Here is a 144,179-nt window from a genome sequence, read left to right on the forward strand (position 1 = left end):
TCTAGTGTAATATAAACAGAGACAGGGTCTCGTGTAATATAAACAGAGACAGGGTCTTGTGTAATATAAACAGAGACAGGGTCTAGTGTAATATAAACAGAGGCAGGGTCTAGTGTAATATCAACAGAGACAGGGTCTAGTATATTATCAACAGCGACAGGGTCTTGTGTAATATAAACAGAGACAGGGTCTAGTGTAATATAAACAAAGACAGGGTCTTGTGTAATATAAACAGAGACAGGGTCTAGTGTAATATAAACAGACAGGGTCTAGTGTAATAGAAACAGAGACAGGGTCTAGTGTAATATAAACAGAGACAGGGTCTCGTGTAATATAAACAGAGACAGGGTCTAGTGTAAAATAAACAGAGACAGGGTCTAGTGTAATATAAACAGAGACAGGGTCCAGTGTAATATAAACAGAGACAGGGTCTAGTGTAATATAAACAGGGACAGGGTCTATGTAATATAAACAGAGACAGGGTCTCATGTAATATAAACAGAGACAGGGTCTAGTGTAATATAAACAGAGACAGCGTCTAGTGTAATATAAACAGAGACAGGGTCTAATGTAATATAAACAGAGACAGCGTCTAGTGTAATATAGACAGAGACAGGGTCCAGTGTAATATAAACAGAGACAGGGTCTGGTGTTATATAATCAGAGACAGGGTCTAGAGTAATATAAAGAGAGACGGGGTCTAGTGTAATATAGAGAGAGACAGGGTCTAGTGTACCATAAACAGAGACAGGGTCTAGTCTAATATAAACAGAGACTGGGCCTAGTGTGATATAAACAGAGACAGTGTCTAGTGTAATATAAACAGAGACAGGGTCTCGTGTAATATAAACAGAGACAGGGTCTAGTGTAATATAAACAGAGACAGGGTCTAGTGTAATATAAACAGAGACAGGGTCTAGTGTAATATAAACAGAGACAGGGTCGAGTGTAATATAAACAGAGACAGGGTCTAGTGTAATATAAACAGAGACAGGGTCTAGTGTAATATAAACAGAGACAGGGTCTAGTGTAATATAAACAGAGACAGGGTCCAGTGTAATATAAACAGAGACAGGGTCTAGTGTAATATAAACAGGGACAGGGTCTAGTGTAATATAAACAGAGACAGGGTCTAGTGTAATATAAACAGAGACAGGGTCGAGTGTAATATAAACAGAGACAGGGTCTAGTGTAATATAAACAGAGACAGGGTCTAGTGTAATATAAACAGAGACAGGGTGTAGTGTAATATAAACAGGGACAGGGTCTGGTGTAATATAAACAGAGACAGGGTCTAGTGTAATATAAACAGAGACAGGGTCTAGTGTAATATAAACAGAGACAGGGTCTAGTGTAATATAAACAGAGACTGGGTCTAGTGTAATATAAACAGGGACAGGGTCTAGTGTAATATAAACAGAGACAGGGTCTAGTGTAATATAAACAGGGACAAGGTCTAGTGTAATATAAACAGAGACAGGGTCTAGTGTAATATAAACAGAGACAGGGTCTAGTGTAATATAAACAGAGACAGGGTGTAGTGTAATATAAACAGAGACAGGGTCGAGTGTAATATAAACAGAGACAGGGTCTAGTGTAATATAAACAGAGACAGGGTCTAGTGTAATATAAACAGGGACAGGGTCTAGTGTAATATAAACAGAGACAGGGTCCAGTGTAATATAAACAGAGACAGGGTCTAGTGTAATATAAACAGAGACAGGGTCTAGTGTAATATAAACAGAGACAGGGTCTAGTGTAATATAAACAGAGACAGGGTCGAGTGTAATATAAACAGAGACAGGGTCTCGTGTAATATAAACAGAGACAGGGTCTAGTGTAATATAAACAGAGACAGGGTGTAGTGTAATATAAACAGAGACAGGGTCTAGTGTAATATAAACAGAGACAGGGACTAGTGTAATATACACAGAGATAGGGTCTAGTGTAATATAAACAGGGACAGGGTCCAGTGTAATATAAACAGAGACAGGGTCTAGCGTAATATAAACAGAGACAGGGTCTAGTGTAATATAAACAGAGACAGGGTCGAGTGTAATATAAACAGTGACAGGGTCTAGTGTAATATAAACAGGGACAGGGTCTAGTGTAAAATAAACAGAGATAGGGTCTAGTGTAATATAAACAGAGACAGGGTCTAATGTAATATAAACAGAGACAGTGTCTAGTGTAATATAAACAGAGACAGGGCCTCGTGTAATATAAACCGAGACAGGGTGTTGTGTAATATAAACAGAAACAGTGTCTAGTGTAATATTAACAGAGACAGGGTCCAGCGTAATATAAACAGAGACGGGGTCGAGTGTAATATAAACAGAGACAGGGTCGAGTGTAATATAAACAGAGACAGGGTCGAGTGTAATATAAACAGTGACAGGGTCTCGTGTAATATAAACAGAGACAGGGTCTAGTGTAATATAAACAGAGACAGGGTCTAGTGTAATATAAACAGAGATAGGGTCTAGTGTAATATAAACAGAGACCGGGTCTAGTGTAATATAAACAGAGACAGGGTCTAGTGTAATATAAACAGAGACAGGGTCTAGTGTAATATAAACAGAGACAGGGTGTAGTGTAATATAAACAGAGACAGTGTCTAGTGTAGTATAAACAGAGACAGGGTCTAGTGTAATATAAACAGACAGGGTCTAGTGTAATATAAACAGGGACAGGGTCTATGTAATATAAACAGAGACAGGGTCTCGTGTAATATAAACAGAGACAGGGTCTAGTGTAATATAAACAGAGACAGTGTCTAGTGTAATATAAACAGAGACAGGGTCTAGTGTAATATAAACAGAGACAGGGTCTAGTGTAATATAAACAGAGACAGGGTCTTGTGTAATATAAACAGAGACAGGGTCTAGTGTAATATAAACAGAGGCAGGGTCTAGTGTAATATAAACAGAGACAGGGTCTAGTATATTATAAACAGCGACAGGGTCTTGTGTAATATAAACAGAGACAGGGTCTAGTGTAATATAAACAAAGACAGGGTCTTGTGTAATATAAACAGAGACAGGGTCTAGTGTAATATAAACAGACAGGGTCTAGTGTAATATAAACAGAGACAGGGTCAAGTGTAATATAAACAGTGACAGGGTCTAGTGTAATATAAACAGAGACAGGGTCTAGTGTAATATAAACAGAGATAGGGTCTAGTGTAATATAAACAGAGACAGGGTCTAATGTAATATAAACAGAGACAGTGTCTAGTGTAATATAAACAGAGACAGGGCCTAGTGTAATATAAACCGAGACAGGGTGTTGTGTAATATAAACAGAGACAGGGTCTAGTGTAATATAAACAGAGACAGGGTCTAGCGTAATATAAACAGAGACGGGGTCGAGTGTAATATAAACAGAGACAGGGTCGAGTGTAATATAAACAGAGACAGGGTCGAGTGTAATATAAACAGTGACAGGGTCTAGTGTAATATAAACAGAGACAGGGTCTAGTGTAATATAAACAGAGACAGGGTCTAGTGTAATATAAACAGAGACAGGTCTAGTGTAATATAAACAGAGACAGGATCTAGTGTAATATAAACAGAGACAGGGTCTAGTGTAATATAAACAGACAGGGTCTAGTGTAATATAAACAGAGACAGGGTCGAGTGTAATATAAACAGTGACAGGGTCTAGTGTAATATAAACAGAGACAGGGTCTAGTGTAATATAAACAGAGATAGGGTCTAGTGTAATATAAACAGAGACAGGGTCTAATGTAATATAATCAGAGACAGTGTCTAGTGTAATATAAACAGAGACAGGGCCTAGTGTAATATAAACCGAGACAGGGTGTTGTGTAATATAAACAGAGACAGGGTCTAGTGTAATATAAACAGAGACAGGGTCTAGCGTAATATAAACAGAGACGGGGTCGAGTGTAATATAAACAGAGACAGGGTCGAGTGTAATATAAACAGAGACAGGGTCGAGTGTAATATAAACAGTGACAGGGTCTAGTGTAATATAAACAGAGACAGGGTCTAGTGTAATATAAACAGACAGGGTCTAGTGTAATATAATCAGGGACAGGGTCCATGTAATATAAACAGAGACAGGGTCTCGCGTAATATAAACAGAGACAGGGTCTAGTGTAATATAAACAGAGACAGTGTCTAGTGTAATATAAACAGAGACAGGGTCTAGTGTAATATAAACAGAGACAGGGTCTAGTGTAATATAAACAGAGACAGGGTCTTGTGTAATATAAACAGAGACAGGGTCTGGTGTAATATAAACAGAGGCAGGGTCTAGTGTAATATCAACAGAGACAGGGTCTAGTATATTATCAACAGCGACAGGGTCTTGTGTAATATAAACAGAGACAGGGTCTAGTGTAATATAAACAGACAGGGTCTAGTGTAATATAAACAGAGACAGGGTCTAGTGTAATATAAACAGAGACAGGGTCTCGTGTAATATAAACAGAGACAGGGTCTAGTGTAAAATAAACAGAGACAGGGTCTAGTGTAATATAAACAGAGACAGGGTCTAGTGTAATATAAACAGAGACAGGGTCTAGTGTAATATAAACAGGGACAGGGTCTATGTAATATAAACAGAGACAGGGTCTCGTAATATAAACAGACAGGGTCTAGTGTAATATAAACAGAGACAGCGTCTAGTGTAATATAAACAGAGACAGGGTCTAGTGTAATATAAACAGAGACAGCGTCTAGTGTAATATAAACAGAGACAGGGTCTAGTGTAATATAAACAGAGACAGGGTCTGGTGTTATATAATCAGAGACAGGGTCTAGAGTAATATAAACAGAGACAGGGTCTAGTGTAATATAAACAGAGACAGGGTCTCGTGTCATAAAGACAGAGACTGGTTCTAGTGTAATATTAACAGAGACAGGATCTCGTGTAATATAAACACAGACAGGGTCTAGTGTAATATAAAGAGAGACGGGGTCTAGTGTAATATAAAGAGAGACAGGGTCTAGTGTAACATAAACAGAGACAGGGTCTAGTCTAATATAAACAGAGACTGGGCCTAGTGTGATATAAACAGAGACAGTGTCTAGTGTAATATAAACAGAGACAGGGTCTAGTGTAATATAAACAGAGACAGGGTCGAGTGTAATATAAACAGAGACAGGGTCGAGTGTAATATAAAGAGAGACAGGGTGTAGTGTAATATAAACAGGGACAGGGTCTAGTGTAATATAAACAGAGACAGGGTCTAGTGTAATATAAACAGAGACAGGGTCTAGTGTAATATAAACAGAGGCAGGGTCTAGTGTAATATAAACAGAGACAGGGTCTAGTGTAATATAAACAGAGACAGGGTGTCGTGTAATATAAACAGGGACAGGGTCTAGTGTAATATAAACAGAGACAGGGTCTAGTGTAATATAAACAGAGACGGTCTAGTGTAATATAAACAGAGACAGGGTCTAGTGTAATATAAACAGAGACAGGGTGTAGTGTAATATAAACAGAGACTGGGTCTAGTGTAATATAAACAGGGACAGGGTCCAGTGTAATATAAACAGAGACTGGGTCTCGTGTAATATAAACAAGGACAGGGTCTAGTGTAATATAAACAGAGACTGGGTCTAGTGTAATATAAACAGGGACAGGGTCTAGTGTAATATAAACAGAGACAGGGTCTAGTGTAATATAAACAGGGACAGGGTCTAGTGTAATATAAACAGAGACAGGGTCTAGTGTAATATAAACAGAGACAGGGTCTAGTGTAATATAAACAGAGACAGGGTGTGGTTTAATATAAACAGAGACAGGGTCTAGGGTAATATAAACAGAGACAGGGTCTAGTGTAATATAAACAGAGACAGGGTCCAGTGTAATATAAACAGAGACAGGGTCTCGTGTAATATAAACAGGGACAGGGTCTAGTGTAATATAAACAGAGACAGGGTCTAGTGTAATATAAACAGAGACAGGGTCTAGTGTAATATAAACAGAGACAGGGTCTAGTGTAATATAAACAGAGACAGGGACTAGTGTAATATAAACAGAGACAGGGTCTAGTGTAATATAAACAGAGACTGGGTCTAGTGTAATATAAACAGGGACAGGGTCTAGTGTAATATAAACAGAGACTGGGTCTAGTGTAATATAAACAGAGACAGGGTCTAGTGTAATATAAACAGAGACAGGGTCTAGTGTAACATAAACAGGGACAGGGTCTAGTGTAATATAAACAGAGACTGGGTCGAGTGTAATATAAACAGAGACTGGGTCTAGTGTAATATAAACAGGGACAGGGTCTAGTGTAATATAAACAGAGACAGGGTCTAGTGTAATATAAACAGGGACAGGGTCTAGTGTAATATAAACAGAGACAGGGTCTAGTGTAATATATACAGAGACAGGGTCTAGTGTAATATAAACAGAGGCAGGGTCTAGTGTAATATAAACAGAGACAGGGTGTAGTGTAATATAAACAGAGACAGGGTGTAGTGTAATATAAACAGAGACAGGGTCTAGTGTAATATAAACAGAGACAGGGTCTAGTGTAATATAAACAGAGACAGGGTCTAGTGTAATATAAACAGAGACAGGGTCTAGTGTAATATAAACAGAGACAGGGTCTAGTGTAATATAAACAGAGACAGGGTGTTGTGTAATATAAACAGAGACAGGGTCTAGTGTAATATAAACAGAGACAGGGTCTCGTGTAATATAAACAGAGACAGGGTGTAGTGTAATATAAAGAGGGACAGGGTCTCGTGTAATATAAACAGAGACAGGGTCTAGTGTAATATAAACAGAGACAGGGTGTTGTGTAATATAAACAGAGACAGGGTCTAGTGTAATATAAACAGAGGCAGGGTCTAGCGTAATATAAACAGAGACAGGGTCTAGTGTAATATAAACAGAGACAGGGTCGAGTGTAATATAAACAGAGACAGGGTCTAGTGTAATATAAACAGAGACAGGGTCTTGTGTAATATAAACAGAGACAGGGTCTAGTGTAATATAAACAGAGATAGGGTCTAGTGTAATATAAACAGAGACCGGGTCTAGTGTAATATAAACAGAGACAGGGTCTAATGTAATATAAACAGAGACAGTGTCTGGTGTAATATAAACAGAGACAGGGTCGAGTGTAATATAAACAGAGACAGGGTCTAGTGTAATATAAACAGAGACAGTGTGTAGTGTAATATAAACAGAGACAGGGTCTAGTGTAATATAAACAGAGACAGGGTCTAGTGTAATATAAACAGGGACAGGGTCTAGTGTAATATAAACAGAGACAGGGACTAGTGTAATATAAACAGAGACAGGGTCTAGTGTGATATAAACAGAGACAGGGTCTAGTGTAATATAAACAGAGACAGTGTCTAGTGTAATATAAACAGAGACAGGGTCTAGTGTAATATAAACAGAGACAGGGTCTAGTGTAATATAAACAGAGACAGTGTCTAGTGTAATATAAACAGAGACAGGGTCTAGTGTAATATAAACAGAGACAGGGTCTAGTGTAATATAAACAGAGACAGTGTCTAGTGTAATATAAACAGAGACAGGGTGTAGTGCAATATAAACAGAGCGGGTCTAGTTTAATATAAACAGAGACAGGGTCTCGTGTAATATAAACAGAGACAACCTCTAGTGTAATATAAACAGAGACAGGGTCTAGTGCCAGGATATCGGGTCAGGCCCACCATGTAAAATGAGTTTGACTCCCCTACGGTTGTTCTTCTTCGAGCAGAGAAGCCCAAGAGTGGATTTGAGAGAGGTGTTTAAAATCACAAAGGGTTTAGATAGAGTAAATAAAGAGAAACTGTTTCCAGTGACTGAAGGGTCGTTAACCAGAGGGCAGAGATTGAAGGTGATTGGGAAAAGAACCAGAGGCGACACGAGGAAAAACCTTTTTACACAACGAGTGGTCAGGATTTGGAATGCACTGCCTGAGAGGGTGGTGGATACAGATTCAGTGGTAGCCTTCAAAGGAGAATTGGATAAATACTTGAAGGAGAAAACATTGCAGGGGTTTGGGGAATGAGCGGGGGAGTGGGACTAACTGGATTGCTCTTCGAGAGAGCCAGCACAGACTCGATGGGCCGAATAGCCTCCTTCTGTGCTGTACTATTCGATGATTGTGTGACAATCTCTTTCTATTTTAATATTTATGATGTTATTGTCAACAGCACATCCCACAGCTGGAATCTGAGCATCACCCACAGGAGTGTAGACTGATGTGAAACCATCTTTAACGGTCTGCTGACTCCTGATGGAGCTGGAAAAGCTTATGTTATTATTACCACAATTGGGCACCATCAGTATCCCAAAGATCTCTGAGCTTCTCTAATGGCTGCTTTCATCTCCCTCCATTGTGGGTGATATTTCTCCCTATTCTCCTGTAAACTGAATCCATCTTAATCTGAACTGGGTTCAATGTGAGACAGTTCGGGGAGTCAGGCCTCATTCACCCCTAGACCGACACTGACAGGTTAAACCCCAGACGGTTCCTCAGTAAGGATTCCTCTGGTTCCTCACCATATATGTGTCAGGATACTGAAACCCAGCTTTCTCACAGTCCACTCCTGGAGGCCCCACTCCCTGAGCCTACAACCTTCAGCAGGGTCAGTGGTGGAGTACCACAGCGGGAGTGATCCCAGAGTAACTGTTGGGATCGCACCCCGTGGATGTTCTGGGTCGTGTAGTTTTAGTTATCCTGGTGTCTAACACGCACACATCAATAAAACAGGGAATTCCTGGAAACACGCTGCAGGTCCTTCTTTATCTGGAGATCAAATGTCTGTTGTATAATTGTACCAGCAGTTAACAGGCTCCTGTGAACTCCTCCCTCTATTTTAATGCAGACTTTAACCAATTTATTTTAAACAGGTTTATTTTAAATGAGCTAACACCTGCCTTCAAATGGGAGACTCAGGACTGTCACACACACATATTAAATCTTCGTGGAATAATTACCAGTCATTTTTAGACTGGAAACTTAACCCTGCCATTTCACTTTCAGTCAGGAACAGATCGTAGTTTGACACCAATCTCTGATTTGACAGCACGTTTCCCGCATTCACCGTTGTTCTTCCTGACTCTAAACACACTTGTAAAGGAGCCTTCTGTTCCGTGCCCAGGAGCTCTGACCCATGGGAGAGAGTGGTTGGGACACATTCCTTACAGGCCTCAAGATTAACCTGCACGGGGACTTTGCTGTCAGTGAAGAGAGACGAGAAAGACCAAAGTGCCGTTTGCTCCTCTCAGTGTGGCCCTGAAGGACTGTGTCCAGGCAGTAGTTCTGTCCCCACCATACGATCCGCCCCCCAGATTGTCCTTTCTGAGCTCCAGCCAGGTGATGCTAAACACTCAGGTGGGAATGTCAAAAATCGACAACTATGTGTTTAAAGCTAAGCTGATTTATTTGACATATATATCCAGAATATTAAACTCCAGCCCAGTTACAAGGGTTATTAACATCAGCAGAAACAAACCCCAACTGTCAGAATGATCATGGTTCAGTCCGGGATGTGATTAACAGCAGCAATAACATCAGAATCCAACCTCTGCAGTCACTTGTGAACGCGCTGGTGTCTCAGCAGGCTGGATGAACACGTGAATCCCTTCCCACACTCAGAGCAGGTGAACGGCCTCTCGCTAGTGTGAACTCGCTGGTGTGTCAGCAGGGTGGATGACTGTGTGAATCCCTTCCCACACTGAGAGCAGGTGAACGGCCTCTCCCCGGTGTGAACTCGCTGGTGTGTCAGCAGGTGGGATGAACACGTGAATCCCTTCCCACACTCGAAGCAGGTGAACGGCTTCTCCCCGGTGTGAACTCGCTGGTGTTTCACCAGGTGGGATGACTGAGTGAATCCCTTCCCACACTCAGAGCAGGTGAACGGTCTCTCCCCAGTGTGAACTCGCTGGTGTTTCAGAAGGTCAGATGAACACGTGAATCCCTTCCCACACTCAGAGCAAGTGAACGGCCTCTCCCCAGTGTGAACTCGCTGGTGTGTCAGCAGGTCAGATGAACACGTGAATCCCTTCCCACACTCAGAGCAGGTGAACGGCCTCTCCCCGGTGTGAACTCGCCAGTGCTGCAGCAGGTTGGATGAATTAGTGAATCCCTTCCCACACTCAGAGCAGGTGAACGGCCTCTCCCCAGTGTGAACTCGCTGGTGTTTCAGCAGGGTGGATAACTGAGTAAATCCATTCCCACACATGGAGCAGGTGAACGGTCTCTCTCCAGTGTGAGTGCGCTGGTGTACAGTGAGATGAGATGATCGCCTGAACCCAGTCCCGCAGTGAGAGCACCTGAACGGTCTCTCGTCGGTGTGAACACGTTGATGGCGCGTCAGTTCCCTGGAACTTTTATAGCACTTCCCGCAGTCTGGGCATTTAAAAGGTCTCTCATCAGTGTGAACTCGCTGGTGCTGCAGCAGGTTGGATGAATCAGTGAATCCCTTCCCACACTCAGTGCAGGTGAACGGCCTCTCCCCGGTGTGAACTCGCTGGTGTGTCAGCAGGCTGGATGAACACGTGAATCCCTTCCCACACTCAGAGCAGGTGAATGGCCTCTCCTCGGTGTGACTGTGCTTGTGTCTCGACAGGCCAGAGGATCGGCTGAAGCCTCGTCCACACACAGAACACGTGTACGGTTTCTCCCCGCTCTGAACGGTGCTTTCTGCTTCCATGTTCAAAGGTCCTGATGAATTGAGCGACTCTGTCAGATCTTGAAGTGATGTTTGGTTTGAGCTTCCCTTCTGCAAATCCTCCCCTTCTAATACCCTGTAAAATGAATTTAAAACAGGAAAAAGGGTGGGTGAGAGAGAACCCACAAAAACACAAAGGCAGGTTGTGAAATTGAGCTGAATGAATCTGGGAATTTGTGGGGCTGGCACTGGAAAAAAGTGACCATGAAAGCTGCCGGATTGTCGTAAAAACCCAATAATGTCACTAATGTCCTTCAGGGAAGGGAACCCACCACCCGGTCTGGGCCTACACAAGACTCTGGCCTCTATGGGAGGAGAGAGCGTGAGGTGGGAGGGGGAGGGGTGAAGGAGTGACTTTATACATCTGCAACTCGACTAGAACTTTGACAGAACCTCCCAAACACGCGACCTCCACCACCTAGAAGGACAAGGGCAGCAGGTGCATGAGAACACCATCACCTCCCAGTTCCCCTCCAAGTCACACACGATCCTGACTTGGAAATATATCGCCGTTCCTTCATCGTCGCTGGGTCAAAATCCTGGAACATAGAACACATAGAAACACAGAAAAATAGGAGAAGGAGTCGGCCCTTCGAGCCTGCTCTGCCATTCAATGTGATCATAGCTGATCCTCTATCTCAATACCATATTCCTGCTTTCTCCCTATACCCTTTGATGCCTTTTGTGTCTAGAAATCTATCTATCTCCTACTCGGTGTTGCCCCAGGCCCGGGGGCTCTGACTTGGGGCCCGAGACCCACACTCGGTGTTGCCCCGGGCCCGGGGGCACTGACTCGGGGCCCTGAGACCCACACTCGGTGTTGTCCCGGGCCCGGGGGCTCTGACTCGGGCCCTGAGACCCACACTCGGTGTTGTCCCGGGCCCGGGGGCACTGACTCGGGGCCTGAGACCCACACTCGGTGTTGTCCCGGGGGCACTGACTCGGGGAGACCCACACTCGGTGTTGTCCTGGGCCCGGGGGCTCTGACTCGGGGCCCGAGACCCACACTCGGTGTTGCCCCGGGCCCAGGGGCACTGACTCGGGGCCCTGAGACCCACACTCGGTGTTGTCCCGGGCCCGGGGGCTCTGACTCGGGCCCTGAGACCCACACTCGGTGTTGTCCCGGGCCCGGGGGCTCTGACTCGGGCCCTGAGACCCACACTCGGTGTTGTCCCGGGCCCGGGGGCTCTGACTCGGGCCCTAAGACCCACACTCGGTGTTGTCCCGGGCCCGGGGGCACTGACTCGGGCCCTGAGACCCACACTCGGTGTTGTCCCGGGCCCGGGGGCACTGACTCGGGGAGACCCACACTCGGTGTTGTCCCGGGCCCGGGGGCACTGACTCGGGGCCCGAGACCCACACTCGGTGTTGCCTCGGGCCCGGGGGGCTCTGAGTCGGGGAGACCCACACTCGGTGTTGTCCCGGGCCCGGGGGCACTGACCCGGGGCCCTGAGACCCACACTCGGTGTTGTCCCGGGCCCGGGGGCTCTGACTCGGGCCCTGAGACCCACACTCGGTGTTGTCCCGGGCCCGGGGGCTCTGACTCAGGCCCTGAGACCCACACTCGGTGTTGTCCCGGGCCCGGGGACTCTGACTCGGGGACTGAGACCCACACTCGGTGTTGTCCCGGGCCCGGGGGCTCTGACTCGGGGAGACCCACACTCGGTGTTGTCCCGGGCCCGGGGGCTCTGACTCGGGGAGACCCACACTCGGTGTTGTCCCGGGCCCGGGGGCACTGACTCGGGGAGACCCACACTCGGTGTTGCCCCGGGCCCGGGGGCACTGACTCAGGGAGACCCACACTCGGTGTTGTCCCGGGCCCGGGGGCTCTGACTCGGGGAGACCCACACTCGGTGTCCCGGGCCCGGGGGCTCTGACTCGGGCCCTGAGACCCACACTCGGTGTTGTCCCGGGCCCGGGGGCTCTGACTCGGGCCCTGAGACCCACACTCGGTGTTGTCCCGGGCCCGGGGGCTCTGACTTGGGCCCTGAGACCCACACTCGGTGTTGTCCCGGGCCCGGGGGCTCTGACTCAGGGAGACCCACACTCGTTGTTGTCCCGGGCCCGGGGGCACTGACTCGGGCCCTGAGACCCACACTCGGTGTTGTCCCGGGCCCGGGGGCACTGACTCGGGCCCTGAGACCCACACTCGGTGTTGTCCCGGGCCCGGGGGCTCTGACTTGGGCCCTGAGACCCACACTCGGTGTTGTCCCGGGCCCGGGGGCACTGACTCGGGGAGACCCACACTCGGTGTTGTCCCGGGCCCGGGGGCTCTGACTCGGGCATTGAGACCCACACTCGGTGTTGTCCCGGGCCCGGGGGCACTGACTCGGGCCCTGAGACCCACACTCGGTGTTGTCCCGGGCCCGGGGGCTCTGACTCAGGGCCCTGAGACCCACACTCGGTGTTGTCCCGTGCCCGGGGGCACTGACTCGGGCCCTGAGACCCACACTCGGTGTTGTCCCGGGCCCGGGGGCTCTGACTCGGGCCCTGAGACCCACACTCGGTGTTGCCCCGGGCCCGGGGGCTCTGACTCAGGGCCCTGAGACCCACACTCGGTGTTGTCCCGGGCCCGGGGGCTCTGACTCGGGCCCTGAGACCCACACTCGGTGTTGTCCCAGGCCCGGGGGCACTGACTCGGGGCCCTGAGACCCACACTCGGTGTTGTCCCGGGCCCGGGGGCTCTGACTCTGGGAGATCCACACTCGGTGTTGTCCCGGGCCCGGGGGCTCTGACTCGGGCAGACCCACACTCGGTGTTGTCCCGGGCCCGGGGGCTCTGACTCGGGCCCTGAGACCCACACTCGGTGTTGTCCCGGGCCCGGGGGCTCTGACTCGGGCCCTGAGACCCACACTCGGTGTTGTCCCGGGCCCGGGGGCACTGACTCGGGCCCTGAGACCCACACTCGGTGTTGTCCCGGGCCCGGGGGCACTGACTCGGGCCCTGAGACCCACACTCGGTGTTGTCCCGGGCCCGGGGGCTCTGACTCGGGGCCCGACACCCACACTCGGTGTTGTCCCGGGCCCGGGGGCTCTGACTCAGGGAGACCCACACTCGTTGTTGTCCCGGGCCCGGGGGCACTGACTCGGGCCCTGAGACCCACACTCGGTGTTGTCCCGGGCCCGGGGGCACTGACTCGGGCCCTGAGACCCACACTCGGTGTTGTCCCGGGCCCGGGGGCTCTGACTCGGGCCCTGAGACCCACACTCGGTGTTGTCCCGGGCCCGGGGGCTCTGACTCGGGGAGACCCACACTCGGTGTTGTCCCGGGCCCGGGGGCTCTGACTCGGGCCCTGAGACCCACACTCGGTGTTGTCCCAGGCCCGGGGGCTCTGACTCGGGCCCTGAGACCCACACTCGGTGTTGTCCCGGGCCCGGGGGCTCTGACTTGGGGCCTGAGACCCACACTCGGTGTTGTCCCGGGCCCGGGGGCTCTGACTCGGGGCTCTGAGACCCACACTCGGTGTTGTCCCGGGGGCACTGACTCGGGCCCTGAGACCCACACTCGGTGTTGTCCCGGGCCCGGGGGCACTGACTCGGGGAGACCCACACTCGGTGTTGTCCCGGGCCCGGGGGCACTGACTCGGGCCCTGAGACCCACACTCGGTGTTGTCCCGGGCCCGGGGGCTCTGACTCGGGGCCCTGAGACCCACACTCGGTGTTGTCCCGGGCCCGGGGGCACTGACTCGGGGAGACCCACACTCGGTGTTGTCCCGGGCCCGGGGGCTGTGACTCGGGCCCTGAGACCCACACTCAGTGTTGTCCCGGGCCCGGGGGCACTGACTCGGGGAGACCCACACTTGGTGTTGTCCCGGGCCCGGGGGCACTGACTCGGGCCCTGAGACCCACACTCGGTGTTGTCCCGGGCCCGGGGGCTCTGACTCGGGGCCCTGAGACCCACACTCGGTGTTGTCCCGGGCCCGGGGGCTCTGACTCGGGCCCTGAGACCCACACTCGGTGTTGTCCCGGGCCCGGGGGCTCTGACTCGGGGAGACCCACACTCGGTGTTGTCCCGGGCCTGGGGGCACTGACTCGGGGAGACCCACACTCAGTGTTGTCCCGGGCCCGGGGGCTCTGACTCGGGGAGACCCACACTCGGTGTTGTCCCGGGCCCGGGGGCTCTGACTCGGGGAGACCCACACTCGGTGTTGTCCCGGGCCCGGGGGCACTGACTCGGGCCCTGAGACCCACACTCGGTGTTGTCCCGGGCCCGGGGGCACTGACTCGGGCCCTGAGACCCACACTCGGTGTTGTCCCGGGCCCGGGGGCACTGACTCGGGGCCCGAGACCCACACTCGGTGTTGCTGAGGCCGCGCTCGCTCCACTCAGTGTCCTGGAGCCGCACCGCGCAGGAAGGTGTGTTCTTCCTTTGTTTTCTGTTTCTTTTAGAAACAGTTTCTCCTTATTTACTCCTTCAAAACCCTTCACGATTTTGAACACCTCTATCAAATCTCCTCTTCATCTTCTCTGCGCTAAGAGAACAGCCCCAGCTTCTCCAGTCTCTCCACATAACTGAAGCCCCCCATCCCTGGTATGATTCCAGTAAATCTCTTCTGCAACCCCTCCAGGGCCTTGACATCCTTCCTAAAGTGCGATGCCCAGAATTGAACACAATGCTCCAACTGGGGCCTAACCAGTGTTTTATAAAGGTTGAGTATAACAAAACACCAAATGGGGTTTAGAAGGCGAGTTTTATCCAGTCAGTTGGGTGTGTAAGTGAGCCCATGAGCTGAAAGATTCACATTTGGAGTGGAGAGTAAGCAACACACTGTGTAACCGGGCACAAACACTCCTGCACAAACTTTAAAAAGGTAAATCGAGATTTCTTTTGTTAACAAAACAGTTTGACATTTGTCAGTATTGTGTTTCCCTGGAGTTCCTCTTATGAGCTTCAGACACTGCAGTGCCAGGTGGACCAGGTGTTTAAAGACTATTAACTTCCCTCTTTCCATGTCGCTGTTCGTTAAAGGTCCAGAGATTGATTTCCCCTCATTATGCATCTGTTTGTGATATTTAGAGGGACAATGTCGCACCGTTCTGCACCTTCTTGTTTTTGGTGTGCTGCCATTGGCCTCAGCTTCACGAGACAGAATCAGCCAGGTGTTCTGCTCCCCATGGCCGAAGTGCTGGCAGCTCACTGTATGAGCTCAGAACTCAGAATTACCACTCGGCAAGGTACTGGAGGGCAAACAGTGACTGGGGCCGAACCCCACCATCATGCAGCACCTTCAGTATAGACTCACAGCTCAGAATTACCACTCGGTAAGGTACTGGAGGGTAAACAGTGACTGGGGCCGAACCCCACCATCACACAGCACCTTCAGTATAGGCTCACAGCTCAGAATTACCACTCGGCAAGGTACTGGAGGGTAAACAGTGACTGGGGCCGAACCCCACCATCATGCAGCACCTTCAGTATAGACTCACAGCTCAGAATTACCACTCGGCAAGGTACTGGGGGGCAAACAGTGACTGGGGCCGAACCCCACCATCACACAGCACCTTCAGTATAGGCTCACAGCTCAGAATTACCACTCAGCCAGGTACTGGAGGGCAAACAGTGACTGGGGCCGAACCCCACCATCACACAGCACCTTCAGTATAGGCTCACAGCTCAGAATTACCACTCAGCAAGGTACTGGAGGGCAAACAGTGACTGGGGCCGAACCCCACCATCACACAGCACCTTCAGTATCGGCTCACAGCTCAGAATTACCACTCAGCAAGGTACTGGAGGGCAAACAGTGACTGGGGCCGAACCTCACCATCACACAGCACCTTCAGGAGAGAAAGGGAGAAAAATCCGAGTCTGCGATGAATCTGGATTTCAAACAACGAGGATGTGGGGAGGAGGGGGAGTGTGTGGGACGGGGGATTTACAGATTAGGAGGGGCGAGAGAGGAAAGAATGTTCCAGAGAAACTAGAACTGTTTGGAATTTCTATCCTGTACCGACAGTGATGACTTTTGTAAATTATAAAGACAGGTTGCACAGACTAGGCGTCTACTCCCTTGGATATAGACGATTAAGCGGTGATCTAATTGAGGTGTTTAAGATGATTAAAGGAGTTGATCGGGTAAACAGAGAGAAACTATTTCCTCTGGTGGGGGAATCCACAGCAAGGGGGACATAACCTTAAAATCAGAGCCAGGCCGTTCAGGGGTGATGTCAGGAAGCACTTCTTCACACAAAGGGTACTGGAAATCTGGAACTTTCTCCCCCAGAAACTGCCACGGCTGGGGGTCAATTGAAAATCTCAAAACTGAGTGTGCTAGATTTTTGTTAGTCAAGGGTACTAAGGGTTACAGAACCAAGGCGGGTAGATGGAGCTAAGATAAAGATCAGCCAGGATCTAATTGAATGAGGGAACAGGCTCGATGGGCTGAATGGCCTCCTCCTGTTCCTACTTATCGTGATGACTTTTGTAAACAGCTTTTACAGGGTATTAGGAGGGCAGGATATGCAGGCGGGATTAATCCTGGGCCCCTCCTGTTCCTATGACAGACTGAACCAATCACACAGCTCGGTCTCAGATTGAATTATTCCTCTCTACAGCCTGTAACCGAGGAAACTTTTAACACTGAGGCTGAAATTCCACTTCCGTGAGCCGGGGGTGGAGGCAGTGCTGGGCACAGAGGAACAGCAAACCGGGTTCAGAGTGGGCACGCTGGGATTGCCCTTGACCTGGGTTTTACAGTGAGCTGGGGACCAAGCTCATTGGAAAACAGATGGATTCCAAACCCTGGGACTGTACATGGGGATTCCATCCCTGGGACTGTACATGGGGATTCCATCCCTGGGACTGTACATGGAGATTCCAGCCCTGGGACTGTACATGGAGATTCCAGCCCTGGGACTGTACATGGGGATTCCAACGCTGGGACTGTACATGGGGATTCCAGCCCTGGGACTGTACATGGGGATTCCAACGCTGGGACTGTACATGGGGATTCCAACCCTGGGAATCTACATGGGGATTCCAACCCTGGGACTGTACACGGGGATTCTAACCCTGGGACTGTACATGGGGATTCCAACCCTGGGACTGTACATGGGGATTCCAACCCTGGGACTGTACATGGGGATTCCAACCCTGGGACTGTACATGGGGATTCCAACCCTGGGACTGTACATGGGGATTCCAACCCTGGGACTGTACATGCGGATTCCAACCCTGGGACTGTACATGGGGATTCCAACCCTGGGACTGTACATGGGGATTCTAACCCTGGGAATCTACATGGGGAATCTAATATAAAAACAGAAAATGCTGGAGAAACTCAGCAGGTCAGGCAGCATCTGTGAAGAGAGAAACAGAGTTAACGTTTCAGGTCGATGACCTTTCGCCAGAACTGGAAAAAAGCAGGAAATGGAACAGATTTTTAAGCAAGTGAAGAGGCTGAGAAATGGGGGAGGGGATGAAAGAACAAAAGGGAAGGTCTGTGATAGGATGGAAGGTGGAAGAGATTAAGAGACATTAAGAGATATTCGAGGCAAAAGGAGATGGTAATGGGACAGGTTAAGATATAAAGGATGGCTCTAGATGGAGTGTGAATTGTGCTGGCAGAATGAAAGACAGCTGCCATGTCAGGGGGAAGAAAAAAAGACATATCTATATATATAGAAATAGAGGCTGAGGTTATGATCTGAAATTGTTGAACTCGATATTGAGTCTGTGTAATGAAATCTGTTTGTCTTGATCCTGTACTCGTTTTGCACTCATGTATATTACCCTCCCCCACTGTGTATAGTTTCACTTCCTCTTTCCCGACTAACCTGGGAGGTTCCAGGTCTTGGCTCCGCCCCTGACTTCTCTTACATAAAGATCCCAGGATCTGTATGACTCATTCCTATGAACCAGTCGGCGTGTTGAGATGTTAGCTCTGATCTTAGTGATTAAAAGCCTACTTGTTTAAGTCTATAACTTCTAGTTTTGTGGTTATTGAAGGCCCATCAACTTTAATCACTAAAGAATACTAGGATGGATCGACTCCTAAAACCAGAGCGTCTGGACTTGGATCCACATTCTGCTGAAGCATCAAATCAATTTGGACACTGGCTCAAATGCTTCGAACTCTTCGCGGAGGCCTCATCCGCTAGCGAGGTAGATAAACTGAGTCTACTGACTACTCGCGTAAGTCATCGGATTTATTCGTTCATCTGGGACGCCACCTCCTACACGGAGGCCATCACTATCCTGAAGGCCCAATACCAGAGGCCGGTAAACGAAGTGTACGCCAGACATCTGCTGGCTACACGCAGGCAGCAACCAGAGGAATCAATGGACGATTTCTTACAGGGCCTAAAGGACCTGGTCCGGGACTGTAACTGCAAGGCCGTGACGGCCAACGCGTACTCTGACGAATTGGTCCGCGATTCCTTCATCACGGGCCTCAAATCGAATTATATCCGGCAGAGACTGCTGGAGAAGGAGGTCCTGGACTTAAAAAAGGCAGTGGCCACTGCGCGATCGCTGGACGTGGCCCAGAAAAACTCTGACTCTTATTCTTCTGGCCATGCGGCCCTCACCGCCTCGTGCGCGCCGAGGGGGCCGTCATCTTGGAATCAGCCATCTTCCCCATCCAGGTCTCAGACCAGCTCTACGCCGCCGGAGTCCCCACACAGAAGTTCACCCAGGAGTCCTACTACAGCGGCAATGTCTCGAGGCCCGAAATGCTACTTCTACGGCCAGGCCAAACACCCCAGACAACGATGCTCAGCGAAGGACGCTACATGCTTCAAATGTAAGAAAAAGGGGCATTTTAGCAAAGTCTGCAGGGGGAATCCGATTTCCAACTCTGTCACCGCCTCGTGCGTGCCGCCATCTTGGTATCCGCCATCTTTTCCCGACTCAACGGCCGCTTTGATCACGGTGGATCAATCCAGGCCACACCCGTTGACAAAATCCATGATGGACATACAGATAAACGGGAATTTAACGAAATGTTTAATTGACTGTGGGAGTACCGAGAGTTTTATCCACCCTAGCCTGGTACGGCGGCACTCATTAACGGTAACCCCTACACGGAGCAGAATTGCTATGGCTGCTAAGCCCCACACTTCGGACATTTTGGGCTACTGTGTGGTAACACTGACTGTAAAAGGCACGGACTACAAGGATTTTAAACTCCTCGTGATGCCAGAACTCTGTGTTAATGTAATCTTGGGCCTGGACTTCCAGTGCCACCACGAAAGTGTCACGCTAGCATATGGCGGGTCCCAGCCGCCACTCACAGTCTGTGGCCTATCAACCTTAAAAATCAGCCCGCCCTCTTTATTCACTAATCTCGCTCCGAACTGTAGGCGCATAGCGACCAAAAGTAGACGGTACAGTCTGGAAGACAGACACTTTATCAAGGCGGAAGTGGACAGACTCCTGCGGGAAGGCATTATTGAATGCAGTACCAGCCCGTGGCGTGCCCAAGTAGTCATAGTTAAAAATAGCGAAAAACGGATGGTAATTGACTACAGCCAGACTGTTAATATTTATACCCAGCTGGACGCCTACCCTTTACCCCGCATATCAGAATTGGTCAACCAGATTGCGCAATACCGAGTCTTCTCGACTATCGACCTCAAATCCGCGTATCACCAGCTCCCCATTAGAACGGAGGACCGCCCATACACCGCCTTCGAGGCGAACGGGCGCCTCTACCATTTTCTCAGAGTGCCCTTCGGGGTAACAAATGGGGTCTTGGTCTTCCAACGTGAGATGGACCGCATGGTTGACGAGAATAAACTACAAGCTACCTACCCCTATCTGGACAATGTCACTATCTGCAGGCACAACCAGCAAGACCACGATCTAAATCTTGCGAGATTTTTAAAAACTGCCCTAAAGCTGAATCTAACCTACAACGAAGACAAATGTGTCTTCAACACAACCCGTCTCTGTATCCTCGGCTGTGTGGTGGAAGATGGGGTAAATGGACCGGACCCTGACCGATTACGCCCCCTAAAGGAACTGCCCCTGCCACACAATCCCAAAGCTTTAAAAAGGTGCCTGGGATTTTTTTCGTATTATGCCCAATGGGTGCCCAATTACTCTGATAAGGCCCGACCCCTCATTAAATCGATGTCCTTCCCACTATCAGCTGATGCTCGGGAGGCTTTCACCAATATTAAACAGGACATTGAAAGGGCTGCAGTGTGTGCAGTGGACGAATGCATTCCCTTTCAAGTCGAAAGCGATGCGTCAGACTTTGCCTTAGTTGCGACCCTCAATCAGGCTGGGAGACCTGTGGCCTTCTTCTCCCGAACCCTTCAGGGACCTGAAATCAGGCACTTTTCTGTCGAGAAGGAGGCACTGGAGACACTACCTAGCCGGCAAACGTTTCACCCTGCTCACCGACCAGCGGTCGGTGGCTTTCATGTTTAATAACAAACACGGGGAAAATCAAGAATGACAAAATACTCAGGTGGAGGATCGAACTATCCACGTTCGACTATGATATTATGTACAGGCCGGGAGCCCTTAATGACCCCCAGACGCCCTATCGCGGGGAATGTGTGCCAGCATTCATACGGACAAATTACAGGGTCTCCACAATGACCTCTGTCACCCAGGGGTCACCCGACTATACCATTTTATAAAGTCCCGCAATCTGCCCCACTCCATCGAGGAGGTCAGGGCAATGACCAGAGCCTGCCGCATCTGTGCGGAATGCAAGCCTCGTTTCTACAGGCCTGACCGTGCACACCTTATCAAAGCCACACGGCCATTCGAGCGCCTAAGTCTGGACTTCAAGGGACCCCTTCCCTCTGCCGACCGTAACGTATACTTCCTCAATATCATTGATGAATATTCCCGCTTCCCCTTCGCCATTCCCTGCCCAGACATGACCAGCGCCACGGTCATCAAGTGTCTCGGTAATCTATTCTGCATGTTTGGCATGCCGAACTACATACACAGCGATAGGGGGACGTCATTCATGAGTGACGAGCTGCGCCAGTTCTTGCTCTCGAAGGGGATAGCCACTAGCAGAACCACTAGCTACAACCCCCGGGGTAATGGCCAAGTGGAAAGGGAGAATGCTACTGTTTGGAAGGCTGTCACGTTAGCCTTAAAGTCAAAAGGCCTTCCGACCTCCCACTGGCAGGAAGTCCTCCCAGACGTGCTCCACTCCATAAGGTCTCTGTTATGTACAGCCACTAACGCTACCCCTCACGAAAAGATGTTCGTTTTCCCCCGGAAATCCACCTCGGGCGTATCTCTACCCGCGTGGCTGACGTCTCCGGGGACAGTACTATTGCGGAAGCACGTGAGAGGCCATAAAACGGACCCCCTTGTGGAAAAGGTACAGCTCCTCCATGCAAACTCTCAGTACGCCTATATCGAATACTCTGACGGGCGAGAGGACACTGTTTCCATAAAAGACCTCGCTCCCTCAGGGAGCGGAGAGAACGATGGGAGACTACCCGATGAAGACCTACACTACAAAGAGACAGGACGCCCAGAGGTATCAATACCCAATTTTAACCTGGAGGACACCGTAGATAACCTGGAAGACACTGCGGAGGCCCGGACAGCGGAGGAACCAGAATCCACTCCCCTAGAGGCACCCCAACCGGCTTTGCGCCGATCACTGAGAACCGCAAAACCTCCTGACAGACTCACTTATACCAACTTTTAAGAAACATCACCCCGATGGACTAAATCTATAGAAGGGGTGAATGTAATGACATCTGTTTGTCTTGATCCTGTATTCGTTTTGCACTCATGTATATTACCCTCCCCCACTGTGTATAGTTTCACTTCCTCTTTCCCGACTAACCTGGGAGGTTCCAGGTCTTGGCTCTTGGCTCCGCCCCTGACTTCTCTTACATAAAGATCCCAGGATCTGTGTGACTCATTCCTGTGAACCAGTCGGCGTGTTGAGATGTTAGCTCTGATCTTAGTGATTAAAAGCCTACTTGTTTAAGTCTATAACTTCTAGTTTTGTGGTTATTGAAGGCCCATCAGTCTGGAAGGCTGTAAAGTGCCTAATCGGAAGATGAGGTGCTGTTCCTCGAGCTTACGCTGAGCTTCCGTGGAACAATGCAAGAGGCCGAGTACGGTGAGGTCTGAGTGGGAATGGAGCGGTGAATTAACGTTACAGGCGACCAGAAACTCGGGGTACCCCTTACAGACTGAACGGAGGTGTTCCGCAAAGCAGTCACCCAATCTGCGTTTGGTCTCCCCAGTGTAGAGGAGACCACATCGTGAGCAGCAAATACAGTCTACTAAATTGCAAGAAGTACAAGTAAATCGCTGTTTCACCTGGAAGGGGTGTTTGGGGCCCTGGACAGTGGGAAGGGGGGAGGTATAAGGGCATGTGTTGCATCTCCTGCGCTTGCACGGGAAGGTGCCGGGCAAAGGGGAAGGGGTGTTGGGCGTGATAGCGGAGTGAACAAGGGCGTCGCGGAGGCAGCGGTCCCTACGGGATGCTGAAAGGGGAGGTGAGGGGAAGAAACGTTTGGTGGTGGGATCACACTGGAGGTGGCAGAAATGGCGGAGGATGATCCGTTGAATGTGGAGGCTGGTGGGGTGAAAGGTGGGGACAAGGGGAACTCTGTCGTGGTTCCGGGAGGGAGGGGCAGGGGTGAGGGCAGAAGTGCGGGAGATAGAACGGACACTGTCAAGGGCCGTGTCAACCACGGTAGAGGGGAATCCTCGATTGAGGAAAAAGGAAGACATGTCGGAAGCACTGGTGTGGAAGGTGGCATCGTCAGAGCAGGTGCGGCGGAGACGGAGAAACTGGGAGAATGGAATAGAGTCCTTACAGGAGCGGGGGGTGGGAGGAAGTGTAGTTCAGGTAGCTGTGGGAATCAGTGGGCTTGTAGTGAATGTTTGTCAATAACCTATCCCCAGACGGAGAAGTCGAGGAAGGGAAGGGAAGAGTCGGAGATGGACCATGTGAAGGTGAGGGAAGGGTGCAAATTGGAAGCAAAGTGAATGAAATTATCTAGTTCAGGGTGAGAGCAGGAAACGGCACTGATACAGTCATCAATGTACCGGAAAAAGAGGTGAGGGAGGGGACCTGAGTAGGACTGGAGCAAAGAGTGTTCCACATATCCCACGAAAAGGCAGGCATAGCTAGGACCCATGCGGGTTCCCAAAGCAACACCTTTGATTTGGAGGAAGTGAGTGGAGTCAAAGGAGAAGTTGTTCAATGTGAGAACAAGTTCAGCCAGGCGGAGGAGGGTGGTGGTGGATGGGGACTGGTTGGGCCTCTGTTCAAGGAAGAAGCGGAGCGCCCTCAGGCCATCCTGGTGGGGGATGGAGGTGTAGAGGGATTGTACGTCCATGGTGAAAAGGAGGCGGTTGGGGCCAGGAAACTGTTAAAGTGGCGGAGGGCGTCGCAAGAGTCGCGGATGCAGCTGGGATGAGACTGGACAAGGGGAGAAAAAACAGAGTCGAGATAGGAATAGATAAGTTCCGTGGGGCAAGAACAGGCTGAAACGATGGGTCTACCAGGCAGTCCTGTTTGTGGATCTTGGGAAGGAGGTAGAAGCGGGCTGTGCGGGGTTGGGGAACTATGAGGTTGGTGGCAGCGGGGGTGGGGGGAAGATCTCCAGAGGAAATGAGGTCAGTGACAGTCTTGGAAACAGTGGCTTGATGTTCGGTAGTGGGGTCATGGTCCAGGCGGAGGTAGGAGGAGGTGTCGGAGAGTTGGGAATTCTAATCCCTAGGACTGTACATGGGGATTCCAGCCCTGGACCTATACAAGGGGGGGCCCAGCTCTGGGGCTCTTCATAGAAATCACAGAATCACAGAAACCCCACAGTGCAGATAGAGGCCATTTCGGCCCATCGAGCCTGCATATCCCACCCGATCCCCGTAACCCCTACACCAACACATATCCCACCCTATCCCCGTAAACCAACGTATTTAATCCCCCTAACACTAAGGGTCAATTTATCATAACCAATCAACCTAACCTGCACATCTTTGGACTGTGGGAGGAAACCGGAGCACCCGGAGAAAACCCACGCAAACACGGGGAGAATGTGCAAACTCCACACAGACAGTCACCCGAGGCCGGATTCGAACCCGGGTCTATGGCGCTGTGAGGCAACAGTGCTAACCACTATGCCACCGTGCTGCCCTTCTGTTACAATTGTGTGGGATGTTAACCGTATGTTCTGCTTTTACCAGCGCCTTCAGGAGAGATGGTGAGAAATCCGAAGTATGGCGAGTGAGAATCAAATAACTGAGTCAATGCTTTACTCTCCCGGGCACTGGGACCCGGTTGGGAACAGACACTGAAGCCCCGCCTACTCTTTGTTCCTGACCAAAATGTCTGCGCATGCGCTTTGATATTCACTGAATCAAGATGGCGGCCGTTAGCCTGGGCCTGTGACCGGGAGAAGCCCCGAAGCTGCAAACGCGGGACCTTCAGGTTATGATTCGGGATTTGCGGCCGACACCAGTTTTTTATGAAGCCTCCCCGCCCACCCGCCAGTCCATTACTCCGCTCCGTCCAGCCGTTTCTTACCGATTCATCCTGATCTGATCGATACTGTGTGTCATCTGCCTATCACGCACCGCGCATGCTCCGAACCTAGGCGGTCCCGCGCCTGCGCACTGGACTCCTGTAGTCCGGGTGTGGCACATTCTCCCCGCGGGGAATGCTGGGTAAAAGCCCCGCCATTGAAAGGCCGCATTAGTGAATAGAACAGGATTTACTGGGATTGCATTGAACACTGAACCATGTTCAATCTGCCAGTTAGAGTGTGTTTCTGCAGATCTTAATAACCCCTATACCTGGGCTGGAGATTAATACTCTGTATAAATATTGAATAAATCAGTTTTGTTTCAAACTCACAGTGCGTCGAATATTTGATTTCTCCATGATAAGAGGAGACTAATTGATGTCCTGTTATCGACTGTTCCTTTTTTGGGCCCTTTCTTACTCTAACTTCTAGCAGTTCTCACCTAGTTCATCCTCTACCACATCTGACCAGAAGCTTGTTCAGTGTGAGTACATGGCTTGTGGGTGTCATAGACTGAACTGCAGTGTCTCACTGTACACTCATCTGAAATTCCTTTGAACCACCCCTTTATAGAACTACCTTGCCTAAGATTTGAAATCCGTTATTTTCTGCATCATTTAACCCTTTTTGTTCCGGTCTTGTTGATTTAATCTCTTGTTACTTACATTCCTTGTACTATTCCTTTAATGGAGATATTTGTTTCAAATACTTAGGATTACATAGGATATACGGCACAGAAACAGGCCATTTGGCCCAACCAGTCCATGTCGGCGTTTATGCTCCACTTAAGCCTTTCTTGGTGACTATCTTATATTGATGGCCTCTAGTTATGCTATTCCCCACAAGTGGAAACACTCTCTCTGTGTCTACTCTATCAAAACCTTTCATAATTTTAAAGACCATTATAATATGGCGACCAGAACTTTATGCAGTACTCTTAAATGTGGTCTAACCAAGGTTCGATATAGGTTTAGCATAACTTCCTTACTTTTCAATTCTATACCTCTAGAAATAAATTTCAGTGCTTGGTTTGCTTTTTTTTATGGCCTTGCTAACCTGTGTCGCAACCTTTAGTGATTTGTGTATTTGTACTCCAAGATCCCTTTCTGCCTCCACCCCACCTAGATTTACACCCTCCAAGTAATAAGTGACCTCCCTATTCTTCCTACCAAAATGTAATACCTCACATTTATCTGTGTTGAACTTCATTTGCCAATTATATGCCCATTCTGCAAATTTATTAATGTCCTCCTGTAATTTGTTGCAGTTCTCCTCAGTATTGACAATTTTGTGTCATCCACAAATTTAGAAATTGTGTTTTTGATTCCAAAGTCTAAATCGTTAATATAAATTGTGAACAACTGTGGTCCCAGCACTGATCCTTGTGGAACACCACTACCCACCTTCTGCCACTGTGAATAGCTACCCTTTACCCCTACTCTCTGCTTTCTGTCTTGAAGCTAGCTAGCTATCCATTCTGCTACTTGTCCACTGACTCCGCATTCTCTGACCTTGTTTGTCAATCTATTATGGGGTAGCTTATCGAAGGCCTTTTGTAAATCTAGATAGATTACATCTACTGCATTACCATTGTCTACTCTCTCTGTTACCTCTTCAAAAAATTCAATGAGGTTGGTCAAGCAAGACGTTCCCTTTTGAAATCCATGACTATTCATTACTGTTTTTGGTTTCTAGATATTCTTCTATTTTCTCCTTTAGTAGGGATTCCATTATTTTCCCTACCACCAATGTTAAACTGACATGTCTATAATTCCCTGAACATGTTCTATCCCCCTTCTTAAATATCGGTATTACGTTAGCTATCCGCCAGTCCTCTGGCACTCTACCTTCTTCTAACGAATTATTAAATATGCATAGTAATGCTTTTGCTATCCCTTCCCTGGATTATTTTACAATGCATGGATGGAATCCCTTCAGACCAGGAGCTTTATCCTCTTTGAGTTTGATCAATTTATTTAATATATCCCCTTTTTTTATTTTAAATGCACATTGCTAATCTCATCATCCAATGTCATGTCCACCTGTTCTCCCTGGTAAATACTGAAGCAAAATAATTATTTAATATTTCTGCCATCTTTCTATTGTTACCTGTGGTATTATCCTGACTATCCCTTGATGGCCCTCTTCCCATCCCAACCTTCCTTTTTTATTGATGTGCCTATAAAATATTTTACTATTTTATTTTATGTTCCTTGATAATTTAATTTCTTAGTTCCTCTTTGCCTCCCTAATTGTTTTTTTTTTACTTCTCTCCTAATCTTTTCGTATTCTCTCTTATCATGCACTCCCATGCTGTCTGTGTACTTAATGTATGCCTCTTTCCTTATCCTCAATTGTTCCCTTATGGCTTTATTCATCCATGGAGTCTCAGTATTGTTTAGTTTGTTCTTTTCTTTTAGCAGAATATATTTTTCCTGCTCTCTGTTGAACACCGTTTTAAATGTTTCCCATTGCTGTTCTACATCGTTGTTTGCCAATATTATTGCCCATTTTTGTTTCCCAAGTTCTATTCTCAGCCCCTCAAAATCAGTTTTTCTCCAATCTATTAACCTGGTTTTCATCATACTTATGTCCTTCTCAATTATCATCTTAAAGTGTATTATATTATGGTCGTTATTGCCTATATGTTCCCCTACCTTTACTTCTCTTATCTGCTCTGGTTCATTCCCCATTACTAGATCCAATATCGATTCCTCCCTTGTTGGGCATTTTACATATTGGGTTGGAAAGGAGTCCAATACACATTGTAGGAACTCCATTACCTTATCCCCTTTACCTACCTCTTCTGTCCAATTAATACCGAGGTAGTTGAAAACCCCCATGATTATTATTCTATGTTTTTTACTCATTTCCCTAATTTGCCTGCATATTTCTTCCTCCACCTTCCTTCCACTATTAGGTGGTCTGTAGACTATGCCTATTAGTGTGATTGATCCTTTATTATCTTTTATCTCTCTCCATATGGATTCTATTTTTGTCTCACTGATATCTGTGTCACTTTTTTCTACTGCCATTATGTTATCCTAATAAGTACAGCTACTCCACCTCCACTTTTTCCCTCCCAACTCTTCTAAATATGTTATACCCTGCAATGTTTAATTCCCAGTCCTGATTTTTCTGTAGCCTCAGTAATCCCTACTATGTCTGGTTCCTCACAACATATGATTGCCTCCAGCTCCCTGTTTTATTACGGACACTGTGTGCATTGCTGTACAGACAGTTTAACTCATTTTTAATAGGATTGCCTCTCACTTTATGTTTAACCATCTTTTTAGACTTCTGATCTATAACTCTATTTATTCCCTTGCCATGAATGTCCTCCCTTACTTTATTCTTTCCCGTGCTCTTTTTTCCTGTTCTGTTTATATTTAGGCTGGTTACGTTTCTTGTAGATTCCTCCCCCAACCTTACTAGTTTAAAGTCTTTGCCACTTCCCTATTTACCCTTTCTGCTAGGACACAGGTCCCATCCTGGTTCAGGTGGAGCCCGTCCAATCGGCACAGCTCCTTCCTGTCCCAGAACTGGTGTCAGTGTCCCATGAAAAGGAACCCCTCTTTTCCACACTAGCCCTTTAGCCACATGTTCATCCTCCTGACCTTTCTACTTCTATGCCAATTTGCACGTGGCTCAGGTAATTATTCAGAGATTATTATCCTCGAGGTCCTGCTTTTTAATTTAGATCCTAACTCCTGATATGATTTCTGCAGAACCTCCTCCCTGTTCCTACCTATGTTGTTTGTTCCAACATGGACAACTACAACTGGATTTCCACACTCCCTTTCCAAGTTCCTCTTCAGCCGCCGTGAGATATCCCTTACCCTGGCACCAGGTAGGCAACACATCCTTTGGGATTCTCGTTCTTGGCTGCAGAGGACGCTATCTATCCCCCTAATTATAGCGTCCCCTATCACTACCACATTTCTATTCTGCTCTTCCCCCCGTCCTTGGGCAGCCTACTTAGCCATGGTGCCTTGGTCTGCATTGTGGCTGGCCTCCCTGTAGTCTTTCTCCTTGTCCTCACAGGCAGCGAGTACATTGTACCTGTTGGACAGGACCAGTTCCAGCGGGACCTCTCCTAAATCCCTGCTACCCGGCTCCCTAACAGTCACACTCTCCCTTTCCTGAACTTGTGCTTTCCTCTGGGGTGAGAATGTATTCTGGATAAAACTGTCCAGAAATTCCTCCCCCTCCCTTATGTGTCGGAGTGTCTCCAACACGCGCTCCAGCTCAATGACTCTGAGCCAGAGAGATTCAAGATGGAGACATCTATTGCATATGTGTTCGCTTGGGACAGTCTCGCTGTTCATAAACTCCCACATACTGCAGCCCAGACACACAACCTGCCCTGCCATATCTTAGTCTAGCCTTATTTTATTTATTTAATTAAAGTCTTTAATCAATGATTATTTATAGTTATATTAATTCGTTTAACTAGTTAATGTATATATTTAATACAGTATGTTACAGTTTCCCGCTCCTAGTTTAAACCACTGTCCTAGATGAGAGGGAAGAGACACTCCAGTCTGTGACACCCACAAGCCAAGTACTCAAACGGAACAAGCTTTAGATTTGATGTCGTAGAAAGCGAACTAGGTGAAAAGTGATATAAGTTAGAGTAAGAAAAGGCCCAAAAATATAACAGTCAGCAACAGAACATTAATTAGTCTCCTCTTATCATGGAGACATCAAATATTCCACACACTGTGAGTTTGAAACAAAGCTGATGTATTCAATATTTATACAGAATATCAATCTCCAGCCCAGGTTATTAAGATCATCAGAGACACACTCTAACTGCCAGAATGAACTGTTCTATTCACTAATGTTGCCTTTCAATGGTTTTTACCCAGCATTCCCCGCGGGGGAGAAGGCGCCGCACCCAGACTACAGGAGCCCAATGCGCAGACACGAGAAACCCTAGGTTCGGAGCATGCGCGCTGCGTGTAATGGCCAAAAAGGTAGGCTGCATATCCGATCCGGACAGGCAGTAAGATATGACCGGACGGAGCGGAGTAATGGACCGGCGGGTGGGCGAAGAGGCTTCATAAATAACTGGTGTAGGCCGTAAACCCCGAATAATAACCTGAAGGTCCCGCGTTTGCAGCTTCGGGGCTTCTCCCGATCACAGGCCCAGGCTAACGGCCGCCATCTTGATACAGTGAGTAAGAAAGCGCATGCGCGGCCATCTTGGTTAAGGTACAACCTGTGGGCGGGGCTTCAGTGTCAGTTACAACCGGGTCCTAGGGCCGGGTAGAGTAAAGCATTGACTCAGTTATTTGATTCAGAGTCTCCACACTTAGGATTTCTCAAAACCTCTCCTGAAGACGTTGGCAAAATCAGAGCTTACGGTTAACAACCCACACAATTTTAACAGAAGAGTCCCAGAGCTGGGCCCCCTTCGACAGTCCCAGGGCTGGAATCCCCATGTACAGTCCCAGGGCTGGAATCCCCATGTACAGTCCCAGGGCTGGAATCCCCATGTACAGTCCCAGGGCTGGAATCCCCATGTACAGTCCCAGGGCTGGAATCCCCATGTACAGTCCCAGGGCTGGAATCCCCATGTACAGTCCCAGGGCTGGAATCCCCATGTACAGTCCCAGGGTTGTAATCCCCATGTACAGTTTGAGGGTTGTAATCTCCATGTACAGTCCCAGGTTTAGAATCCCCATGTACAGTCCCAGGACTAGTGGGGTACTGCAGGGATCGGTCCTTGGACCCCAGCTATTCACAATATATATTAATGATCTAGACAAGGGAACTAGTTGTAATATCTCCAAATTTGCAGACGACACAAAGCTGGGTGGGCGTGTGTGCTGTGAGGAGGATGCCGAGAAACTCCAGGATGATTTGAACAGGTAGGGTGATTGGGCAGAAGCATGGCAGATGCAATATAATGTGGATAAATGTGAGGTTATCCACTTTGGCGGCAAAAACAGGAGGGCAGATTATTATCTGAATGGCAATAGATTGGGAGAAGGGGAAGTGCAACGAGACCTGGGTGTCCTTGTGCAGCAGTCGCTGAAGGTAAGCATGCAGGTGCAGCAGGCGGTTAAGAAGGCAAATGGTATGTTGGCCTTGGTAGCGAGAGGGTTTGAGTACAGGAACAAGGATGTCTTGCTGCAGTTGTACAGGGTCTTGGTGAGACCACATCTTGAGTATTGTGTGCAGTTTTGGTCACCTTATCTGAGGAAGGATGTTCTTGCCATTGAAGGAGTTCAGCGATGATTCACCAGGCTGATACCTGGGATGGCAGGAATGACGTATGAGGAGAGATTGGGTCAATTGGGCTTGTACTCGCTGGAGTTTAGAAGAATGAGGGGGGATCTCATTGAAACTTATTAAATTCAGACAGGACTGGACAGACTAGATGCAGGAAGGATGTCCCGATGGTCGGGGAGTCCAGAACCAGGGGTCACAATCTAAGGATAAGGGGTAGGCCATTTAGGACAGAAATGAGGAGGAATTTCTTCACCCAGAGAGTGGGGAACCTGTGGGATTCTCTATCACAGAAGGCAGTAGAGGCCAAATCATTAAATATATTCAAGAAGGCGTTGGATATATTTCTTAAGGCTAAAGGGATCAAGGGGTATGGGGCGAAAGCAGGGATCGGGTACTGAATTTGGATGATCAGCCATGATCGCTTGAATGGCGGAGCAGGCTCGAGGGGCTGAATAGCCTACTCCTGCTCCTATCTACTATGTTTCTATGTTTAGAATCCCCATGTACAGTCCCAGGGTTAGAATCTCCATGTACAATCCCAGGGTTGGAATTCCCATGTACAGTTCCAGAGTTGGTATCCCCGTGTACAGTCCCAGGGTTGGAATCCCCATGTGCAGTTCCAGAGTTAGAATCCCCTCGTACAGTCCCAGGGTTGGAATCTCCATGTAAAATGCCAGGGTTAGAATCCCCTTGTACAGTCCCAGGGTTGGAATCCCCATGTACAGTCCCAGGGTTGGAATCCCATGTACAGTCCCAGTGTTAGAATCCCCATGTACAGTCCCAGGGTTAGAATCCCCATGTACAGTCCCAGGGTTGGAATCCCCATGTACAATCCCAGGGATGGAATCCCCGTGTACAGTCCCAGGGTTGGAATCCCCATGTACAGTGCCAGGGTTGGAATCCCCGTGTACAGTCCCAGGGTTGGAATCTCCATGTACAGTCCCAGGGTTGGAATCCCCATGTACAGTCCCAGGGTTGGAATCCCCATGTACAGTCCCAGTGTTAGAATCCCCATTTACAGTCCCAGTGTTAGAATCCCCATGTACAGTCCCAGGGTTGGAATCCCCATGTACAGTCCCAGGGTTAGAATCCCCATGTACAATCCCAGGGTTAGAATCCCCATGTACAGTCCCAGGTTTAGAATCCCCATGTACAGTCCCAGGGTTAGAATCCCCATGTACAGTGCCAGGGTTGGAATCCCCATGTACAGTCCCAGGGTTAGAATCCCCGTGTACAGTCCCAGGGTTAGAATCCCCATGTACAGTCCCAGGGTTAGAATCCCCATGTACAGTCCCAGGGTTAGAATCCCCATGTACAGTCCCAGGGTTAGAATCCCCATGTACAGTGCCAGGGTTGGAATCCCCATGTACAGTCCCAGGTTTAGAATCCCCATGTACAGTCCCAGGGTTAGAATCCCCATGTACAGTCCCAGGTTTAGAATCCCCATGTACAGTCCCAGGGTTAGAATCCCCATGTACAGTCCCAGGGTTAGAATCCCCATGTACAGTCCCAGGGTTAGAATCCCCATGTACAGTCCCAGGGTTAGAATCCCCATGTACAATCCCAGGGTTGGAATCACCATGTACAGTCCCAGGGTTAGAATCCTCATGTACAGTCCCAGGGTTAGAATCCCCATGTACAGTCCCAGGGTTAGAATCCCCATGTACAATCCCAGGGTTGGAATCACCATGTGCAGTCCCAGGGTTAGAATCACCATGTACAGTCCCAGGGTTAGAATCACCCTGTACAGTCCCAGGGTTAGAATCCCCATGTACAATCCCAGGGTTGGAATCACCATGTACAGTCCCAGGGTTAGAATCCTCATGTACAGTCCCAGGGTTAGAATCCCCATGTACAGTCCCAGGGTTGGAATCCCCATGTACAATCCCAGGGTTAGAATCACCATGTACAGTCCCAGGGTTAGAATCCCCATGTACAGTCCCAGGGTTAGAATCACCATGTACAGTCCCAGGGTTGGAATCACCATGTACAGTCCCAGGGTTGGAATCACCATGTGCAGTCCCAGGGTTAGAATCCCCATGTACAATCCCAGGGTTGGAATCACCATGTACAGTCCCAGGGTTAGAATCCTCATGTACAGTCCCAGGGTTAGAATCCCCATGTACAGTCCCAGGGTTAGAATCCCCATGTACAATCCCAGGGTTGGAATCACCATGTGCAGTCCCAGGGTTAGAATCACCATGTACAGTCCCAGGGTTAGAATCACCCTGTACAGTCCCAGGGTTAGAATCCCCATGTACAATCCCAGGGTTAGAATCACCATGTACAGTCCCAGGGTTAGAATCCCCATGTACAGTCCCAGGGTTGGAATCACCATGTGCAGTCCCAGGGTTAGAATCACCATGTGCAGTCCCAGGGTTAGAATCCCCATGTACAGTCCCAGGGTTGGAATCACCATGTGCAGTCCCAGGGTTAGAATCACCATGTACAGTCCCAGGGTTAGAATCCCCATGTACAATCCCAGGGTTAGAATCACCATGTACAGTCCCAGGGTTAGAATCCCCATGTACAGTCCCAGGGTTGGAATCACCATGTGCAGTCCCAGGGTTAGAATCACCATGTGCAGTCCCAGGGTTAGAATCACCATGTACAGTCCCAGGGTTGGAATCACCATGTGCAGTCCCAGGGTTAGAATCACCATGTGCAGTCCCAGGGTTAGAATCACCATGTACAGTCCCAGGGTTGGAATCACCATGTGCAGTCCCAGGGTTAGAATCACCATGTACAGTCCCAGGGTTGGAATCACCATGTGCAGTCCCAGGGTTGGAATCCCCATGTACAGTCCCAGGGTTGGAATCACCATGTGCAGTCCCATGCAGTTGATACAATATTTGGAGGTATAGTGAAGAGTGAGGAGGACAGTGATAGACTTCAAGAAGACAGATAGGCTGGTGAAATGTGTGGATACGTGCCAGATGCCCTTTAATTACATCACCTCCTAATCTTCTATATTCAAGGGAGTGGAAGCCTTGTCCATGCAACCTGTCTTCATAATTTAGAAATGTCATAAGAAGTCAGAGCAGGAGTAGGCCCTCCGGTCCCTCGAGCCTGCTCCACCATTCAATAAGATCATGGCTGATCATCGACCTCAACTCCACTTTCCTACACGATCTCCATATCCCTCGATTCCCCTAGAGTCATGTGGAGGTTGGGGATGGCATTAAAAGGGAAATTAGAGAAGCATGCAATAAGGGCACAGCAGTCATCATGGGTGACTTTAATCTACATATAAATTGGACTAACCAAATCAGTAACAATACTGTGGAGGAGGAATTCCTGGAGTGTTTAAGGGATGGTTTCTGTTAAGTCTGTGTGTTCCAGTTATATTTACGGTCAATTACTGACACAGACTACAAGAATAACTTTTCAATAGGTCTTTACTATTCGGAGGTTAGGGCTGTACTACCCAGCAAATTACTACACAGCACTTATATACCGGTGTGGTCACCACCGGTATTACCGTATACAGCAGCCAGAGAAAGTAGTACATCTCTTAAGGTGGAACAGGTTTAAGTTCTCTTAAGGTGGAACAAGTTACATACACCACAATCCTCCCTTTTTAGCTTAACAGTTATATCCCCATTTAACATAACATAATAACATATATACATATACAACTTCATGTAGAAACAGTTCAAAGGTTCAGTCTCTCAGGAGGCCTCCTGATTCGAGTTGGATAACGCCTTTCAGGGGTCTCTGATTCTTGTTGCTGAGGTGACTCCTCTAGTTGGTCTGTTATGTCTTGGACATCATCATCAGGTACATTCACTGCCGAGGTAGATGCTTCAGGTTCACTAACTTCTTCCACGGTGTCTCTGTCGTAACCATGGGTTCGACCCTTGTTCTCGATTCTACCAGTTGGTCAGCATGACGCCGTATTACATTTTTACCAACATCTACCGTGTACATCAGGGGTCCTTGTCTGGCCCGAATTGTTCCGGATTGCCATTTCTCGTTTCCATAGTCCCTGGCCAACACTGGTTGTCCTACCTCGAAACTCCGAGTGGTCTTGTTATTTATATGCTGGAACTGTTTGTTTTCAACTTCCCTCCGCACATTTGGTTTTAACAAGTTCAACCTGGACCGCAACCTCCTGTTATAAAACATCATGGCAGGACTTTGGTTTGTCACTGCATGAGCGGCGTTTCGATATGCCAGTAGAAACTTGTCCACCTTATGTTGTAGTGGAATCTGATCTTCGCTCATGGCCTTTATTGCCTTTTTGAATGTTTGTACAAATCTCTCGGCCAACCCATTTGTAGCCGGATGATATGGGGCAGAGGTATAATGTTTCACCCCATTCTTCTTTAAGAATTTTTGGAATTCTTCTGACACGAACTGCGGTCCGTTGTCGGAACATATTTGTTCTGGCAATCCGTTCCTTGCGAATATCGTTCTTAACACCGCAATTGTCTTTTCTGAAGTAGTGGTAGTCATCTTGATCACTTCTGGCCATTTAGAATGTGCGTCCACCGCAATTAGAAACATGGAGTCCATGAATGGACCAGCAAAGTCAATATGTACGCGTTGCCATGGGGCTGAAGGCCATTCCCATGGATGCAGCGGTGCAATCGGAGGTGCATTTTGCACTTTTTGGCACCCTGAGCAGCTTTTCGTCAGCTCCTCTATCTGTTGGTCGACACCCGGCCACCACACATAAGCCCTAGCAAGGCTTTTCATCTTGACTCCCCCCAGATGACCTTCATGCAGTTCCTTTAGAACTCTTTCCCTTAACTTAGGAGGAATAATCACTCTCGTTCCATACATCAATGTTCCTTGACAGACGGACAGCTGGTCTCGTCTTGCCGAGAATGCCGGTAACAGAGAATCACCATGTGCTGGCCATCCCTTCACTGTCACCTCGTAGACTCGGGACAGTGTCGGGTCGTTCCTGGTTTCTCTTTCAATACTTGCATTGGTGACTGGTAAACACTCGATGATGGTCGAGTGAAATAACTCAACAGGGTCAACCTTCGTTGTCTCCTCTTCTTCAGGTAGTGGCAGGCGCGACAGCCCATCAGCATTACCATGCTGCTTTGTACCTTTGAATTCTATCTGATATTGATGTGCCCCTAGGAAAAGGGACCATCTCTGGAGTCTCTGTGCTGTCATCACCGACACACCCTTCTTGGGGTTAAAAATGGATACCAACGGCTGATGGTCTGTCAGAAGCGTAAACTTTTGGCCCTGCAGGTAATGATTAAACATCTTTACTCCCCACACAAGGCTGAGAGCCTCCCTATCTATCTGAGCATAGTTGCGCTCAGCGGAGGTCAATGATCTGGATGCGAACGCGACTGGCCTCTCTGTGCCATTTGGCAACTTGTGTGAGAGTACTGCCCCAATACCATATGGAGAAGCATCACAAGCCAAACGAATAGGCAGTGTTGGGTTGAAGTGAGTGATATACCTATCAATTCATCCAATGAAAAGCGACGAGTTAAGATAGTAACTATAGGTTTTCATTGGCTAAATAACAGAGCCCACCCTCGTGGGTGATCGGGTCCAACAAGGAGGAATACCAGCCAGTCGATCACCTTTATACCTGGGCAAGCAGGCGGAGTCATGGGCGGAGTCAGCTGTGGTCAGCCCAGGTATAACAGCGTGACAAGAGGTGACCTTGTGTAGTGATACAACAGTGTAAACAGTGATAACCATAGTGTAACGATATAACAGTGATAACCATAGTGTAACGATAGTGAACGATAAAAGTGGTTTACCACATTCACCCCTTGTTTAGATTTGAGTCCGGCGGGGTGAAGTGTGCTACCAGTTCGGGTATGTCAGTCTGTCCGGAGGCCTCGTAAGTCTCTCTGATCGGCGCGGCGGCGGTGGTGCAGTATCCGATGTTAATGCTGGTGTCTGCGCGGTCGGTGAAGGCTCGTGGGGTTCCGGCATGCCGTCTACCTGGGGTGGATTTGGGGGGGTGGTGGGGGGTAACGGTGGTGTCTCAGGGGTGCCCGAGGGTGCAAGGTCTCGTAAGGAGACTGTGTCCTCCCGCCGGTCTGGGTATGCCACATAGGCGTACTGGGGGTTGGCGTGCAGGAGGTCCACCCTCTCGACCAGGGGGTCCGTTTTATGGGCCCTCACGTGCTTTTGCAGCAAGACGGGCCCCGGAGAAGTCAGCCATGTTGGTAGCGTGGTTCCCGTAGTCGACTTCCTGGGGAAAACAAACATTCGTTCATGGGGGGTGGCGTTAATGGCCGTGCAAAGCAGTGACCGGATGGAATGCAGCGCTGCCGGGAGGACTTCCTGCCAGCGAGAGGTTGGCAGGCCCTTAGACTTTAAGGCTAAGAGAACGGCCTTCCAGACAGTCGCGTTCTCTCTTTCCACCTGGCCGTTCCCTCGGGGGTTGTAGCTGGTGGTCCTGCTTGCAGCAATGCCTCTCGCTAGTAGGAACTGGCGAAGTTCCTCGCTCATGAAGGATGAGCCCCGGTCGCTATGTATATAGTTCGGGAACCCGAACAAGGCGAAGAGGTCGTTCAGGCATTTGATGACCGTGGTACTGGTCATGTCTGGGCAGGGGAAGGCAAAGGGGAAACGGGAGTACTCATCAATGATGTTGAGGAAGTACACATTACGGTCAGAGGACGGGAGGGGCCCCTTAAAATCGATGCTCAAGCGCTCGAAGGGGCGGGTGGCCTTGATCAGGCTTGCTCTGTCCGGCCTAAAGAAATGCGGTTTGCATTCGGCACAGGTTTGGCAGTTCCTGGTCATGGTCCTGACCTCCTCGATGGAGTAGGGCAGGTTGCGGGCCTTAATGAAGTGGTAAAGTCTGGTGACCCCGGGGTGGCAGAGGTCGTTGTGGAGGGTCTGCAGTCTATCAATTTGCGCGTTGGCGCATGTACTTCGTGATAGAGCATCTGGGGGTTCGTTCAGTTTACCAGGTCGGTACAAGATATCATAATCATAGGTGGAGAGCTCGATTCTCCACCTCAAGATCTTGTCGTTCTTGATTTTGCCCCTCAGCTTGTTATTAAACATAAAAGCGACTGAACGCTGGTCGGTGAGGAGGGTAAATCGTTTGCCTGCCAGGTAATGCCTCCAGCGTCGTACTGCCTCCACGATCGCCTGGGCCTCCTTCTCGACCGAAGAGTGTCGGATCTCAGGGCCCTGGAGGGTCCTTGAGAAGAAGGCCACAGGTCTCCCCGCCTGGTTAAGGGTTGCTGCTAGGGCGAAGTCGGATGCATCGCTCTCCACTTGGAAAGGGATAGACTCATCCACCGCGTGCATTGTGGCCTTAGCAATGTCTCCCTTTATGAGGGAGAAGGCTGCGCACGCTTCTGCCGTCAGGGGGAAGGAGGTGGACTTCATGAGGGGTCTGGCTTTGTCCGCATAATTCGGCACCCATTGGGCATAGTAGGCGAAGAGCCCCAGGGTTCTCTTCAGCGCCTTTGGACAGTGGGGGAGGGGTAGCTCCATGAGGGGGCGCATTCTTTCGGGGTCGGGGCCGATGACCCCGTTCTCTACTACGCAGCCGAGGATGGCGAGACGTGAGGTGTTAAACACACATTTCTCCTTATTGTAAGTGAGGTTCAGCCGTTCGGCCGTGCGGAGGAATTTCTCCAGATTAACATCGTGGTCCTGCCGGTCGCGGCCGCAGATGGTGACGTTATCTAGATAAGGGAACGTGGCCTGCAGCCCGTTCTGGTCAACCATCCGGTCCATCTCCCTTTGGAAGACCGAAACCCCGTTGGTGACGCCGAAGGGAACCCTAAGTGGTAGAGGCGGCCATTCGCCTCGAAGGCGGTATACTGGCGGTCCTCAGGGCGGATAGGGAGTTGGTGATAGGCCGACTTAAGGTCGATGGTGGAGAATACCCGGTACTGTGCAATCTGATTGACCATATCAGATATGCGGGGAAGGGGGTATGCGTCCAGCTGGGTGTACCGGTTTATGGTTTGGCTGTAGTCGATGACCAGGCGGTTTTTATTGCCGGTCTTAACGACTACGACCTGGGCACGCCAGGGGCTGTTGCTCCTCTCGATGATGCCCTCCTTCAGGAGACGCTGCACCTCAGAGCTAATAAAAGCTCTGTCCCCGGCGCTGTACCGCCTGCTCTTGGTGGCGACGGGTTTACAGTCGCGGGTGAGGTTAGCGAACAGGGAGGGGGGCGGGACCTTGAGGGTGGATAGGCCGCAGGTGGTATGCGGTGGGCGGTTTAAAGGCTGCTGGTTGTCGACTGTGAGTCGGGGGAGGGGTCCACCGTATGCCAAAGTGACACTTTGAAGGTGGGATTGGAAGTCCAGCCCTAGTAGGACGGCAGCGCAGAGCTGGGGCAGGACGAGGAGTTTAAAATTTTTATACTCCGTGCCCCTAACCGACAGGGTCACAACACAGTAGCCGCTGATGTCTGTAGAATGGGACCTCGACGCCATCGAGATCCGGTTGCGCGTTGGCCGGACAGTGAGGGAGTAGTGGCTCACCGTGTCTGGATGGATGAAACTCTCCGTGCTTCCGCTGTCGAACAGGCAGGTCGTGGCGTGGCCGTTTACTTTGATGTCCATCATTGACTTGGACAGGTGATGCGGGCGAGCTTGGTCCAGTGTGACGGAGGCTAGTGTATGGCTGAGCGAGCTGCTGTAGTCTGCGGGTGAGGCGGTGGTCGGGTCTGGAGGCAAGGTGGCGGTCGAGTGTGGTGGACAAAATGGCGGCGCCCACGAGGTTGAATAAAATGGCGGAGAAGATGGCCGCCCCCACAACTCACATGAGGCACTGCTGGTGTCGGTGGCCTTGATCAAAGATGGCCGCCCCCACGACTCACACGAGGGGATACTGGCATCTGTGGCCTTGATGAAAGATGGCCGCCCCCACAACTCGCATGAGGCACTGCTGGCGTCTGTGGCTCTCCCCCTGCAGGCCTTAGCGAAGTGGCCTTTCTTGTGGCAATCGGAGCAAGTCGCGTTTCTTGCAGGGCAGCGCGTCCTCGGGTGTTTCGCCTGGCCACAGAAGAAGCAGCCGGCGGCCCGATCGCGGGGCTCCGATGTTGCAGCCGGTACCGGGGGTGGCGGTCCCGATCGGTTCTGGGACGCCGACGCTGAGGTAGGTCCCAGAGGCGGCGGTGCGAGGGGTATTGTGGCCGGGGTCGGGCCGGAGTCCCAGGGTCGCGCAGCACAGTACCTGGAGTACGCCTCGAGGTCCCGATGGGCCACTTCCAGAGAGCGAGCGAGGGCTGCAGTTGTATTCAGGTCGAGGTCCTTTGATTCGAGCAGTCTTTGCCGTGAGTAGTCGGACCGAAGGCCTTTCACGAAGGCATCGCGGATATTCCCTTCAGTATTTTCTGCAGCCGTTACAGCTTTAAAGTCACAGTCCCTGCCGAGTGTTTGTAGCGCCCGTAAAAATTCATCTACAGACTCTCCTGGCTGTTGCGAGTGGGATCTTAGGAGATGTCTGGCATACATAGAGTTTACCGGGCTCCGGTACTGCTCTTTCAGCAGGTTGAGGGCGTCCTCGTATGTAGTAAGGTCCTGGATGATTGCAAATACTTTAGGGCTCACTTGGGCGGTCAGAACTCTTAGTTTGGATCCCGGAGGCATGCCGGATTCTCCCAGGTAGGATTCGAAACAGCTCAGCCAGTGTTTGAAGTCGAGGGCTGAGTTCGCTGCCTGTGGGTTTAGATCCAGGTACGGCGGTCGGAGGGCTCGCAGCCAGGCCGGCTGCTGTGGCTGTTGTAGCTGGCCGTTTGGCTGGTCGTTTGGCTGCTCCGATCCACTCATTTCAAAATTTAGCCAATAAAATTGATATACCTATCAATTCATCCAATGAAAAGCGATGAGTTAAGATAGTAACTATAGGTTTTTATTGGCTAAATAACAGAGCCCACCCTCGTGGGTGATCGGGTCCAACAAGGAGGAATACCAGCCAGTCGACCACCTTTATACCTGGGCAAGCAGGCGGAGTCATGGGCGGAGTCAGCTGTGGTCAGCCCAGGTATAACAGCGTGACAAGAGGTGACCTTGTGTAGTGATACAACAGTGTAAACAGTGATAACCATAGTGTAACGATATAAACTGATAACCATAGTGTAACGATAGTGAACGATAAAAGTGGTTTACCACAGTGAGCCAACACTTCCTCTGAGGTTATCAATTCCTTGCTTTTGCGAAAGGCCTTCTTACAGTCCTCGCTCCACTCCCATGGTACTCCCTTCTGCAAAAGAGCGTTCAGCGGGTGCAGTACCGTGGATAAATTTGGCAGAAACTTATGGTAATAGTTAATCAATCCTAGGAACGACCTCAACTGAGATACATTAACCGGAGCGGGAGCCTTCACAACCGCTTCGATCTTGTCAGGAGACTTATGAAGTCCCTCCTGGTCAATGACATGGCCACAGTACGAGATCCGCTTCTGAAAGAACTCACATTTCTGCCGATTAACTCGAAGTCCATATTCTTTCAATCTGATGAGCACCAGTTCCAAATTTGCGAGGTGTTCCTCGTCACCATCTCCTGTAATCAGAATATCGTCCAGGTAACATTGTGTGCCTGGAATTCCCTGTAATACCTGCTCCATGGCCCTCTGCCAAATTGCTGGAGCCGATGCCACTCCAAAAAACAGTCTATTATACCGGTACAAGCCTCTATGCGTGTTGATCGTGAGGTACTGGCGTGACTCTTCCTCAACTTCCATCTGTAAGTACGTCTGCGCCAGGTCTATCTTGGTGAAGTGTTTCCCGCCCGACAATGAAGCGAAGATATCCTCAATCCGCGGAAGCGGATACTGCACCGTGTGAAGCACCGGATTAACAGTGATCTTGAAATCTCCACAGATGCGAACCTTCCCTGGTTCTCCCGGCTTGTTGCTCGAAGGACGTTTCATCACGGGAACAATGGGCGTAGCCCACTCACTCCAGTCTACCTTAGACAGTACTCCTGAACGTTCTAGCGCTTCCAGCTCTGCTTCCACAGCAGATCGTATCGCATAGGGTACTGGTCTGGCTTTGAAAAATTTTGGTTATGCATGTTCTTCAATCTTGATGTTTGCCGTAATTCCTCTCAGTGTTCCCAGTCCCTGCTGGAACACCTCTTTAGCATCGTCCAATATTCTGGACAATCGTTTAGGTTTGACATCTGTTTCCCTGGCATCTACCGTTAGTGCTTTTAAGGAATGCCAGTCCATATTCATTTTTCTAATCCACTCCCGTCCCAGTAGTGGTGGACCTCCTTCAGGTAGCACATATAAGTCCATTCCTCGGCTTTCTTTGCCCTTGTGGACCACCTTTACCTCTATCTTTCCGATGGGGTATACTCTTTGCCCCGTGTATGTTTTCAATACAATCTCCGTATCCCGTAGGGGAATATGTTGGAATAACCTTTTGTAATCTTTCTTATTCATGACCGTCAATGCCGATCCAGTGTCCAATTCCATCTTCACTTGGACTCCTGCTATCTGAAGTGTGACCCAAATTGTCTGGAGGTCTGCTTCCTTACCAACGTTGTGTACTCTTAAGCTACCCAGTTCATTACTGCTGGCGTCTGAATCTGACTTCTGTTCATTCGAACTGTTCTCTGTCACCCTGTGTACCTTTCTGTACTTTCCCTGCGGTGACTTTTTGTTGCTGGTCTTCTCTCCTGACCGGCATACTTTAGCTATGTGACCAAGCCTGCCACATTTTCTGCATTCCTTATTTTTGAACCAGCACTGGTTCTGATCGTGCGTTGTCTTTCCACAACGATAACATTTTACTGTACCCAAGACCATTTGATTTGTGCTGAGTTCCGGTGACCGTAGCTGCATTACCGCCGTGCCTCTCGCTGCGGCTTCATGCGATGCTGCCATAGCGACAGCTTTATCAAGCGTCAGCTCATTCTCCTCAAGCAGTCGCTTTTGTGTCTCTTTTAACAATCCACACACAAATTTATCTCTTAGCGCATCTGTTAGTCCTGTTCCAAACTGACAGTACTTTGCTAGCTTACGCAATTCAATTAAAAATTCAGCATTGCTTTCATCTTTCAGCTGCTTTCTGCTGTAAAATTTAAATCGTTCCGCTAGCATCAGCGGCGTGGGGCTTAAATGATTTTTCAGGACGGTAACAATATCTGCGAGAGTCTTATCCGCCGGTTTCTCTGGTGATAGAAGGTGTTTCAATTGCCCGTATGTCTTCGCACCCATTAAGTTTAATAAGGTTAGTGCTTTCTCCCCATCTGGTATCTTATTTGCTCTACAATAAACTTCTATGCGTTCTACATACGTGGTCGAATCTTCGATGTCGCTATCAAAAGTATTAATGTTCCCATGTTTAGGCATCTTTGCAAAAAATTTTTTTTTTCCAAAATGGCGGCTTCCCGCGCTTGGCGGTCTTTCCCGCGCGCGTCTTCTTCACCCGCTGGCTGCAATGGCGATTGCTGTGCTGCTGCCGGTCTCGCCTCCCCAGTGGTTAACAGCTCCCCCGACGCTGCTTCTACTCCACCGCGGTTCCCGTGGGCATTCGCGCTTCCCTGCCGTCGCGCCTCGCAGCCCTTCTTGCAGCCCGGTTATGTGCACCCGCTGCGTTCGAATTCACCGTGGCTCTCGCGCCTTCAGCTGCCCCAGTCGCTGCGCCTTTCGGCCCGAATGCGGCCCGGCCCTTTTCACCGGCCGCGGTCGATTTCACCGCCCTCTTTCCTCCGTCTTCCCTCCCCTTCGCTACAGCCAACGCGGCCGACTTTCGCTAATTGGCTTACCCACCACCGTGGTAGAAGGAAGATAGCTGTCTGCCGCTGATGGGGGCTTCGAGTTCAGAATTTCTCTTCTTCACTCCGGGTCCTCGATGCCTCCCGCGCGACGTGCTGTTCAGCAGGATGATGAGGGTGGATGCCTCTTCTCGACGCCCGTTCTGAGGACGAAGCTGCCGTGGATGTAAACTGCCGCAGGGTAAGATCGGACTCGTCGCCACTGTTAAGTCTGTGTGTTCCAGTTATATTTAAGGTCAATTACTGACACAGACTACAAGAATAACTTTTCAATAGGTCTTTACTATTCGGCGGTTAGGGCTGTACTACCCAGCAAATTACTACACAGCACTTATATACCGGTGTGGTCACCACCGGTATTACCATATACAGCAGCCAGAGAAAGTAGTACATCTCTTAAGGTGGAACAGGTTTAAGTTCTCTTAAGGTGGAACAAGTTACATACACCACAGTTTCCTGGACCAATATGTCGAGGAACCAACCAGAGATCAGGCAATCTTAGACTGGGTATTATGTAACAAGAAAGGATTAATTAGCAATCTTGTTGTACGAGGCCCCTTGGGTCGGAGCGATCATAATATGATCGAATTCTTCATTAAGATGGAGAATGAAGTAGTCGACTCAGAGACTAGGGTCCTAAATTTAAATAAAGGAAACTACGATGGTCTGAGGCGCGAGTTGGGTAGGATTGATTGGGGAATGTCACTCAAAGGGTTGACGGTGGATAGGCAATGGCAAACATTCAAAGACCGCATGGATGAACTACAGAATTTGTTCATCCCAGTTTGGCATAAAAATAAAACAAAATAGGTGACTCAACCGTGGCTAACAAGGGAAATTAGGGATAGCATAAGATCCAAGGAGAAGACATATAAATTGGCCAGAAAAAGCAGTAAACCTGAGGATTGGGAGCAGTTTAGGATTCAACAAAGGAGGACAAAGGGATTAATTAAGAAAGGGAAATAGAATATGAGAGTAAGCTTTCAGGGAACATAAAAACTGACTGTAAAAGCTTTAATAGATATGTGAAGAGAAAAAGATTGGTGAAGTTAAGCGTAGGTCCCTTGCGATCAGAATCAGGGGAATTTATAATGGGGAACAAAGAAATGGCAGACCAATTAAATACATATTTTGGTTCTGTCTTCTCAAAGGAGGACACAAATCACCTCCCAGAGATGTCGGGGAACATAGGGTCTGATGAAAGGGAGGAACTGAAAGAAATCAGTATTTGTAGGGAAATGGTGTTAGGGAAATTGAAGGGATTGAAGGCCGATAAATCCCCAGGGCCTGATAATCTACATCCTAGGGTACTTAAGGAAGTGGCCCTAGAAATAGTTGATACTTTGCTGATCATCTTCCAGCATTCGATGGAATCTGGAAAATACCCATGGATTGGAGGGTAGCTAATGTTACCCGACTATTCAAAAAAGGTGGTAGAGAGAAAACGGGGAATTACAGACTGGTAAGCCTGACATCGGTAGTGGGGAAAATGCTAGAGTCCATTATAAAAGATGTAATAGCAGAGCACTTGGAAAACAGCGACAGGATCGGACAAAGTCAACATGGATTTACAAAAGGTAAATCGTGCTTGACTAATCTACTGGAATTTTTTGAGGATGTAACTGGTAAAATAGATAAGGGAGAACCAGTGGATGTGGTGTATTTGGACTTTCAGAAGACTTTTGATAAGGTCCTGCATAAGAGATTAGCGTGTAAAGTTAAGGCACATGGGATTGGGGGCAAGGTATTGACTTGGATAGAGAACTGGTTGGCAGACAAAGCAAAGAGTTGGAATAAACGGGTCTTTTTCCGAGTGGCAGGCAGTGACTAGTGGGGTACCGCAAGGATCGGTCCTTGGGCTCCAGCTATTCACAATATATATTAATGATCTAGACAAGGGAACTAGATGTAATATCTCCAAATTTGCAGACGACACAAAGCTGGGTGGGCATGTGTGCTGTGAGGAGGATGCCAAGAAGCTCCACTATGATTTGGACAGGTTGGGTGATTGGGCAGAAGCATGGCAGATGCAATATAACGTGGATAAATGCGAGGTTATCCACTTTGGTGACAAAAACAGGAAGGCAGATTATTATCTGAATGGCAATAGATTGGGAGAAGGGGAAGTGCAACGAGACCTGGGTGTCCTTGTGCACCAGTCACTGAAGGTAAGCATGCAGGTGCAGCAGGTGGTTAAGAAGGCAAATGGCATGTTGGCCTTCGTAGCGAGAGGGTTTGAGTACAGGAACAAGGATGTCTTGCTGCAGTTATACAGGGCCTTGGTGATCATCGACCTCAACTCCACTTTCCCGCCCGGTCTCCATATCCCTTGATTCCCCTAGAGTCCAAAAATCTACCTAACGCAGCCTTGAATATACCCAAAGACTCAGCATCCACAGCCCTCTGGGGCAGAGAATTCCAAAGATTCACAACCTTCTGAGTGAAGAAATTCCTCCTCATCTCAGTCTTCAATGGCCGACTCCTGATCCTGAGACTATGCCCCCTAGTTCTAGACACTCCAGCCAAGGGAAACAACCTCTCAGCATCTACCCTGTCAATCCCCTTCAGAATCTTGTATGTTTCAATGAAATCAGCTCTCATTCTTCTAAACTCCAGAGAGTATCGGCCCATTCTACACAATCTCTCATCATAGGACAGCCCTCTCATCCCAGGAATCAATCCAGTGAACCTTCGTTGCACCAAGGCAAGTATATCCTTCCTTAGATAAGGAGACTAAAACTGTGCACAGTACTCTAGGTGTGGTCTCATCAAGGCCCTATACAATTGTAGCAAGACTTCCTTACCCTTATACTCCAACCCTCACTTTCGCGGGTTTTTTGTTGTTGCAAAGGCCGGAATCGGGAGCAGCAGGAGAGCGGCGTTACAGTGAGTATTTAAACTCACTTACGCGGGCTTTTTTACAGAGGCTTACCAATCTCACAGACCGGCGGCGGCGTTCCAGAGCCACATCACAATTCAAAAAGTGACGCGGGCCAGAGGAAGCAGCTGATTGGGTGAGTATGGCCAGGTGAGTATTTATACTACTCTATAGTTTGACAGTTAAGGTTAATAGTTTATAAAGTTTAGAAGGTCTTAATTTTTGTGGTTATAATTTCTAAGGTCTCTGTTGTGTAGCGGGGAGTGCTAGTAAACAAGGGCTCTTGAGTATATCATTTAACTGTAGTATAATTGGTGGTATTGATTTGATTTAATTTAATTTAAATGAATTGAAGGGTAAGTCTTGGTAGCAGAGCTCGGCTCCGTGGCATGCTCCTCCTGCACTATGTGGGAAATCAGGGACACTTCCTGTGTCCCTGATAACCATGTGTGCGGGAAGTGTGTCCAGCTGCAGCTACTGGCAGATCGCATTGTGGCGCTGGAGCTGCGAATGTGTACATACTGGAGCATTCGTGATGCTGAGGACGTCGTGGAGAGCACGTTTGATGAGTTGGTCACACTGCAGGTAAAGGCTGCATAGGCAGGAAGGGAATGGGTGACCGCCAGGCAGAGTAGTAGGTGCAGGTAGGTAGTGCAGGGGTCCCCTGTGGCCATCCCCCTCTCAAACAGATATACCGCTTTGGATATTGTTGGGGGAGATGGCTTATCTGGGGAAGGCAGCAGCAGCCAACTTCCTGGCACTGTGGGTGGTTCTGCTGCACAGGACGGGAGGAAAAAGAGCGGGAGAGCTATAGTAATACGGGATTCTATTGTAAGGGGAATGGATAGGCGTTTCTGCGGCCGCAAACAAGACTCCAGGATGGTATGTTGCCTCCCTGGTGCAAGCGTCAAGGGTGTCTCGGGACGGCTGCAGGGCATTCTGGAGGGGGAGTGTGAATAGCCAGTTGTCGTGGTGCATATAGGTACCAACGATATAGGTAAAAACCGGGATGAGGTCCTAAAAGTTGAATATAGGGAGTTAGGAGGTAAATTAAAAACTAGGACCTCAAAGGTAGTAATCTCAGGATTGCTACCAGTGCCACGTGCTAGTCAGAGTAGAAATAGAAGGATATTTCAGATGAATACATGGCTAGAGGAATGGTGCAAGGGGGAGGGATTCAAATTCTTGGGACATTGGAACCGGTTCTGGGGGAGGTGGGACCAGTAGAAACTGGACATTTGCACCTGGGCAGGTCCTAGGAGGAGTGTTTGCTAGTGCTGTTGGGGAGGGTTTAAACTAAAATGGCAGGGGCTTGGGAACCTTTGCAGGGAGACAGAGGAAAGGGAAGCAAGGATAGAAACAAAAGACTGGAAGGAGAAAAGCAAAAATGGAAGGCAGAGAATTCAAGGGTTTAAATCAAACATGGCCACAGTAAATAATAATTCTAAAACGTCTAAGAGTGTTAAAAAAACAAGCCTGAAGGCTTTGTGTCTTAATGCGAGGAGCATTCGTAATAAGGTGGATGAATTAGCTGTGCAAATAGATGTAAATGGATATGATACAATAGGGATTACGGAGACATGGCTCCAGGGTGACCAAGGCTAGGAATTCAACATCCAGGCGTATTCAATATTCAGGAAGGACAGGCAAAAAGGAAAAGGAGGTGGGGTAGCATTGCTGGTTAAAGAGGAGAGTAACACAATAGTAAGGAAGAATATTAGCTCTGATGATGTGGAATCTGTATGGGTAGAGCTGAGAAATACCAAGGGGCAGAAAACGTTAGTGGAAGTTGTATACAGACCCCCAAACAGTAATGCTGAGGTTGGGGATGGCATTAAATGGGAAATTAGAGATGCGTGCAATAAGGGCACAGCAGTTATCATGGGTGACTTTAATCTACATATAGATTGGGCTAACCAAATTAGCAACAATACTGTGGAGGAGGAATTCCTAGAGTGTGTACGGGATGGTTTCCTGGACCAAAATGTCGAGGAACCAACCAGAGATCAGGCCATCTTAGACTGGGTATTATGAAATGAGAAAGGATTGATTAGCAATCTTGTTGTGCGAGGCCCCTTGGGGAGCAGCGATCATAATATGACAGAATTCTTCATTAAGATGGAGAGTGAAGTATTTGACTCACCTAGGGTGCTGAATTTAAATAAAGGAAACTATGATGGTATGAGGCGCGAGTTGGCTAGGATGGATTAGGGAACGTTACTTAAAGGGTTGACGGTGGATAGGCAATGGCAAACATTTAAAGATCGCATGGATGAACTACAGAATTTGCTCATCCCTGTTTGGCATAAAAATAAAACAAAAAAGGTGACTCAACCGTGGCTAACAAGGGAAATTAGGGATAGCATAAGATCCAAGGAGAGGACATATAAATTGGCCAGAAAAAGCAGCAAACCTGAGGATTGGGAGCAGTTTAGGATTCAGCAAAAGAGGACAAAGGGATTAATTAAGAGGGGGGAAATAGAGTATGAGAGTAAGCTTTCAGGGAACATAAAAACTGACTGTAAAACCTTCTATAGATATGTGAAGAGAAAAAGATTGGTGAAGTCAAGCGTAGGTCCCTTGCAGTCAGAATCAGGGGAATTTATAATGGGGACCAAAGAAATGGCAGACCAACTAAATACATACTTTGGTTCTGTCTTCACAAAGGAGGGCACAAATAACCTCCCAGAGGTGTCGGGGAACATAGGGTCTAATGAGAGGGAGGAACTGAATGAAATCAGTATTTGTAGGGAAATGATGTTAGGGAAATTGACGGGATTGAGGGCCGATAAATCCCCAGAGCCTGATTATCTACATCCTAGGGTACTTAAGGAAGTGGCCCTAGAAATAGTAGATGCATTGCTGGTCATCTTCCAAAATTATATAGACTCCACTATTTAAAAAAGGTGGTAGAGAGAAAATGCGGAATTATGGACCAGTAAGCCTGACATCGGTAGTGGGGAAAATGCTAGAGTCCATTATAAAAGATTTAATAGCAGAGCACTTGGAAAACAGTGACAGGATCGGACAACGTCAACATGGATTTACAAAAGGTAAATCATGCTTGACTATACTACTGGAATTTTTTGAGGATGTAACTGATAGAATAGATAAGGGAGAACCAGTGGATGTGGTGTATTTGGACTTTCAGAAGGCTTTCGATAAGGTCCTGCATAAGAGATTAGCGTGCAAAGTTAAAGCACATGGTATTGGGGGTAAGGTACTGACTTGGATAGAGAACTGGTTGGCAGACAGGAAGCAAAGAGTTGGAATAAACGGGTCTTTTTCCGAGTGGCAGGCAGTAGCTAGTGGGGTACCGCAGGGATCGGTGCTAGGACACCAGCTATTCACAATATATATTAAATGATCTAGACGAGGGAACTAGATGTAATATCTCCAAGTTTGCAGACGACACAAAGCTGGGTGGGCGTGTGTGCTGTGAGGAGGATGCCGAGAAACTCCAGTATGATTTGGACAGGTTGGGTGATTGGGCAGATGCATGGCAGATGCAGTATAATGTGGATAAATGCAAGGTTATCCACTCTGGTGGCAAAAACAGGAAGACAGATTATTATCTGAAAGGCAATAGATTGGGAAAAGGGGAAGTGCAACGAGACCTGGGTGTCCTTGTGCACCAGTCGCTGAAGGTAAGCATGCAGGTGCAGCAGGCGGTTAAGAAGGCAAATGGTATGTTGGCCTTCATAGCGAGAGGATTCGAGTAAAGGAGCAAGGATGTATTGCTGCAGTTGTACAGGACCTTGGTGAGACCACACCTTGAGTATTGTGTGCAGTTTTGGTCGCCTTATCTGAGGAAAGATGTTCTTACCATGGAGGGAGTGCAGCGAAGATTCACAAGACTGATACCTGGGATGGCAGGAATGACGTATGAAGAGAGATTGGGTCGATTAGGTTTATATTCGCTAGAGTTTAGAAGAATGAGAGAGGATCTTATTGAAACTTATAAAATTCTAACAGGACTAGACAGACTAGATGCAGGAAGGATGTTCCCGATGGCCGGGGAGTCCAGAACCAGGGGTCACAGTCTAAGGATAAGGGGTAAGCCATTTAGGACTGAGATGAAGAGGAATTTCTTCACTCAGAGAGTGGTGAACCTGTGGAATTCTCTACCACAGAAAGCAGTTGAGGCCAATTCATTAAATATATTCAAGAAGGAGTTAGATATATTTCTTAAGGCTAAAGGGATCAAGGGATATGGGGAGAAAGCAGGGACAGGGTACTGAATTTGGATGATCAGCCACGATCTCAGTAAATGACGGAACAGACTTGAGGGGCTGAATGGCCTACTCCTGCTCCTATCTTCTATGTTTCTATGTTGCAATAAAGGCCAACATGCATTTTGCCTTCCTTATTGCTTGCTGTACCCACATGCTAGCTTTTTGTGTTTCTTGCACGAGGACACCCAAATCTCTCTAAACACCAACATTTGAAAGTTTCTCACCATTTAAAAATTATTCTGTTTTTCTCTTCTTCCTACCACAGTGAATAATCTCACATTTCCCTACATTATACTGCAACTGCTACCTTACTGCCCACTCACTGAGTCTGTCTATATCCCTTTGCAGACACTTTGTGTTCTCCTCACAGCTTACTGTTCCACCTAGCTTTGTATCATCAGCAAACTTGGATACATTACACTCGGTCCCTTCATCTCGGTCATTGATATAGATTGTAAATAGCTGAGGGCCAAGCACTGATCCTTGCAGCACCCCACCAGTTACAGCCTGCCAACCTGAAAAAGATCCGTTTATCCCTACTCTGTTTTCTGCCTGTTAACCAATCCTCTATCCATGCTACTATATTACCCCCAACCCCATGAGCCCTAATCTTGTGTAATAACCTTTTATGTGGCACCTTATCGAATGCCTTTTGGAAATCCAAATATAGTACATCCACTGGTTCCCCTTTATCTATCCTGCTAGTTACATCCTCAAAAAATTCTAATAAATTTGTCAAACACGATTTCCCTCTCATAAAACCATGTTGACTCTGCCTAATCATGTTATGATTTTCGATGTGACTTGATACCACTTCCTTAACAATGGATTCCAGATGACTGATGTCAGGTTAACTGGCCTGTAGTTCCCTGTTTTTTCTCTCCCTCCTTTCTTGAATAGCGGTGTTACATTTGCTACCTTCCAATCCGTTGGGACCATTCCAGAATCTAGCGAATTTTGGAAGATCGAAACCAATGCATCCACTATCTCTTCAGCCACCTGTTTTAGAACCCTAGGATGTAGGCCGTCAGGTCCAGGGGATTTGTCGGATTTTAGTCCCGTTAGTTTCTCTAGTACTTTTTCTCTACTTATATTAATTACATTATGTTCTTCAGTCACTGTTTACCCTCCAGTACCTTGCCTAGTGGTAATTCTGAGCTGTGAGCCTATACTGAAGGTGCTGTGTGATGGTGGGGTTCGGCCCCAGTCACTGTTTCCCCTCCAGTACCTCACCGAGTGGTAATTCTGAGCTGTGAGCCTGTACTGAAGGTGCTGTGTGATGGTGGGGTTCGGCCCCAGTCACTGTTTACCCTCCAGTGCCGAGTGGTAATTCTGAGCTGTGAGCCTATACTGAAGGTGCTGTGTGATGGTGGGGTTCAGCCCCAGTCACTGTTTGCCCTCCAGTACCTTGCCTAGTGGTAATTCTGAGCTGTGAGCCTATACTGAAGGTGCTGTGTGATGGTGGGGTTCGGCCCCAGTCACTGTTTACCCTCCAGTACCTTGCCGAGTGGTAATTCTGAGCTTTGAGCCGATACAGCGAGCTGCCAGCACTTCGACCATGGGGAGCAGCACAGCCGCTGTCCCTGGCTGATTCTGTCTAGCGAAGCTGAGGCCAATGGTTGCACACCAACAACAAGAAGGTGCAGAACGGTGAGACATTGTCCCTCCAAATATCACAAACAGATGCATAATGAGGGAAAATCAATCTCTGGACCTTTAACTTAACAGCGACATGGAAAGACGGAAGTTAATAACCTTTAAACACCTGGTCCACTTGGCACTGAAGTGTCTGAAACCCATACCAGGAACTCCAGGGAAACACAATACTGACAAATGTTAAACTGTTTTGTTAACATAAGAAATAGGAGCAGGAGTCGGCCTTACTGCCCTTCGAGCCTGCTCCGCCATTCAATAAGATCATGGCAGATCTTCGACTTCAACTCCACTTTCCCGCCCAGCCCCCATATCCCTTGATTCCCCAAGAGTCCAAAAATCAGTCTAACAGAAGAACAAAAGAAATCTCGATTTATCTTTTTAAAGATGAATAGTTTAACAGGGGTTCACACTGACTCACCTGATTGGCCGGCTCAGGCTCCACCCCTCAAGCAAGGCCAGCAGATATTGCCAGTCCCCAGTTGCCCGTTGAGAAGGTGATGCTGGGCCTTCTTGAACCTCTGCAGTCCGTGTGGTGAAGGCACTCTCAGAATGCTGTTAGGTGAGGAGTTCCAGGATTTTCACCCAGCGATGATGTAGGAACGGCGATATATGCCCAAGTCAGGATAGTGTGTGACTTGGAGGGGAACTGGGAGGTGATGGTGTTCCCATGCACCTGCTGCCCTTGTCCTTCTAGGTGGTGGAGGTCGTGTGTTTGGGAGATGCTGTCAAAGTTCTAGTCGAGTTGCAGATGTATAAAGTCACTCTCCTTCACCCCTCCCCCCTCCCATCTACCCACTCCCATCTCCCATAGAGGCCAGAGTCTTGTGTAGGCCCAGACTGGGTGGCGGGTTCCCTTCCCTGAAGGGGCAGCACGGTGGCATAGTGGTTAGCACTGTTGCCTCACAGCGCCAGGGACCCGGGTTCGAATCCGGCCTCGGGTGACTGTCTGTGTGGAGTTTGCACATTCTCCCCGTGTTTGCGTGGGTTTTCTCCGGGTGCTCCGGTTTCCTCCCACAGTCCAAAGATGTGCGGGTTAGGTTGATTGGCTATGATAAATTGACCCTTACTGTTAGGGGGATTGTGGTAAACCACTGTCATACCTGTCTGTGTCTGTATGTGTATTCCACTAGGTACAGGTCTGGACATGCCTCGGCTGACTCCTCCCACTATTCCAGGTATATAAGTGACTACCTCCCAGTCCCTTAGTATTCTGGACGGGTCGACCACTCGAGACAAGACCTTCATTCTTTAGTTAATAAAAGCCTGATTGTTACTCGCTCAACTTCAGTCTTTTGAGTAATTGATGGCGCATCAGGGATTAAATACATGGGGTTACGGGGATAGGGTGGGATATGTGTTGGTGTAGGGGTTATGGGGATCGGGTGGGATATGTGTCGGTGCAGGCTCGATGGGCCGAAATGGCCTCTATCTGCACTGTGGGTTTTCTGTGATTCTGTGACATTAGTGAACCAGTTGGGTTTTTATGACAATCCGGCAGCTTTCATGGTCACTTTTTACCAGTGCCGGCCCCACAAATTCCCAGATTCATTACCTCAATTTCACAACCTGTCTTTGTGTTTTTGTGGGTTCTCTCTCACCCACCATTTTTCCTGTTTTAAATTCATTTTACAGGGTATTAGAAGGGGAGGATTTGCAGACGGGAAGCTCAAACCAAACATCACTTCAAGATCTGACAGAGTCGTTCAATTCATCAGGACCTTTGAACATGGAAGCAGAAGGCACCGTTCAGAGCGGGGAGAAACCGTACACGTGTTCTGTGTGTGGACGAGGCTTCAGCCGACCCTCTAGCTTGTCGAGTCACAAGTGCAGTCACACCGGGGAGAGGCCGTTCACCTGCTCTGAGTGTGGGCAGGGTTTCACTCGGTCATCCAACCTTCTGACACACCAACGAGTTCACACCGGGGAGAGGCCGTTCACCTGCTCTGAGTGTGGGAAGGGATTCACTCAGTCATCCGACCTTCTGAGACACCAGCGAGTTCACACCGGGGAGAGGCCGTTCACCTGCTCCGTGTGTGAGAAGGGATTCACTAATTCATCCACCCTGCTGAGACACCAGCGAGTTCACACTGGTGAGAGACCTTTTAAATGCCCAGTCTGTGGAAAGTGTTATAAAAGTTCCGGGGAACTGACGTGTCATCAACGTGTTCACACTGACGAGAGACCGTTCAGGTGCTCTCACTGTGGGACTGGGTTCAGGCGATCACCTGACCTCACTGTACACCAACGCACTCACACTGGGGAGAGGCCGTTCACCTGCTCTGAGTGTGGGAAGGGATTCATTCGGCCATCCCACCTGCTGACACACCAGCGAGTTCACACTGGGGAGAGGCCGTTCACCTGCTCCGTGTGTGGGAAGGGATACACTCTGTCATTCAACCTGCTGAAACACCAGCGAGTTCACAAGTGACTGCAGGGGTTGGATTCTGCTGTTATTCCTGCTGTTAATCACATCCAGGACTGAACCATGTTCATTCTGACAGTTGGGGTTTGTTTCTGCTGATGTTAATAACCCCTGTAACTGGGCTGGAGTTTAATATTCTGCATATATGAGAAATAAATCAGTTTGCTTTAAACACATAGTTGTGGATTTTTTTCGTTCCCACCTGAGTGTTAAGCATCACCTGGCTGGAGCTCAGAAAGGACAATCTGGGGGAGGATCGTACGGCGGGAACAGAACTACAGCCTGGACACAGTCCTTCAGGGCCACACTGAGAGGGGCAAACGGCACTTTGATCATTCTCGTCTCTCTTTACTGACAGCAATGTCCCCGTGCGGGTTAATCTTGAGGCCTGTAAGGAATGTGTCCCAGCCGCTCTCTCCCATGGGTCAGAGCTCCTGCACACGGAACAGAAGGCTCCTTTACAACTGTGTTTAGAGTCAGGAAGAACAACGGTGACTGCTGGAAACGTGCTGTCAAATCAGAGATTGGTGTCAAACTGCGATCTGTTCCTGACTGAAGTGAAATGGCAGGGTTAAGTTTCCAGTCTAAAAATGACTGGTAATTATTCCACGAAGATTTAATATGTGTGTGTGACAGTCTTGAGTCTACCATTTTAAGGCAGGTGTTAGCTCATTTAAAATAAACCCGTTTAAAATAAATTGATTAAAGTCTGCATTAAAATAGCAGAGGGTGGAGTTCACAGGAGCCTGTTAACTGCTGGTACAATTATACAACAGACATTTGCTCTCCAGATAAAGAAGGACCTGCAGCGTGTTTCCAGGAATTCACTGTTTTATTGATGTGTGCGTGTTAGACACCAGGATAACTAAAAATACATGACCCGGAACATCCACAGGGTGCGATCCCGACAGTTACTCCGGGCTCACTCCCGCTGTGGTACTCCACCACTGACCCTGCTGAAGGTTGTAGGCTCAGGGAGTGGGGCCTCCAGGAGTGGACTGTGAGAAAACTGGGTTTCAGTATCCTGACACATATATGGTGAGGAACCAGAGGAATCCTTACTGAGGAACCATCTGGGGTTTCACCTGTCAGTGTCGGTCTAGGGGTGAATGATGCCTGACTCCCCGAACTGTCTCACATTGAACCCAGTTCAGATCAAGATGGATTCAGTTTACAGGAGAATAGGGAGAAATATCACCCACAATGGAGAGAGACGAAAGCAGCCATTAGAGAAGCTCAGAGATCTTTGGGATACTGATGGTGCCCAATTGTGGTAATAATAACAAAAGCTTTTCCAGCTCCGTCAGGAGTCAGTAGACCGTTAAAGATGGTTTCACATCAGTCTACACTCCTGTGGGTGATGCTCAGATTCAGCTATGGGATGTGCTGTTGACAATAACATCATAAATATTAAAATAGAAAGAGATTGTCATACAATCATCGAATAGTACAGCACAGAAGGAGGCTATTCGGCCCATCGAGTCTGTGCCGGCTCTTTCGAAGAGCAATCCAGTTAGTCCCACTCCCCCGCTCATTCCCCAAACCCCTGCAATGTTTTCTCCTTCAAGTATTTATCCAATTCTCCTTTGAAGGCTACTATTGAATCTGTATCCACCTCCCTATCAGGCAGTGCATTCCAAATCCTGACCACTCGTTGTGTAAAAAGGTTTTTCCTCATGTCGCCTCTGGTTCTTTCCCAATCACCTTCAATCTCTGCCCTCTGGTTAACGACCCTTCAGTCACTGGAAACAGTTTCTCCTTATTTACTCTATCTAAACCCTTCGTGATTTTAAACACCTCTCTCAAATCCACTCTTGGGCTTCTCTGCTCGAAGAAGAACAACCGCAGGGGAGTCAAACTCATTTTACATGGTGGGCCTGACCCGATATCCTGGCACTTGGCGAGGGCCACATTCAGCAACAGTTATTACACTAGAAATAGATGAAGATAATCTATATCGGTACTTACTTACATTTCGATTTGATTTACAGCTACTGCTGCTCCCGATCCCTGGCAGCTCTGAGCTTGAACCATTGCATCAACATTTGGAGCAAGTGACTGGGCTGGGGCCTGTCCTGGATAAAAACATGAGGACCACTTGTCACCACAGAACTTTGTTACCCAACCACTGACCCTGGAAGTGAATTCCACAGCCTCACAACTCTCTGTGTAAAGAATCATAGAAATTAACAGCACAGAAGGAGGCCATTTGGCCCATCTTGTCCATGCCGGCCAACAAAGAGCTATCCAGCCTAATCCCACTTTCCAGCTCTTGGTCCGTAGCCCTGTCGGTTACGGCACTTCAAGTGCATATCCAAGTACTTTTTAATTGTGGCGCGGGTTTCTGCCTCTACCACCCTTTCAGGCAGTGAGTTCCAAACCCCCACCACCCTCTGGGTGAAAAAAATTCTCCTCAAATCTCCTCTAAACCTCAAACCTTAAATCTGTGCCCCCTGGTTGTTGACCCCTCTGCTAAGGGAAATAGGTCCTTCCTATCCACTCTATCTGGGCCCCTCATAATTTTATACACCTCAATAAGGTCTTCTCTCCACCTCTTCTGTTCCAAAGAAAACAAACCCAGCCTATCCAGCCTATCCTCATAGCTAAGATTCCCCAGTCCAGGCAACATCCTTGTAAATCTCCTCTGTACCCTCTCTAGTGCAATCACATCTTTCCTGTGGTGACCAGAACTGCACGCAGTACTCTAGCTGTGGCCTAACTAGTGTTTGATACAATTTAAGCATAACCTCCCTGCTGTTCTTATGAGTGAGTGCATCTCTTGCCACACTTAGCTGGTGAACGGCCTCTCCCCGATGTGACTGTATCCATGAGTTTTCACGTCAGACGGGCAACTGAATCCATTCCCACTGTCCCCACATTTACACTGTTGATTCAGGTGGGTGCACGAGTCTCACAGGCTAGACGATGGGTTGAAAGGATCGAGACACAGAGCATGTTGTCCTGTTTCTCCCCGCGATTGGTGTTTTTCCTTCTGTATCCAATTTAGATACTGTGGCGTACCGATCACAGAAAGGACACAATCCGCTTTTCGGTCCATAGACTATAAATCAGGCGTCATGCCTTTAAGAAGGATCACACCTTTAAGAAACTCGATCTGCAACATAGTTAAGCCCAGAGCGGGGGAGGAGAGTCGAAGCTGTGGACTGATTAAAAGCAGTCAGACTTGGTGTAGTCTCTGACGCCATTTTTGTGTTCAACATGTAGCCTCAACAATTAAACCTTTTCTGTTGAACCTCTCCGAGTTCAGTATTTTTTGCTAGGAGTACGTAGACTCCTACAGTGGGGACCCCGACGCTCAGGACGACTCCTAAGCGTAACCATGGCTGACACAAACGCAGTTTCTGTGAAGCTGTCGGAGTTCTGGGAGAACCTGGCCACCGCCTGGTTCCTTCAAGCCGAATCGCAATTCCGACTCCGCGGCATCACCGCCGACGCAACGATGTACGACTACCTCCTCGCCTCCCTGGGCAGCTCCACAATCACGAAAGTCTGGACAACACTACAAGACCCTCCGGAGGAAGGCAAGTACGCACATCTCAAGGCCGCGCTCCTTAAAAAAATTCACAGCCTCCCAATTTTTGCGCAACTGCCACCTCCTCGACCTCCCGGGCCTCGGTGACTCCACGCCGTCAGACTTGCTCTCACACATGCTTGCTCTGACCGACGAGAAACCGCCCGGCTCCCTCTTCCGCACGCTCTTTATCCGCCAACTACCTCCCAGCATCCGCCCGGCGATCGTGGCATCCAGCCTCACGGACCTCGAGGTCCTGGCCGACGAAGCCGATAAGCTCCTGTCCGCCGGCTCCAACCACGCCGTCACCCCCGACCTGGCCTGCGCAGCGGCGGCGCGTGCTCCACCCTCTATCGCGCGGCCACACAGCTCGGCCACGAGGCCCCCCAGGCCCCCACGTCCCCCAAGCCCTCCGACCCAGGGCTACTGCTACTTCCATACCCGGTTCGGCGCACAGGCACGCCGCTGCAGCCATCCCTGCACGTTTCCAACCGCCCCCACACCGGCCTACACGATGGCTGTGGGGCAAGCAGGCGCGCTGCTGTATGTTACGGACAGCGCCTCCGGATGCCGTTTCCTATGCGACACAGGCACGCAGCGCAGCATCATCCCCGCGTCCGCCCTCGCGATCCAGCGAGGCGACCGCGGCCCTGCGCTGGCTGCCGCCAACGGCACCGACATCCGGACGGACGGCACCCGCACCGTCACCATCGACCTCGCAGGCCGCCGCTACCACTGGGAGTTTATCACCGCCAAGGTGCTCTCCTCGGTGCGGATTTCCTGTGCGCCCACGGCCTGTTGGTCGACATGCCTCGGCGCCGCCTAGTGTACATGAACACCATGTCACCTATCCCGGGCGCCATGGCCCCCCCCCCCAACCCGCCGAAATGGCGTGGCAGTGCCGCGCCCGCTCAACGGACGACTACTCAGCACTCCTGGCTGAGTTCCCAGCCCTCACCAACCCGACCTTCTCTGCGAAAGTTGCTTAGCACGGGGTAGAACACTTCATCCCCACCACAGGCCCACCGGTGTATGCCCACGCCCGCAGGCTGGACCCGGCCAAGCTGGAGATCGCGCGGGCCGAGTTCACCACAATGGAACAGCTCGGCATCATCCGCCGCTCCAACAGCCCCTGGGCCTCCCCACTCCACATCGTCACCAAACCTGACGGGGGATGGCGCCCCTGCGGGGACTACCGGCGTCTAAACGACGCCACCACGCCGGATCGGTACCCCATACCGCACATTCAAGACTTCTCGGCTAGACTGGCCGGCCGCTCAGTCTTCTCCAAAGTCGACCTGGTGCGCGGTTACCATCAGGTGCCAGTCCACCCCACGGACGTTCCCAAGACGGCCATAATCACCCCTTTTGGACTATTCGAGTTCCTCCGAATGCCCTTCGGCCTCAAAAACGTGGCCCAGGCCTTCCAGCGGCTCATGGACTCGGTCCTCCGGGTCCTGAAGTTCCTCTTTGTCTACCTGGATGACATCCTGGTAGCTAGTTCCCCCAAGCAGGAACACTTCGAGCACCTCCGCACCCTGTTCCAGCGGCTCAGTGAGCACGGGCTCATCATCAGCCCAGCCAAGTGCCAATTCGGCCTCAGCAGGATCGAATTCCTCGGCCACCACATCACGCAGGACGGAGCCATTCCCCTGCCCGCCAAGGTGCAAGCCGTCCAGCAGTTCCCCCGGCCTACCACCATCAAAGGCCTCCAGGAGTTCTTGGGGATGATCAACTTTTACAACCGCTTCATTCCTGGAGCGGCCTCCCTCATGCGGCCCCTATACGAAGCCGTCCGGGGTAAGAAAGACAGAATGGCGATCGAGTGGTCGGCAGACATGTTGAGCGCTTTCAACTCGACCAAAAAGGCGTTCGCCGACAGCCCAACGCCAGGGTGGCCTTCACCACGGACGCCTCCGACCACGCAGTCGGCGCCGTGTACGAACAGTGGGTCGACGGGGCCTGGCAACCGCTGGCCTTTTTCAGCCGCCAACTGCGCCCCCCGGAGGCCAAATACAGTGCCTTTGACCGCGAGCTCCTCGCACTGTACCTGGCAGTCCGCCATTTTAGATTTCTTCTGGAGGGCCGCCCCTTCACCGCGTTTGTCGACCACAAACCCCTGACATTCGCGATGGCAAAATCTGCAGACCCGTGGTCAGCCAGGCAACAACGCCAGCTCGCCGCGGCGTCCGAATTCACCACGGACATCCGGCACGTCTCCAGTCGAGACAACGTGGTGGCCGACTGCCTATCCCGCCCCTCCGTCCACGGCGCCCACCTGGCAGTGGACTATGCTCAACTGACAGCGGAGCAACGCACCGACCCCGATCTGCTCTCCGCGCCCACAACCCTCCCAGGGCTGCGACTGACTGACGTCGCCTGTGGCCCGTCCGCCGTCACAGTCAAATGCGACACCTCCTTGGCGCAACCCTGCCCCGTAGTCTCGGCGTCCTGGCGAAAACGGGTGTTCGACATCGTCCACGGCCTCTCACACCCCGGCACCCGCGCGTCCATTAGACTGGTGGCCAACCGATTTGTCTGGCGCGGCCTGCGCAAAGATGTGCGCATCTGGTCTAGATCCTGCATAGCTTGCCAGCGTGCCAAAATCCACCAGCACGTCAAAGCCCCACTCGAGGAGTTCACCGTGCCAGAAAGAAGGTTTGACCACGTCCACATCGACCTCGTCGGCCCCCTGCCGCCCTCACAAGGTCACACGCACCTGCTGACAATCGTCGACCGTACCACCCGCTGGCCCGAGGCCATTCCACTGACGTCCACCACCACCGCCGACATCGCGAGGGCGTTCATCGGTACCTGGGTCGCTCAGTTCGGCGCCCCCTCCGACATGACGTCAGATAGAGGCCCGCAGTTCACCTCTGATCTGTGGGCCGCCATCGCCCGAAACCTCGGGGTGGCCATTCACCACACCACGGCTTACCACCCCCAAGCCAACGGACTGTGCGAGCGATTCCACAGGTCCATGAAGGCGTCCCTCCGTGCCAGCCTCGAGGACAAGGCTCGGATCGACTGCCTTCCATGGGTGCTACTTGGCCTACGCTCCGCGGTCAAAGAAGACCTGCAAGCCTCGGCGGCGGAACTCGTGTACGGCCAGCCGCTGCGCATACCCGGAGAGTTCCTGCCCACCGCCACGACCCCCTGGTCGGCTGACCAGCACCGCCGCGCTTTCGCCAACCGAGCACAACAGTTCGCTCCGGTACCCACTGGCCGGCACGGCGAACCAGCAACCCGCGTACCACCTAGCCTGCACGTGGCCAAATTTGTTTTCGTGCGCCATGACGCCCACCGAGGACCTCTACGGCCCCCATACGACGGACCCTACAAGGTACTCCAGACGGGGAACATGTTCTTCCTCCTCGAAGTGGGCGGCAGAACTGACAAGGTGCCGGTCGACTGGCTCAAGCTGGCGCACCTAGAGCCCGACGAACCCGTTCGAGTGGGCCAACCCCCACCGCGGGGCAGACCGCCTAAGAGCCCGATGCGTCCGACCGCCCCGCTCCCGACACCAACCGCCAAGAGCCGTTCTGGCCGTGCCATCAAGCCGCCACGCCGGTTCGTACACTCCCTACTAGCGGATTCTGGGGGGAGCTGTGTGGCGTACCGATCACAGAAAGGACACAATCCGCTTTTCGGTCCGTAGACTATAAATCAGGCGTCATGCCTTTAAGAAGGATCACACCTTTAAGAAACTCGATCTGCAACATAGTTAAGCCCAGAGCGGGGGAGGAGCAGTGGAAGCTGTGGACTGATTAAAAGAAGTCAGAATTGGTGTAGTCTCTGACGCCATTTTTGTGTTCAACATGTAGCCTCAACAATTAAACCTTTTCTGTTGAACCTCTCCGAGTTCAGTATTTTTTGCTAGGAGTACGTAGACTCCTACAATACTTCACGTGTGGGAAGGGATTTACTCCATTGCCCCAACTGTTGACACTCTCGTGTCCACATTGAGAACAGTTGCTTTAAATACTCTGACAGTGAGAAAAGCTTTCAAAGTTCAAAGCAGCTGATGCACGATCAGCTCATTGATACTGGAGAGAGGCAGTTTCAATATCCTGTGTCTAAATTCACCCCACCTGCTGAGACTCCAGTGAGTTCACATGTGACTGCAGGGGTTTAGATTCTGTTATTAATCACACCCAGGACTGAACCATGGCAGAGTGCCCGTGCACTTGGGATTCTGTGTGAATTATTGATGAATTGTCTCTCAATGGGATCACAGAAACTCATTCTCCATTCACTAATTGGGGCTTTCAATGTTCCCCGGCATGCTCCGGGGGAGAATGTGCCGATTCATACTGGAGGAGCCCAACGCGCAGGCGCAGTGCCCGCCTGTATTTCGAGCATGCGCAGTGTCATAGTGCTCAGAGCCAGGCGAGTTCAGGGAGTGAACAGTTGATGGAGATGGGGTTTTTGCGTCGATTACGAATCAGCGGGGCGCAGGGAGGTAATGTACCCGGCGGATGGGCTTCATAAACACCTAGTGTAGGCTGCAAGCCCCGAATGAGAACGAACAGGTTCCGCGTTTGCAGCTCCAGGGCTTTTTCGCGGTAATAGGCCCAGGCTAACGGCGGCCATCTTTGTAAAGGAACGCTGAAGATTTGGGTGTCACAGACTTGCTTCATCGAGCAGTAGAGCGCATGCGCGGCCATCTTTCTGAAGGAATCATCAGTGGGTCCCAGTGAGTGCACTTTTTTGGTTTGGGTGCTAAAACAAATGATATGTAACTAATAAAACTTTAAATAAATCTTAACAAATTAAATTAAAATGTGGTTGGCCGGTGTGATGATGCACTCAAGTCCTCGCGGCGCCCACCGGTCGCGTAAGGCCTCGAGCATGCCGGCGGATACCGCGTGCTCCATCCCCAGGGCCATCCCCACTGAGGGGAACCAGTGAGTGTAGAACTGAACCCAGCCAGAGTTAGCACCTTCAGGGGAGGAGAGGGCGGGGAACCAGTGAGTGTAGAACTGAACCCAGCCAGAGTCAGCACCTTCAGGGGAGGAGAGGGAGGGGAACCAGTGAGTGTAGAACTGAACCCAGCCAGAGTCAGCACCTTCAGGGGAGGAGAGGGAGGGGAACCAGTGAGTGTAGAACTGAACCCAGCCAGAGTCAGCACCTTCAGGGGAGGAGAGGGAGGGGAACCAGTGAGTGTAGAACTGAACCCAGCCAGAGTCAGCACCTTCAGGGGAGGAGAGGGAGGGGAACCAGTGAGTGTAGAACTGAACCCAGCCAGAGTCAGCACCTTCAGGGGAGGAGAGGGAGGGGAACCAGTGAGTGTAGAACTGAACCCAGCCAGAGTCAGCACCTTCAGGGGAGGAGAGAGAGGGGAACCAGTGAGTGTAGAACTGAACCCAACCAGAGATGGTGGAGAAAACTGGGAGCGGAGAAAAAAACTCTTGAGACGTGCGATGTGTTTGGATTTTAGCACAGGGAGGACGGAAATGTGTGGGACGGGGATTTACAGCTTTGGAGGAACAAGAGAGGAAAGAATGTTCTTTAGAAACTAGAATTGTCTGTTCTGAATTTCTGTCCTGTACTTACAGTGACGCGTTTTGTAAACTGCTTTTACAGGGTATTAGAAGGGGAGGATTTGCAGATGGGAAACTCAAATGAAACATCAAGATCTGACGGAGTCACTTGTTTCATCAGGACCTGAATATTATCGGCCTTTGAATGTGGAAGGAGAAATGTTTGTCTGTTCTGTCTGTGGAAAAAGATTTCAAACATCAGTGTGACTGGAAAAGCACCGAGACACACACACCCGAGTGAGAGTGTTCCAGTGCACTGCCTGTGGAAAGAGCTTTAACCAGTTACACAGCCTGAAGAAACATCACACCATTCATAGCGGGGAGAAACAGTACACGTGTTCTATGTATGGACGAGGCTTCAACCAATCGTCCAACCTGGAGAGGCACCAGGACAGCCACACCACGGAGAAACCATGGAAATGTGGGGACTGTGGGAAGGGATTCAGTTCCCTGTCTGAGCTGGAAATTCATTGGCGCAGTCACACCAGGGAGAGGCCATTCACCTGCTCTGAGTGTGGGAAGGGATTCACTCAGTCATCTGACCTGCTGAGACACCAGCGAGTTCACACTGGGGAGAGACCGTTCACCTGCTCCATGTGTGGGAAGGGATTCACTCAGTCATCCGACCTGCTGACACACCAGCGAGTTCACACTGGGGAGAGACCATTCACCTGCTCCATGTGTGGGAAGGGATTCACTAATTCATCCACCCTGCTGACACATCAGCGAGTTCACACTGGAGAGAGGCCGTTCACCTGCTCCGAGTGTGGGAAGGGATTCATTCGGTCATCCGACCTGCTGACACACCAGCGACTTCACACTGGAGAGAGGCCATTCACCTGCTCAGTGTGTGAGAAGGGATTCTCTTTGTCATCCGACCTTCTGACACACCAGCGAGTTCACACTGGGGAGAGGCCGTTCACCTGCTCTGTGTGTGGGAAGCGATTCACTCGGTCATACCAACTTGTAACTCACCAGCGAGTTCACACAGGGGAGAGGCCGTTCACTTGCTCTGTGTGTGGGAAGGGATTCACTTGTTCATCCAACCTGCTGACACACCAGCGAGTTCACACTGGGGAGAGACCGTTCACCTGCTCCGTGTGTGGGAAGGAATTCACTGGTTCATCCCAGCTAGTAACTCACCAGCGAGTTCACACTGGGGAGAGACCGTTCACCTGCTCTGAGTGTGGGAAGCAATTCACTCAGTCATCACACCTGCAGAAACACCAGCGAGTTCACACCGGGGAGAGGCCGTTCACCTGCCCTGTGTGTGGGAAGGGATTCCCTCAGTCATCCGACCTGATGAGACACCAGCGAGTTCACACTGGGGAGAGACCGTTCAGCTGCTCTGAGTGTGGGAAGAAATTCACTCGATCATCCAATCTGCTGAGACACCAGCGAGTTCACACTGGGGAGAGGCCGTTCACCTGCTGTGTGTGTGGGAAGGGATTCACTCAGTCATCCGACCTGCTGAAACACCAGCGAGTTCACAAGTGACTGCAGGGGTTGGATTCTGATGTTATTGCTACTGTTCATCGCAGCCTGGACTGAATCATGTTCATTCTGACAGTTGGGGTTTGTTTCTGCTGATGTTAATAACCCCTATAACTGGGCTGGAGTTTAATATTTTGATGTTTCAAAAAACACAGTACATTGATATTTGATGTCTCCAAGATAAGAGGAGACTAATTGATGTCCTGTTACTAACTGCTCCATTTTTGGGCCTTTTCTCCTTTCTAACTCGAGATTATTTCAGTTCTCGTACCTTCGGTTACTCTCATGGACAAGTCCCAGCTCCCCATACCTTCCAGAGTGCCTCTCCTAGCCTTGGTATCCAGGGAAGGTCTCGGTAACACGCCCGGGATTACTAAACACAAAACCCAGTCTGTTAATCACTTTCAGCTACTGGACTTAGCGTGTGTCCCACAGCATCTCTCTCACCTTCGATGTGTGAATAGAGCATCACGCCTGCAAACCTGCTTTCAATTTAAATTTGAATCCACTCAGCAAATGTATATAAAACAATACGTACAAGTAAACAGATCACATCAAATAATTGGCAAAGGTTTAGAGTCAACAAGATGAACAAGTGAACACATCACGGCCCAATACCCCAGCTCTATATTCACAGGAGAAAGTCTGTCATCTAACTCCTCGAGTGGACAGAATAGAGAAAGATCCCAACTCTAAAAACATCTAGAATCTGTTGTAAATATCTTTCAAATCCTGACTGGTCCAATCTGTCAGTTTCCTTTCAATTGAAGTGAATGGAAGATGAGAGGGGTGTTGGCATATGGACCTCGGTTAATTCAGCTTCTGGAAGGTGTTCATCTTTAGTTCATTCAATATCAGGGAAAATGTGGTTGGTATCATTAGAGAGAGAGAGATTTCACTGAGCAACAGCTGGTGTTTGCAACCAACTGGCCTTGGATATTTTCATCATAGAATATTTCGATCAGAAATATGATGTTGGGATAAGAAAAGTCTGGAGACTAGTGGTTTGTGCTGCCCCAGGAAGGCCAGTGTTTTACCTGCTTCTAACGTTGTTCACGTGTGTTGAAGAAAATGCAGACTTGTGTCTCTGGACTGTGCAGTAGCCAGAGACGACCATATTAGGCAATGCCAGCTCCAGTTTGATAAGAAGTTGATGGCAGAGCAAGAGATCCAGCAGTTTTAAGAATTTATCTCCCGTTATCTGCAGACATCGAATGTCGCAGCGTGCTGACAAAATTGGACTTAAGACTTTAACCTATTGGGTTAAATGATAGAGTAGATACAGAGAGAGTGTTTCCACTTGTGGGGAAGAGCATAACTAGAGGCCATCAATATAAGATAGTCACCAAGAAATCAAATAGGGAATTCAGGGGAAACTTCTTTACCCAGAGAGTGGTGAGAATGTGGAACTCACTACCACAGGGAGTGGTTGAGGTGAATAGTATAGATACATTTAAGGGGAGGCTAGACAAGCCTATGAGGGAGAAGGGAATAGAGGGTTATGCTGATAGAGTTAGATGGGGAAAGACGGGAGGAGGCTCGAGTGGAGCATAAACGCCGGCATGGACTGGTTGGGCTGAATGGTGTGTTTCTGTGCCGTATATCCTGTGTAATCTTATTTTCCAAGACACATTGCTCGAAGGGGAGGATAAATGACTCGCATCCAAACACAATTGTTACTTTTGTCTTCTTTGTAATATCACAAAGTCTGGGCATAATTTGTCTGTGAAATTAAAATTGATTATATGGACTAGATGTAATTGAATCAGGAAATGTATTATAGAACGATGTGCGTTTTGAAATTGTTAATTGAAATCGAAAGTGTTAAACATGAGCTTGAGTCTGTCAACTAGATTATGTGAAGGGAGATATTCGCAATTAATAGACAACATGGTAGGAGAATTAGTAAAGGATGTGTTAGTAAAGAATAGAAAACAGGAACCAAGGGATGAGGAAGATGGGGAACATGAGAATCAGTTTAAATCGCAAAGAAAGCGAGAGCTGACAGTATAGCTGGGAATAGGAGCCACGGCAAGGTTAGCAGGAGTAAACAGAATAGATATATATAGAAAGTATGTGGGAACACGATGAGGTAATGAAGAGGCAATGAAAAAGATTATTGTCAAACAATGAGGCTAACCAGAATCAAGGCCTTACTCGAGGCATCGTGTGTAGCCTCTGTGTGACATTTGTGATGAATGTGGTACAGAAGGGACTGGACAACATCGAGGGGAATCAAATCCCTTTGTTTATTCATGAAGAACAGCAGAGAAAATGGTTTAAAGGAACCAAGACATAGACGATGTGAGGCAGCCAATGGGAATGGAGTTTCTGGCCCCGAGGGAAGGGGATTGAAATGAAGATATTAGACCAGTGGGATTGGTCTTGTCTTTGTTAAGGAGAAATGGAAATGAAACGAAACCTTGGAAGGTGTATCGGGTAGAATCGGTTGGAATGGGGGAAGACTCTGAGTTTGGTCCGATCCATAAACAGAATGAGGAATAGCCAAGATATCTGATTAAGAAGGGGGGAACTTGGATAGCACCAGATCTGCAGTGTTGTACTCTGAAAGGGACAACATGGGTTTTTAGATGTGACGTCGTCCATCAACAGACTGTTCCAGCTTGTGGGTTCACCCTCGACAAAGAATCACCAAAATGCCAGATTGGAATAAGTAAATGGGGCGAAGACCAAACTGATAGCGTGTATAAAGGAAAAGGACAGGATTGTGTGACTACTACTGCCACTGATATGATTGTGGGTTCACCCCGATGCCCCATACTAGAACATCACTTTTGTTTGATTCCAGCGAGAAACGGGCGTGTCGGTGCTAAAACACCGGGACTGGTCCATCATCATAACGCCACTTATCTGCTGATGAGACTGCCTCTGGAGGATGAAGCCATTCGAGCCATTCCACATATGGGACACTATATACCTCCCCTGTCTCTGGCTTTAAAGGGCAAAACTGAGCGAATTAGGACATCCCAGAAACACACCGTGCAAATGATACAGACAAATAGAGAGACAGAACAGGCAATCCCCAGACTTGGGAATCATGAATAGTGGGAAGTAGTATCTAGTGTGGAACTACATCCTTGGGCTAGATTGTTCCCGATGGGATTGGTGAGAGCACAGATAATAGCTTTAGGGATTCTGGTCATTGCGTTCTGCTGTGTAAGGAAGTCGATAAGGGACATAGAAAATATCAGGAAAGGTAAGGAGATAGCAAGGGCACCAAGAGGAAGCCAGGATTATTAAAGACAAAGAAGGATATCAAACACTTTGGCAAGAGGTAACGTAACCCATAAAAAACAAAAAAAGTGGGACATGTTGGCATATGGACCCCGGTTAATTCAGCTTCTGAAAGGGGTTCATGTTTAATTCATTCGATAAAGGGAAACATGTGGTTTGTATCATTAGAGAGAGAGAGAGATTTCACTGAGCAACAACTGGTGTTTTGCGACCAACCAGCCTTCGATATTCACAATAGAATGTTTGGATTAGAAATCTGATGTTAGGATAAGGAAAGTCCAGAACTCGTGGTTTCTGCTCACCGTACCAAGGCCACGATGTTTATCTGTGTGTTGTTGATGTGGACGTGTGTCTCTGGGCTATGCAGGAGCCAGAGGCGACCATATTAGGCAATGCCTGCTCCAGTTTGATCAGAAAACAGTCTATAAATGTCAGCTTTGTCCTTTGTTCGGGAGCACGGAGATCCCCAGGCCTAGGTACACGGGCCCCACCGGGGACTGGACTCCGCTTGTAAATTGCTTTTTATGCTGAAGTTAAAGAATAAAATGATTAGAAACAGAAGATTGAATTCGTTACTACTCAAGTGATCAAACAGAAGTTTGTTTTAGAACATAACATAAGAATTAGGAGCAGGAGTCGGCCATACGGCCCCTCGAGCCTGCTCCGCCATTCAATAAGATCATGGCTGATCGTCCACCTCAACTCCAGTTTCCCGCCCGGTCTCCATATCCCTTGATTCCCCTAGAGTCCAAAAATCTATCTATCTCAGCCTTGAATATACTCAAAGACTCAGCATCCACAGCCCTCTGGGGCAGAGAATTTTAAAGATTCACAACCCTCTGAGTGAAGAAATTCCTCCTCATCTCGGTCTTAAATGGCCGACCCATTATCCTGAGACGACTGCCCCCTAGTTCTGGACTCTCCAGCCAGGGGAAACAACCTCTCAGCATCTACCCTGTCAATCCCCTTCAGAACCTTCGTTGCACCGCCTCCAAGGCAAGTATATCCTTCCTTAGATAAGGAGACCAAAACTGTGCCCAGTACTCCAGGTGTGGTCTCCCCAAGGCCCTGTACAATTGTAGCAAGACTTCCTCACTCTTATACTCCAACCCCATTGCAATAAAGGCCAACATGCCATTTGCCTTCCTTATTGCTTGCTGTACCTGCATGCTAGCTTTCTGTGTTTCTTGCACGAGGACACCCAAATCTCTCTGAACACCAACATCTGAAAGTTTCTCGCCATTTAAAAAATATTCTGTTTTTCTATCCTTCCTACCAAAGTGAATAACCTCCCATTTCCCTACATTATACTCCATCTGCCACCTTACTGCCCACTCACTCAGTCTATCTATATCCCTTTACAGACTCTTTGTGTCAACACTTGGTTCTTCTATTGAAGTCTTTGTAACTTCAAAACTTCCGTAGGAATTAAAAATCCGTTAAAACAGCAGAAATCATTAGTAAAGCTTCATTATTAACTGTGAATAAAACAGAGCTCCGTTAACTTCAATAATTCCAATTTAATTCGGAGCAATATTTTATGAACTAAACACAATACAGAACAGATGAAATAAAACAAAATAGCACACACTGAGAGAAAACTGAATTACCTCATGTTTACCTTCAGGCACTTTCCCAAATGACCAAAAATACTGAATATAACTGGAGAAAAATTGGCTTTTCACATTTAAACAAATTAAATCAAAGGGCTTTGGAAATTTCAAACCAAGGATCAGGCACATGGTGACCATAACTCCAAGGCTGAAGCTTATCTTTTGTAAAACAATCTCTTGCCGGGCTTTCAGAGTGGCCCAACTTGCCCCAGTCACAATATCTCCCCAGCAGTGTCTTTAACTTCTAATGTAAATCACAAAGCCTCCCCCTGCTTCTAGTCCCACAATCTGAAATTGGAATGAACAAACTTAACATCTTCACACTTGCTTAAAACTCCCAACATCCAAGACAAGACGACAAAGCGTTAAACGGCCTTTAGCTCAGTGCACAGGAAAGTGGGCGGAGCTAAAACAAACACAACAGACACTTTTCTTTAAAGACAGACTTTCAGACAAAAGGAATACTGTAACTTCTTAAACATTCATGGTCAGGAAAACTTCCACACTTTAACACACACTTTCACACAAATTGAAATTCCAGCATCCTTTAAGGTTCCTGTCACTCAGTAATCTTGGGCTTCATTTTTCTCGGCACAGAAGCTGACAGCTTCAGTGTTGGTTTCAACTTCAAGTTTCTTTTTTTCATCTTTTAAATTGTTCTCTCAGCAATTTATTCCCGAATTCTGTTTTTTCCCTTTGCTGAGTTATCAGATGGGTTAGCTTGCCTCTTAGATCTTTTCACCTCTCTCGCTCCCACTGTCTCTCCTGCTCTTTATGCTTCTCCTCTCTCACCTGTTCGTTTCTCTAGTCTGCGTGCAGAGGTGGGTTGCGTAAGCCAATATACGATTCCCTTTGTCCAATTTGAACTTGCCCTTGTCAATTTGATTCTGGACCCAACCAACCGCTTTTCGGTACGAGTCACCTTCTGGACTCGTGAGGAATGATATCAAGTCAGTTGCAGGGAGCAGCTTCCCATGTTCCTTGTCCCCGGCACGCCCTGTCAGGTTAGCCATGCTCAGCAAACCAATCGCTCAACTACTGGTAGGAGGTTAGTCCTACACCCCCTCAGAGATTCTCCTTCCTGGATCGATCGCCTGGCCGAGAAAAATTACTGGGCCACAGATCTCAGGACCCCAGTTATACTGAACAAAATGTTTATTAATAACTATCTGTCAAGTCGTCCTGCCGCGGTCGCCAATTTGTTGAGTTTCTGGGTCTGTGCCCTTAACTCCTAAGTTACCAAAGATTTGACTTGACTCGTATTGGTGAGAGTAATTATATTTTATTCAGTATCAGCGAGACTCAAAACAATACAGCATCAGAGCAGTAGTTAAACAAGGCACAATCAAGGTTTATATTACCCATTGGGCCCTGGGTAGAAGACGCGATCTCCACAGGTCAACCCCCATCGGACCCGGTCTCTAGGCTTGCTCATCCACCCGGTGTGACGGGTGTGGGTCCTCCGCCAACCTGAAACCCTCCTCTGGTGGATGTTCCCAAGCTTCAGGCCAAATGCCTCGACAACCTAAGTGTTTGAGAGAGCCCTTCTTATACTTCTTCTTCCCAGCAAAGCCTGTAGGGACCAGTTAACCCAATCATTGATTCAGACCTGAAACCGCCCTGTCCAATTACAGGGATGCCCCGTCCCTAATGATCCTGCCTGCCCCTGTCAGCTCCTCATCTCACGACACCCTGACATCAGCTGTTTCTGACCATCAAGACCCATATATGGGGTAGTTACAGCAACACAAAGGGAACATGCCTCCATCAGTAGAGATATGGTGTCCTTGCCGTTTGCCGATGTTTTTAATTCTCGGCAGATTTAACATTCCACACAGTGGCACCACATCTGACCTTGATAGTTGTGTCCCACAGACAAGCTGTCTGTTTCTTACATTAAAATCTGAGTCAAGGGAGGCACAAGGCCAGCATTTCAAATCAAAACGCTTCTACCCAGGGCAGATTACACTGGTTTGAAAAACATGATTATAAGGGCAGCAACAACACAATGAAATCTTTAAACTACAATTAATAATAGAATCAGCTGATTTAGTTCATGTTAGTTAGCAGGGAGACTCAGAAAGTAAGATTTGCCCCTTTCTTACATCTCCAACTCCTCTTTCACCCCTACGATCCAACCCCCCTCACCTCAACTCCTCTTTCACCGCTACTCTCCAACCCCCCTCACCCAACTCCTTTTTCACCCCTACTCTCGAACCTCCTCTCATCTTCCACGCACTTCAATTGAAAGTAAAACGAGATTGTACGAGTCAGGATTTGAAAGATATTTACAACAGATTCTAGATGTTCTTGGAGTTGGGATCTTTCTCTATTCTGTCCACTCGAGGAGTTAGATACAGACTTTCTCCTGTGAATATAGAGCTGGGGTATTGGGCCATGGTGTGTTCACTTGTTCATCTTGTTGACTCTAAACCTTTGCCAATTATTTGCTGTGATCTGTTTACTGGTACGTATTTTGTTAAAATACACTTGCTGAGCGAATTCAAATTTAAATTGAAAGCAGGGTTGCAGGCGTGATGCTGTATTCACACACTAAGTCCAGTAGCTGAAAGTGAACGGCCTCTCCCCAGTGTGAACTTGCTGGTGTCTCAGCAGGTGGGATGACCGAGTGAATCGGTTCCCACATTCAGAGCAGGTAAACGGCCTCTCCCCAGTGTGAACTCGCTGGTGTCTCAGCAGGTCGGATGACACAGTGAATCCCTTCCCACACATGGAGCAGATGAACGGCCTCTCCCCAGAGTGAACTCGCTGGTGAGACAACAGGTTGGCTGAGCGAGTGAATCCCTTCCCACACTCAGAGCAGGTGAACGGCCTCTCCCCAGAGTGAACTCGCTGGTGAATCAGCAGGTCGGATGACTGAGTGAATCCCTTCCCACACTGAGAGCAGGTGAATGGCCTCTCCCCAGTGTGATCTCGCTCATGTCTCAGCAGGCTGGATAACTGAGTGAATCCCTTCCCACACTCAGCGCAGGTGAACGGTCTCTCCCCAGTGTGAACTCGCTGGTGTCTCAGCAGGTGGGATGACTGAGTGAATCCCTTCCCACACACGGGGCAGGTGAACGGCCTTGCCCCGGTGTGTGACTGCGCCGATGAGTTTCCAGCTGGGACGGGGAAATGAATCCCTTCCCACAGTCCCATTTCCACGGTGTCTCCATGGTGCGGGTGTCCTTGTGTCTCCAGGTTGGACGATCAGTTGCAGCCTCGTCACACACAGAACACGTGTACGGTTTCTCCCCACTGTGAATGGTGCGATGTTTCTTCAGGCTGTGTAACTGGTTAAAGCTTTCCACAGGCAGTGCACTGGAACACTCTCACTCGGGTGTGTGTGTCTCGGTGCTTTTCCAGTCACACTGATGTTTGAAATCTTATCCCACAGACAAACATTTCTACTCCCACATTCAAAGGCCGATGATATTCTGGTCCTGATGAATCGAGTGACTGTCAGATCTTGACATGGTGTTTGGTTTGAGTTTCCTGTCTGCAAATCCTCCCCTTCTAATACCCTGTAAAAGGAGTTTACAAAACTCATCACTGTAAGTACAGGACAAAAATTCAGAATAGACAATTCTACTTTCGAAAGAACATTCTTTCCTCTCTTCCTCCAAAGCTGTAAATCCCTGTCCCACACATTGTCCCTCCTCCCTGTGCTAAAATACAAACACATCACACGTCTCAAGACAGTTTGTCCTCCGCTGCCAGTTTTCACCACCAACTCTGGCTGGGTTCAGTTCTACACTCATTGGTTCCCTTCCCTCTCCTCCCCTGAAGGTGCTGACTTTGGCTGGGTTCAGTTCTGCACTCACTGGTTCCCCTCCCTCTCCTACCCTGAAGGTGCTGACTCTGGCTGGGTTCACTTCCTTACACTGGGATCCTGAAGCCCAGCCCACTATTGGTTCCTTTACAAAGATGGCCGCACATGAGCTCTAGAACTGATTGAAGTAGTACGCTGCGGCACAAATGTCCTGCTTTCCTTTACAAAGATGGCCGCTGTCAACCGGGGCCTATTACCAGGAAAAAGCCCCGGAGCTGCAAACGCGGAACCTGTAGGTTCTCATTCGGAGCTTGCAGCCTATACCAGGTGCTTATGAAGGTCACCCGCCGGGTGCGTTACCTCCCTGCACCCGGCTGATTCGTAATCGGCGTAAAAACCGCGTCTGCAACCTTTCTGTGTTTTTCACACTCGCAGGGCCTGGATCACAGTGACTCTGCGCATGCTCCAAACACTGCCGTGTATTGCGCCTGCGTGCTGGGCTCCTCCAGTGTGAATAGGGCACATCCTCCCCCGCATGGCATGCTGGGCTACAGAGGCGCCATTGAAAGCCCCAATTACTGAATGGAGCATGAATTTCTGTGATTCCCATTGAGAGAAAATTCATCATTAACTGACACAGAAACCCAAGTACACGGGCACTCTGCCATGGTTCAGTCCTGGATGTGATTAATAACAGAATCCAAACCCCTGCAGTCATAGCAACATAGAAGATAGGAGCAGGAGTAGACCATTCGGCCCCTCGATCCTGCTCCGCCATTCAATGAGATCATAGCTGATCATCCAAATTCAGTACCCTGTTCCTGCCTTCTCTCCATATCCCTTGATCCCTTTAGCCTTAAGAAATATATCCAACTCCTTCTTGAATACATTTAATGAATTGGCCTCTACTGCCTTCTGTGGTAGAGAATTCCACAGGTTCACCACTCTCTGGGTGAAGAAATTCCTCCTCACCTCGGTCCTAAATGGCTTACCCCTTATCCTTAGACTGTGACCTCTGGTTCTGGACTCCCCGACCATCGGGAACATCCTTCCAGCATCTAGTCTGTCTAGTCCTGTCAGAATTTTATAAGTTTCAATGAGATCCCCTCTCATTCTTCTAAACTCCAGTGAGTATAAGCCCAATCGACCCAATCTCTCCTCATACGTCATTGCTGCCATCCCAGGTATCAGCCTGGTGAATCTTCGCTGCACTCCCTCCATGGCAAGAATATCCTTCCTCAGATAAGGCGACCAAAACTGCACACAATACTCAAGATGTGGTCGCACCAAGGCCCTGTACAACTGCAGCAAGACATCCTTGCTCCTGTACTCAAATCCTCTCGCTACGAAGGCCAACATACCATTTGTCTTCTTAACCGCCTGCTGCACCTGCATGCTTACCTTCAGCGACTGGTGCACAAGGACGCCCAGGTCTCGTTGCACTTCCCCTTCTCCCAATCTATTGCCGTTCAGATAATAATCTGCCTTCCTGTTTTTGACACCAAAGTGGATAACCTCGCATTTTTCCATGTTACATTGCATCATCTGCCATGCTTCTGCCCAATCACCCAACCTGTCCAAATCATCCTGGTGTTTCTCGGCATCCTCCTCACAGCACACACTTCCACCCAGCTTTGTGTCGTCTGCAAACTTGGAGATATTACATCTAGTTCCCTCGCCCAGATCATTAATATATATTGTGAATAGCTGGGGTCCAAGGACCGATCCCTGCGGTACCCCACTAGTCACTGCCTGCCACTCGGAAAAAGACCCGTTTATTCCAACTCTTTGCTTTCTCTCTGCCATCCAGTTCTCTATCCAAGTCAATACCTTGCCCCCAATCTCATGTGCCTTAACTTTACATGTTAATCTCTTGTGCGGGACCTTATCGAAAGCCTTCTGAAAGTCCAAATACACCACATTCACTGGTTCTCCCTTATCTATTTTACCAGTTACATCCTCAAAAAATTCCAGTAGATTAGTCAAGCACGATTTACCTTTTGTAACTCCATGTTGACTTTGTCTGATCCGGTCACTTTTCTTCCAAGTGCTCTGCTATTAAATCCTTTATAATGGACTCTAGCATTATCCCCACTACCAATGTCAGGCTTACCAGTCTGTAATTCCCCATTTTCTCTCTACCACCTTTTTTGAACAGTGGGGTAATATTAGCTACCCGCCAATCCATGGGTACTGTCCCAGAGTCTATCGACTTTTGGAAGATAACCAGCAATGCATCTACTATTTCTAGGGCCACTTCCGTAAGTAACCTAGGATGTAGATTATCAGGCCCTGGGGATTTATCGGCCTTCAGTCCCATCAATTTCCCTAACACTATTTCCCTACAAATACTGATTTCTCTCAGTTCCTCCCTTTCATTGGACCCTATGTTCCCCGACATCTTTGGGAGGTTATTTGTGTCCCCTTTGTGAAGACAGAACCAAAGTATGTATTTAATTGAACTGCCATTTCTTTGTTCCCCATTATAAATTCCCCTGATTCTGACTGCAAGGGACCTACGCTTGACTTCACCAATCTTTTTCTCTTCACATATCTATAAAAGCTTTTACAGTCAGTTTTTATGTTCCCTACAAGCTTACTCTCATAGTCTATTTTCCACCTCTTAATTAATCCCTTTGTCCTCCTTTGTTGAATCCTAAACTGCTCCCAATCCTCAGGTTTACTGCTTTTTCTGGCCAGTTTATATGTCCTCTCCTTGGATCTTATGCTATCCCTAATTTCCCTTGTTAGCCACGGTTGAGTCACCTTTTTTGTTTTATTTTTATGCCAAACTGGGATGAACAAATTCTGTAGTTCATCCAAGTGATCTGTGAATGTTTGCCATTGCCTATCCACCGTCAACCCTTTGAGTGATATTCCCCAATCAATCCTACCCAACTCACACCTCATACCATCGTAGTCTCCTTTATTTAAATTCAGGACCTTTGTCTCTGAGTCAACTGCTTCACTCTCCATCTTAATGAAGAATTCTATCATATTATGATCGCTCCGACCCAAGGGGCCTCGCACAACAAGATTGCTAATTAATCCTTTCTCATTTCATAATACCCTGACTAAGATGGCCTGATCTCTAGTTGGTTCCTCGACATATTGGTCCAGGAAACCATCCCGTATGCACTCCAGGAATTCCTCCTCCACAGTATTGTTACTAATTTGGTTAGCCCAATCTATATGTAGATTAAAGTCACCCATGATAACTGCTGTGCCCTTATTGCACGCTTCTCTAATTTCCCATTTAATGCCATCCCCGACCGCCACATTACTGTTTGGAGGTTTATATACCACTCCCACTAACGTTTTCTGCCCCTTGGTATTTCTCAGCTCTACCCATACAGATTCCACATTATCAGAGCTAATATCTTTCTTTACTATTGTGTTAATCCCCTCTTTAACCAGCAATGCTACCCCACCTCCTTTTCCTTTTTGCCTGTCTTTCCTGAATATTGAATACCCCTGGATGTTGCGTTCCCAGCCTTGGCCACCCTGGAGCCATGTTTCCGTAATCCCAATCATATCATATTCGTTTACCTCTATTTGTGCAGCTAATTCATCCATCTTATTACGAATGCTCCTCGCATTAAGACACAAAGCCTTCAGGCTTGTTTATATAATGCTCTTAGATCTTTTAGAATTATTATTTACTGTGGCCATGTTTGTTTTAAACCCTTGATTTCTCTGCCTGCCACCATTGTTTTTCTCCTTCCTGTCTTTTGCTTTTATCCTTGTTTCCCTTTCCTCCGTTTCCCCCAGTCACATGTGAACTCACTGGAGTCTCAGCAGGTGGGGTGAATTTCTTCCCACACACAGGATATTGAAACAGTCTGATCGTGCATCAGCTGCTTTGAACTTGAAAAGCTTTTCTCAATGTCAGAGTATTCAAAGCAACAGTTCTCAATGTGGGCATTCTGGAGCATCAACAGCTGGGACAATGGAGTGAATCCCTTCCCACTTGTGAAATAACTAAATGGCCTCTGTGGTGTAGCGGGGATGGCTGGTAAACAAGGGCCATTCAGTATAGCATTTAATTGTAGTGTAATTGGTGGGATTCATTTGATTTAATTTAATTTGAATTAATTAAAGGGTAAGTCATGCCAGGGTCAAGGATGTCACTCAACGGCTGCAGGGAATTCTGAAGGGGGAGGGTGAACAGTCAGAGGTCGTGGTTCACATTGGGACCAATGACATGGGTAGGAAGAGGGATGAGATCCTGCAGCAAGAATTTAGGGAGCTAGGTAGCAGATTAAAGAGCAGGACCTCAAAGGTTGTAATCTCTGGATTACTCCCAGTGCCACGTGCTAGTGAGTATAGGAATAGGAGGATAGAGCAGATGAATGTGTGGCTAATGAGTTGGTGCAGGAGGGAGGGCTTTAGTTTCCTGGATCACTGGGCCTGCTTCTGGGGAAGGTGGGACTTGTACAAGTCGGACGGGTTGCACCTGAACCAGAGCGGGACAAATATCCTTGTGGGGAGGTTTGCTAGCACTGTACGGGGGGGGGTTTAAACTAAAATGGCAGGGGTTTTGGAACCTGAGCAGGGAGATGGAGGAAAGGGAAACGGGGATAAAAGCAAAAGATAGGAGGGAGAAAAACAAAAGTGGCAGTCAGAGAAATCAATGGTTTAAATCAAACGTGGCCACAGTAAATAATAATTCTAATAGGTCTAAGAGCGTTAAAAAAACAAGCCTGAAGGCTTTGTGTCTTAATGCGAGGAGCATTTGTAATAAGGTGGATGAATTAGCTGTGCAAATAGATGGAAATGGGTATGATATGATTAGGATTATGGAAACATGGCGCCAGGGTGACCAAAGCTGGGAACTCAACATCCAGGGGAATTCAATATTCAGGAAAGACAGGCAAAAAGGAAAAGGAGGTGGGGTAGCATTGCTGGTTAAAGAGGAGATTAACACAATTGTAAGGAAGGATATTAGCTCTGATGATGTGGAATCCAAATGGGTAGAGCTGAGAAATACCATGGGGCAGAAAACGTTAGTGGGAGTTGTTTTCAGACCCCCCCACAGGCTGCGATCTGTGCTAACATAGAAACATAGAAGATAGGAGCTGGAGTAGGCCATTCGGCCCCTTGAGCCTGCTCTGCCATTCAATGAGATCATGGCTGATCATCCAAATTCAGTACCCTGTCCCTGCCTTCTCCCCATATCCCTTGATCCCTTTAGCCTCAAGAAATATATCCAATTCTTTCTTGAACATATTTAATGAACTGGCCTCCACCGCCCTCTGTGGCAGAGAATTCCACAGGTTCACCACTCTCTCGGTGAAGAAATTCCTCCTCATTTCAGTCCTAAATGGCTTACCCCTTATCCTTAGACTATGACCCCTGGTTCTGGACTCCCCGGCCATCAGAAACATCCTTCCTACATCTAGTCTGTCCAGACCTGACAGAATTTTATAGGTTTCGATGAGATCCCCTCTTAATCTTCTAAACTCCAGTGAGTATAAGCCCAAGCGACACAATCTCTCCTCATACGTCATTCCTGCCATCCCAGGTATCAGCCTGGTGAATCTTCGCTGCACTCCCTCCATGGCAAGAGCATCCTTCCTCAGGTAAGGTGACCAAAACTGCACACAATACTCAAGGTGCGGTCTCACCAAGGCCCTGTACAACTGTAGCAAGACATCCTTGTTCCCGTACTCGAACCCTCTTGCTACGAAGGCCAACATACCATTTGCCTTCTTAACCGCCTGCTGCACCTGCATGCTTACCTTCAGCGACTGGTGCACAATAACACCCAGGTCTCTTTGCACTTCCCCTTCTCCCAATCTATTGCCATTCAAATAATAATCTGCCTTCCTGTTTTTGCCACCAAAGTGGATAACCTCACATTTATCCACATTATAGTGCATTTGCCATGTTTCTGCCCAATCACCCAACCTGTCCTAGGACCGATCTCTGCGGTACCCCACTAGTCACTGCCTGCCACTCCGAAAAAGACCCGTTAATTCTGACTCTTTGCTTCCTGTCTGCCAGCCAGTTCTCTACCCAAGTCAGTACCTTGCCCCCAATCCCATGTGCCTTAACTTTACACGCTAATCTCTTATGCGGGACCTTATCGAAAGCCTTCTGAAAGTCCAAATACACCACATCCCGAATCAACTTTGCCAGAAGAACCTGATACCCAAAAGAGGCGTTATCCGGACAGAATCAGGAAGCCTCCTCAAAGACTGAATTTATAATTGATTAACTTCAGCTAATGTATATAGCAACTGTAATTGTAAATATGTTATTTAATTATTGATCGAATGTTATGTACTGTTTAGCTAAAAGGGGAGGAATTGTAGTGTATGTACCTTGAAGAAGAAACTATATTCTGCAGCCCCTGTATACTGCAGTACCAGTAGTGACTACCCCTGTATTTAAGCCTGTACAGTAACTTTGTATAGTAGTTCCAGTTTTGTCCCCATTCAGTAAACACCTGTTATAACCAACTTCTGCAGTTCGTGTCTCAATTACACACAGACATTACAGCCACGAGGACCGCAGAGAGCAGCGTTGGCAGCAGCGCAGGAGCAGCGCACGCAACCCACAGGGCGTCGCCATTTGCCACGATGACCGCCGAGAGCGGCGTTGGCAGCAGCGCGGGAGACGCCATTTTAAGCCGCAGCGGGGAAGAAAGGAAAGCGCGGGAGACGCCATTTTAAGCCAGTCTAACCACACCCAAAAATGCCGAAGAGTGGCAGTATCACAGCGTTCGACAATGAAGTCAAAGATTGGATGACATATGTCGAACGCATAGAAGTATACTGCAAGGCGAATGAAGTGCCAGATGACAAGAAAGCGCTGGTATTGTTGAATTCAATGGGTGCAAAAACGTACGGCTTACTACGAAACCTAGTAACCCCAGAGAAGCCAGTAGAAAAGGATTTTGAAAACATAGTGTCAATCCTACAGGACCACTTAAACCCCACACCGCTGCTGATAGCAGAAAGATTTAAGTTTCACAAAAGGAACCAGCTTAAAGATGAAAGTAATGCTGAGTATTTAACGGAACTGCGCAAGCTATTGAAACACTTCCAGTTTGGAACGGGACTAGCAGATACTTTAAGGGACAAGTTTGTGTGTGGGCTTCAAAGTGAAGGAACCCAGAAACGGCATCTATCAGAAAAGGATCTTACGCTTGACAAGGCTTTCAGCATTGCAGTATCACACGAAGCAGCAGCATGGGGTGCTGCAGAGATACAATGGAGACCGCAAGAATATGGCACAAATGAAATGTCATACGGAACAGTGAAGTGCTATCGCTGCGGCAGAACAACACACGACCATAATGATTGCTGGTTCAAGGACAAAGTGTGCAGACAGTGTGGAAAAGTAGGACACATAGCAAGAGTCTGCAGGTCGGGAAAGAAAACCAGCAGCAAGAAATCTCCACAGGAGAAGTACAAGAAGGTACATAAGGTGACGGAGAGTAGTTCAGACGAACAGAAGAGTGATACAGACTCCGGAAGCAAGGAGCTGGGTTGTCTGAAACTACATAATGTGATCAAAACGGAGGATCACCAAACTATCTGGGTCACGCTCAAGATAGCAGGAGTCCAAGTGAAAATGGAATTGGACACAGGATCAGCCCTAACAGTCATAAACCAAAGGGACTACAAGCGGCTATTCTCACATATACCCTTGAGAGATACAAAGATTGTCTTGAAGACGTACATGGGGCATAAAGTCTACCCGAAAGGAAAAATAAGGGTGAACAATATATATAATGGCAAGGAAACACCAAAAATGGACCTATATGTATTGCCAGATGGAGGACCACCACTACTAGGACGTGAATGGATCCGGAAGATACAGCTAGATTGGCATTCCATATAAGCACTGACTGTAGATGCCAAAAAGGATGATGACATCACACCTGGACGACTGTCAAAAATGCTAACTGACGCACAAGAAGTGTTCCAGCAGAGACTCGGAACACTAAAAGGCATAACAGCGATGATCAAAATAGAGGAAAAAGCAAGCCCAACGTTTTTTAAGGCCCGACCGGTACCTTATGTGATCCGCCCAGCCGTCGAAGCAGAGCTGGAAGGTTTGGAACGTTCATGAGTACTGTCCAAAGTGGACTCGAGCGAGTGGGCTACACCCATCGTTCCTGTAATGAAGAGGTCGTTGAGTAATACGCCTGGGGAACCAAAGAAGGTTTGCACCTGTGGGGACTTTAAGGTGACAGTGAACCCAGTCCTTCACACTGTACAATATCTGCTTCCGCGGATTGAAGATATTTTCGCCTCGCTATCTGGAGGGAAATGCTTCACTAAGATTGATCTGGCCCAGGCGTACCTGCAAATGGAGGTAGAAGAAGCCTCGAAAAAGTACCTCACGATCAACACTCATAAAGGTCGCTACCAATACAACCGGCTGGTGTTCGGGGTAGCATCAGCTCTGGCTATTTGGCAAAGGGCAATGGAACAAGTCCTGCAAGGGATTCCAGGGACCCAGTGTTATTTGGACGACATCCTGGTCGCGGGCGAAAATGACAGTGATCACCTCGCCAACCTGGAGCAGGTGCTCACTAGATTGAAGGAATATGGGCTCCGAGCTAATCGCCACAAATGCGAGTTTTTCCAGAAGCAGATCTCGTATTGTGGCCATGTTATTGATAAAGAGGGGTTACATAAGTCCCCTGAAAAGATTGAGGCAGTAGTCAAGGCTCCAGCACCAGAAAATGTGTCACAACTGAGGTCGTTCCTCGGGCTGGTGAACTACTACCATAAGTTCTTGCCGAATTTGTCTACCGTACTGCACCCACTGAACACCCTACTGCAACCGGGGGTACCATGGAAGTGGAGTGATGAATGTAAACGAGCTTTCCAGAAGAGCAAAGCATTGATCACATCAAAAGAGGTGTTGGCTCATTTCAACCCAGCACTACCAATTCGGTTGGCGTGTGATGCATCACCCTATGGCATTGGAGCGGTGCTGTCGCGCAAATTCCCGGACGGCTCGGAGAGGCCAGTAGCCTTTGCGTCTCGGTCACTAACCTCAGCCGAGCGTAACTACGCCCAGATTGACAGGGAGGCCCTCAGCCTAGTGTGGGGAGTGAAAAAGTTCAATCACTATCTGCACGGGCAGAAGTTCACCTTGCTGACTGACCACCAACCACTTGTCTCCATCTTTAATCCAAAGAAGGGCATTCCGGTGATGACTGCGCAACGGCTACAAAGATGGTCCCTTTTTCTAGGGGCGCACCAATATGAAATCGAGTGTAAGGGCAGGAAACAGCATGGAAACGCTGATGGGCTATCACGCCTGCCACTGCCTACTGCGGAGGAAGCACCAGCAGTGGATCCTGTCAAAATATTTCATTCGACTATAATTGAATGCTTGCCAGTAACTAACGCTGGTATAGAGAAGGAGACCCGAAATGACCCGACACTGTCTCGGGTATATGATTTGACGGTGAAGGGATGGCCAGCACATGGCGATTCACTGTTGCCAGCATTCTCATCCAGAAGAGAACAGCTGTCAGTATGCCAGGGGACCTTGATGTGTGGATCCCAAGTGGTAATTTCACCCAAGTTAAGGGAGAGAGTGCTCAATGAGCTTCACGAAGGTCATCTGGGAGGGGTGAAAATGAAAAGCCTTGCTAGGGCTTATGTGTGGTGGCCAGGAATCGATCAGCAAATCGAGGACCTGACAAAGAGCTGCTCAGGATGCCAGAAGGTCCAAAATGCACCACCACATGCCCCTCTACACCCATGGGAGTGGCCCTCATCTCCATGGCAATGGGTGCATATTGATTTTGCTGGTCCATTCATGGACTCAATGTTTTTAATAGCTGTGGATGCGCACTCAAAATGGCCTGAGGTGATCAAAATGTCCTCCACCACCACGGAGAAAGCTATTGCAGTCCTACGGACCATTTTTGCCAGGAACGGCTTGCCAGAGCAGATTTGCTCTGATAACGGACCACAGTTTGTGTCCGAAGAGGTCCGAAGATTTATGAAAAGAAATGGGGTAAGGCATTACACATCCGCCCCGTAACATCCAGCCACAAATGGATTGGCTGAGAGGTTCGTACAAACCTTTAAAAAAGCAGTAAAGGCCATGTGCGATGACAACATTCCACTGCAGCATAAGGTGGACAATTTCCTGTAAGCCTACAGAAATGCGACACATGCAGTCACCAACCAAGCCCCGGCCATGATGTTCTTTAACCGAAGGTTGAGATCTCGTCTGGATTTGCTCAGACCAAATGTACGAAGAGATGTTGAGAGTAAGCAATTCCAGCACATCAATGAGAAGCCGACAAGGAGCTTCAATGTAGGGCAACCAGTCTTGGCCCGCGACTACCGAACAGAGAAATGACAACCAGGAACGATATGCACACGGCAGGGGCCACTAATGTACACAGTGGATGTTGGGGAGAGCATCATGAGATGCCATGCTGACCAGATCCTAGAGTCACAGGAACAAGTCAACCCCATGCCTCGCCCATACATACCTGGTGATGAACCCGATGTACAGGTAGCATCTACCCCAGAAACAGTAGCATCGGAAGCTGATGAACCAACCGACGACAGGGGGCCAGAATCGCCTCCGCACCAAGAGCAAGATACTCGGGAAAGGCGCTATCCAGAAAGGATCAGGAAGCCTCCCCAAAGACTGAATTTATAAATAGACTATTTTCAGCTAATGTTGCATGTTAAAAGTGTTAATTGTAATTAGTTTGATATTGAATTGTTAAATGAGTATTATGGTACTGTTAATCTAAAAGGGGAGGAATTGTAATGTATGTACCTTTAAGGGGGGAACTGCTTTCTACAGCTCATGTATACTGTAGTACTGACAGTGACCACACCTGTATATAATGTTGAGTGGTAATCTGTTGTTTCAGTTGCAGTTTGAACCACGTTGAGTAAACACCTGTTGTACTGTTCTCTGCAGTCCTTTTCTTATTATTACACAGACGTAACAATTCTCACAAGCCCTTTTCAGGCAGGTCAATGATTGGATGTAACCAGAATAACACCTCGATCTGCCTGTTCTTGTCCCCAAGTCTAATGACCCTGATGTCTTTTGCTGTGGCAAATGTAGAGATGTGAAAGAAGGGAGGAAATCAGGCCAGAAAGAAGGTTCCTTGAATGATCAATTCATGAGGCTTTTCTGATTCATCTGCGTGAGTTTAAAATACCATGAAATGAAAGAGGACCCATCTAGTGACACTGGTGTTGTCAATAGTGGTTTCTATCCCGAATCACTGTCTCATAGCCTAACATCCTAACCCGAACCCCAGCCCCTAAATCGTAACTAAGGATTATTGACAGGGATCAATGGAAGTGCTAAAGACCTGATAAAGGAAGTATTTGAAACACTCATCTCGATTAAAGAAATAGTGCTAGGTGTGTTAGTAACAAGAGATTAAGTCAGGGCGTCATTGGCAAGGCCAGCATTAATTGCCCATCCCTAATTGCCCTTGAGAAAGTGGTGGTGAGCTGCCTTCTTCAAGCGCTGCAGTCTGTGTGGTGAAGGTACTCCCACAGTGCTGTTAGTTAGGGAGTTCCAGGATGTTGACCCAGCGACGTTGACTGATCGGCGATATACTTCTAAGTCAGGATGGTGTGTGACTTGGAGGGGAACTTGGATATGGTGGTGTTCCCATGCGCCTGCTGCCGTTGTCATTCTAGGTGGAAGAGGTTGTGGGTTTGGGAGGTGCTGCTGAAGAAGCCTTGGTGAGTTGCTGCAGTGCTTCTTGCAGATGGTACACACTGCAGCTGCAGTACGCTGGTGGTGGAGGGAGCAAATGTTTAATGAGGTGGATGGGTTCCAATCAAACAGGCTACTTTGTCCTGGATGGTGTTGAGCTTCTTGAGTGTTGTTGGAGCTGCACTCATCCAGGCAAGTGGAGAGTATTCCACCACACTCCTTACTTACACCTTGTAGATGGTGGAAAGGCTTTGGGGAGTCAGGAGGTGAGACACTCGCCGCAGAATAACTAGCCTCTGACCTGCACATGTACAGTCCCATGGTTCACATCCCCTTGTGTAGTCCCAGGGTTGGAATCCCCATGTACAATCCCAGGGTTCGAATCCCCATGTTCAGTCCCAGGGTTGGAATCTCCATGTACAATCCCAGGGTTTGAATCCCCATGTACTGTCCCAGGGTTGGAGTCCCCATGTACAGTCCCAGGATTGGAATCCCTATGCACAGTCCCAGGGTTAGAATCCCCCATGTACTGCCCCAGGGTTGGAATCCACATGTACAATCCTATGGTTGAAATCCCCATGTACAATCCCAGGGTTTGCATCCCCATGTACAGTCCCAGGGTCAGAATCTCCACATACAGTCCCAGGATTAGAATCCCAATGTACAATACTAGGATTCAAATCACCATGTTCATCCCAGGGTTGGAATCCCCATGTACAGTCCTAGGGTTGGAATCCCCATATAGAATCCCAGGGTTCGAATACCCATTTACACTCCCAGTGTTGGAGTCCCCATGTACAGTCACAGGGTTGGAATCCCCATGTACAGTCGCAGGGTTATAATCCCCCATATACTGTCCCAGGGTTTGAATCCCCATGTACAATCCCAGGGTTCGAAACACCATGTACAGTCCCAGGGTTGGAAGCTCCATGTACAGTCCCAGGGTTTCAATCCTCATGTACAGTCCCAGGATTGGAATCCCCATGTACAGTCCCAGGGTTGGAATCCCCTACAGTCTCAGAGTTGGAATCCCCGTGTACAGTCCCAGGGTTGGAATCCCTATGTACAGTCCCAGGGTTGGAATCCCTAAGTACAGTCCCAGGGTTGGAATCCCCATGTGCAGTCCCAGGGTTGGATGCTCCATGTACAGCCCCAAGATTGGAATACCCATGTACGGTCCCAGGGTTGGAATCCCCATGTACAGTCCCAGGGTTGGAAACCCCATGTTCATCCCAGGGTTGGAATCCCCATGTAAAGTCCTAGGGTTGGAATTCCCATACAGATTCGCAGAGTTCCAATCCCCATGTACAGTCCCAGGTTTGGAAGCTCCATCTACAGTCCCAGGGTTGCATTCCCCATGTACAGTCCCAGTATTGGAAACCCCATGTACAGTCCCAGGGTTGGAATCTCCATGTACAATCCCAGGGTTCGAATCCCCATGTACAGTCACCGGGTTGGAGGCCCCATGTGCAGTCCCAGGGTTGCAAGCTCCATGTGCAGCCCCAGTGTTGCAATCATCTTGTACAGTCCCAGAATTGGAATCCCCATGTACAGTCCCAGGGTTGGAATCCCCATGTACAGTTCCACGGTTGGATTCCCCATGTTCATCCCAGGGTTGGAATCCCCATGTACAGTCCTAGGGTTAGAATCCCCATACAGATTCCCAGAGTTCCAATCCCCATGTACAGTCACAGGGTTACAATCCCCATGTACAGACCTAGGGTTTGAATCCCCATGTACAACCCCAGGGTTCGAATCACCATGTACAGTCCCAGGGTTGGAATCACCATGTACAGTCACAGGGTTGGAAGCTCCATGTACAGTCCCAGGGTTGGTATCCCTGTGTACAGTTCCAGGTTTGGAATCCCCATGTACAGTCCCAGGGTTAGATTCTCCATGTACAGTCCCAGGGTTGGAATCCCCATGTACAGTCCCAGGATTGGAATCCCTATGTGCATTCCCAGGGTTGGAATCCCCATGTACAGTCCTAGGTTTGGAATCCCTATGTGCATTCCCAGGTTAGGAATCCCCATGTACAGTCCCAGGATTGGAATCCCTATGTGCATTCCCAGGGTTGCAATCCTCATGTACAGTCCCAAGGTTGGAATCCCTATGTACAGTCCCAGGGTTGGAATCCCTATGTACAGTCCCAGGTTTGGAATCCCTATGTGCATTCCTAGGGTTGGAATCCCCATGTACAGTCCCAGGTTTGAAATCTCCATGTACAGTCCCAGGGTTAGATTCTCCATGTACAGTCCCAGGGTTGGAATCCCCATGTACAGTCCCAGGATTGGAATGCCCATATAAAGTCCCAGGGTTGGAATCCCCATGTGCAGTCCCAGAGTTGGAATCCCCATGTACAATCCCAGGGTTGGAATCCACATATACAGTCCCAGGGTTGGAATCCCCATGTATAGTCCTAGCGTTGGAATCCCCATGTACAGTCCCAGGGTTTGAATCCCCATGTTCAGTCCCAGGTTTGGAATCTCCATGTACAATCCCAGGGTTTGAATCCCCATGTACAGTCCCAGGGTTGGAGTCCCGATGTACAGTCCCAGGATTGGAATCCCTATGCACAGTCCCAGGGTTGGAATACAAATGCACAGTCCCAGGGCTGGAATCCCCAGGTACAGTCCCAGGGTTAGAATCCCCCATGTACTGCCCCAGGGTTGGAATCCACATGTACAATCCTAGGGTTGAAATCCCCATGTACAATCCCAGGGTTTGCATCCCCATGTACAGTCCCAGTGTCAGAATCTCCACATACAGTCCCAGGATTAGAATCCAAATGTACAATACTAGGATTCGAATCACCATGTTTATCCCAGGGTTGGAATCCCCATGTACAGTCCTAGGGTTGGAATCCCCATATAGAATCCCAGGGTTCGAATAACCATTTACACTCCCAGTGTTGGAGTCCCCATGTACAGTCACAGGGTTGGAATCCACATGTACAGTCGCAGGGTTATAATCCCCCATATACTGTCCCAGGGTTGGAATCCCCATGTACAGACCTAGGGTTTGAATCCCCTTGTACAATTCAAGGGTTCGAAACACCATGTACAGTCCCAGGGTTGGAAGCTCCATGTACAGTCCCAGGGTTTCAATCCTCATGTACAGTCCCAGGAATGGAATCCCCATGTACAGTCCCAGGGTTGGAATCCCCTACAGTCTCAGAGTTGGAATCCCCATGTACAGTCCCAGGGTTGGAATCCCTATGTACAGTCCCAGGGTTGGAATCCATAAGTACAGTCCCAGGGTTGGAATCCCCATGTGTAGTCCCAGGGTTGGAATCCCCATGTACAGTCCCAGGGTTCGAATCCCCATGTACAGTTCCAGGGTTGGAATCTCCATGTACAATCCCAGGGATCGAATCCCCATGTATAGGCCCAGGGTTGGAGTCACCATGTACAGTCCCAGGATTGGAATCCCTATGTACAGTCCCAGGGTTGGAATCCCTATGAACAGTCCCAGCATTGGAATCCCCATGTACCTTCCCAGGATTGGAATCCCCGTGTACAGTCCCACATTTGGAATGTCCATGTACAATCCCAGGGTTCGAATCCCCATGTACAGACCCAGGGTTGGAGTCCCCATGTACAGTCCCAGGGTTAGAATCCCCATGCACAGTCCCAGGGTTAGAATCCCCCATGTACTGTCCCATGGTTGGAATCCACATGTACAGTCCTAGGGTTGGAAGCTCCATGTACAGTCCCAGGGTTGCAATCCCCATGTACAGTCCCAAGATTGGAATACCCATGTACAGTCCCAGGGTTAGAAACCCAATGTACAATACCAGGATTCGAACCCCTATGTACAATCCCAGGGTTGGAATCCCAATGTACATTCCCAGGGTTGGAATCCCTATGTACAGTCCCAGGGTTGGAAGCTCCATGTACAGTCCCAGGTTTGCAATCTCCATGTACAGTCCCAAGATTGGAATCACCATGTACAGTCCCAGGGTTGGAATCCCCATGTGCAGTCCCAGGGTTGGAAGCTCCATCTACAGTCCCAGGGTTGCAATCCCCATGTACAGTCCCAGGATTGGAATCCCCATGTACAGTCCCAGGTTTGGATTCTCCATGTACAATCCCAGGGTTCGAATCCCCATGTACAGTCACCGGGTTGGAGTCCCCATGTACAGTCCCAGGGTTGGAATCTCCATGTACAGTCCCAGCTTTAGAACCCCATATACAGTTCCAGGATTGGAATCCCTATATACAGTCCCAGGGTTGGAATCCCTATGTACAGCCCCACCGTTGGAATCCCCAGGTGCAGTCCCAGGGTTGGAAGCTCCATGTACAGTCCCAGGGTTGCAATCCCCATGTACGTTCCCAGGATTGGAACCCCCGTGTAAATTCCCAGGGTTGGAATCTCCATGTACAATCCCAGGGTTCGAATCCCCATGTACAGACCGAGGGTTGGAGTCCACATGTACAGTCCCAGGGTTAGAATCCCCATGTACAGTCCCAGGATTAGAATCCCCCATGTACTGTCCCAGGGTTGGAATCCACATGTACAGTCCTAGGGTTGGAAGCTCCATGTACAGTCCCAGGGTTGCAATCCCCATGTACAGTCCCCAGATTGGAATACCCATGTACAGTCCCAAGGTTAGAATCCCAATGTACAATACCAGGATTCGAATCCCTATATACAGTCCCAGGTTTGGAATCCTCATGTGCAGTCCCAGGGTTGGAAGCTCCATGTACAGTCCCAGGGTTGGAATCCCTATGTACAGTTCCAGGGATGGAATCCCTATGTACAGTCCCAGGGTTGGAATCCCCATGTGCAGTCCCAGGTTTGGAAGTTCCATCTACAGTCCCAGGGTTGCAATCCCCTTGTACAGTCCCAGGATTGGAATCCCCATGTACAGTCCCAGGGTTGGAAACTCCATGTACAATCCCAGAGTTCGAATCCCCATGTACAGTCACCGGGTTGGAATCCCCATGTACAGTCCCAGTGTTGGAATCCCCATGTACAGTCCCAGGGTTAGAATCTGCATGTACATCCCAGGGTTGGAATCCCCATGTACATCCCAGGGTTGGAATCCCCATATTCAGTCCCAGGGTTGGAATCACCATGTACAGTCCCAGGGTTGGAAGCACCATGTACAGACCCAGGGTTGCAATCCTCATGTACAGTTACCGGGTTGGAGTCCCCATATACAGTCCCAGGGTTGGAATCCCCATGTACAGTCCCAGCGTTAGATTCCCCATATACAGTCCCGGGATTGGAATCGCTATGTACAATCCCAGGTTTGCAATCCCTATGTACAGTCCCAGGGTTGGAATCCCCAGGTGCAGTCCCAGAGTTGGAAGCCCCATGTACAGTCCCAGGGTTGGAATCCCCATGTTCATCCCAGTGTTGGAATCCCCATGTACAGTCCTAGGGTTGGAATCCCCACATAGAATCCCAGGGTTCCAATCCCCATGTACATCCCAGGGTTGGAATCCCCATGTACAGTCCCAGAATTGGAATCCCCATGTACAGTCCCAGGGTTGGAATCCCCTACAGTCCCAGGGTTGGAATCCCTATGTACAGTCCCAGGGTTGGAATCCCCATGTTCAGTCCCAGGGTTGCAAGCTCCATCTACTGTCCCAGGGTTGGAATCCCCATGTACAGTCCCAGGGTTAAAATCTCCATGTACAATCCCAGGGTCGGAATACATATGTGCAGTCCCAGGGTTGGCATCCCCATGTGGAGTCCCAGGGTTGGAAGCTCCATGTGCAGTCCCAGGGTTGCATTCATCATGTGCAGTCCCAGGATTGGAATCCGCATGTACAGTCCCAGGGTTGGAATCCCCTGCAGTCCCAGGGTTGAAATCCCCATGTACATTCCCAGGGTTGGAATCCCCATGTACAGTCCCACGGTTGGAATCCCCATGTTCATCCCAGGGTTGGAATCCGCATGTACAGTCCTAGGGTTGGAATCCCCATACAGAATCCAAGGGCTCCAATCCCCATGTACATCCCAGGGTTGGAATCCACATATACAGTCCCAGGGTTGGAATCTCCAAATACAATCCCAGGGTTCGAATACCCATTTACAGTCCCAGGGTTGGAGTCCCCATGTACAATCCCAGGGTTGGAATCACTATGTACAGTCCCAGGGTTGGAAGCTCCATGTACAATCCCAGAGTTCGAATCCCCATGTACAGTCACCGGGTTGGAATCCCCATGTACAGTCCCAGTGTTGGAATCCCCATGTACAGTCCCAGGGTTAGAATCTGCATGTACATCCCAGGGTTGGAATCCCCATGTACATCCCAGGGTTGGAATCCCCAAATTCAGTCCCAGGGTTGGAATCACCATGTACAGTCCCAGGGTTGGAAGCACCATGTACAGACCCAGGGTTGCAATCCTCATGTACAGTCCCAGGATTGGAATCCCCATGTACAGTCCCAGGTTTGGAATCCCCTACAGTCTCAGAGTTGGAATCCCCATGTACAGTCCCAAGGGTTGGAATCCCCATGTACAGTCCCAGGGTTGGAATCCCTGTGTACAGTCCCAGGGTTGGAATCCCTATGTACAGTCCCAGGTTTGGAATCCCTATGTGCATTCCCAGGGTTGGAATCCCCATTTACAGTCCCTGGTTTGAAATCTCCATGTACAGTCCCAGGGTTAGATTCTCCATGTACAGTCCCAGGGTTGGAATCCCCATGTACAGTCCCAGGATTGGAATGCCCATATAAAGTCCCAGGTTTGGAATCCCCATGTGCAGTCCCAGAGTTGGAATCCCCATGTACAATCCCAGGGTTGGAATCCACATATACAGTCCCAGGGTTGGAATCCCCATGTATAGTCCTAGCGTTGGAATCCCCATGTACAGTCCCAGGGTTTGAATCCCCATGTTCAGTCCCAGGTTTGGAATCTCCATGTACAATCCCAGGGTTTGAATCCCCATGTACAGTCCCAGGGTTGGAGTCCCGATGTACAGTCCCAGGATTGGAATCCCTATGCACAGTCCCAGGGTTGGAATACAAATGTACAGTTCCAGGGCTGGAATCCCCATGTTCATCCCAGGGTTGGAATCCGCATGTACAGTCCTAGGGTTGGAATCCCCATACAGAATCCAAGGGTTCCAATCCCCATGTACATCCCAGGGTTGGAATCCACATATACAGTCCCAGGGTTGGAATCTCCAAATACAATCCCAGGGTTCGAATACCCATTTACAGTCCCAGGGTTGGAGTCCCCATGTACAATCCCAGGGTTGGAATCCCCATGTACAGTCCCAGGGTTATAATCCCCAATATACTGTCCCAGGGTTGGAATCCCCATGTACAGACCTAGGGTTTGAATCCCCATGTACAATCCCAGGGTTGGAATCACTATGTACAGTTCCAGGGTTGGAAGCTCCATGTACAGTCCCAGGGTTGCAATCCTCATGTACTGTCCCAGGATTGGAATCCCCATGTACAGTCCCAGGTTTGGAATCCCTATGTACAGTCCCAAGTTTGGAATACCCATGTACATTCCGAGGGTTGGAATCCCCTACAGTCCCAGGGTTGGAATCCCCATGTACATTCCCAGGGTTGGAATCCCCATGTACAGTCCCAGGTTTGGAATCCCTATGTACAGTCCCAAGATTGGAATACCCATGTACAGTCCGAGGATTGGAATCCCCTACAGTCCCAGGGTTGGAATCCCCATGTACAGTCCCTGGGTTAGAATCCCCATGTACAGTCCCAGGGTTGCAATCCCCATGTACAGTTCCAGGGTTGGAATCCCCATGTACAGTCCCAGAGTTGGAATCCCCATATACAGTCCCAGGGTTGGAATCCCCATATACAGTCCCAGGGTTGGAATCTACAAATACAATCCCAGGGTTGGAATCCCCATGTAGAGTCCTAGGGTTGGAATCCCAATGTACAGTCCCAGGGTTATAATCCCCCATATATTGTCCCAGGGCTGGAATCCCCATGTACAGTCCTAGGGTTTGAATCCCCATGTACAATCCCAGGATTCGAATTACCATGTATAGTCCCAGGGTTGGAAGCTCCATGTAGAGACCCAGGGATGTAATCCTCATGTACAGTCCCAGGATTGGAATCCCCATGTACAGTCCCAGGGTTGGAATGCCCTACAGTCTCAGAGTTGGAATCCCCATGTACAGTCCCAGGCTTGGAATCCCTATGTACAGTTCCAGGGATGGAATCCCTATGTACAGTCCCAGGGTTGGAATTCCCATGTGCAGTCCCAGGGTTGGAAGCTCCATCTACAGTCCCAGGGTTGCAATCCCCATGTACAGTCCCAGGATTGGAATCCCCATGTACAGTCCCAGGGTTCGAATCCCCATGTACAGTCACCGGGTTTGAGTCCCCATGTACAGTCCCCGGGTTGGAATCCCAATATACAGTCCCAGGGTTAGAATCCGCATGTACAGCCCCAGGATTGGAATCCCTATGTACAGTCCCAGGGTTGGAATCCCTATGAACAGTCCCAGGGTTGGAATCCCCATGTGCAGTCCCAGGGTTAGAAGCTCCATCTACAGTTCCAGGGTTGCAATCCCCATGTACAGTCCCAGGATTGGAATCCCCGTGTACAGTCCCACGTTTGGAGTGTCCATGTACACTCCCAGGGTTCGAATCCCCATGTACAGACCCAGGGTTGGAGTCCCCATGTACAGTCCCAGGGTTAGAATCCCCATGTACAGTCCCAGGGTTAGAATCCCCCATGTACTGTCCCATGGTTGGAATCCACATGTACAGTCCTAGGGTTGGAAGCTCCATGTACAGTCCCAGGGTTGCAATCCCAATGTACAGTCCCAAGATTGGAAAACCCATGTACAGTCCCAGGGTTAGAAACCCAATGTACAATACTAGGATTCGAATCCCTATGTACAGTCCCAGGGTTGGAATCTCAATGTACATTCCCAGGGTTGGAATCCCTATGTACAGTCCCAGGGTTGGAAGCTCCATGTACAGTCCCAGGTTTGCAATCTCCATGTACAGTCCCAAGATTGGAATCACCATGTACAGTTCCAGGGTTGGAATCCCCATGTGCAGTCCCAGGGTTGGAAGCTCCATCTACAGTCCCAGGGTTGCAATCCCCATGTACAGTCCCAGGATTGGAATCCCCATGTACAGTCCCAGGTTTGGAATCTCCATGTACAATCCCAGGGTTCGAATCCCCATGTACAGTCCCAGAGTTGGAATCCCCATGTACAGTCCCAGCTTTAGAACCCCATATTCAGTTCCAGGATTGGAGTCCCTATATACTGTCCCAGGGTTGGAATCCCTATGTACAGCCCCAAGGTTGGAATCCCCAGGTGCAGTCCCAGGGTTGGAAGCTCCATGTACAGTCCCAGGGTTGCAATCCCCATGTACGTTCCCAGGATTGGAATCCCCGTGTACAGTCCCAGGGTTGAAATCTCCACGTACAATCCCAGGGTTCGATTCCCCATGTACAGACCGAGGGTTGGAGTCCACATGTACAGTCCCAGGGTTAGAATCCCCATGTACAGTCCCAGGATTAGAATCCCCCATGTACTGTCCCAGGGTTGGAATCCACATGTACAGTCCTAGGGTTGGAAGCTCCATGTACAGTCCCAGGGTTGCAATCCCCATGTACAGTCCCCAGATTGGAATACCCATGTACAGTCCCAAGGTTAGAATCTCAATGTACAATACCAGGATTCGAATCCCTATGTACAGTCCCAGGGTTGGAATCCCTATGTACAGTCGCAGGGTTGGAATCCTCATGTGCAGTCCCAGGGTTGGAAGCTCCATGTACAGTCCCAGGGTTGGAATCCCTATGTACAGTTCCAGGGATGGAATCCCTATGTACAGTCCCAGGGTTGGAATCCCCATGTGCAGTCCCAGGTTTGGAAGGTCCATCTACAGTCCCAGGGTTGCAATCCCCTTGTACAGTCCCAGGATTGGAATCCCCATGTACAGTCCCAGGGTTGGAAGCTCCATGTACAATCCCAGAGTTCGAATCCCCATGTACAGTCACCGGGTTGGAATCCCCATGTACAGTCCCAGTGTTGGAATCCCCATGTACAGTCCCAGGGTTAGAATCTGCATGTACATCCCAGGGTTGGAATCCCCATGTACATCCCAGGGTTGGAATCCCCAAATTCAGTCCCAGGGTTGGAATCACCATGTACAGTCCCAGGGTTGGAAGCACCATGTACAGACCCAGGGTTGCAATCCTCATGTACAGTCCCAGGATTGGAATCCCCATGTACAGTCCCAGGTTTGGAATCCCCTACAGTCTCAGAGTTGGAATCCCCATGTACAGTCCCAGGGTTGGAATGCCTATGTACAGTCCCAGGTTTGGAATACCTATGTACAGTTCCAGGGTTGGAATCCCCAGGTGCAGTCCCAGTGTTGGAAGCTCCATGTACAGTGCCAGTGTTGGAACCCCATGTTCATCCCTGGTTTGGAATCCCCATGTACAGTTACCGGGTTGGACTCCCCATATACAGTCCCAGGGTTGGAATCCCCATGTACAGTCCCAGCGTTAGATTCCCCATATACAGTCCCGGGATTGGAATCGCTATGTACAGTCCGAGGTTTGCAATCCCTATGTACAGTCCCAGGCTTGGAATCCCCAGGTGCAGTCCCAGGGTTGGAAGCCCCATGTACAGTCCCAGGGTTGGAATCCCCATGTACAGTCCCAGGGTTGGAATCCCCATGTACAGTCCCATGGTTGGAATCCCCATGTTCATCCCAGGGTTGGAATCCCCATGTACAGTCCCAGGGTTGGAATCCCCATATAGAATCACAGGGTTCCAATCCCCATGTACATCCCAGGGTTGGAATCCCCAAATACAGTCCCAGGGTTGGAATCCCTATGTACAGTTCCAGGGTTGGAATCCCCATGTGCAGTCCCAGGGTTGGAAGCTCCATCTACAGTCCCATGGTTGCAATCCCCATGAACATTCCTAGGATTGGAATCCCCATGTACAGTCCCAGGGTTGGAATCTCCATGTACAATTCCAGGGTTCCAATCCCCATTTACAGTCACTGGGTTGGAGTCCCCATGTACAGTCCCAGGGTTGGCATACCCATGTACAGTCCCAGGGTTGGGATACCCATATACAGTCCCAGGTTCGGAATCCCTATGTGCAGTCTCAGGGTTGGAATCCCCATGTGCAGTCCCAGGGTTGGAAGCTCCATGTGCAGTCCCAGGGTTGCAATCATCATGTACAGTCCCAGGATTGGAATCCCCATGTACAGTCCCAGGGTTGGAACCCCTACAGTCCCAGGGTTGGAATCCCCATGTACAGTCCCAGGGTTGGAATCCCCATGTACAATCCCACGGTTGGAATCCCCATGTTCATCCCAGGGTTTGAATCCCCATGTACATTCCCAGGGTTGGAATCTCCATGTACAATCCCAGGGTTCCAATCCCCATGTACAGTCACTGAGTTGGACTCCCCATGTACAGTCCCAGGGTTGGAATCCCCATGTACAGTCCCACGGTTGGAATCCCCATGTTCATCCCAGGGTTTGAATCACCATGTACAGTCCTAGGGTTGGAATCTCCATGTACAGTCCCAGGGTTGGAATCTCCATGTACACTCCCAGGGTTGGAATCCCCATGTACAGTCCCACGGTTGGAATCCCCATGTTCATCCCAGGGTTTGAATCACCATGTACAGTCCTATGGTTGGAATCCCCATGTACAGTCCCAGGGTTGGAATCTCCATGTACAGTACCAGGGTTGGAATCCCCATATACATGCCCAGGATTGGAATGCCCATGTAAAGTCCCAGGGTTGGAATCCCTATGTGGAGTCTGAGAGTTGGGATCCCCATGTACAATCCCAGGGTTGGAATCCCCATGTACAATCCCAGGGTAGAAATCCCCATGTATAGTCCTCGGGTTGAAATCCCCATGTAAAATCCCAGTGTTCGATTCCCCATGTACAGTCCCAGTGTTGGAATCTCCATGTACAATCCCAGGGTTCGAATCCCCATGTACTGTATCAGGGTTGCAATCCCCATGTACGTTCCCAGGATTGGATGTATAGTATTGGAATCTCCATGTACAGATGTAGGGTTCGAATCACCATGTACAGTCCCAGTTTTGGAATCCCCTACAGTCTCAGATTTGGAATCCCCATGTACAGTCCCAGGGTTAGAATCCCCATGTACAGTCCCAGGGTTGGAATCCCTATGTACAGTCCCAGTCTTGGAATCCCTATGTACAGTTCCAGGGTTGGAATCCCCATGTACAGTCCCAGGGTTGGAATCCCAGTTTACATTCCCAGGTTTGGAATCCCCATGTACAGTCCCAGGGTTGGAATCCCTATGTACAGTCCCAGGTTTGGAATCCCCATGTGCAGTCCCAGGGTTGGAATCCCCATGTACAGTCCCAGGGTTGGAATCCCAGTTTACATTCCCAGGTTTGGAATCCCCATGTACAGTCCCAGGGTTAGATTCTCCATGTACAGTCCCAGGGTTGGAATCCCCATATTCATGCCCAGGATTGGAATGCCCATGTAAAGTCCCAGTGTTGGAATCCCTATGTGCAGTCTCAGAGTTGGGATCCCCATGTACAGTCCCAGGGTTGAAATCCCCATGTAAAATCCCAGAGTTCGATTTCCCATGTACAGTCCCAGGGTTGGAATCTCCATGTGCAATCCCAGGGTTCGAATCCCCATGTACAGTCCCAGGATTGGAGTCACCATGTACAGTCCCAGGATTGGAATCCCGATGTAGAGTCCCAGGGTTGGAATCCCTATGTACAGTCCCAGGGTTGGAATCCCGATGTACAGTCCCAGGGTTAGAATCCCCATGTACATTTCCAGGTTGAAATCTCCATATACATGCCCAGGATTGGAATGCCCATGTAAAGTCCTAGGGTTGGATTCCCTATGTGCTGTCTCAGAGTTGGGATCGCCATGTACAATCCCAGGGTTGGAAGCCTCATGTACAGTCCCAGGGTTGGAATCCCCATGTACAGTCCCAGGGTTGGAATCCCCATGTACAGTCCCATGGTTGGAATCCCCATGTTCATCCCAGGGTTGGAATCCCCATGTACAGTCCCAGGGTTGGAATCCCCATGTACAGTCCCAGGGTTGGAAGCTCCATGTTCATCCCAGGGTTGGAATCCCTATGTACAGTTCCAGGGTTGGAATCCCCATGTGCAGTCCCAGGGTTGGAAGCTCCATCTACAGTCCCATGGTTGCAATCCCCATGAACATTCCTAGGATTGGAATCCCCATGTACAGTCCCAGGGTTCGAATCTCCATGTACAATTCCAGGGTTCCAATCCCCATTTACAGTCACTGGGTTGGAGTCCCCATGTACAGTCCCAGGGTTGGCATACCCATGTACAGTCCCAGGGTTGGGATACCCATATACAGTCCCAGGGTTGGAAGCTCCATGTACTGTATCAGAGTTGCAATCCCCATGTACGTTCCCAGGATTGGAATCCCCGTGTATAGTCCCAGGGTTGGAATCTCCATGTACATTCCCAGGGTTCGAATCCCCCATGACCAGTCCCAGGGTTGGAATCCCCATGTACAGTCCCAGGGTTTGAATCCCCATGTACAGTCCCAGGGTTCGAATCACCATGTACAGTCCCAGGGTTGGAATCACCATGTACAGTCCCAGGGTTGGAATCCCCATGTACAGATGTAGGGTTTGAATCCCCATGTACAGTCCCAGGGTTCGAATCACCATGTACAGTCCCAGGGTTGGAATCACCATGTACAGTCCCAGGGTTGGAAGCTCCATGTACAATCCCAGGGTTGCAATCCTCATGTACAGTCCCAGGATTGGAACCCCTATGTATAGTCCCAGTCTTGGAATCCCTATGTACAGTTCCAGGCTTGGAATCCCTATGTACTGTCCCAGGGTTGGAATCCCCATGTAGAGTCCCAGGGTTGGAATCCCTATGTACAGTCCCAGGTTTGGAATCCCCATGTGCAGTCCCAGGGTTGGAATCCCAGTTTACATTCCCAGGTTTGGAATCCCCATGTACAGTCCCAGGGTTAGATTCTCCATGTACAGTCCCAGGGTTGGAATCCCCATATTCATGCCCAGGATTGGAATGCCCATGTAAAGTCCCAGTGTTGGAATCCCTATGTACTGTCCCAGGGTTGGAATCCCTATGTACAGTCCCAGGTTTGGAATCCCCATGTGCTGTCCCAGGGTTGGAATCCCCATGTACAGTCCCAGGGTTGGAATCCCAGTTTACATTCCCAGGTTTGGAATCCCCATGTACAGTCCCAGGGTTAGATTCTCCATGTACAGTCCCAGGGTTGGAATCCCCATATTCATGCCCAGGATTGGAATGCCCATGTAAAGTCCCAGTGTTGGAATCCCTATGTGCAGTCTCAGAGTTGGGATCCCCATGTACAATCCCAGGGTTGGAATCCCCATGTACAGTCCCAGGGTTGAAATCCCCATGTAAAATCCCAGAGTTCGATTCCCCATGTACAGTCCCAGGGTTGGAATCTCCATGTGCAATCCCAGGGTTCGAATCCCCATGTACAGTCCCAGGATTGGAGTCACCATGTACAGTCCCAGGATTGGAATCCCGATGTAGAGTCCCAGGGTTGGAATCCCTATGTACAGTCCCAGGGTTGGAATCCCGATGTAGAGTCCCAGGGTTGGAATCCCTATGTACAGTCTCAGAGTTGGGATCCCCCTATACATGCCCAGGATTGGAATGCCCATGTAAGGTCCCAGGGTTGGAATCCCTATGTGCAGTCTCAGAGTTGGGATCCCCATGCACAATCCCTGGGTTGGAATCCCCATGTACAGTCCCAGGGTTGAAATCCGCATGTAAAATCCCAGAGTTCGATTCCCCATGTACAGTCCCAGGGTTGGAATCTCCATGTACAATCCCAGGGTTCGAATGCCCATGTACAGTCCCAGGGTTGGAGTCACCATGTACAGTCCCAGGATTGGAATCCCGATGTGGAGTCCCAGGGTTGGAATCCCTATGTACAGTCCCAGGGTTGGAAGCCCCATGTGCAGTCCCAGGGTTGGAATCCCCATGTGCAGTCCCAGGTTGGAAGCTCCATGTACTGTATCAGGGTTGCAATCCCCATGTACGTTCCCAGGATTGGAATCACCGTGTATAGTCCCAGGGTTGGAATCTCCATGTACATTCCCAGGGTTCTAATCCCCCATGTACAGTCCCAGGGTTAGAATCCCCCATGTACTGTCCCTGGGTTGGAATCCACATGTACAGTCATAGGGTTGGAATCACCATGTACAGTCCCAGGGTTGGAAGCTCCATGTACAGTCCCAGGGTTGCAATCCTCATGCACAGTCCCAGGATTGGAATCCCCATGTACAGTCCCAGGGTTGGAACCCCTATGTACAGTCCCAGGGTTGGAATCCTCATGTGTAGTCCCAGGGTTGGAAGCTCCATGTGCAGTCCCAGTGTTGGAATCTGCATGTTCATCCCAGGGTTGGAATCCCCATATACAGTCCCAGGGTTGGAATCACCAAATACAAACCCTGGTTTCGAATAACCATTTACTGTCCCAGTGTTGGATTCCCCATGTAGAGTCCCAGGGTTGGAATCACTATGTACAGTCCCAGGGTTGGAAGCTCCATGTACAGACCCAGGGATGCAATCCTCATGTACAGTCCCAGGATTGGAATCCCCATGTACAGTGCCAGGGTTGGAATCCCCTACAGTCACAGAGTTGGAATCCCCATGTACAGTCCCAGGGTTGGAATCCCAATGTACAGTTCCAGGGATGGAATCCCTATGTAAAGTCCCAGGGTTAGAATCCCCATGTGCAGTCCCAGGGTAGGATGCTCCATCTACAGTCCCAGGGATGCAATACCCATGTACAGTCCGAGGATTGGAATCCGCATGTACAGTCCCAGGTTTGGAATCTCCATGTACAATCCCAGGATTCGAATACCCATGTACAGTCACCGGGTTGGAATCCCTATGTACAGTCCCATGGTTGGAAGTCCCATGTGCAGTCCCAGGTTTGGAATCTCCATGTACAATACCAGGATTCGAATCACTATGTACAGTCCCAGGGTTGGAATCCCTATGTACAGTCCCAGGGTTGGAATCCCCAAGTGCAGTCCCAGGGTTGGAAGCTCCATGTACAGTCCCAGGGTTTGAATCCCCATGTACAGTCCCAGGGTTCGAATCACCATGTACAGTCCCAGGGTTGGAATCACCATGTACAGTCCCAGGGTTGGAAGCTCCATGTACAATTCAAGGGTTGCAATCCTCATGTACAGTCCCAGGATTGGAATCCCTATGTATAGTCCCAGGGTTGGAATCCCCAAATACAGTCCCAGGGTTGGAATCCCTATGTACAGTTCCAGGGTTGGAATCCCCATGTGCAGTCCCAGGGTTGGAAGCTCCATCTACAGTCCCAGGGTTGCAATCCCCATGAACATTCCCAGGATTGGAATCCCCATGTACTGTCCCAGGGTTGGAATCTCCATGTACAATCCCAGGGTTCCAATTCCCATGTACAGTCACTGGGTTGGAGTCCCCATGTACAGTCCCAGGTTTGGGATACCCATGTACAGTCCCAGGGTTAGAATCTCCATGTACAGTCCCAGGTTCAGAATCCCTATGTGCAGTCTCAGGGTTGGAATCCCCATGTGCAGTCCCAGGGTTGGAAGCTCCATGTGCAGTCCCAGGGTTGCAATCATCATGTACAGTCCCAGGATTGGAATCCCCATGTACAGTCCCAGGGTTGGAACACCCATGTAGGGTCCCAGGGTTGGAATCCCCATACAGAATCCCAGGGTTCAAATACCCATGTACATCACAGGGTTGGAATCCCCATATACCCTCCCACGTTTGGAATCTCCAAATACAATCCCAGGGTTCGAATACCCATTTACAGTCCCAGGGTTGGAATCCCCCATATACTGTCCCAGGGTTGGAATCCCCATGTAGAGATGTAGGGTTTGAATCCCCATGTACAGTCCCAGGGTTGGAATCCCCCATATACTGTCCCAGGGTTGGAATCCCCATGTAGAGATGTAGGGTTTGAATCTCCATGTACAGTCCCAGGGTTCGAATCACCATGTACAGTCCCAGGGTTGGAATCACCATGTACAGTCCCAGGGTTGGAAGCTCCATGTACAATCCCAGAGTTGGAATCCCCATATACAGTCCCAGGGTTGGAATCACAGTTTACATTCCCAGGTTTGGAATCCCCATGTACAGTCCCAGGATTGGAATGCCCATGTAAAGTCCCAGGGTTGGAATCCCTATGGGCAGTCTCAGAGTTGGGATCCCCATGTACAATCCAAGAGTTGGAATCCCCATGTACAGTCCCAGGGTGAAAATCCCCACGTATAGTCCTTGGGTTGAAATCCCCATGTAAAATCCCAGTGTTCGATTCCCCATGTACAGTCCCAGGGTTGGAATCTCCATGTACAATCCCAGGGTTCGCATCCCCATGTACAGTCCCAGGGTTGGAGTCACCATGTACAGTCCCAGGATTGGAATCCCGATGTAGAGTCCCAGTGTTGGAATCCCTATTTACAGTCCCAGGGTTGGAATCCCCATGTGCAGTCCCAGGGTTGGAAGCTCCATGTACTGTATCAGGGTTGCAATCCCCATGTACGTTCCCAGGATTGGAATCCCCGTGTATAGTCCCAGGGTTGGAATCTCCATGTACATTCCCAGGGTTCGAATCCCCCATGTACAGTCCCAGGGTTGGAATCCCCATGTACAGATGTAGGGTTTGAATCCCCACGTACAGTCCCAGGGTTCGAATCACCATGTACAGTCCCAGGGTTGGAATCACCATGTACAGTCCCAGGGTTGGAATCACCATGTACAGTCCCAGGGTTGAAATCTCCATGTACAGTCCCAGGGTTGGAATCCCCTACAGTCTCAGATTTGGAATCCCCATGTACAGTCCCAGGGTTGGAAGCCCCATGTACAGTCCCAGGCTTGGAATCCCTATGTTCTGTCCCAGGCTTGGAATCCCCATGTGCAGTCCCAGGGTTAGAATCCCCATGTACATTCCCAGGGTTGAAATCTCCATGTACAGTCCCAGGGTTGGAATCCCCATATACATGCCCAGGATTGGAATGCCCATGTAAAGTCCCTGGGTTGGAATCCCTATGTGCAGTCTCAGAGTTGGGATCCCCATGTACAATCCCAGGGTTGGAATCCCCATGTACAGTCCCAGTGTTGTGATACCCCTGTACAGTCCCAGGTTCGGAATCCCTATGTGCAGTCTCAGGGTTGGAATCCCCATGTGCAGTCCCAGGGTTGCAATCATCATGTACAGTCCCAGGATTGGAATCCCCATGTACAGTCCCAGGTTTGGAACCCCTACAGTTCCAGGGTTGGAATCCCCATATACAGTCCCAGGGTTGGAATCCCCATGGACAATCCCACGGTTGGAATCCCCATGTTCATCCCAGGGTTTGAATCCCCATGTACATTCCCAGGGTTGGAATCTCCATGTACAATCCCAGGGTTCCAATCCCCATGTACAGTCCCAGGGTTGGAATCCCCATGTACAGTCCCAGGGTTGGAATCCCCATGCACAGTCCCAGGGTTGGAATCCCCATGTGCAGTCCCACGGTTGGAATCCCCATGTTCATCCCAGGGTTGGAATCCCCATGTACAGTCCTCGGGTTGGAATCCCCATGTACAGTCCCAGGGTTGGAATCCCCATGTCCATGCCCAGGATTGGAATGCCCATGTAAAGTCACAGGGTTGGAATCCCTATGTGGAGTCTCAGAGTTGGGATCCCCATGTACAATCACAGGGTTGAAATCCCCATGTATAGTCCTAGGGTTGAAATCCCCATGTAAAATCACAGTGTTCGATTCCCCATGTACAGTCCCAGGGTTGGAAGCTCCATGTAGCGTCCCAGGGTTGGAATCCCCATGTACAGTCCCAGGGTTGGAAGCTCCATGTACTGTATGAGGGTTGCAATCACCATGTATGTTCCCAGGATTGGAATCCCCATGTACATTCCCAGGGTTCGAATCCCCCATGTACAGTCACAGGGTTGGAATCCCCCATGTACAGTCACAGGGTTGGAATTCCCATGTACAGATGTAGGGTTTGAATCCCCATGTACAGTCCCAGGGTTCGAATCACCATGTACAGTCCCAGGGTTGGGATCAACATGTACAGTCCCAGGGTTGGAAGCTCCATGTACAATCCCAGGGTTGCAATCCTCATGTACAGTCCCAGGATTGGAATCCCTATGTATAGTCCCAGTTTTGGAATCCCCTACAGTCTCAGATTTGGAATCCCCATGTACAGTCCCAGGGTTGGAATCCCTATGTACAGTCCCAGGTTTGGAATCCCCATGTGCAGTCCCAGGGTTGGAATCCCCATGTACAGTCCCAGGGTTAGATTCTCCATGTACAGTCCCAGCGTTGGAATCCCCATATACATGCCCAGGATTGGAATGCCCATGTAAAGTCCCAGGTTTGGAATCCCTATGTGCAGTCTCAGAGTTGGGATCCCCATGTACAATCCCAGGGTTGGAATCCCCATGTACAGTCCCAGGGTTGAAATCCGCATGTAAAATCCCAGAGTTCGATTCCCCATGTACAGTCCCAGGGTTGGAATCTCCATGTACAATCCCAGGGTTCGAATGCCCATGTACAGTCCCAGGGTTGGAGTCACCATGTGCAGTCCCAGGATTGGAATCCCGATGTAGAGTCCCAGGGTTGGAATCCCTATGTACAGTCCCAGGGTTGGAAGCCCCATGTGCAGTCCCAGGGTTGGAAACTCCATGTAATGTATCAGGGTTGCAATCCCCATGTACGTTCCCAGGATTGGAATCCCCGTGTATAGTCCCAGGGTTGGAATCTCCATGTACATTCCCAGGGTTCGAATCCCCCATGTACAGTCCCAGCGTTCGAATCCCCCATGTACTGTCCCTGGGTTGGAATCCACATGTACAGTCATAGGGTTGGAATCACCATGTACAGTCCCAGGGTTGGAAGCTCCATGTACAGTCCCAGGGTTAGAATCCCATGTACAGTCCCAGGGTTGGAATCCCCATGTACAGTCCCAGGGTTGGAATCCCTATGTGCAGTCCCAGGGTTGGAACCCCCATGTACAGTCCCAGGGTTCGAATCACCATGTACAGTCCCAGGGTTGGAATCACCATGTACAGTCCCAGTGTTGGAAGCTCCATGTACAGTCCCAGGGTTGCAATCCTCATGTACAGTCCCAGGATTGGAATCCCCATGTACAGTCCCAGGGTTGGAATCCCGATGTACAGTCCCAGGGTTGGAATCCCCATGTGTAGTCCCAGGGTTGGAAGCTCCATGTACATTCCCAGGGTTGCAATCTCCATGTACAGTCCCAGTGTTGGAATCCCCATGTTCATCCCAGGGTTGGAATCCCCATATACAGTCCCAGGGTTGGAATCACCAAATACAAACCCTGGGTTCGAATACCCATTTACTGTCCCAGTGTTGGAGTCCCCATGTAGAGTCCCAGGGTTGGAATCACTATGTACAGTCCCAGGGTTGGAAGCTCCATGTTCAGACCCAGGGATGCAATCCTCATGTACAGTCCCAGGATTGGAAACCCCATGTACAGTGCCAGGGTTGGAATCCCCTACAGTCTCAGAGTTGGAATCCCCATGTACAGTCCCATGGTTGGAATCCCAATGTACAGTTCCAGGGATGGAATCCCTATGTAAAGTCCCAGGGTTGGAATCCCCATGTGCAGTCCCAGGGTAGGATGCTCCATCTACAGTCCCAGGGTTGCAATCCCCATGTACAGTCCCAGGATTGGAATCCGCATGTACAGTCCCAGGTTTGGAATCTCCATGTACAATCCCAGGATTCGAATCCCCATGTACAGTCACCGGGTTGGAATCCCTATGTACAGTCCCAGGGTTGGAATTCCCATGTGCAGTCCCAGGTTTGGAATCTCCATGTACAATACCAAGATTCGAATCACTATGTACAGTCCCAGGGTTGGAATCCCAATGTACAGTCCCAGGGTTGGAATCCCCACGTGCAGTCCCAGGGTTGGAAGCTCCATGTACAGTCCCAGGGTTTGAATCACCATGTACAGTCCCAGGGTTGGAATCACCATGTACAGTCCCAGGGTTGGAAGCTCCATGTACAATTCAAGGGTTGCAATCCTCATGTACAGTCCCAGGATTGGAATCCCTATGTATAGTCCCAGGGTGGGAATCCCCATGTGCAGTCGCATGGTTGGAATCCCCATGTACATTTCCAGGTTGAAATCTCCATATACATGCCCAGGATTGGAATCCCCATGTAAAGTCCCAGGGTTGGAATCCCTATGTGCAGTCTAAGAGTTGGGATCCCCATGTACAATCCCAGGGTTGGAATCCGCATGTACAGTCCCAGGGTTGGAATCCCCATGTACAGTCCCAGGGTTGGAATCCCCATGTTCAGTCCCCTGGTTGGAATCCCCATGTTCATCCCAGGGTTGGAATCCCCATGTACAATCCTAGGGTTGGAATCCCCATATAGAATCCCAGGGTTCCAATCCCCATGTACATCCCAGGGTTGGAATCCCCAAATACAGTCCCAGGGTTGGAATCCCTATGTACAGTTCCAGGGTTGGAATCCCCATGTGCAGTCCCAGGGTTGGAAGCTCCATCTACAGTCCTAGGGTTCCAATCCCCATGAACATTCCCAGGTTTGGAATCCCCATGTACTGTCCCAGGGTTGGAACCTCCATGTACAATCCCAGGGTTCCAATCCCCATGTACAGTCGCTGGGTTGGAGTCCCCATGTACAGTCCCAGGTTTGGGATACCCATGTACAGTCCCAGGGTTAGAATCTCCATGTACAGTCCCAGGTTCGGAATCCCTATGTGCAGTCTCAGGGTTGGAATTCCCATGTGCAGTCCCAGGGTTGGAAGCTCCATGTGCAGTCCCAGGGTTGCAATCATCATGTACAGTCCCAGGATTGGAATCCCCATGTACAGTCCCAGGGTTGGAACACCCATGTAGAGTCCCAGGGTTGGAATCCCCATACAGAATCCCAGGGTTCAAATTCCCATGTACATCACAGGGTTGGAATCCCCATATACAGTCCCAGGTTTGGAATCTCCAAATACAATCCCAGGGTTCGAATACCCATTTACAGTCCCAGGTTGGAGTCCCCATGTACAGTCCCAGGGTTGGAATCCCCCATATACTGTCCCAGGGTTGGAATCTCCATGTACAGATGTAGGGTTTGAATCCCCATGTACAGTCCCAGGGTTCGAATCACCATGTACAGTCCCAGGGTTGGAATCACCATGTACAGTCCCAGGGTTGGAATCCCAATTTACATTCCCAGGTTTGGAATCCCCATGTACAGTCCCAGGATTGGAATGCCCATGTAAAGTCCCAGGGTTGGAATCCCTATGGGCAGTCTCAGAGTTGGGACCCCCATGTACAATCCCAGGGTTGGAATCCCCATGTACAGTCCCAGGGTTGAAATCCCCATGTACAGTCATTGGGTTGAAATCCGCATGTAAAATCCCAGTGTTCGATTCCCCATGTACAGTCCCAGGGTTGGAATCTCCATGTACAATCCCAGGGTTCGAATCCCGATGTAGAGTCCCAGGGTTGGAATCACTATGTACAGTCCCAGGGTTGGAATCCCCATATGCAATCCCACGGTTGGAAGCTCGATATACTGTATCAGGGTTGCAATCCCCATGTACGTTCCCAGGATTGGAATCCCCGTGTATAGTCCCAGGGTTGGAATCTCCATTTACATTCCCAGGGTTCGAATCCCCCATGTACAGTCCCAGGGTTGGAATTCCCATGTACAGATGTACGGTTTGAATCCCCATGTACAGTCCCAGGGTTCGAATCACCATGTACAGTCCCAGGGTTGGAAGCTCCATGAACAATCCCAGGGTTGCAATCCTCATGTACAGTCCCAGGATTGGAATCCCTATGTATAGTCCCAGTTTTGGAATCCCCTACAGTCTCAGATTTGGAATCCCCATGTACAGTCCCAGGGTTGGAATCTCCATGTACAGTCCCAGGGTTGGAATCCCTATGTACTGTCCCAGGCTTGGAATCACCATGTGCAGTCCCAGGGTTAGAATCCCCATGTACATTCCCAGGGTTGAAATCTCCATGTATAGTCCCGGGGTTGGAATCCCCATATACATGCCCAGGATTGGAATGCCCATGTAAAGTCCCAGGGTTGGAATCCCTATGTGCAGTCTCAGAGTTGGGATCCCCATGTACAATCCCAGGGTTGGAATCCCCATGTACAGTCCCAGTGTTGAAATCCCCATGTATAGTCCGAGGGTTGAAATCCCCATGTAAAATCCCAGAGTTCGATTCCCCATGTACAGTCCCAGGGTTGGAATCTCCATGTACAATCCCAGGGTTCGAATCCGCATGTACAGTCCCAGGGTTGGAGTCACCATGTACAGTCCCAGGATTGGAATCCCGATGTAGAGTCCCAGGGTTGGAATCCCCATGTACAGTCCCAGGGTTGGAATCCCCATGTGCAGTCCCAGGGTTGGAAGCTCCATGTACTGTATCAGGGTTGCAATCCCCATGTACGTTCCCAGGATTGGAATCCCCGTGTATAGTCCCAGGGTTGGAATCTCCATGTACAGATGTAGGGTTTAAATCCCCATGTACAGTCCCAGGGTTCGAATCACCATGTACAGTCCCAGGGTTGGAATCACCATGTACAGTCCCAGGGTTGGAAGCTCCATGTACAATCCCAGGGTTGCAATCCTCATGTGCAGTCCCAGGATTGGAATCCCTATGTATAGTCCCAGTTTTGGAATCCCCTACAGTCTCAGATTTGGGATCCCCATGTACAGTCCCAGGGTTGGAATCCCTATGTACAGTCCCAGGGTTGGAATCCCTATGTAGAGTCCCAGGCTTGGAATCCCTATGTACTGTCCCAGGCTTGGAATCCCCATGTGCAGTCCCAGGGTTAGAATCCCCATGTACATTCCCAGGGTTGTAATCTCCATGTACAGTCCCAGAGTTCGAATCCCCATATACATGCCCAGGATTGGAATGCCCATGTCAAGTCCCAGGGTTGGAATCCCTATGTGCAGTCTCAGAGTTGGGATCCACATGTACAATCCCAGGGTTGGAATCCCCATGTACAGTCCCAGGGTTGAAATCCCCATGTATAGGCCTAGGGTTGAAATCCCCATGTAAAATCCCAGAGTTCGATTCCCCATGTACAGTCCCAGGGTTGGAATCTCCATGTACAATCCCAGGGTTCGAATCCGCATGTACAGTCCCAGGGTTGGAGTCACCATGTAGAGTCCCAGGATTGGAATCCCGATGTAGAGTCCCAGGGTTGGACTCCCAATGTACAGTCCCAGGGTTATAATCCCCCATACACTGTCCCAGGGCTGCAATCCCCATGTACAGTCCTAGGGTTTGTATCCCCATGTACAATCCCAGGGTTCGAATCATCATGTACAGTCCCAGGGTTGGAATCACCATGTTCAGTCCCAGGGATGGAAGCTCCATGTACAGACCCAGGGATGCAATCCTCATGTACAATACCAGGATTGGAATCCCCATGTACAGTGCCAGGGTTGGAATCCCCAACAGTCTCAGAGTTGGAATCTCCATGTACAGTCCCAGGGTTGGAATCCCTATGTACAGTCCCAGGTTTGGAATCACTATGTACTGTCCCAGGCTTGGAATCCCCATGTGCAGTCCCAGGGTTAGAATCCCCATGTACATTTCCAGGGTTGAAATCTCCATGTACAGTCCCAGGGTTGGAATCCCTGTGCACAGTCCCAGATTTGGAATCCCCATGTACAGTCCAAGGGTTAGATTCTCCATGTACAGTCCCAGGGTTGGAAACCCCATATACAGTCCCAGGGTTGGAATCCCCATGTACAGTCCCAGGGTTGAAATCCCCATGTATAGTCCTAGGGTTGGAATCCCCATGTGCAGTCCCAGAGTTGGAAGCCCCATGTACAATCCCAGGGTTGGAATCCCCATGTACAGTCCCAGGGTTGAAATCCCCATGTATAGTCCTAGGGTTGGAATCCCCATGTACAATCCCAGAATTCGATTCCCCATGTACAGTCCCAGGGTTGGAATCCCCATGTATAGTCCTAGGGTTGGAATCCCCATGTACAATCCCAGAATTCGAATCCCCATGTACAGTCCCAGGGTTGGAGTCACCATGTACAGTCCCAGGGTTCGAATCCCCCATGTACAGTCCCAGGGTTGGAATCCCCATGTACAGATGTACGGTTTGAATCCCCATGTACAGTCCCAGGGTTCGAACCACCATGTACAGTCCCAGGGTTGGAATCACCATGTACAGTCCCAGGGTTGGAAGCTCCATGAACAATCCCAGGGTTGCAATCCTCATGTACAGTCCCAGGATTGGAATCGCTATGTATAGTCCCAGTTTTGGAATCCCCTACAGTCTCAGATTTGGGATCCCCATGTACAGTCCCAGGGTTGGAATCCCTATGTACAGTCTCAGGGTTGGAATCCCTATGTACAGTCCCAGGCTTGGAATCCCTATGTACTGTCCCAGGCTTGGAATCCCCATGTGCAGTCCCAGGGTTAGAATCCCCATGTACATTCCCAGGGTTGAAATCTCCATGTATAGTCCCGGGGTTGGAATCCCCATATACATGCCCAGGATTGGAATGCCCATGTAAAGTCCCAGGGTTGGAATCCCTATGTGCAGTCTCAGAGTTGGGATCCCCATGTACAATCCCAGGGTTGGAATCCCCATGTACAGTCCCAGTGTTGAAATCCCCATGTATAGTCCGAGGGTTGAAATCCCCATGTAAAATCCCAGAGTTCGATTCCCCATGTACAGTCCCAGGGTTGGAATCTCCATGTACAATCCCAGGGTTCGAATCCGCATGTTCAGTCCCAGGGTTGGAGTCACCATGTACAATCCCAGGATTGGAATCCCGATGTAGAGTCCCAGGGTTGGAATCCCTATGTACAGTCCCAGGGTTGGAATCCCCATGTGCAGTCCCAGGGTTGGAAGCTCCATGTACTGTATCAGGGTTGCAATCCCCATGTACGTTCCCAGGATTGGAAACCCCGTGTATAGTCCCAGGGTTGGAATCTCCATGTACAGATGTAGGGTTTAAATCCCCATGTACAGTCCCAGGGTTCGAATCACCATGTACAGTCCCAGGGTTAGAATCCCCCATGTACTGTCCCTGGGTTGGAATCCACATGTACAGTCATAGGGTTGGAATCACCATATACAGTCCCAGGGTTGGAAGCTCCATGTACAGTCCCAGGGTTGCAATACTCATGTACAGTCCCAGGATTGGAATCCCCATGTACAGTCCCAGGGTTGGAATCCCTCTGTGCAGTCCCAGGGTTGGAACCCCCATGTACAGTCCCAGGGTTCGAATCACCATGTACAGTCCCAAGGTTGGAATCACCATGTACTGTCCCAGTGTTGGAAGCTCCATGTACAGTCCCAGGGTTGCCATCCTCATGTACAGTCCCAGGTTTGGAATCTCCATGTACAATCCCAGGATTCGAATCCCCATGTACAGTCACCGGGTTGGAATCCCTATGTACAGTCCCAGGGTTGGAATTCCCATGTGCAGTCCCAGGTTTGGAATCTCCATGTACAGTCCCAGGGTTTGAATCCCCATGTACAGTCCCAGGGTTCGAATCACCATGTACAGTCCCAGGGTTGGAATCACCATGTACAGTCCCAGGGTTGGAAGCTCCATGTACAATTCAAGGGTTGCAATCCTCATGTACAGTCCCAGGATTGGAAACCCTATGTATAGTCCCAGGGTTGGAATCCCCATGTGCAGTCGCATGGTTGGAATCCCCATGTACATTTCCAGGTTGAAATCTCCATATACATACCCAGGATTCGAATGCCCATGTAAAGTCCCAGGGTTGGAATCCCTATGTGCAGTCTCAGAGTTGGGATCCCCATGTACAATCCCAGGGTTGGAATCCGCATGTACAGTCCCAGGGTTGGAATCCCCATGTACAGTCCCAGGGTTGGAATCCCCATGTTCAGTCCCCTGGTTGGAATCCCCATGTTCATCCCAGGGTTGGAATCCCCATGTACAATCCTAGGGTTGGAATCCCCATATAGAATCCCAGGGTTCCAATCCCCATGTACATCCCAGGGTTGGAGTCCCCAAATACAGTCCCAGGGTTGGAATCCCTATGTACAGTTCCAGGGTTGGAATCCCCATGTGCAGTCCCAGGGTTGGAAGCTCCATCTACAGTCCTGGGGTTCCAATCCCCATGAACATTCCCAGGATTGGAATCCCCATGTACTGTCCCAGGGTTGGAACCTCCATGTACAATCCCAGGGTTCCAATCCCCATGTACAGTCGCTGGGTTGGAGTCCCCATGTACAGTCCCAGGTTTGGGATACCCATGTACAGTCCCAGGGTTAGAATCTCCATGTACAGTCCCAGGTTCGGAATCCCTATGTGCAGTCTCAGGGTTGGAATTCCCATGTGCAGTCCCAGGGTTGGAAGCTCCATGTGCAGTCCCAGGGTTGCAATCATCATGTACAGTCCCAGGATTGGAATCCCCATGTACAGTCCCAGGGTTGGAACACCCATGTAGAGTCCCAGGGTTGGAATCCCCATACAGAATCCCAGGGTTCAAATTCCCATGTACATCACAGGGTTGGAATCCCCATATACAGTCCCAGGTTTGGAATCTCCAAATACAATCCCAGGGTTCGAATACCCATTTACAGTCCCAGGTTGGAGTCCCCATGTACAGTCCCAGGGTTGGAATCCCCCATATACTGTCCCAAGGTTGGAATCTCCATGTACAGATGTAGGGTTTGAATCCCCATGTACAGTCCCAGGGTTCGAATCACCATGTACAGTCCCAGGGTTGGAATCACCATGTACAGTCCCAGGGTTGGAATCCCAATTTACATTCCCAGGTTTGGAATCCCCATGTACAGTCCCAGGATTGGAATGCCCATGTAAAGTCCCAGGGTTGGAATCCCTATGGGCAGTCTCAGAGTTGGGACCCCCATGTACAATCCCAGGGTTGGAATCCCCATGTACAGTCCCAGGGTTGAAATCCCCATGTATAGTCATTGGGTTGAAATCCGCATGTAAAATCCCAGTGTTCGATTCCCCATGTACAGTCCCAGGGTTGGAATCTCCATGTACAATCCCAGGGTTCGAATCCCCATGTACAGTCCCAGGATTGGAATCCCGATGTAGAGTCCCAGGGTTGGAATCACTATGTACAGTCCCAGGGTTGGAATCCCCATATGCAATCCCACGGTTGGAAGCTCCATGTACTGTATCAGGGTTGCAATCCCCATGTACGTTCCCAGGATTGGAATCCCCGTGTATAGTCCCAGGGTTGGAATCTCCATTTACATTCCCAGGGTTCGAATCCCCCATGTACAGTCCCAGGGTTGGAATCCCCATGTACAGTCCCAGGGTTGGAATCCCCATGTACAGATGTACGGTTTGAATCCCCATGTACAGTCCCAGGGTTCGAATCACCATGTACAGTCCCAGGGTTGGAATCACCATGTACAGTCCCAGGGTTGGAAGCTCCATGAACAATCCCAGGGTTGCAATCCTCATGTACAGTCCCAGGATTGGAATCCCTATGTATAGTCCCAGTTTTGGAATCCCCTACAGTCTCAGATTTGGAAGCCCCATGTACAGTCCCAGGGTTGGAATCCCTATGTACAGTCTCAGGGTTGGAATCCCTATGTACAGTCCCAGGCTTGGAATCCCTATGTACTGTCCCAGGCTTGGAATCCCCATGTGCAGTCCCAGGGTTAGAATCCCCATGTACATTCCCAGGGTTGAAATCTCCATGTATAGTCCCGGGGTTGGAATCCCCATATACATGCCCAGGATTGGAATGCCCATGTAAAGTCCCAGGGTTGGAATCCCTATGTGCAGTCTCAGAGTTGGGATCCCCATGTACAATCCCAGGGTTGGAATCCCCATGTACAGTCCCAGTGTTGAAATCCCCATGTATAGTCCGAGGGTTGAAATCCCCATGTAAAATCCCAGAGTTCGATTCCCCATGTACAGTCCCAGGGTTGGAATCTCCATGTACAATCCCAGGGTTCGAATCCGCATGTACAGTCCCAGGGTTGGAGTCACCATGTACAGTCCCAGGATTGGAATCCCGATGTAGAGTCCCAGGGTTGGAATCCCTATGTACAGTCCCAGGGTTGGAATCCCCATGTGCAGTCCCAGGGTTGGAAGCTCCATGTACTGTATCAGGGTTGCAATCCCCATGTACGTTCCCAGGATTGGAAACCCCGTGTATAGTCCCAGGGTTGGAATCTCCATGTACAGATGTAGGGTTTAAATCCCCATGTACAGTCCCAGGGTTCGAATCACCATGTACAGTCCCAGGGTTAGAATCCCCCATGTACTGTCCCAGGGTTGGAAGCTCCATGTACTGTATCAGGGTTGCAATCCCCATGTACGTTCCCAGGATTGGAATCCCCGTGTATAGTCCCAGGGTTGGAATCTCCATGTACATTCCCAGGGTTCGAATCCCCTATGTACAGTCCCAGGGTTAGAATCCCCCATGTACTGTCCGTGGGTTGGAATCCACATGTACAGTCATAGGTTTTGAATCCCCATGTACCATCCCAGGGTTTGAATCCCCATGTACAGTCCCAGGAGCAGAATCTCCACCTACAGTCCCAGGGATGGAATCCCAATGTACAATACCAGGATTCGAATCCCCATGCACAGTCCCAGGTTTGGAATCCCTATGTACAGTCCCAGGGTTGGAAGCCCCATGTTCATCCCAGGGTTGGAATCCCCATGTACAGTCCTAGGTTTGGAATCCCACACAGAATTCAAGGGTTCCAATCCCCATGTACATCCCAGGGTTGGAATCCCCATAACAGTCCCAGGGTTGGACTCTCCAAATACAATCCCAGGGTTCGAATACCCATTTACAGTCCCAGGGTTGGAGTCCCCATGTACAATCCCAGGGTTGGAATCAGCATGTACAGTCCCAGGGTTGGAAGCTCGATGGACAGTCCCAGGGTTGCAATCCTCATGTACAGTCCCAGGATTGTAATCCCCATGTACAGTCCCAGGGTTGGAATCCCTATGTGCAGTCCCAGGGTTGGAACTCCCATGTACAGTCCCAGGGATGGAAGCTCCATGTACAGACCCAGGGATGCAATCCTCATGTACAATCCCAGGATTGGAATCCCCATGTACAGTGCCAGGGTTGGAATCCCCTACAGTCTCAGAGTTGGAATCCCCATGTACAGTCCCAGGGTTGGAATCCCAATGTAGAGTTCCAGGGATGGAATCCCTATGTAAAGTCCCAGGGTTGGAATACCCATGTGCAGTCCCAGGGTGGGATGCTCCATCTACAGTCCCAGGATTGGAATCCCCATGTACAGTCCCAGGTTTGGAATCTCCATGTACAATCCCAGGATTCGAATCCCCATGTACAGTCACCGGGTTGCAGTCCACATGTACAGTCCCAGGGTTAGAATCCGCATGTACAGTCCCAGGATTGGAATCCCTATGTACTGTCCCAGGGTTGGAATTCCTATGTACCTTCCCAGGGTTGGAATCCTCATGTGCAGTCCCAGGGTTGGAAGCTCCATGTACAGTCCCAGGGTTGCCATCCCCATGTACGTTCCCAAGATTGGAATCCCCGTGTACAGTCCCAGGGTTGGAATCACCATGTACAATCCCAGGGTTCGAATCCCCATGTACAGACCCAGGGTTGGAGTCCCAATGTACAGTCCCAGGGTTAGAATCCCCATGTACAGTCTCAGGGTTAGAATCCCCCATGTACTTTCCCAGGGTTGGAATCCACATGTACAGTCCTAGGGTTGGAGGCTCCATGTACAGTCACAGGGTTGCAATCTCCATGTACAGTCCCAAGTTTGGAATACTCATGTACAGTCCGAGGGTTGGAATCCCCTACAGCCCCAGGGTTGGAATTCCCATTTACAATCCCAGGGTAGGAATCCCCATGTACAGTCCCAGGCTTGGAATCCCCATGTTCATCCCAGGGTTGGAATCCCCATGTACAGTCCTAGGGTTGGATTCCCTATATAGAATCCAAGGGTTCCAACCCCCATGTACATCCCAGGGTTAGAATCCCCATATACAGTCCCAGGGTTGGAATCCCCATGTGCAGTCCCAGGGTTGGAAGCTCCATGTGCAGTCCCAGGGTTGCAATCATCATGTACAGTCCAAGGATTGGAATGCCCATGTACAGTCCCAGGGTTGGAACCCCTACAGTCCCAGGGTTGGAATCCCCATGTACAGTCCCAGGGTTGGAACCACTACAGTCCCGGGGTTGGAATCCCCATGTACAGTCCCAGGGTTGGAATCCCCATGTACAGTCCCACGGTTGGAATCCCCATGTTCATCCCAGGGTTGGAATCCCCATGTACAGTCCTAGGTTTGGAATCCCCATACAGAATCCCAGTGTTCAAACCCCATGTACCTCCCAGGGTGGGAATCCCCATATACAGTCCCAGGGTTGGAATCTCCAAATACAATCCAAGGGTTCGAATACCCATTTACAGTCCGAGGTTGGAGTCCCCATGTACAGTCCCAGGGTTGGAATCCCAAAGTACAGTCCCAGGGTTACAATCCCCCATATACTGTCCCAGGGTTGGAATCCCCATTTACAGACGTAGGGTTTGAATCCCCATGTACAATCCCAGGGTTCGAATCACCATGTACAGTCCCATGGGTTGGAATCACCATGTACAGTCCCAGGGTTGGAAACTCCATGTACAGTCCCAGGTTTGCAATCCTCATGTACATTCCCTGGATTGGAATCCCTATGTATTGTCCCAGGGTTGGAATCCCCTACAGTCTCAGAGTTGGAATCTCCATGTACAGTCCCAGGGTTGGAATCCCTATGTACAGTCCCAGGGTTGGAATCCCTATGTACTGTCCCAGGCTTGGAATCCCCATGTGCAGTCCCAGGGTTAGAATCCCCATGTACATTTCCAGGGTTGAAATCTCCATGTACAGTCCCAGGGTTGGAATCCCTGTGTACAGTCCCAGATTTGGAATCCCCATGTACAGTCCAAGGGTTAGATTCTCCATGTACAGTCCCAGGGTTGGAAACCCCATATACAGTCCCAGGATTGGAATGCCCATGTAAAGTCCCAGGGTTGGAATCCCCATGTGCAGTCCCAGAGTTGGAAGCCCCATGTACAATCCCAGGGTTTGAATCCCCATGTACAGTCCCAGGGTTGGAGGCACAATGTACAGTCCCAGGATTGTAATCCCGATGTAGAGTCCCAGGGTTAGAATCCCTATGTACAGTCCCAGGGTTGGAATCCCCATGTGCAGTCCCAGGGTTGGAAGCTCCATGTACTGTGTCAGGGTTGCAATCCCCATGTACGTTCCCAGGATTGGAATCCCCATGTATATTCCCAGGGTTGGAATCCCCATGTACATTCCCAGGGTTCGAATCCCCTATGTACAGTCCCAGGGTTAGAATCCCCCATGTACTTTCCGTGGGTTGGAATCCACATGTACAGTCATAGCGTTGGAATCCCCATGTACAATCCCAGGGTTTGAATCCCCATGTACAGTCCCAGGAGCAGAATCTCCACCTACAGTCCCAGGGTTAGAATCCCAATGTAGAATACCAGGATTCGAATCCCCATGTACAGTCCCAGGTTTGGAATCCCTATGTACAGTCCCAGGGTTGGAAGCCCCATGTTCATCCCAGGGTTGGAATCCCCATGTACAGTCCTAGGTTTGGAATCCCACACAGAATTCAAGGGTTCCAATCCCCATGTACATCCCAGGATTGGAATCCCCATAACAGTCCCAGGGTTGGAATCTCCAAATACAATCCCAGGGTTCGAACACCCATTTACAGTCCCAGGGTTGGAGTCCCCATGTACAATCCCAGGGTTGGAATCAGCATGTACAGTCCCAGGGTTGGAAGCTCGATGTACAGTCCCAGGGTTGCAATCCTCATGTACAGTCCCAGGATTGGAATCCCCATGTACAGTCCCAGGGTTGGAATCCCTATGTGCAGTCCAAGGGTTGGAACTCCCATATACAGTCCCAGGGTTCGAATCACCATGTTCAGTCCCAGGGTTGGAATCCCTATGTGCAGTCCCAGGGTTGGAACTCCCATGTACAGTCCCAGGGATGGAAGCTTCATGTACAGACCCAGGGATGCAATCCTCATGTACAATCCCAGGATTGGAATCCCCATGTACAGTGCCAGGGTTGGAATCCCCTACAGTCTCAGAGTTGGAATCCCCATGTGCAGTCCCAGGGTTGGAATCCCAATGTAGAGTTCCAGGGATGGAATCCCTATGTAAAGTCCCAGGGTTGGAATCCCCATGTGCAGTCCCAGGGTGGGATGCTCCATCTACAGTCCCAGGATTGCAATCCCCATGTACAGTCCCAGGTTTGGAATCCCCATGTACAGTCCCAGGTTTGGAATCTCCATGTAGAATCCCAGGATTCGAATCCCCATGTACAGTCACCGGGTTGCAGTCCACATGTACAGTCCCAGGGTTAGAATCCGCATGTACAGTCCCAGGATTGGAATCCCTATGTACAGTCCCAGGGTTGGAATTCCTATGTACATTCCCAGGGTTGGAATCCTCATGTGCAGTCCCAGGGTTGGAAGCTCCATGTACAGTCCCAGGGTTGCCATCCCCATGTACGTTCCCAGGATTGGAATCCCCGTGTACAGTCCCAGGGTTGGAATCACCATGTACAATCCCAGGGTTCGAATCCCCATGTACAGACCCAGGGTTGGAGTCCCAATGTACAGTCCCAGGGTTAGAATCCCCATGTACAGTCTCAGGGTTAGAATCCCCCATGTACTTTCCCAGGGTTGGAATCCACATGTACAGTCCTAGGGTTGGAGGCTCCATGTACAGTCACAGGGTTGCAATCTCCATGTACAGTCCCAAGATTGGAATACTCATGTACAGTCCGAGGGTTGGAATCCCCTACAGCCCCAGGGTTGGAATTCCCATGTACAATCCCAGGGTAGGAATCCCCATGTACAGTCCCAGGCTTGGAATCCCCATGTTCATCCCAGGGTTGGAATCCCCATGTACAGTCCTAGGGTTGGATTCCCAATATAGAATCCAAGGGTTCCAAACCCCATGTACATCCCAGGGTTAGAATCCCCATATACAGCCCCAGGGCTGGAATCCCAATGTACAATACCAGAATTCGAATCCCCATGTACAGTCCCAGGTTTGGAATCCCTATGTACAGTCCCAGGGTTGGAAGCCCCATGTTCATCCCAGGGTTGGAATCCCCATGTACAGTCCTAGGTTTGGAATCCCACACAGAATTCAAGGGTTCCAATCCCCATGTACATCCCAGAGTTGGAATCCCCATAACAGTCCCAGGGTTGGAATCTCCAAATACAATCCCAGGGTTCGAATACCCATTTACAGTCCCAGGGTTGGAGTCCCCATGTACAATCCCAGGGTTGGAATCACCATGTAGAGTCCCAGGGTTGGAAGCTCCATGTACAGTCCCAAGGTTGCAATCCTCATGTACAGTCCCAGGATTGGAATCCCCATGTACAGTCCCAGGGTTGGAATCCCTATGTGCAGTCCAAGGGTTGGAACTCCCATATACAGTCCCAGGGTTCGAATCACCATGTTCAGTCCCAGGGTTGGAATCACCATGTACAGTCCCAGGGTTGGAAGCTCCATGTACAGTCCCTGGGTTGCAATCCTCATGTACAGTCCCAGGATTGGAATCCCTATGTATAGTCCCATGGTTGGAATCCCCTACAGTCTCAGAGTTGGAATCCCTATGTACAGTCCCAGGCTTGGAATCCCCATGTGCAGTCCCAGGGTTAGAATCCCCATGTACATTTCCAGGGTTGAAATCTCGATGTACATTCCCGGGGTTGGAATCCCTGTGTACAGTCCCAGGTTTGGAATCCCCATGTACAGTCCAAGGGTTAGATTCTCCATGTACAGTCCCAGTGTTGGAATCCCCATATACAGTCCCAGGATTGGAATGCCCATGTAAAGTCCCAGGGTTGGAATCCCCATGTGCAGTCCCAGAGTTGGAATCCCCATGTACAATCCCAGGGTTGGAATCCCCATGTACAGTCCCAGTGTTGAAATCCCCATGTATAGTCCTAGGGTTGGAATCCTCATGTACAATCCCAGAGTTCGATTCCCCATTTACAGTCCCAGGGTTGGAATCTCCATGTACAATCCCAGGGTTCGAATCCCCATGTACAGTCCCAGGGTTGGAGTCACCATGTACAGTCCCAGGATTGGAATCCCGATGTAGAGTCCCAGGGTTAGAATCCCCATGTACGTTCCCAGGATTGGAATCCCCGTGTACAGTCCCAGGGTTGGAATCTCCATGTACAATCCCAGGGTTCGAATGCCCCATGTACAGTCCCAGGGTTAGAATCCCCCATGTACGGTCCCTGGGTTGGAATCCATATGTATAGTCCTAGGGTTTGAATCCCCATGTACCTTCCCAGGGTTTGAATCCCCATGTACAGTCCCAGGGTCAGAATCTCCAGATACAGTCCCAGGGTTAGAATCCCAATGTACAATACCAGCATTCGAATCCCCATGTACAGTCCCAGGGTTGGAAGCTCCATGTACAGACCCAGGGATGCAATCCTCAGGTACAGTCCCAGGATTGGAATCCCCATGTACAGTCCCAGGGTTGGAATCTCCATGTACAATCCCAGGGTTCGAATCCCCATGTACAGTCACCGGGTTGGAGTCCCCATGTACAGTCCCAGGGTTGGAAACCCCATGTAATGTCCCAGGGTTGGAATCCCCATGTACAGTCCCAGGGTTGAAATCCCCATGTATGGTCCTAGGGTTGGAATCCCCATGTACAATCCCAGAGTTCGATTCCCCATGTACAGTCCCAGAGTTGGAATCCCCATGTACAGTCCCAGGGTTGGAATCCCCATGTACAGTCCCAGGGTTGAAATCCCCATGTATGGTCCTCGGGTTGGAATCCCCATGTACAATCCCAGAGTTCGTTTCCCCATGTACAGTCCCAGGGTGGGGATCTGCATGTAGAATCCCAGGGTTCGAATCCCCATGTACAGTCCAAGGGTTGGAGTCACCATGTACAGTCCAAGGGTTAGATTCTCCATGTACAGTCCCAGTGTTGGAATCCCCATATACAGTCCCAGGATTGGAATGCCCATGTAAAGTCCCAGGGTTGGAATCCCCATGTGCAGTCCCAGAGTTGGAATCCCCATGTACAATCCCAGGGTTGGAATCCCCATGTCCAGTCCCAGTGTTGAAATCCCCATGTATAGTCCTAGGGTTGGAATCCTCATGTACAATCCCAGAGTTCGATTCCCCATGTACAGTCCCAGGGTTGGAATCTCCATGTACAATCCCAGGGTTCGAATCCCCATGTACAGTCCCAGGGTTGGAGTCACCATGTACAGTCCCAGGATTGGAATCCCGATGTAGAGTCCCAGGGTTAGAATCCCCATGTACGTTCCCAGGATTGGAATACCCGTGTACAGTCCCAGGGTTGGAATCTCCATGTACAATCCCAGGGTTCGAATGCCCCATGTACAGTCCCAGGGTTAGAATCCCCCATGTACGGTCCCTGGGTTGGAATCCACATGTATAGTCCTAGGGTTTGAATCCCCATGTACCTTCCCAGGGTTTGAATCCCCATGTACAGTCCCAGGGTCAGAATCTCCAGATACAGTCCCAGGGTTAGAATCCCAATGTACAATACCAGCATTCGAATCCCCATGTACAGTCCCAGGGTTGGAAGCTCCATGTACAGACCCAGGGATGCAATCCTCAGGTACAGTCCCAGGATTGGAATCCCCATGTACAGTCCCAGGGTTGGAATCTCCATGTACAATCCCAGGGTTCGAATCCCCATGTACAGTCACCGGGTTGGAGTCCCCATGTACAGTCCCAGGGTTGGAAACCCCATGTAATGTCCCAGGGTTGGAATCCCCATGTACAGTCCCAGGGTTGAAATCCCCATGTATGGTCCTAGGGTTGGAATCCCCATGTACAATCCCAGAGTTCGATTCCCCATGTACAGTCCCAGAGTTGGAATCCCCATGTACAGTCCCAGGGTTGGAATCCCCATGTACAGTCCCAGGGTTGAAATCCCCATGTATGGTCCTAGGGTTGGAATCCCCATGTACAATCCCAGAGTTCGTTTCCCCATGTACAGTCCCAGGGTGGGGATCTGCATGTAGAATCCCAGGGTTCGAATCCCCATGTACAGTCCAAGGGTTGGAGTCACCATGTACAGTCCCAGGATTGGAATCCCCATGTACAGTCCCAGGGAAGGAATCCCCATGTAAAGTCCCAGGGTTGCAATCCTCATGTACAGTCCCAGGATTGGAATCCCCATGTACAGTCCCAGGGTTGGAATCCCTATGTACAGTCCCAGGGTTGGAACCTCCATGTACAGTCCCAGGGTTGCAATCCTCATGTACATTCCCTGGATTGGAATCCCTATGTATAGTCCCAGGGTTGGAATCCCCTACAGTCTCAGAGTTGGAATCCCTATGTACAGTCCCAGGGTTGGAATCCCTATGAACTGTCCCAGGCTTGGAATCCCCATGTGCAGTCCCAGGGTTAGAAACCCCATGTACATTTCCAGGGTTGAAATCTCCATGTACAGTCCCGGGGTTGGAATCCCTGTGTACAGTCCCAGGTTTGGAATCCCCATGTACAGTCCAAGGGTTAGATTCTCCATGTACAGTCCCAGGGTTGGAATCCCCATATAGAGTCCCAGGATTGGAATGCCCATGTAAAGTCCCAGGGTTGGAATCCCCATGTGCAGTCCTAGGGTTGGAATCCTCATGTACAATCCCAGAGTTCGATTCCCCATGTACAGTCCCAGGGTTGGAATCTCCATGTACAATCCCAGGGTTCGAATCCCCATGTACAGTCCCAGGGTTGGAGTCACCATGTACAGTCCCAGGATTGGAATCCCGATGTGGAGTCCCAGGGTTAGAATCCCTATGTACAGTCCCAGGGTTGGAATCCCCATGTGCAGTCCCAGAGTTGGAAGCTCCATGCACTGTACCAGGGTTGCAATCCCCATGTACGTTCCCAGGATTGGAATCCCCGTGTACAGTCCCAGGGTTGGAATCTCCATGTATAATCCCAGGGTTCGAATCCCCCATGTACAGTCCCAGGGTTAGAACCCCCCATGTACGGTCCCTGGGTTGGAATCCACATGGATAGTCCTAGGGTTTGAATCCCCATGTACCTTCCCAGGGTTTGAATCCCCATGTACAGTCCCAGAGTCAGAACCTCCAGATACAGTCCCAGGGTTAGAATCCCAATGTACAATACCAGCATTCGAATCCCCATGTACAGTCCCAGGGTTGGAAGCTCCATGTACAGACCCAGGGATGCAATCCTCAGGTACAGTCCCAGGATTGGAATCCCCATGTACAGTCCCAGGGTTGGAATCTCCATGTACTACCCCAGGGTTCGAATCCCCATGTACAGTCACCGGGTTGGAGTCCCCATGTACAGTCACAGGGTTGGAATCCCCATGTACAGTCCCAGGGTTGAAATCCCTATGTATGGTCCTAGGGTTGGAATCCCCATGTACAATCCCAGAGTTCGAATCCCCATGTACAGTCCCAGAGTTGGAATCCCCATGTACAGTCATCGGGTTGGAGTCCCCATGTACAGTCCCAGGGTTGGAATCCCCATGTACAGTCCCAGGTTTGAAATCCCCATGTACGGTCCTAGGGTTGGAATCCCCATGTACAATCCCAGAGTTCGTTTCCCCATGTACAGTCCCAGGGTGGGAATCTGCACGTAGAATCCCAGGGTTCGAATCCCCATGTACAGTCCAAGGGTTGGAGTCACCATGTTCAGTCCCAGGATTGGAATCCCCATGTACAGTCCCAGGGAAGGAATCCCCATGTAAAGTCCCAGGGTTAGAATCCGCATGTACAGTCCCTGGATTGGAATCCCCATGTACATTCCGAGGGTTGGAATCCCTATGTACAGTCCCAGGGTTGGAATCCCCATGTGCAGTCCCAGGGTTGGAAGCTCCATGTACAGTCCCAGGGTTGCAATCCCCATGTAAGTTCCCAGGATTGGAAGCCCCGTGTACAGTCCCAGGGTTGGAACCTCCATGTACAATCCCAGGGTTCGAATCCCCATGTACAGACCCAGGGTTGGAGTCCCCATGTACAGTCCCAGGGTTAGAATCCCCATGTACAGTCCCAGGGTTAGAATCCCCCATGTACTGTCCCAGGTTTGGAATCCACATGTACAGTCCTAGGGTTGGTAGCTCCATGTACAGTCCCAGGGTTGCAATCGCCATGTACAGTCCCAAGACTGGAATACACATGTACAGTCCCAGGGTTAGAATCCCAATGTACAATACCAGGATACGAATCCCTATGTACAGTCCCAGGGTTGGAATCCCCATGTGCGGTCCCAGGGTTGGAAGCTCCATGTACAGTCCGAGGGTTGGAATCCCCTACATCCCCAGGGTTGGAATCCCCATGTACAGTCCCAGGGTTGGAGTCCCCATGTAGAGCCCCAGGGTTGGAATCCCCATGTACAGTCCCAGGGTTGGAATCCCCATGTACAGTCCCAGGGTTGGAATCCCCATGTACAGTCCCAGGGTTGAAATCCCCATGTATGGTCCTAGGGTTGGAATCCCCATGTACAATCCCAGAGTTCGATTCCCCATGTACAGTCCCAGGGTTGAAATCTCCATGTACAATCCCAGGGTTCGAATCCCCATGTACAGTCCAAGGGTTGGAGTCACCATGTACAGTCCCAGGACTGGAATCCCGATGGAGTGTCCCAGGGTTGGAATCCCTATGTACAGTCCCAGGGTTGGAATCCACATGTGCTGTCCCAGGGTTGAAAGCTCCATGTACTGTACCAGGGTTGCAATCCCCATTTCCGTTCCCAGGATTGGAATCCCCGTGTATAGTCCCAGGGTTGGAATCTCCATGTACATTCCCAGGGTTCGAATCCCGCATGTACAGTCCCAGGGTTGGAGTCCCCATGTACAGATGTAGGGTTTGAATCCCCATGTACAGTCCCAGGGTTCGAATCACCATGTACAGTCCCAGGGTTGGAATCACCATGTACAGTCCCAGGGTTGGAAGCTCCATGAACAATCCCAGGGTTGCAATCCTCATGTACAGTCCCAGGATTGGAATCCCTATGTATAGTCCCAGTTTTGGAATCTCCTACAGTCTCAGATTTGGAATCCCCATGTACAGTCCCAGGGTTGGAATCCCTATGTACAGTCCCAGGGTTGGAATCCCTATGTACAGTCCCAGGCTTGGAATCCCTTTGTACTGTCCCAGGCTTGGAATCCCCATGTGCAGTCCCAGGGTTAGAATCCCCATGTACATTCCCAGGGTTGAAATCTCCATGTACAGTCCCAGGGTTGGAATCCCCATATACATGCCCAGGATTGGAATGCCCATGTAAAGTCCCAGGGTTGGAATCCCTATGTGCAGTCTCAGAGTTGGGATCCCCATGTACAATCTCAGGGTTGGATTCCCCATGTACAGTCCCAGGGTTGAAATCCCCATGTATAGTCCTAGGGTTGAAATCCCCATGTAAAATCCCAGAGTTCGATTCCCCATGTACAGTCCCAGGGTTGGAATCTCCATGTACAATCCCAGGGTTCGAATCCGCATGTACAGTCCCAGGGCTGGAGTCACCATGTACAGTCCCAGGATTGGAATCCCGATGTAGAGTCCCAGGGTTGGAATCCCTATGTACAGTCCCAGGGTTGGAATCCCCATGTGCAGTCCCAGGGTTGGAAGCTCCATGTACTGTATCAGGGTTGCAATCCCCATGTACGTTCCCAGGATTGGAATCCCCGTGTATAGTCCCAGGGTTGGAATCTCCATGTACAGATGTAGGGTTTAAATCACCATGTACAGTCCCAGGGTTCGAATCACCATGTAGAGTCCCAGGGTTGGAATCCCTATGTACAGTCCCAGGGTTGGAATCCCCATGTGCAGTCCCAGGTTGGAAGCTTCATGTACTGTATCAGGGTTGCAATCACCATGTACGTTCCCAGGATTGGAACCCCGTGTATAGTCCCAGGGTTGGAATCTCCATGTATATTCCCAGGGTTCGAATCCCCCATGTACAGTCCCAGGGTTAGAATCCCCCATGTACTGTCCCTGGGTTGGAATCCACATGTACAGTCATAGGGTTGGAATCACCATGTACAGTCCCAGGGTTGGAAGCTCCATGTACAGTCCCAGGGTTGCAATCATCATGTACAGTCCCAGGATTGGAATCCCCACGTACAGTCCCAGGGTTAGAATCCCTATGTGCAGTCCCAGGGTTGGAACCCCCATGTACAGTCCCAGGGTTCGAATCACCATGTACAGTCCCAGGGTTGGAATCACCATGTACAGTCCCAGTGTTGGAAGCTCCATGTACAGTCCCAGGTTTGCCATCCTCATGTACAGTCCCAGGATTGGAATCCCCATGTACAGTCCCAGGGTTGGAATCCCTATGTACAGTCCCAGGGTTGGAATCCCCATGTGTAGTCCCAGGGTTGGAAGCTCCATGTACATTCCCAGGGTTGCAATCTCCATGTACAGTCCCAAGATTGGAATACCCATGTACAGTCCGACAGTTGGAATCCCCTACAGTCCCCGGGTTGGAATCCCCATGTACAGTCCCAGGGTTGGAAACCCCATGTACAGTCCCAGTGTTGGAATCCCCATGTTCATCCCAGGGTTGGAATCCCCATATACAGTCCCAGGGTTGGAATCACCAAATACAAACCCTGGGTTCGAATACCCATTTACTGTCCTAGTGTTGGAGTCCCCATGTAGAGTCCCAGGGTTGGAATCCCAATGTACAGTCCCAGGGTTATAATCCCCCATACACTGCCCCAGGGCTGGAATCCCCATGTACAGTCCTGGGGTTTGTATCCCCATGTACAATCCCAGGGTTCGAATCACCATGTACAGTCCCAGGGTTGGAATCACCATGTACAGTCCCAGGGATGGAAGCTCCATGTACAGACCCAGGGATGCAATCCTCATGTACAATCCCAGGATTGGAATCCCCATGTACAGTGCCAGGGTTGGAATCCCCTACAGTCTCAGAGTTGGAATCCCCATGTACAGTCCCAGGGTTGGAATCCCAATGCAGAGTTCCAGGGATGGAATCCCGATGTAAAGTCCCAGGGTTGGAATCCCCATGTGCAGTCCCAGGGTGGGATGCTCCATCTACAGTCCCAGGGTTGCAATCCCCATGTACAGTCCCAGGATTCGAATCCCCATGTACAGTCACCGGGTTGCAGTCCACATGTACAGTCCCAGGGCTAGAATCCGCATGTACAGTCCCAGGATTGGAATCCCTATGTACAGTCCCAAGATTGGAATTCCTATGTACATTCCCAGGGTTGGAATCCTCATGTGCAGTCCCAGGGTTGGAAGCTCCATGTACAGTCCCAGGGTTGCCATCCCCATGTACGTTCCCAGGATTGGAATACCTGTGTACAGTCCCAGGGTTGGAATCCCCATGTACAGTCCCAGGGTTGGAATCCCAATGTAGAGTTCCAGGGATGGAATCCCTCTGTAATGTCCCAGGGTTGGAATCCCCATGTGCAGTCCCAGGGTGGGATGCTCCATCTACAGTCCCAGGATTGGAATCCCCATGTACAGTCCCAGGTTTGGAATCTCCATGTACAATCCCAGGATTCGAATCCCCATGTACAGTCACCGGGTTGCAGTCCACATGTACAGTCCCAGGGTTAGAATCCGCATGTACAGTCCCAGGATTGGAATCCCTATGTACAGTCCCAGGGTTGGAATTCCTATGTACATTCCCAGGGTTGGAATCCTCATGTGCAGTCCCAGGGTTGGAAGCTCCATGTACAGTCCCAGGGTTGCCATCCCCATGTATGTTCCCAGGATTGGAATCCCCGTGTACAGTCCCAGGGTTGGAATCACCATGTACAATCCCAGGGTTCGAATCCCCATGTACAGACCCAGGGTTGGAGTCCCAATGTACAGTCCCAGGGTTAGAATCCCCATGTACAGTCTCAGGGTTAGAATCCCCCATGTACTTTCCCAGGGTTGGAATCCACATGTACAGTCCTAGGGTTGGAGGCTCCATGTACAGTCACAGGGTTGCAATCTCCATGTACAGTCCCAAGTTTGGAATACTCATGTACAGTCCGAGGGTTGGAATCCCCAACAGCCCCAGGGTTGGAATTCCCATGTACAATCCCAGGGTAGGAATCCCCATGTACAGTCCCAGGCTTGGAATCCCCATGTTCATCCCAGGGTTGGAATCCCCATGTACAGTCCTAGGGTTGGATTCCCTATATAGAATCCAAGGGTTCCAACCCCCATGTACATCCCAGGGTTAGAATCCCCATATACAGTCCCAGGGTTGGAATCCCCATGTGCAGTCCCAGGGTTGGAAGCTCCATGTGCAGTCCCAGGTTTGCAATCATCATGTACAGTCCAAGGATTGGAATGCCCATGTACAGTCCCAGGGTTGGAACCCCTACAGTCCCAGGGTTGGAATCCCGATGTACAGTCCCAGGGTTGGAACCACTACAGTCCCGGGGTTGGAATCCCCATGTACAGTCCCAGGGTTGGAATCCCCATGTTCAGTTCCACGGTTGGAATCCCCATGTTCATCCCAGGGTTGGAATCCCCAGGTACAGTCCTAGGTTTGGAATCCCCAAACAGAATCCCAGTGTTCAAACCCCATGTACCTCCCAGGGTGGGAATCCCCATATACAGTCCCAGGGTTGGAATCTCCAAATACAATCCAAGGGTTCGAATACCCATTTACAGTCCGAGGTTGGAGTCCCCATGTACAGTCCCAGGGTTGGAATCCCCATGTACAGTCCCAGGGTTACAATCCCCCATATACTGTCCCAGGGTTGGAATCCCCATTTACAGACGTATGGTTTGAATCCCCCTGTACAATCCCAGGGTTCGAATCACCATGTACAGTCCCATGGGTTGGAATCACCATGTACAGTCCCAGGGTTGGAAGCTCCATGTACAGTCCCAGGTTTGCAATCCTCATGTACATTCCCTGGATTGGAATCCCTATGTATAGTCCCAGGGTTGGAATCCCCTACAGTCTCAGAGTTGGAATCTCCATGTACAGTCCCAGGGTTGGAATCCCTATGTACAGTCCCAGGGTTGGAATCCCTATGTACTGTCCCAGGCTTGGAATCCCCATGTGCAGTCCCACGGTTAGAATCCCCATGTACATTTCCAGGGTTGAAATCTCCATGTACAGTCCCAGGGTTGGAATCCCTGTGTACAGTCCCAGGCTTGGAATCCTCATGTGCAGTCCCAGGGTTAGAATCCCCATGTACATTTCCAGGGTTGAAATCTCCATGTACAGTCCCGGGGTTGGAATCCCTGTGTACAGTCCCAGATTTGGAATCCCCATGTACAGTCCAAGGGTTAGATTCTCCATGTACAGTCCCAGGGTTGGAAACCCCATATACAGTCCCAGGATTGGAATGCCCATGTAAAGTCCCAGGGTTGGAATCCCCATGTGCAGTCCCAGAGTTGGAAGCCCCATGTACAATCCCAGGTTTGGAATCCCCATGTACAATCCCAGGGTTGAAATCCCCATGTATAGTCCTAGGGTTGGAATCCCCATGTACAATCCCAGAGTTCGATTCCCCATGTACAGTCCCAGGGTTGGAATCTCCATGTACAATCCCAGGGTTTGAATCCCCATGTACAGTCCCAGGGTTGGAGTCACAATGTACAGTCCCAGGGTTAGAATCACAATGTACAGTCCCAGGATTGTAATCCCGATGTAGAGTCCCAGGGTTAGAATCCCTATGTACAGTCCCAGGGTTGGAATCCCCATGTGCAGTCCCAGGGTTGGAAGCTCCATGTACTGTATCAGGGTTGCAATCCCCATGTACGTTCCCAGGATTGGAATCCCCATGTATAGTCCCAGGGTTGGAATCTCCATGTACATTCCCAGGGTTCGAATCCCCTATGTACAGTCCCAGGGTTAGAATCCCCCATGTACTTTCCGTGGGTTGGAATCCACATGTACAGTCATAGGGTTTGAATCCCCATGTACAATCCCAGGGTTTGAATCCCCATGTACAGTCCCAGGAGCAGAATCTCCACCTACAGTCCCAGGGTTAGAATCCCAATGTACAATACCAGGATTCGAATCCCCATGTACAGTCCCAGGTTTGGAATCCCTATGTACAGTCCCAGGGTTGGAAGCCCCATGTTCATCCCAGGGTTGGAATCCCCATGGACAGTCCTAGGTTTGGAATCCCACACAGAATTCAAGGGTTCCAATCCCCATGTACATCCCAGGGTTGGAATCCCCATAACAGTCTCAGGGTTGGAATCTCCAAATACAATCCCAGGGTTCGAACACCCATTTACAGTCCCAGGGTTGGAGTCCCCATGTACAATCCCAGGGTTGGAATCAGCATGTACAGTCCCAGGGTTGGAAGCTCAATGTACAGTCCCAGGGTTGCCATCCCCATGTATGTTCCCAGGATTGGAATCCCCGTGTACAGTCCCAGGGTTGGAATCACCATGTACAATCCCAGGGTTCGAATCCCCATGTACAGACCCAGGTTTGGAGTCACCATGTACAATCCCAGGGTTCGAATCCCCATGTACAGACCCAGGGTTGGAGTCCCAATGTACAGTCCCAGGGTTAGAATCCCCATGTACAGTCTCAGGGTTAGAATCCCCCATGTACTTTCCCAGGGTTGGAATCCACATGGACAGTCCTAGGTTTGGAATCCCACACAGAATTCAAGGGTTCCAATCCCCATGTACATCCCAGGGTTGGAATCCCCATAACAGTCTCAGGGTTGGAATCTCCAAATACAATCCCAGGGTTCGAACACCCATTTACAGTCCCAGGGTTGGAGTCCCCATGTACAATCCCAGGGTTGGAATCAGCATGTACAGTCCCAGGGTTGGAAGCTCAATGTACAGTCCCAGGGTTGCAATCCTCATGTACAGTCCCAGGATTGGAATCCCCATGTACAGTCCCAGGGTTGGAATCCCTATGTGCAGTCCCAGGGTTGGAACTCCCATGTACAGTCCCAGGGATGGAAGCTCCATGTACAGACCCAGGGTTGCAATCCTCATGTACAATCCCACGATTGGAATCCTCATGTACAGTGCCAGGGTTGGAATCCCCTACAGTCTCAGAGTTGGAATCCCCATGTACAGTCCCAGGGTTGGAATCCCAATGTAGAGTTCCAGGGATGGAATCCCTATTTAAAGTCCCAGGGTTGGAATCCCCATGTGCAGTCCCAGGGTGGGATGCTCCATCTACAGTCCCAGGATTGGAATCCCCATGTACAGTCCCAGGTTTGGAATCCCCATGTACAGTCCCAGGCTTGGAATCTCCATGTACAATCCCAGGATTCGAATCCCCATGTACAGTCACCGGGTTGCAGTCCACATGTACAGTCCCAGGGTTAGAATCCGCATGTACAGTCCCAGGATTGGAATCCCTATGTACAGTCCCAGGGTTGGAATTCCTATGTACATTCCCAGGGTTGGAATCCTCATGTGCAGTCCCAGGGTTGGAAGCTCCATGTACAGTCCCAGGGTTGCCATCCCCATGTACGTTCCCAGGATTGGAATCCCCGTGTACAGTCCCAGGGTTGGAATCACCATGTACAATCCCAGGGTTAGAATCCCCATGTACAGACCCAGGGTTGGAGTCCCCCATGTACTTTCCCAGGGTTGGAATCCACATGTACAGTCCTAGGGTTGGAGGCTCCATGTACAGTCACAGGGTTGCAATCCCCATGTACAGTCCCAAGATTGGAATACTCATGTACAGTCCGAGGGTTGGAATCCCCTACAGCCCCAGGGTTGGAATTCCCATGTACAATCCCAGGGTAGGAATCCCCATGTACAGTCCCAGGCTTGGAATCCCCATGTTCATCCCAGGGTTGGAACCCCCATGTACAGTCCTAGGGTTGGATTCCCTATATAGAATCCAAGGGTTCCAACCCCCATGTACATCCCAGGGTTAGAATCCCCATATACAGTCCCAGGGTTGGAATCCCAATGTACAATACCAGGATTCGAATCCCCATGTACAGTCCCAGGTTTGGAATCCCTATGTACAGTCCCAGGGTTGGAAGCCACATGTTCATCCCAGGGTTGGAATCCCCATGTACAGTCCTAGGTTTGGAATCCCACACAGAATTCAAGGGTTCCAATCCCCATGTACATCCCAGGGTTGGAATCCCCATAACAGTCCCAGGGTTGGAATCTCCAAATACAATCCCAGGGTTCGAATACCCATTTACAGTCCCAGGGTTGGAGTCCCCATGTACAATCCCAGGGTTGGAATCACGATGTAGAGTCCCAGGGTTGGAAGCTCCATGTACAGTCCCAGGGTTGCAATCCTCATGTACAGTCCCAGGATTGGAATCCCCATGTACAGTCCCAGGGTTGGAATCCCTATGTGCAGTCCAAGGGTTGGAACTCCCCTATACAGTCCCAGGGTTCGAATCACCATGTTCAGTCCCAGGGTTGGAATCACCATGTACAATCCCAGGGTTGGAAGCTCCATGTACAGTCCCAGGGTTGCAATCCTCATGTACAGTCCCAGGATTGGAATCCCCATGTACAGTCCCAGGGTTGGAATCCCAATGTACAGTCCCAGGGTTGGAACCTCCATGTACAGTCCCAGGGTTGCAATCCTCATGTACATTCCCTGGATTGGAATCCCTATGTATAGTCCCAGGGTTGGAATCCCCTACAGTCTCAGAGTTGGAATCCCTATGTACAGTCCCAGGGTTGAAATCCCTATGTACTGTCCCAGGCTTGGAATCCCCATGTGCAGTCCCAGGGTTGGAATCCCCATGTGCAGTCCCAGGGTTAGAATCCCCATGTACATTTCCAGGGTTGAAATCTCCATGTACAGTCCTGGGGTTGGAATCCCTGTGTACAGTCCCAGGTTTGAAATCCCCATGTACAGTCCAAGGGTTAGATTCTCCATGTACAGTCCCAGGGTTGGAACCCCATACACAGTCCCAGGATTGGAATGCCCATGTAAAGTCCCAGGGTTGGAATCCCCATGTGCAGTCCCAGAGTTGGAATCCCCATGTACAATCCCAGGGTTGGAATCCCCATGTACAGTCCCAGTGTTGAAATCCCCATGTATAGTCCTAGGTTTGGAATCCTCATGTACAATCCCAGAGTTCGATTCCCCATGTACAGTCCCAGGGTTGGAATCTCCATGTACAATCCCAGGGTTCGAATCCCCATGTACAGTCCCAGGGTTGGAGTCACCATGTACAGTCCCAGGATTGGAATCCCGATGTATAGTCACAGGGTTAGAATCCCTTTGTACAGTCCCAGGGTTGGAATCCCCATGTGCAGTCCCAGGGCTGGAAGCTCCATGCACTGTACCAGGGTTGCAATCCCCATGTACGTTCCCAGGATTGGAATCCCCGTGTACAGTCCCAGGGTTGGAATCTCCATGTACAATCCCAGGGTTCGAATGCCCCATGTACAGTCCCAGGGTTAGAATCCCCCATGTACGGTCCCTGGGTTGGAATCCACATGTATAGTCCTAGGGTTTGAATCCCCATGTACCTTCCCAGGGTTTGAATCCCCATGTACAGTCCCAGGGTCAGAATCTCCAGATACAGTCCCAGGGTTAGAATCCCAATGTACAATACCAGCATTCGAATCCCCATGTACAGTCCCAGGTTTGGAAGCTCCATGTACAGACCCAGGGATGCAATCCTCAGGTACAGTCCCAGTATTGGAATCCCCATGTACAGTCCCAGGGTTGGAATCTCCATGTACAATCCCAGGGTTCGAATCCCCATGTACAGTCACCGGGTTGGAGTCCCCATGTACAGTCCCAGGGTTGGAAACCCCATGTAATGTCCCAGGGTTGGAATCCCCATGTACAGTCCCAGGGTTGAAATCCCCATGTATGGTCCTAGGGTTGGAATCCCCATGTACAATCCCAGAGTTCGATTCCCCATGTACAGTCCCAGAGTTGGAATCCCCATGTACAGTCCCAGGGTTGGAATCCCCATGTATGGTCCTAGGGTTGGAATCCCCATGTACAATCCCAGAGTTCGTTTCCCCATGTACAGTCCCAGGGTGGGGATCTGCATGTAGAATCCCAGGGTTCGAATCCCCATGTACAGTCCAAGGGGTGGAGTCACCATGTACAGTCCCAGGATTGGAATCCCCATGTACAGTCCCAGGGAAGGAATCCCCATGTAAAGTCCCAGGGTTGCAATCCTCATGTACAGTCCCAGGATTGGAATCCCCATGTACAGTCCCAGGGTTGGAATCCCTATGTACAGTCCCAGGGTTGGAACCTCCATGTACAGTCCCAGGGTTGCAATCCTCATGTACATTCCCTGGATTGGAATCCCTATTTATAGTCCCAGGGTTGGAATCCCCTACAGTCTCAGAGTTGGAATCCCTATGTACAGTCCCAGGGTTGGAATCCCTATGTACTGTCCCAGGCTTGGAATCCCCATGTGCAGTCCCAGGGTTAGAATCCCCATGTACATTTCCAGGGTTGAAATCTCCATGTACAGTCCCGGGGTTGGAATCCCTGTGTACAGTCCCAGGTTTGGAATCCCCATGTACAGTCCAAGGGTTAGATTCTCCATGTACAGTCCCAGGGTTGGAATCCCCATGTGCAGTCCCAGGGTTGGAAGCTCCATGTGCAGTCCCAGGTTTGCAATCATCATGTACAGTCCAAGGATTGGAATGCCCATGTACAGTCCCAGGGTTGGAACCCCTACAGTCCCAGGGTTGGAATCCCGATGTACAGTCCCAGGGTTGGAACCACTGCAGTCCCGGGGTTGGAATCCCCATGTACAGTCCCAGGGTTGGAATCCCCATGTTCAGTTCCACGGTTGGAATCCCCATGTTCATCCCAGGGTTGGAATCCCCAGGTACAGTCCTAGGTTTGGAATCCCCAAACAGAATCCCAGTGTTCAAACCCCATGTACCTCCCAGGGTGGGAATCCCCATATACAGTCCCAGGGTTGGAATCTCCAAATACAATCCAAGGGTTCGAATACCCATTTACAGTCCGAGGTTGGAGTCCCCATGTACAGTCCCAGGGTTGGAATCCCCATGTACAGTCCCAGGGTTACAATCCCCCATATACTGTCCCAGGGTTGGAATCCCCATTTACAGACGTATGGTTTGAATCCCCCTGTACAATCCCAGGGTTCGAATCACCATGTACAGTCCCATGGGTTGGACTCACCATGTACAGTCCCAGGGTTGGAAGCTCCATGTACAGTCCCAGGTTTGCAATCCTCATGTACATTCCCTGGATTGGAATCCCTATGTATAGTCCCAGGGTTGGAATCCCCTACAGTCTCAGAGTTGGAATCTCCATGTACAGTCCCAGGGTTGGAATCCCTATGTACAGTCCCAGGGTTGGAATCCCTATGTACTGTCCCAGGCTTGGAATCCCCATGTGCAGTCCCACGGTTAGAATCCCCATGTACATTTCCAGGGTTGAAATCTCCATGTACAGTCCCAGGGTTGGAATCCCTGTGTACAGTCCCAGGCTTGGAATCCCCATGTGCAGTCCCAGGGTTAGAATCCCCATGTACATTTCCAGGGTTGAAATCTCCATGTACAGTCCCGGGGTTGGAATCCCTGTGTACAGTCCCAGATTTGGAATCCCCATGTACAGTCCAAGGGTTAGATTCTCCATGTACAGTCCCAGGGTTGGAAACCCCATATACAGTCCCAGGATTGGAATGCCCATGTAAAGTCCCAGGGTTGGAATCCCCATGTGCAGTCCCAGAGTTGGAAGCCCCATGTACAATCCCAGGTTTGGAATCCCCATGTACAATCCCAGGGTTGAAATCCCCATGTATAGTCCTAGGGTTGGAATCCCCATGTACAATCCCAGAGTTCGATTCCCCATGTACAGTCCCAGGGTTGGAATCTCCATGTACAATCCCAGGGTTTGAATCCCCATGTACAGTCCCAGGGTTGGAGTCACAATGTACAGTCCCAGGGTTAGAATCACAATGTACAGTCCCAGGATTGTAATCCCGATGTAGAGTCCCAGGGTTAGAATCCCTATGTACAGTCCCAGGGTTGGAATCCCCATGTGCAGTCCCAGGGTTGGAAGCTCCATGTACTGTATCAGGGTTGCAATCCCCATGTACGTTCCCAGGATTGGAATCCCCATGTATAGTCCCAGGGTTGGAATCTCCATGTACATTCCCAGGGTTCGAATCCCCTATGTACAGTCCCAGGGTTAGAATCCCCCATGTACTTTCCGTGGGTTGGAATCCACATGTACAGTCATAGGGTTTGAATCCCCATGTACAATCCCAGGGTTTGAATCCCCATGTACAGTCCCAGGAGCAGAATCTCCACCTACAGTCCCAGGGTTAGAATCCCAATGTACAATACCAGGATTCGAATCCCCATGTACAGTCCCAGGTTTGGAATCCCTATGTACAGTCCCAGGGTTGGAAGCCCCATGTTCATCCCAGGGTTGGAATCCCCATGGACAGTCCTAGGTTTGGAATCCCACACAGAATTCAAGGGTTCCAATCCCCATGTACATCCCAGGGTTGGAATCCCCATAACAGTCTCAGGGTTGGAATCTCCAAATACAATCCCAGGGTTCGAACACCCATTTACAGTCCCAGGGTTGGAGTCCCCATGTACAATCCCAGGGTTGGAATCAGCATGTACAGTCCCAGGGTTGGAAGCTCAATGTACAGTCCCAGGGTTGCAATCCTCATGTACAGTCCCAGGATTGGAATCCCCATGTACAGTCCCAGGGTTGGAATCCCTATGTGCAGTCCCAGGGTTGGAACTCCCATGTACAGTCCCAGGGATGGAAGCTCCATGTACAGACCCAGGGTTGCAATCCTCATGTACAATCCCACGATTGGAATCCCCATGTACAGTGCCAGGGTTGGAATCCCCTACAGTCTCAGAGTTGGAATCCCCATGTACAGTCCCAGGGTTGGAATCCCAATGTAGAGTTCCAGGGATGGAATCCCTATTTAAAGTCCCAGGGTTGGAATCCCCATGTGCAGTCCCAGGGTGGGATGCTCCATCTACAGTCCCAGGATTGGAATCCCCATGTACAGTCCCAGGTTTGGAATCCGCATGTACAGTCCCAGGCTTGGAATCTCCATGTACAATCCCAGGATTCGAATCCCCATGTACAGTCACCGGGTTGCAGTCCACATGTACAGTCCCAGGGTTAGAATCCGCATGTACAGTCCCAGGATTGGAATCCCTATGTACAGTCCCAGGGTTGGAATTCCTATGTACATTCCCAGGGTTGGAATCCTCATGTGCAGTCCCAGGGTTGGAAGCTCCATGTACAGTCCCAGGGTTGCCATCCCCATGTACGTTCCCAGGATTGGAATCCCCGTGTACAGTCCCAGGGTTGGAATCACCATGTACAATCCCAGGGTTAGAATCCCCATGTACAGACCCAGGGTTGGAGTCCCCCATGTACTTTCCCAGGGTTGGAATCCACATGTACAGTCCTAGGGTTGGAGGCTCCATGTACAGTCACAGGGTTGCAATCCCCATGTACAGTCCCAAGATTGGAATACTCATGTACAGTCCGAGGGTTGGAATCCCCTACAGCCCCAGGGTTGGAATTCCCATGTACAATCCCAGGGTAGGAATCCCCATGTACAGTCCCAGGCTTGGAATCCCCATGTTCATCCCAGGGTTGGAACCCCCATGTACAGTCCTAGGGTTGGATTCCCTATATAGAATCCAAGGGTTCCAACCCCCATGTACATCCCAGGGTTAGAATCCCCATATACAGTCCCAGGGTTGGAATCCCAATGTACAATACCAGGATTCGAATCCCCATGTACAGTCCCAGGTTTGGAATCCCTATGTACAGTCCCAGGGTTGGAAGCCACATGTTCATCCCAGGGTTGGAATCCCCATGTACAGTCCTAGGTTTGGAATCCCACACAGAATTCAAGGGTTCCAATCCCCATGTACATCCCAGGGTTGGAATCCCCATAACAGTCCCAGGGTTGGAATCTCCAAATACAATCCCAGGGTTCGAATACCCATTTACAGTCCCAGGGTTGGAGTCCCCATGTACAATCCCAGGGTTGGAATCACGATGTAGAGTCCCAGGGTTGGAAGCTCCATGTACAGTCCCAGGGTTGCAATCCTCATGTACAGTCCCAGGATTGGAATCCCCATGTACAGTCCCAGGGTTGGAATCCCTATGTGCAGTCCAAGGGTTGGAACTCCCCTATACAGTCCCAGGGTTCGAATCACCATGTTCAGTCCCAGGGTTGGAATCACCATGTACAATCCCAGGGTTGGAAGCTCCATGTACAGTCCCAGGGTTGCAATCCTCATGTACAGTCCCAGGATTGGAATCCCCATGTACAGTCCCAGGGTTGGAATCCCAATGTACAGTCCCAGGGTTGGAACCTCCATGTACAGTCCCAGGGTTGCAATCCTCATGTACATTCCCTGGATTGGAATCCCTATGTATAGTCCCAGGGTTGGAATCCCCTACAGTCTCAGAGTTGGAATCCCTATGTACAGTCCCAGGGTTGGAATCCCTATGTACTGTCCCAGGCTTGGAATCCCCATGTGCAGTCCCAGGGTTGGAATCCCCATGTGCAGTCCCAGGGTTAGAATCCCCATGTACATTTCCAGGGTTGAAATCTCCATGTACAGTCCTGGGGTTGGAATCCCTGTGTACAGTCCCAGGTTTGAAATCCCCATGTACAGTCCAAGGGTTAGATTCTCCATGTACAGTCCCAGGGTTGGAACCCCATACACAGTCCCAGGATTGGAATGCCCATGTAAAGTCCCAGGGTTGGAATCCCCATGTGCAGTCCCAGAGTTGGAATCCCCATGTACAATCCCAGGGTTGGAATCCCCATGTACAGTCCCAGTGTTGAAATCCCCATGTATAGTCCTAGGTTTGGAATCCTCATGTACAATCCCAGAGTTCGATTCCCCATGTACAGTCCCAGGGTTGGAATCTCCATGTACAATCCCAGGGTTCGAATCCCCATGTACAGTCCCAGGGTTGGAGTCACCATGTACAGTCCCAGGATTGGAATCCCGATGTATAGTCACAGGGTTAGAATCCCTTTGTACAGTCCCAGGGTTGGAATCCCCATGTGCAGTCCCAGGGCTGGAAGCTCCATGCACTGTACCAGGGTTGCAATCCCCATGTACGTTCCCAGGATTGGAATCCCCGTGTACAGTCCCAGGGTTGGAATCTCCATGTACAATCCCAGGGTTCGAATGCCCCATGTACAGTCCCAGGGTTAGAATCCCCCATGTACGGTCCCTGGGTTGGAATCCACATGTATAGTCCTAGGGTTTGAATCCCCATGTACCTTCCCAGGGTTTGAATCCCCATGTACAGTCCCAGGGTCAGAATCTCCAGATACAGTCCCAGGGTTAGAATCCCAATGTACAATACCAGCATTCGAATCCCCATGTACAGTCCCAGGTTTGGAAGCTCCATGTACAGACCCAGGGATGCAATCCTCAGGTACAGTCCCAGTATTGGAATCCCCATGTACAGTCCCAGGGTTGGAATCTCCATGTACAATCCCAGGGTTCGAATCCCCATGTACAGTCACCGGGTTGGAGTCCCCATGTACAGTCCCAGGGTTGGAAACCCCATGTAATGTCCCAGGGTTGGAATCCCCATGTACAGTCCCAGGGTTGAAATCCCCATGTATGGTCCTAGGGTTGGAATCCCCATGTACAATCCCAGAGTTCGATTCCCCATGTACAGTCCCAGAGTTGGAATCCCCATGTACAGTCCCAGGGTTGGAATCCCCATGTATGGTCCTAGGGTTGGAATCCCCATGTACAATCCCAGAGTTCGTTTCCCCATGTACAGTCCCAGGGTGGGGATCTGCATGTAGAATCCCAGGGTTCGAATCCCCATGTACAGTCCAAGGGGTGGAGTCACCATGTACAGTCCCAGGATTGGAATCCCCATGTACAGTCCCAGGGAAGGAATCCCCATGTAAAGTCCCAGGGTTGCAATCCTCATGTACAGTCCCAGGATTGGAATCCCCATGTACAGTCCCAGGGTTGGAATCCCTATGTACAGTCCCAGGGTTGGAACCTCCATGTACAGTCCCAGGGTTGCAATCCTCATGTACATTCCCTGGATTGGAATCCCTATGTATAGTCCCAGGGTTGGAATCCCCTACAGTCTCAGAGTTGGAATCCCTATGTACAGTCCCAGGGTTGGAATCCCTATGTACTGTCCCAGGCTTGGAATCCCCATGTGCAGTCCCAGGGTTAGAATCCCCATGTACATTTCCAGGGTTGAAATCTCCATGTACAGTCCCGGGGTTGGAATCCCTGTGTACAGTCCCAGGTTTGGAATCCCCATGTACAGTCCAAGGGTTAGATTCTCCATGTACAGTCCCAGGGTTGGAATCCCCATAAAGAGTCCCAGGATTGGAATGCCCATGTAAAGTCCCAGGGTTGGAATCCCCATGTGCAGTCCCAGAGTTGGAATCCCCATGTACAATCCCAGGGTTGGAATCCCCATGTATAGTCGTAGGGTTGGAATCCTCATGTACAATCCCAGAGTTTGATTCCCCATGTACAGTCCGAGGGTTGGAATCTCCATGTACAATCCCAGGGATCGAATCCCCATGTACAGTCCCAGGGTTGGAGTCACCATGTACAGTCCCAGGATTGGAATCCCGATGTGGAGTCCCAGGGTTAGAATCCCCATGTACAGTCCCAGGGTTAGAATCCCTATTTACAGTCCCAGGTTTGGAATCCCCATGTGCAGTCCCAGGGTTGGAAGATCCATGCACTGTACCAGGGTTGCAATCCCCATGTACGTTCCCAGGATTGGAATCCCCGTGTACAGTCCCAGGGTTGGAATCTCCATGTACAATCCCAGGGTTCGAATCCCCCATGTACAGTCCCAGGGTTAGAACGCCCCATGTACGGTCCCTGGGTTGGAATCCACATGGATAGTCCTAGGGTTTGAATCCCCATGTACCTTCCCAGGGTTTGAATCCCCATGTACAGTCCCAGGGTCAGAATCTCCAGATACAGTCCCAGGGTTAGAATCCCAATGTACAATACCAGCATTCGAATCCCCATGTACAGTCCCAGGGTTGGAAGCTCCATGTACAGACCCAGGGATGCAATCCTCAGGTACAGTCCCAGGATTGGAATCCCCATGTACAGTCCCAGGGTTGGAATCTCCATGTACAGTCCCAGGGTTCGAATCCCCATGTACAGTCACTGGGTTGGAGTCCCCATGTACAGTCCCAGGGTTGGAATCCCCATGTACAGTCCCAGGGTTGAAATCCCCATGTATGGTCCTAGGGTTGGCATCCCCATGTACAATCCCAGAGTTCGATTCCCCATGTACAGTCCCAGGGTTGGAATCCCCATGTACAGTCCCAGGGTTGAAATCCCCATGTATGGTCCTAGGGTTGGAATCCCCATGTACAATCCCAGAGTTCGTTTCCCCATGTACAGTCCCAGGGTGGGAATCTGCATGTAGAATCCCAGGGTTCGAATCCCCATGTACAGTCCAAGGGTTGCAGTCACCATGTACAGTCCCAGGATTGGAATCCCCATGTACAGTCCCAGGGAAGGAATCCCCATGTAAAGTCCCAGGGTTCGAATCCGCATGTACAGTCCCTGGATTGGAATCCCCATGTACATTCCGAGGGTTGGAATCCCTATGTACAGTCCCAGGGTTGGAATCCCCATGTGCAGTCCCAGGGTTGGAAGCTCCATGTACAGTCCCAGGGTTGCAATCCCCATGTAAGTTCCCAGGATTGGAATCCCCGTGTACAGTCCCAGGGTTGGAACATCCATGTACAATCCCAGGGTTCGAATCCCCATGTACAGACCCAGGGTTGGAGTCCCCATGTACAGTCCCAGGGTTAGAATCCCCATGTACAGTCCCAGGGTTAGAATCCCCCATGTACTGTCCCAGGTTTGGAATCCACATGTACAGTCCTAGGGTTGGTAGCTCCATGTACAGTCCCAGGGTTGCAATCCTCATGTACAGTCCCAAGATTGGAATACACATGTACAGTCCCAGGGTTAGAATCCCAATGTACAATACCAGGATACGAATCCCTATGTACAGTCCCAGGGTTGGAATCCCCATGTGCGGTCCCAGGGTTGGAAGCTCCATGTACAGTCCGAGGGTTGGAATCCCCTACATCCCCAGGGTTGGAATCCCCATGTACAGTCCCAGGGTTGGAGTCCCCATGTACAGCCCCAGGGTTGGAATCCCCATGTACAGTCCCAGGGTTGGAATCCCCATGTACAGTCCCAGGGTTGGAATCCCCATGTACAGTCCCAGGGTTGAAATCCCCATGTATGGTCCTAGGGTTGGAATCCCCATGTACAATCCCAGAGTTCGATTCCCCATGTACAGTCCCAGGGTTGGAATCTCCATGTACAATCCCAGGGTTCGAATCCCTATGTACAGTCCAAGGGTTGGAGTCACCATGTACAGTCCCAGGACTGGAATCCCGATGTAGTGTCCCAGGGTTGGAATCCCTATGTACAGTCCCAGGGTTGGAATCCACATGTGCTGTCCCAGGGTTGAAAGCTCCATGTACTGTACCAGGGTTGCAATCCCCATTTCCGTTCCCAGGATTGGAATCCCCGTGTATAGTCCCAGGGTTGGAATCTCCATGTACATTCCCAGGGTTCGAATCCCGCATGTACAGTCCCAGGGCTGGAGTCCCCATGTACAGATGTAGGGTTTGAATCCCCATGTACAGTCCCAGGGTTCGAATCACCATGTACAGTCCCAGGGTTGGAATCACCATGTACAGTCCCAGGGTTGGAAGCTCCATGAACAATCCCAGGGTTGCAATCCTCATGTACAGTCCCAGGATTGGAATCCCTATGTATAGTCCCAGTTTTGGAATCTCCTACAGTCTCAGATTTGGAATCCCCATGTACAGTCCCAGGGTTGGAATCCCTATGTACAGTCCCAGGGTTGGAATCCCTATGTACAGTCCCAGGCTTGGAATCCCTTTGTACTGTCCCAGGCTTGGAATCCCCATGTGCAGTCCCAGGGTTAGAATCCCCATGTACATTCCCAGGGTTGAAATCTCCATGTACAGTCCCAGGGTTGGAATCCCCATATACATGCCCAGGATTGGAAT

The 144,179-nt window shown here is 49.8% G+C and overlaps 2 protein-coding genes and 1 pseudogene across 3 annotated transcripts; 2 read left to right on the top strand and 1 right to left on the bottom strand.

The window, feature by feature from the left end:
* Positions 1-9,373: 9,373 nt before the first annotated feature.
* Positions 9,374-74,313, bottom strand: LOC147119579 (uncharacterized). The gene is made up of 2 exons (XM_085985159.1): positions 73,295-74,313; positions 9,374-10,638 (listed from the first exon to the last, which is right to left on the bottom strand). Exons 1-2 carry the CDS (start codon positions 73,873-73,875, stop codon positions 9,543-9,545), a joined length of 1,677 nt encoding a protein of 558 aa, XP_085841285.1. The 5' UTR covers positions 73,876-74,313; the 3' UTR covers positions 9,374-9,542.
* On the top strand, positions 29,940-55,463 carry LOC147119580 (uncharacterized). The gene is made up of 2 exons (XM_085985150.1): positions 29,940-30,335; positions 54,490-55,463. The coding sequence occupies exon 2, from the start codon at positions 54,584-54,586 to the stop codon at positions 55,283-55,285; it is 702 nt and encodes a 233-aa protein (XP_085841276.1). The 5' UTR covers positions 29,940-30,335; positions 54,490-54,583; the 3' UTR covers positions 55,286-55,463.
* LOC147119581 (uncharacterized) lies at positions 63,196-69,664 on the top strand (annotated as a pseudogene). The gene is made up of 2 exons (XR_015078039.1): positions 63,196-63,507; positions 64,398-69,664. The product of XR_015078039.1 is annotated as an uncharacterized LOC147119581 (transcript).
* Positions 74,314-144,179: the final 69,866 nt, after the last annotated feature.

This window comes from Somniosus microcephalus, chromosome 4, assembly GCF_052327205.1.
Source record: "Somniosus microcephalus isolate GS21.2 chromosome 4, FLI_Smic_1.0, whole genome shotgun sequence".
In the NCBI taxonomy this organism is placed as follows: Eukaryota; Metazoa; Chordata; class Chondrichthyes; order Squaliformes; family Somniosidae; genus Somniosus; species Somniosus microcephalus.

Coding starts and splice junctions, on each gene's coding strand:
- LOC147119580 (XM_085985150.1), top strand. CDS start 54,584: ATGGAAGCAGAAGGCACCGTTCAGAGCGGGGAGAAACCGTACACGTGT.
- LOC147119579 (XM_085985159.1), bottom strand. CDS start 73,875: ATGGGACTGTGGGAAGGGATTCATTTCCCCGTCCCAGCTGGAAACTCA. Junction 10,639..73,294: donor GTTCACACTGGGGAGAGGCC/GTTCACTTTCAG, acceptor CACCGTTCAGAG/CGGGGAGAAACCGTACACGT.